The sequence below is a fragment of the Leptopilina boulardi genome, unplaced genomic scaffold (assembly GCF_019393585.1).
Source record: "Leptopilina boulardi isolate dan_hultmark-lab unplaced genomic scaffold, ZJU_Lbou_2.1 LbouV2_31, whole genome shotgun sequence".
Lineage (NCBI taxonomy): Eukaryota > Metazoa > Arthropoda > Insecta > Hymenoptera > Figitidae > Leptopilina > Leptopilina boulardi.
This window is the reverse complement of record NW_026137874.1, coordinates 3,568,357-3,675,116: the sequence shown is the minus strand read 5'-3', so window position 1 is coordinate 3,675,116 and position 106,760 is coordinate 3,568,357. Positions and strand designations below refer to the sequence as shown.

At 26.6% G+C, this 106,760-nt stretch overlaps 9 protein-coding genes and 1 long non-coding RNA gene across 13 annotated transcripts; 7 read left to right on the top strand and 3 right to left on the bottom strand.

Annotated features, from left to right (window-relative positions):
• Positions 1 to 16,773: 16,773 nt before the first annotated feature.
• LOC127283408 (uncharacterized) lies at positions 16,774 to 33,316 on the top strand. Of its 2 annotated transcripts, XM_051308261.1 has the most exons (15): positions 16,774 to 17,320; positions 24,329 to 24,475; positions 25,067 to 25,263; positions 25,328 to 25,469; positions 25,558 to 25,654; positions 25,825 to 26,019; positions 26,265 to 26,417; positions 26,504 to 26,798; positions 27,020 to 27,280; positions 28,255 to 28,456; positions 28,720 to 28,907; positions 29,032 to 29,324; positions 29,947 to 30,231; positions 31,226 to 31,408; positions 31,645 to 33,316. In XM_051308261.1, exons 2-15 carry the CDS (start codon positions 24,345 to 24,347, stop codon positions 31,801 to 31,803), a joined length of 2,781 nt encoding a protein of 926 aa, XP_051164218.1. In that variant the 5' UTR covers positions 16,774 to 17,320; positions 24,329 to 24,344; the 3' UTR covers positions 31,804 to 33,316. The 2 variants fall into 2 exon arrangements, with proteins under 2 accessions (XP_051164218.1, XP_051164219.1); XM_051308262.1 differs by lacking the exon at positions 29,947 to 30,231 and having other exon boundaries at positions 16,776 to 17,320.
• Positions 18,379 to 24,306, top strand: LOC127283407 (alpha-latrotoxin-Lhe1a-like). The gene is made up of 2 exons (XM_051308259.1): positions 18,379 to 18,861; positions 18,989 to 24,306. Exon 2 carries the CDS (start codon positions 19,001 to 19,003, stop codon positions 24,053 to 24,055), a length of 5,055 nt encoding a protein of 1,684 aa, XP_051164216.1. The 5' UTR covers positions 18,379 to 18,861; positions 18,989 to 19,000; the 3' UTR covers positions 24,056 to 24,306.
• On the bottom strand, positions 28,362 to 85,751 carry LOC127283416 (uncharacterized). Of its 2 annotated transcripts, none has more exons than XR_007843352.1 (4): positions 85,668 to 85,751; positions 69,524 to 69,737; positions 42,837 to 42,898; positions 28,362 to 28,487 (listed from the first exon to the last, which is right to left on the bottom strand). It is a non-coding gene; the product is annotated as an uncharacterized LOC127283416 (long non-coding RNA). The 2 variants fall into 2 exon arrangements; XR_007843353.1 differs by lacking the exon at positions 85,668 to 85,751 and adding an exon at positions 70,013 to 70,098.
• Positions 33,571 to 36,043, bottom strand: LOC127283411 (COP9 signalosome complex subunit 6). The gene is made up of 5 exons (XM_051308265.1): positions 35,623 to 36,043; positions 34,815 to 35,098; positions 34,427 to 34,592; positions 34,142 to 34,335; positions 33,571 to 34,057 (listed from the first exon to the last, which is right to left on the bottom strand). Exons 1-5 carry the CDS (start codon positions 35,879 to 35,881, stop codon positions 33,914 to 33,916), a joined length of 1,047 nt encoding a protein of 348 aa, XP_051164222.1. The 5' UTR covers positions 35,882 to 36,043; the 3' UTR covers positions 33,571 to 33,913.
• On the top strand, positions 36,300 to 38,857 carry LOC127283413 (mortality factor 4-like protein 1). Its single transcript, XM_051308267.1, has 6 exons — positions 36,300 to 36,423; positions 36,485 to 36,602; positions 36,899 to 37,201; positions 37,286 to 37,504; positions 37,602 to 37,774; positions 37,863 to 38,857. Exons 1-6 carry the CDS (start codon positions 36,396 to 36,398, stop codon positions 38,030 to 38,032), a joined length of 1,011 nt encoding a protein of 336 aa, XP_051164224.1. The 5' UTR covers positions 36,300 to 36,395; the 3' UTR covers positions 38,033 to 38,857.
• LOC127283412 (tribbles homolog 2-like) lies at positions 57,098 to 77,611 on the top strand. The gene is made up of 4 exons (XM_051308266.1): positions 57,098 to 57,582; positions 61,898 to 62,604; positions 67,591 to 67,892; positions 74,972 to 77,611. Exons 2-4 carry the CDS (start codon positions 62,323 to 62,325, stop codon positions 75,408 to 75,410), a joined length of 1,023 nt encoding a protein of 340 aa, XP_051164223.1. The 5' UTR covers positions 57,098 to 57,582; positions 61,898 to 62,322; the 3' UTR covers positions 75,411 to 77,611.
• LOC127283409 (uncharacterized) lies at positions 78,317 to 80,359 on the bottom strand. Its single transcript, XM_051308263.1, has 2 exons — positions 78,977 to 80,359; positions 78,317 to 78,645 (listed from the first exon to the last, which is right to left on the bottom strand). The coding sequence occupies exons 1-2, from the start codon at positions 80,312 to 80,314 to the stop codon at positions 78,460 to 78,462; spliced, it is 1,524 nt and encodes a 507-aa protein (XP_051164220.1). The 5' UTR covers positions 80,315 to 80,359; the 3' UTR covers positions 78,317 to 78,459.
• On the top strand, positions 81,956 to 85,221 carry LOC127283415 (uncharacterized). Its single transcript, XM_051308268.1, has 4 exons — positions 81,956 to 82,141; positions 82,454 to 82,513; positions 83,121 to 83,344; positions 84,302 to 85,221. The coding sequence occupies exons 1-4, from the start codon at positions 82,005 to 82,007 to the stop codon at positions 84,847 to 84,849; spliced, it is 969 nt and encodes a 322-aa protein (XP_051164225.1). The 5' UTR covers positions 81,956 to 82,004; the 3' UTR covers positions 84,850 to 85,221.
• A 2,158-nt stretch (positions 85,752 to 87,909) lies between the features above and the next one.
• LOC127283410 (transcription factor SPT20 homolog) lies at positions 87,910 to 90,901 on the top strand. The gene is made up of 2 exons (XM_051308264.1): positions 87,910 to 89,291; positions 89,618 to 90,901. Exon 1 carries the CDS (start codon positions 87,943 to 87,945, stop codon positions 89,275 to 89,277), a length of 1,335 nt encoding a protein of 444 aa, XP_051164221.1. The 5' UTR covers positions 87,910 to 87,942; the 3' UTR covers positions 89,278 to 89,291; positions 89,618 to 90,901.
• Positions 90,902 to 92,154: 1,253 nt separating this feature from the next.
• On the top strand, positions 92,155 to 105,691 carry LOC127283469 (TAR DNA-binding protein 43). 2 transcript variants are annotated; one of them, XM_051308376.1, is made up of 4 exons: positions 92,155 to 92,612; positions 93,329 to 93,498; positions 93,580 to 93,720; positions 97,165 to 100,285. In XM_051308376.1, exons 1-4 carry the CDS (start codon positions 92,375 to 92,377, stop codon positions 98,005 to 98,007), a joined length of 1,392 nt encoding a protein of 463 aa, XP_051164333.1. In that variant the 5' UTR covers positions 92,155 to 92,374; the 3' UTR covers positions 98,008 to 100,285. The 2 variants fall into 2 exon arrangements, with proteins under 2 accessions (XP_051164333.1, XP_051164332.1); XM_051308375.1 differs by lacking the exon at positions 97,165 to 100,285 and adding an exon at positions 101,014 to 105,691 and having other exon boundaries at positions 92,161 to 92,612.
• The last annotated feature ends 1,069 nt before the right edge of the window (positions 105,692 to 106,760 follow it).

The following is a 106,760-nucleotide window of genomic DNA, read 5'->3' as shown; positions in this document are numbered from 1 at the left end:
TCTTGTTAATTGATTCTCAAGTGAAGCAAATTTAATTTGAAAGAATTTAAGGAAATTTATTAAATATTTTATAATCAGTCTCAATATGATATATATATCTTCCGTCTTTCAGATTTGTTTGACAAAATGAAACAGAGGGAAATTTATCTTTTGAAACTTTAGTATTCGCTTACGCAAATTAATTTACTCCTTTTGCTATAACTATATAAGTTTTTTGTCGGCTTATACATTATTTCTCTACTGTATCAAAACTTATTAATATGGAACCCCAATTAAGAAAATTTTATAACTTTTTCATATTATTCTGAAATACAACTTCATCCTATTTGAAGGAATCAAAGAAATTATCAAAGTACTCAGTATACTGCATTTAATTTGCGTAGAAAACTTTATTAATTATCACGTTTTCTTTTTTTTTTAAATGGGGCTTTCAAATCTAAAAAATAATAATCGTATTTATATGAATTTGAAATTAATAATTTTATAACAAAAAATGTTTTCTGTAAACATTTGTTAGCATCTGTAACTGATTTATTCTTTTTCGTGTGCAGGAAATTTAAGATATTTAAAAAATTGTTTGACATGCATATTTTAAATTCTCGTTTAAGACAATTTGCTTAAAATAACAAGTTTGATTAACGTAATCAATCGCCTTGAAAATTAAAATAATTAGAATAGTCATTTCTTTAAATGCCAGAAAAACAAGTGAAACTATACAGAATTATTAGATAAAGGCTTTATTCTATCAAAAGCAAAGGTCCGCTAAAAGTTTCCTGTTGTGTGCTTCATAAACGAGGAAAGACGCCCACACTTGATAATCAAGATGCTAATAAGATAAATTGGTTAATAGCTTTGGTCGATTTAAAAATTTATTTGTTCCTACCGAAATTCGTAATATTTTCTCATTATTTTTTTCACCAAAATATATTATTATTATTAAAATGTAGTTTATATGTTTTTTTTGTAATTATAAATGAAGATATTAGGCCTAATATTATAAATTATTTCTGGAAAAAAATTGGTACGATTTTTGAATTATTTTTTCTTTTACGAATATTTAATATAAACTTTCTATCGAACTGAAAAATTAGTAAGGCTTTTAAGGCATCAAAAAAACACAATTTTCGCCGAAATACGTAAAAGCTAGTTACTTATTAGTAGTGACTACGTTGAAAAAAAATTACTTGACTTATTCGATTTTGAGGAAACATTTTTTTTTCATTTCATTTATATTTTTTAAGTGACAATGTTGGTCCAATATAAGTTGAATGTAGATTAAAAATAGGTTAAAAGTAGTTTCAGTAGATACAATATAGGCTCAATTCAAGATGCATTGTAGGTTTAAAGTAGTTTCAATTAATATAACAACCACGATAAAATATAACCTTTGAATATGTTAAACAAAACAGAAAAAATATATTTTTGCTTATAATTTGTAACTGCTGAGCAAGTAGGTTCCACACTATATATACTGTCTAAGACTCTAGAATAGCGATAATTTGATTCATGAATATTCACAGCAGGAGCTCTCTGTACGTAAGACCCTTACACACATATATATACATATAGCCAACAGCAATGTCGCCTATTATTATTATTATTATTTGAAAATGTAATATCCTGCCCAGATATCGGAATTCATCTCGATATGAATACATATTTGCAAGAGAGACCTAGGGAAAATGGTATATACATAGTTTGCGTTGATTATATATGAGTATATGACTTATACTAATAAATATGTATAGTGGTGAGAGTAACTAACACTACTAAAACCAAAACCAAATGTAATTTGATCGACCGTGGAAAATGGGCATGTAGGGGGTGAGATATGCTTGTTTGATCGTGAGCAATGTCCTCACGGGTCAATGAAGCGAAACTTTCAGAAGAGGTTTCGTCACAAAGTGTATTGAGCGTCTATAAAACGAAAGAAATTTTCGATTTTTCTGATAAAAAAAGAAAAAAATTGCAGATAGCAATTTTTTAAATGGATTTTTATATCACTGCACTTATAAATGTAATCAAGTTAGTTGTTATTATAATTTGGTTAACAGTAGTTCAAATCGAGTTCAGTCAGACTTAATAAATTTTTGTAACTAGTAGTAAATGTAACTTTCAGTCAGACAGCGTTTTAAATTCTTTTTACGAAATTTGTTATATGGGGGTTTTTAATTGTTCGATTCGTCGTGAAACTTATTATTCAGGGGTTTTTGGGGTCGCTGATTACGAATTTGAATTCGGAAATTTTTGATGTCGCTGATTGTCGAATATGAAATAAAAATTGTGGAATATAAAAAGAGAAATTGAAATTGAAATATAAATATTGAATTTCCAAAATTAAAATTTCAATTAAGGTAACTTTCACTTGAAAAATGGGTTTTTTTTGTTCGTGTTTTGTTGAAAAAAACGATAAAGCGAATTTCGACATGCGAGAGAGAGAATATTATTTTTAGAATCCCCTTTAACCGCAATGCCATATCGTCCTGAAACAAGTTGATTCATCTTTTGAGAATATAAGAAAATGATAAATGGCTGTGACTTTCAACGAGAGTGGGTTTCATCTCCCCTTTCTTTTTTCTTTCTCAAGTATATATATATATATATCCCTTTTTAACAACAAAAATATCTTTATTTTTTTTCATTTTTCAATAAATATGACATCATGGAGAAGAAATATTTATTATTAATTATAAAATCGAAAAAAGATAATACTTTGCAAAATAAAATTCTATAATTAATATTATGGATTTATAAATACATTTATGAATAAAATAAAGATTTTTTTAAATTTTTGTTTTTATTACATTCTATACAGGATATATAATCACATTTGAAATATTGGAAAAACCAAAGTAGATACTCTCTTTTTTTAATCCGTGATTTATATATTAGACTTTGTTTGCTATCTTTTCAATGCGCCTAGAGACAAGGAGGCGGTGTCTCTACCCTATAGAGAAGAGAGGTGCCTCTGTGAATATATATTACTACGTACTATCAATATTCAGGTACGAGAAGCGGAGTTTGCTTGACACAGTGAGAGAGGGGGGGGGGAACCAGAAAAGCGCATTTCATCGCGCTCAGAGTTTGAATCGTGAAAAGAATCGTCCACGGGATTTCATTTTATTTCCCCCTGCTCACTTTTACAGTCCATCTTTGTAAAACCGAATGATACAAACAAGAAAAGTTCCCAAACCATCGCATTGAATTTCCAATAATCCGCACTATTTTGTAAAACTAGAAATATATCTATCTAAAAATTTCAATAAAAAAATTGGGGTTTTCCATTTTTTCAATTGTTAAATATTTTGTAACAATATTTTTTACCTCTCGAAAATTACATCAAACTTGAATTATAATCACGATTTTTTTTATTTTTTACATTAAGAGAAAATTTTGGTTTAGAATTGTATAATAAATAAATAAAAAAATTAATTTTAATAATGTTTTAATGATAAATAGTTCAATATTATACTAAAAAAAACGATAAAAATAATTCTACGATTGTGAATCAACTAATTAGTTATGTAATTAATGGTAGGCCGAAAATATATAATACGAGATGAGATCTTGGGAAGAAATTTAATTTATTAATTATTTGATTAATGAATTATATTTAATCCCAAGACAGTAGTGCTGAAATGGAAGTGACCTGAGGATCTCTTAGCATTTTTTTTAAAAAGAACTTTGATGTCATTAAATAATTATTTAATTAACAGCAGACTTAATTAATATCAATCAACTTATGTCAGCAAATTTAATTTTTTATCTTCAATTAGTAATTCACGAATATTGTTTGACAAGCTCTCGAAAATTTAATTTCCGAATTTGATATTTATATAATATATGATTGGAGATTTATATTTTACAATTTTTTTCGCCTCCCCCTCGTGAGCAGGAAATGAATTCGTTTAAATTCAATTCCAGATATGAAATAACACATACTCTATAGAATTTTAGTTATATGTCTATGTATTTCTTGTATCGATTACTATAATTAATACTTTTTTTAAAATTTTCTTTTTTTGGTAAAGAAATATTATTATACAGAAATTCATATTTTTTCCGAAAAAACCATGTATCAAATTCTGCAATCATAAAAGATAATATATTAAAAAAAACACCTCGAACTCTATTTCCGCGTTTTGTTCTCTCATTTGCTCTTTTAGCTAGTTAATAGAAAATGAGTGTGACATTTGTGGGATTTTCAGTGAAAAATAGAACAGTGAAATTAAAGTACAAAAAACCGAAAAAAATATATTATATACGTATAGCGGAAAACGGTGGGACTGAATTCGCGATGCAATTTCCTCTACTCGCTCGTTTCCGCACACACGTCGCTTTTTGTTACCGACCCTCGTTTTACACAATATCTTTTACCTCTTTGTAAATACATTTTTCCGAGACTTCACTTTATAAACTTGCTTTCACCTAGAGTTTTTCACGATACATTATTTCCATCCATATATATATATGTAACTTTTGCATACACTCCATTTGACGAAATATCAGTCAAAAAAATTCAAAATTAAAAAATAAAACTCAAAAAGAAGGAGGAGGGTTGATAATGCTTGATTTCTATCCCTTTGAAATTTTTAATAAATGAAAAATAAGTGGTAAATAAATAAAAAAAATATGATAAATAAATGAAAAATAATCGGAATGTAATCAAAAAAATAACTAGTTGCAACAAAGGAGAAATAAACAATAGCATTTAATAAATTGGAGCTTCCACAGACTCTTTCTCTTTTTTTTTGAGTCAAAAAAAAAAGAATTCGGATTTCCTTGGCTCGTTATCACGATCCAACGTTTTCTCTCTCTTTCTCTCTTTGGAAATCCGAATCCTTTTCTTGATCTTCTTTAGTCCTTATCGCATCTATGGACCGCTCAACGGTTTCAACGTAATTGACTTTATGGTAGGAGGGAAAAAAAGGAAAATAAATGTGTTCCAGAGAATGCCAACGACGAGAGTTGCAGAGCCACTAACCAGAGGCTGCGGAGCAATTGATCCCAATTGATGAGTCAGACAGTCGTTTTGTTACATATATATATATATATATACGTCTCATTGCAAACATTCACGTACGTATATGGTACAATACGAATACATAACTGACTGACCAGAATATTTTCTGCGATTTAAAACAAAAAATCTCTTCATTTTTTTTTACTCTTCCAGAAAGCAAACAATTATTTTTCCAATTTTTATGTACACATTTTTGTTATTATTTTTAATTCAATTTTCAAGCATTTTTTTTTACTAAAATCAATTTAATATTGCCTCATCCCTCCTCTCCTTTATATAAACAAATTAAATCGCACTTTTCAGTATTTTTATTTATAGAGCAATTAAAATTTTAATTGATAAATTTCATGAAAAATGAATTTTTTTTATACTTCAGAAAATATTTATTAAAATATACAAATTTTGATTCCTCTTTTTTGGTAAATTTGAAGTTTTTATATAACTTGTATTCAAAAGTTAAAGAAGGAATATGATTTTTCTCCTTCGAATCAAGGAAATTAATTAATTATCCTTGTTTAAATAAAATATTTCAAACCGTATTCACCATGTTGAAGGTTTCGTATTAAATTAAAAATTCCTTTTAACAAAAATTTAATACAGCAATTTAATTTCCATTTTCTTAGTATAATAAAATATTTAAAGATCCAGGGATTAATCTAGGGCCAGAAAAATAGAATCGTCTAAAAATGAGCTAGTGAGAGTGTATGTATGCAATAAAAGAAGTTCATAAAAATGAAATAGCTCGAGTGAAGGCAAATGACTGAGGGAACTCGTAATAGTAAGAAAAAAAAACAAAATTGCAGGAAGCTCATTTATCAGTCGAGGCGAAGGAAAAATTCTGAATCAAAAGATTTTTTCCGATTATTAATTCCGTTTTTGATCAATAACTTATAATAAATTAATTCATTAAAAATTATTTCCAAAAACCCTTAGAGACGTAAAATCGTTAAAAAAAATCTTGAATAAAAGATAAAAAATATTAAATTAAAAAATATTAAAAATTAAATATTTATTAAACATATTATACTAACTAAATAGTTTTAATTTATTAAAATTATATATAATTAATTATCAACAAAGGAAATGTAATTTTTTTTAAAATAAATTATGAATAAATTTTCTCGAATAAAAAGAATTTATTTATATATATTTTTTCACTATATGAGAAATATAAAAATTCAGATAGTAGTTTTAATGGAAGATTTTAATATACAGTGTACTTGAAGGAACTCATGAACAAACAAAAGGCAAGTTCGTGTATATATGTTTGAAAGATGCTAGCATGATTTTTCGAAATACATAACATTTCTAGTAGGAGACTCACTGTATATCATCGGCTTTCTTATTGTGATATACCTGAGCGTCCATTTCTCATTTCTACCGTAAATTTCTACTCCGACAGACATGAAAAAAGCGAACAATTCAGAGAATCCATGTTGAACTCTTTTTACCTAGCTTTTTGATATATATATTTTTTTCAAATTTTTTTATTCTATATTTCTCTAACATCATTATTTCCATGTATTTCTCGTTTTTCAAAAAAAAAAAAAAAAATGCGTCATATAACGTACATATTATCGAGTCAAGCATATTAAATTTCAAAAATTTTTACAAATATTTCTCCTGAATTAATATAAAACTCTCAATAAAAAAAAATTGGAAAAAAGAAATAAAAAATTGACATTTTTATAAAGGGATATGACATTCGTAATGTCATAATTAGTATTATTTAATTAAATATGTATAATTTAATTAATTACGGTTGATATAATTTTTGAATATTAATAATAATAAAGTACAAGGCATTTTTTTGTCTGTTCAAGCTCCTGTGCAAATATTAAGTGCTTTAAAATTTTCTCCACAGTCATTCTAGATGTATTTTTGGTCGCTAATTATGAATTTAGGGTCAAAATAGACGATTTGGCAGTTTAAAGCTGACAAAATTGCAAAAGATTGTCATTTATAGGGTTTCGTGGCCTAGGGCCAAAAGCATAGTAGGTTCGCTTTAGCGTCCGTCAGTCATAAATTCGTATGGTTGCCATGGAAACAGATACCATAGCAATCGTCCGTCCGTCTATCCGTCCGTCGTACACATGTATGGTTTCCATGACAACCGTTACCATGACAACGCAAGTGCAAGAATTTGCAATAAAATTGTCTGTCTAAGAAAAATTGGTTTTTTTAGGAACTTTTTTATGACAGGGGTTGCCCTAAGGGTGGTAATAGGGGTCTTCCCCTACTTGTATCGGGGTGTCAATTTTGTTCTACACTTTAAGGTATATTTTGTGCAAGAATTTGCAATGAAATTGTCTGTCTAAGAAGAATTGAATTTTTTGGGATTATAAAATTACATTAACATAATGATTTAAAAAAATTTTTATAAGAAAGTTGACCAATGGGAGGCGATGCTGGTAGCGCGCATTTTTTAAAAAATATTTACAAATACAGCATTCTTTTTTTTCTTGAAAAGACAGAATCAATTTTTAACATTGTATTTTTATAACTTTTGTGTAATTTCAATTTTTTATTACGTTCAAGAAAAATATGAAAGGAAACTGAAACCTACATGGATGTTGGATTAATTTCCTGCAGACAATTTAAAGATCATAAAGTAAATGTCCAATGTAATAACTTGTCCTTATACAGAAGAGTACAAAACCTTTTCATACTTTTTCGCGTCTGATGGTGAATTTTTCATGTCCTGTTGGTGGCTTTATTGTTCTAGAGAAGAAAAAAATGTGGACATTTCCGGGGATGAGCATAAGAAAAATATCTTTTTATATACGTGTATGCTCTCTACCAACTTTTACTTCGTCACGGAGGATTATCTTAATAATCGTAATTTTGACAAAAAAAAAAAAAAAAAAAAAACCCAGTAAGCTTCTGTACTTAAAATTCTATTTTTTATTTTTCATGAAAATATGTTCAAAAATGTTATCAACAGAGTAAATGGGTGTATAATTAACTATTCGTGAATGCAAGGTGACTTGAGAATCAATTATTAATTATATATTGACATTATTTTGTGGTATAGATTTTGTCCATTGACCTCTCCCTACTTTTATATGGGAAAATATCAGTGAAACTCATAGTTTATATACTATAAGCGTCTCATTTTCGTCGAAAGTTGCAGTATAAGCCCCTCTATACATCGAGGAGTGTATATATATATAGAAACAATCCTCTCAAACTGAATTTTCGAGTAATACGCTTTTCGTAGTGTTTTCCCCAGTTAGGATTACCCGCGCAATTCTATATAGGAACATGAGGAGGAACCTCTCTCTCTCTCTCTCTCTCGCTACATTTCAGACGATAACTGACTTATAGTTTAGCCTTCCTCAATTCGAGTTTCCGTATTTTCTCCCTTTGCTTTGTCATAATTCTCGCGCATCGTTGTACACATTAATTCGGTTCACGGTGTATATAAATGAATCTTCTGGTCTCTGCAACTGAGGTAAAGAGCTAGTTTCCGTTGTCCACCAATGCAAGGGACATATGGCATAAAACAATGAGTTGATACTCGCTTTAGCCTTCAAATACATGGACATTCTAATTCAAAACATTGATATAAACGATATTTGCAATTCACATTTCTAATGAATTTATTCTTATCAGTTTTTTTATTTAATTTTTAATAATATTAAAGTGTTATTTCAGTAATGGAAAAATTAAATTTCAACAATTTAAAAAAATATATATATTGATAATGAATAAAATTCTAAATTGTAATAGAGAGGAAACATTGCGTGGAGATGATCAAAAATTTTATCACTCAGGTATAACCTTACCTTTAAAATAAGAGAATCATGTCAAAAATTTATAGAAGATCGTAATTCAAGTTCTTGACATTTTATATTATTTCCGAATTGAAAGAAAATCTACTTGTAAGAGGAAGAGGTTTATATATATATATATATTATGGAGAATCTTCCCTAAATTTATTAGCGACCCTGTAAATCCTCAAGTAAAGAATTTTAAGCAAACTTTTAAAAAATGCCCTCATATTTAATCTATTTTAAATTTTGAAAATCCTATGTCAGATTCATAATCAGCAAAAACCCCTGGTTTTTTACACCTATAATATATTTTTTCCTACAAAAAAATTTATGACTATTTAACCTTTTTTTTATAATTTTAGAGTAAATAAATTGGTATTAATATATCAATTAATTATATCATGAGTTATTAAAAATAAAAAGAACTTACCGATTTTGATGTTAGGTCCTAAATTCAGGATCCAGGTCCAAAGCACCCCTTCTTTCTTGAGCACTAAAACAACATTAAGGGTAAATCTTTATAGACCAGCAGATAGTTTATCTTAAGATAATCGTTATTAGAATTCGGTAAAACAGTTTTAAGCCAATCAAAACTGTTTTATCACTAGTAGGTAAAAGAGTTTTTTGAACCAAGCCTTATTATTGATTTAATCGGTCTAATCTGTTTTATCAGCAGTCGATAAAATAGTTTTGTCTAAAAATTATCATCGATTTAATCAGTCTAATCTGTATTATCAGCCGTCGGCTTTTATACCAAATAAGTGCGCTTCGTGTACGAAACCCTCTGATTTTTTTCCTTTTTTTTAGATGATTCAAAGAAAATATATATGAATCCCTTCAATGAATAAAAAAGTAATTTCTTTTTTCAATTGAGTTGAATGTTTCATTAATCTCTATTTTCTGAGGATAGATACATAAATTACAGGGTATAAGATATATATAAATCCTCTGCATGGGGAGAAAATGACCTTGCTTAGTATATATATATATATATATATGAAAAGGATGAGTTTGAAATGGTGAATCAGTGCGATCATGAGAAAGAGACAGTATATGTGTCATGCTTCAAAAGTTAACTGTCCTTTACTCTCCTTCAACCCCTATTCCGTTTCTATTGTCCGATTGATGTGCGCTCATTTTCTCTAAGTGAAAATTATACTCGAATGACGACGACTACAATCACTTCTATTTTTCTATTATTCGAAATAAATGTAATGCTTCATTTATTTCGATTTATCAAAATCCTAAATATATAAATTGATCAAAGTTTTTAAATTTAAATAATTATCATTTTCAATGTTGTCTTAATTACGTGTAAAATATATTTTACTATATTGAATATATTCAATAAAGTACTGATATTTTTTTTTAGTTACGTAGTTTATGGATGACCCCTTTTCTATAGCAATTATGCTACTATTCACATAAATTTTGCATAGAATGAAGAATTTAAAAAAAACAAAAAAGTAAATGAAGAACTCAGAATATCTATAGATATCGTTAAATAATTTTTTAAATACACAATTTCTCTCTGTGCATCTACTTTTTATGTAATTTTGTAAAAATAAATAGCTGACATGAAAAAATATTATGTAGTCGATTTTTATTGAAATTTCAATACGAATATTTAATATTGGATCACTCTCAATTATATTATTATTATTATTATTAGTAATTTGAATTGAGCGGAAGTAAAAATGAAAATAACATTGAAAATTGGAAGTAATGAAAGTGAATGTGAAAATCAAAGTGAAAATCAGAATCAGTAGAAGTGAAAGTGAAAATGAAAGTAAAATTAAAAAGGAAGTGAAAAAGCAAATAAAATAATTAAATTAATAAAAAAAATTGCTACAGTCAATTATTTTATGACTGTTCGTAATAAATAATTTTTATAAATTGATTTAATAGATTTAATGTATCTAAATTCGAGAATACAATATATTGTTATAGAGAACAATCAGTCGCCTCTAATGTCATACTGTTAAATTTCAAATACATGCAAACAAAAGGGAAATATCTCCGAGATAATCGAGTGACATTTGCTTGTGTCAATCTTCAACGGCTTTACATGAACGCGTAAATGGTAGCATATTGCTTTTGAGAATTTCGTCAACAAGTTAAAATCTGAAGGTGACACGTGGCACACAGGGTTTACTGTATCTGTATTTAATTACAAGATGATGTAATTAGTACGTCGACATTAAGGAAATCATGTTTCTAAATAAGATTTTAATTAGTGTTTATTTAAAGACAAAAATATATAATTATTATTTAAGTCAATTAAATAGTATTTGTTTCAAAAACAGAAATTATTGGTTCAAATACATTTTGAAAAAATCATTAATTTTTTATAATTAAATAATTTGCATAATAAAGCAAGTATTTTTTTATGAGACAAAAAATTAATATGATTTCTCAAAAAAAAAAAAACAAATTATAAATTTTCGAAAATTTGTTGAACCTAAAGAATTGCAAATGGTAAATTCTCTCGATACATCATTTTTTCTCGCGGAAAATGGAGGTAGGATGTTAAAAGAGCGTATAAGGAAAGAAATGTGGTGAATAAATACACTTTTTACTACAAAAAAAAGAAAGAAAAAAAAAACTTTACCTCGGGGATATATCGCAGATTACTGCTGGAAATATTCTAGCTAGAATATACAATTTTCACAAATTCCATTCTTTATTTTTTTCGTTTTTAAAATATTTCTATCTTTTATGTTCACTGTGATTGCTCATATTGTTTTATTCTTTTCTTTTATTCCTTCAAAAATTCTTTTGTTTTTTTTACACAACATATGGTTTTTTATTTTCGTGTACCTGCGAAATATTTTTAATTTTTCTTGTGTAAATTTAAACAAAAAAAAAAATATATTTCTTTAAAGGTTAACAATGTAAAGTATAATAAGGTGCATTTTTTCCAACAAAATTGTTGTTTTTAAATACATTATACCACTTGAAAGGGGGTCAAAAAAGTTATGAAAACTGATATTGAAAAAATTTGTTATTATTATTTTATTTTATTATTTTTATTTATTTAAGAAACATTTTACTATACTGATAATAAAAAAATATCAATAACTTTAATCATCTCACTATAACACGCTTTTACTACTAATAATTAAATTACTAAAATTTGAACATTTTGTCTGTCTAAAAATGACTTTTACTACTAACAAACAAATACATTAATTTTCCCATTCTGTCTGATTCAAACTCTCTATTACTACTATTACAAAAATAAAAAGAATTTGAAATTTGTTGTCTGGCTGAAAGTATCTTTCATTACTGATGGTAAGATTACATGAATTTCGTCTGACCGAAATTCACTTTTATTACTGCACTAAAAAAAATTTTTCATCCAAATTATCAAAAATTTAATTTCTCTTTAAAATACTGAGCAGTTTTATTCACTTGTGAATTTGATTTAAAAATTTTTTTTTGTCTTTAAATCCCACAAATTTTCATCAGAGAAAAATGTCACACATAAAAATGTATGTATAATAAAAATTTAACTGTTTACTTGTTTAAAATTTGAATTTAATTAATTAAAAGAGTTTTCTTTAATATTTTTTTTAAAAGGGAAAACAAACTGCAGATATTGTTTTTATAAAACTAATACGACATTGTTAATAAAAATATTTTATTTTTCAATTCATTTGTTTATTAAAGTTTGTTACTCACTTTGAAGCTCTCAATATTGAAATTAAATTACTTTTTAAAAAAGAAAAATGTTTTTTCCCCACAAAGTTTTCACTCATGTAGAATAAAAATAGTGACATTGCTCGCTATATTAATTTTACATTGTGCATCAAAGAGAATTTTAAGCATCACATAGAGAAAAATCTATTTTATTTATAACAAAATAATATCCACAAACTTTTTTATAGAGCCGTACTCGTATAAAATATCATTTTGATTATTTAAAAAATAACATTTATGTTTCAACATTATAATAAAACTACTGTTAGTGTTTTTTTATTGATACCCTTTTTTACTGAATAATCATAACTATTATTATTATTATTATTTACATAATATATATATATATATATATATATATATATAAAATGTATAGTAAATAAATTAAATTTTATTAAAAATAAAATGTAAATTAATTATTCTTTTACAGACGAAAATTTTTGTTTATTAAATTCTGCTGAAAAAAATTGGAATAATTATGCGCAACTTAATATCCTTGAAATTATAATTGTAAAATGTGGAACTACGAAGATGGTTATAAAGTAACTAATGCTTTATGTTAACAGGCTGAACAAAGCAACTAAAGTAGATTTAAAATTCAGATAAGTAGACTATATTGTATATCAGAAAAGCTTGGAAGAGTATTCTTCACAAAGTGAACTTGTTGCTGACAAAGAGAGTTGAGAAAAAAAAAGAAAGATGGTAACAAACCAACGGAAAACCTTCAGTAAATAACGATTACGAAAGTTTTCTCTCTCTTTGCTGAAGGTTTTCATTTTTTTTCTTTGTTTTTTGTACGAAAGCTTCCCTTTAAAAATGCATTTCTCTTGGTTGCAATTACACTAAAGATCAAGTTTTGCTCTTTAAAAACACTATAGAAATATGATCAACTATCTCGTGGTGTTTAAGTATTTTTTTTCCTTATATGTATGTAATATAAACGTATAATTAAAGCTTATTAAAATAAGAGTGAGTCTAAAACTTTCAATAAGTGAAAGAGAAAATGAAAATGAGAATGAAAAATTAGAATCAGTGAAAGTGGAATTACAAAATCGACCCCCTGGGGTAATAATGTCAAATTACTGTTACCAAAAGTATATCATATCGTTCTTTTCGTAATGGGAGATAATTTTTTTTTATTGTGGAACGAAAAAAATTCAGTTGACACGGTGGGTGCACGATCTGCATAAGGAAATAGTGGTAAATGCAAGACGCGTATTAGGGAAAATGGATATACATTATCGACTAGTCACTCGTCGAATGTATAATGGAATTCGCAAAGAAAGAGTACTGGACAATTTCGCACAACGGGAATTTAATAAAGTAGAAGGTTGCCATTGCTTAGGAAAGAAATGGACGTAGAGCGTGTCCAGCATGCACACGACTCTCCTATTTTGACTCTACCTCCTTCTCTCACTTTCTTTTCATTTCCTTTTGTTCCATACAATTTTTCTCCCCCACCACTTACCACTTTATTTTCTTCTCTCTTTTTCCCTCCTTGAATTTTTCTCATTTTAACATTATTTTTTCTCTCTCTCTCTCTCTCTCTCTAATCTCTTTTACTTTTTTGTTTATTTCCGACTATGTCCCCCCATAAGATATATGAGAAGCAAGATATACGCCTGAATCTGCTTGGTCAACGAACACTATTTTTATCTAAGTCAGAAGGAAAGTAAATTTTAAAGAAATAACGCATTTTATGAGAAATCTGATCTCATACAATCACATTATTAATGGAAACGATTTTTTTTTGTATTTTATATCGTATTTATTTTAATATTGATAATTTATTATTTTCATGCTTTTTTATCTTTTTTATTAGGGTTCTGTACCCGAAGGGGGAACCCTATTAATGAGACTAGTGAAGCAAGGCATGTGCCCCCCCCTAGCGGCCAAATGAATTTATCTAGAGGGCTGAAATTTGGTACACATATGTATTTGGGCGTGTAGATTACAGGAAAAATATAGCGAATCTCATAGGAATTGGTTATCATAGCGTTGTCAAGGAAAAACCATGAATTTTTACGAAAAATCCCTAAAAATGACTATGTACCCCCCCCCTGGTGGCCACATTTTTTCACATTGAGAGCTCAAATTTGGTACACTTATATATTTTTACGTGAAAATTACAGGAAAAGTATAGCAAACATAATTCGGATCGATTTACATACCGTTGTCAAGGAAAAATCAAAAATTTTGAAAAAAGCGTTTAATCCTCCTAGCGCACACACCATTTGATCAAAACAGTTCATATTTGGTATACCTACATACATACGTATTTTTGCGTATAGATTACAGAAAAAATATAGCGTGCACGATTGGAATTGATGATTATATTGTTTTTAAGGAAAACTCATATTTTTAGAAAAAATCATGGATTTTTCGAATAAAAAAAGAAGAAAATTTTATCTTAAGGGATTCAAATTTATACATTTTTACGTATTTTTACGTGTAGATTACAAGAAAAATATAGTGAGAATGATTGGAGTTGATAATCATAGCGTTTTCAAGGAAAAACTGATAATTTTCGTTATATGTGACTATGTGCCTATCTATGTGTTTTTATGCTCACATTACAGGAAAAATTAAGCAAAATTGGAATTTTTTCACCTGCCTTCACACTTTAACTCCCCTAAATTTTAGGTTTAAGCACTGCAAAAACTAGCCGTCTTAAAAGTACAAAAAACGTCTTGTTTTAAGACACATTTGGTGTCTTAAACGGGAAAAACGTCTTAAAACAAGACGTTTTTTACACTTTTAAGACGGCCAGTTTTTACAGTGAGGGTACAGAACCCTGCGAGTGTAACTCGCATTAAATTAATTTTATTTTAAATTAATTTTCATTTTCATTTATAAAGTAAAAAAAAGTAAAATATATAAATATACATTATATATATCGTCTGAAGAAAAAAATAAACAATAGTAAATGTTTATATATATTGAAAAATAAAAATCATGAAATGTTTGATATGTAATGAATGTCAATTGTATGTTGGAATTTTTATGAGAAAAAGAAATGCGTCACACACATGAACACAATGCCATCTAATATATAACTGTCGATATATTGTAAACGTGAAATATGTACGTGAAATGATTTTTTTTTCTGTGATATGTTTTGCATAGAACATATAGTGCATTCAATGAATGTTCACGCGGGAGGAAAAAGCTGACGCGATGTGCCATAGTTCACTATAAAGTGTTGCAGACAAAATGACTGTCATGACACATACTCAAAAAAATAAATAAAAAAAATTAAAACTGAGATCGAATACTCCATGAGCTTTTAGGAACTCTATATAGAGTGCGGTCTAAAAAAATAATATAAATTTTAGTAAAAATATTCGAAAAAATGAATTTAAAAAAGTGCATTTTAAAATCAATTATTTTAAAACAGTGTTTTATTTATTTTCAAATTAATCTCAAGTTTAAAGTGAAAATAATAAACGAAAAAAATTTATATATATATATTCATTATAATAATTTATATATTGAGTTGTTTATAGTGTCAGTGGCGTGTATTTTGAGTTTTAAAACCTATCTTTTCTGTATATTTTTTGAAAAAACTACGTAATTTGATTCCTTAAAATAAATTCAGTATATCAGCGCCAGCAAACAACATATGTTTGAAACTTTATCAAAAAAAAAATATCGATTTTTTTAAGCTCGCAAGCCAAAATCTCCAGACAGAAAATTATCTGCTTTATCGACAATGAATTTTTTGTCCCACGTATTCTATTTTATCTTCTTCAAATAAATATTTTCACTAAAATTTAAATTTCACACACGACAATAATTATATTGTTTCCATAGTTTCTTCTAATTTAAATTATTAATAAACAAAAATCTTTATCCTATTGATTTTTACTTTAATTTTTTTAAAAAATAATTTTTCCAATATTTTTAAAAATAATTTTCAGTTAGTAAATATTTATTTTTAAAAGTTTATATTACTCTCTAAATTTGAATTATTTATTTTTATTTTAACTAATTTGAATTAGTAACTCAATTTTTGCTTCTGAATTAGTAAAATTTAACTGAAATTTACTACAAAAGATTTTATTGTAATGAAAAAAAGTGGAATAAGAAACAAAAACAAACAAATCTACATGAAACTATTGAAATAAAAATATTTTGAAGAAAAAACCCTTCACTTAATTCGTCAGTGATTTTCTTGGTGCGCATTGTCAAGATTCTAAATAAGGGTTGGCAGGGCGCCGGCGCCGCTCTATAAATAGAGATTGCACTGCGCTTTCCGTTAACCGGTGGCTCACACGAGAACTAAAAACCTAGTACTGCACGGTGTACTTCACCACTTGCACTTGCTCAACAAAATAGTGCTCCTATTTTCACTATACATATATACATAAACGATTTTGAGATATGTTTTCGCGAGGACTCACCCTTATATTTCTCGCGACAAAAATCAGAAGTAAAAATCCAGTGTGCTAACAGTGTTTATTTTTCTTCATTTTCTATTAGAAAAAATATAAAGCAATTTTAAAAATATCAATTAATTGCCAGCTCGTCATCATCCAAAAAGGAAGAAAGTTCCACACACGAATCGTAACTTGAAGAGATCGATTACCATGGGGCGGATTAAATATAATAATCATGAAAATGACATGTGAATATTATGATTCTAATCATGAAATAAATTTCATTTTTTTATCGATTTTACCTATTCCTAAAGGCACTAAGTGAAAATTTCGACTTGAGAATCGAAAAAAAAATGTTATTATAATTGTGAAATGTGAGGCTTGGAAATTTCATTGTCAAGAGTAGTAAAAAGGGCGCGGAGAAGTTACCATAAAAAAAGGTAAGATTACATAAACTTTATATTCGGGTATGATTATAAAAAATAATAAAAATAAAAAAGAGAGATATATAGGAGGTAGAACGAAATTTCTTTTTGAGGTTGTCTTCCGGAATAGCGGGAAACTAATTATACTCGTGCTGAGCCCGCGCCAGGCCCGGTGGCAAAAAGGTGAACAAGAGGTTATTATACAAGATGCCTCTTACTCTATTCGCGGCTGCGTAATATACTTTATAGATATAGTATACACACAATCCGTGTAATGTGCATATATATATATACCGATATTTTATAGTAAAATATTATGTCATGTTCATCATTTATATATATATTCAACTTTGAAGCACGTGGAGTGTTTAATTTTCAAACTTTAAAATTGGCGGCGAAAATTATTCCAATTAAAAATTAAATTATACACATTATATTCGCACGTAAATTTTACATTATTTACCAACCATATATAAATTCAGTAAAATTAATGCTAACTTCTAAGTCCGAGATAGCGCAATCTTTCAGCAAGTTAGCCGCGTAATTTGCGAAATTTACAGTCCAAAAAAAATTTTAATATTATATTATATATATTAAAATTTATATTTATTGTATGGAGCTTGCAGCAATCTTGCTAAAAGATTAAAACAAGATTGCCGAGTAAGCTTGGATAAAAGTTTAATAGGTATATAATTTCATCTGACTATGACTGTATGACTTAAGTAGTACAAGCAAGTTAATTTAGACATGTCTGACCAAAACTTCACTATATACTTGAAAGAACATTCTATTTGACTAATTTAAATTAAACTTAGAAATATTTATTGGTATAAATTACAGTGGTAAAAACAACCATTTGTACCAAATATAGGTCAAGGTAGGGTCAAAGTAGGTTCAATGTAAAGTAAATATAGGTTTAATGTAGACCAAAGTAGGTTCAATGTTGGCTAAATATAACTTAAATGTAGCTTTTTAGTTAATTTAATGGAGGTTCAAAATTTACAATGTAAATGCAATGTAAGTTAAAAGTAGGTCCAATGTAGTGTCAATATAGGTCAGGGTAGTTTCATACAGTTTCAATGTAGGTTCAAGATATGATTAGGTCCAAAGTAGGTTCAATGTAGGTCAAAGAAAGTCCAATTGTAAAAATAGGTCTAATGTAGGACAACACTCATATAAAAAGTCCCCGAGTGTTGACAGGTTGCGGGTCAACAGGCGCACCACAAACCAAATGCGCATGATTACAGAAGGCATAAGAGAAATTTCACCTAATCTCACAATATTGGATCATTTCTCGCAATATTCTTGTAACTTACTTTATATAGCGACAGTTCGGGCTTTGCCTTTCATAGAAATAACAGAGCAAGTGAATTGACAGTTCGTTTTTGATATCAAGTGTAAGGAACGAAACTATTGAATATCGGAACATAAAACAGGAAGATTTAAATTTTTTTATACTCTCCTTTCTCGTAAAATTTTCAGTGGGACGCATACAAATCGGTAAAAGATACATCGCTTATATATAACCTAAAAATTAGGTTTCAATATTTAAGCCGGTAAGTACAGTACTTAATAACAAATAATAATAAAATAATTTTTAGAAATTATTTAATATTCTGCATTATATTTATAGACTGTTGTTTTGAAATAAATTTAAAAAAATTTTAATTTGTCACCTTATAGGAAAAAACTACAATGGAGGAGGCAATTCAAATACTCAGAAGCAGTAGTAGCGATGAAGATGCATATATAAAGGATCTACTGATTGCGCTAAAAATAAATAGTGTCTTAAAATATGAGATAAATTTTAAAGATGTTACTGAACTAGATAATTTTCTCATATCACATGAACAAGTTTTTCTTCTCAAAACAGAAAATGCATTATTAAGCATCCTGAAAATATATGAATGCTTAAATAAAAATAAAAATTATCTTACAAAAGAAAGCAATTTTTTAAAAGTTACTTCGTGTTCAATAAAACAACACGTAATAAATCAACTATTTTTTAATTCGACAAGCAAGGTACTATGTATTTTTTACGATTCAGATAAGATAACATTAGATGTATTACAAAAATTAAATCAACTTTTAAAAGAAAAATCAGATAAAAAATTTATATTCATAATACCAGAAAATAAAGCAGAGGAATTTAATAATATCAACAAAGTGTTTGACGACAAAGTGTTTTACAATAAAACAATAATTGACAAATTCATATTAAATGATCTAACAGAAAAATCACAGAAGAAACTTTTGGAAAGAGAAATAATATTTCAGGAAGAAAGGATTAGTTTAAACAAATTAATAGATGATTCAGATGAAAATGTTAAACGGATGATTGGTGCAGAAACAATAGTTCAACTAATTACTGATCAAGAAATAAAGATTGGAAGTAAGTTAGAAAGAATGAGGGATTTGGAAGGAGCATTTTGTGAATTGTTTGAAGAAGTCAATGTGAAAACATTCATTAATAAATTATCGTTACAAGAATTAAATGATATTTACATCATTAGTGGAATACACGGCTCACGAAAAGAAGAAATTTTAGTTAATTCTCTAAATGACAATACCGATATTGATAGAATTAACAATATCAAAAGTCAAATAAAAGAATTCCAAGAAGATATTATCATTGATACAAAAATACAAGTAGCTGATGATAAATTTAAAGATGCGGATTTTAAAAACATTTGTAAAAAGAATTCTGAACGAAAAATTTATTGGATTAAACTAATTGAATCTAAATTCAAATTGATACAAATCTATAATCCTGAATTCTATCTTGAGGGACAAAGATTTAACGAAGAAATAGTGATTGAAAAAAATGTGAAAAAACTATTAGCAAGTTCTACACTATCCGAGAAATTTATTTTTATCAATAAAACCAAAAAACAAGTTACAAGCTGGTTACAATTTTCTAATGAAATGGATAAAATAACATTCGAAAAAAATTGTAATAATCATACAATTAAGTTTCTAACATCTCAAGATAATCCTCAGGAAACTTTTGAAGCAATAGTTGAAGAAAATTTCGATGAAACGTTTCATTTATTTGAGTTTGAACAAGATCGGCTTATTTTGCGTGAAACTCATGGTTTATTGGGAAATTTAAGTAAATATAGAGATAAAAAAAATAACACATTATTTTTAATAGGAGAAAAAGATTTAGCCAAAAAAATTAAGGATCAAAAAATAATTATTATTGCTGGTAATCCGGGCGTGGGGAAAAGTACAAGTTTAATTAAATTATATAAACATACAACTTCTGGGTCAAAAGAGTCACATTGGATGATTAGAATAAATCTTCAAAATTATTTGCAAGCAGTAGAAAAAATTAATACTAATAATATAGACACAACAATAGAATTTTTATCAGACTACCTAGAGAATAATTTAGAAAAAAATTTATTAAATATAGCCTTGCGAAAAAACAATTTCATAAAGCCTTTATTAATACTATTTGATGGATTTGATCGAGTTTTAAACGAACACGATAGAAGTAAAATTTCCTTTTTATTAAAATTTCTAAATGACAAAACAGATACCAAAATTTGGATTACTACACGTTTGGAGAGTGAAAAAATTCTAGAAGATTCATTATCAACATTTGCCATCAAGCTTGAAGAAATGGATGATTCAACAACAAGTGTATTCATTGAAAAGTACTTGAAAAATAATCTCAGTTTAATATTAAGTAATGAAGAGTACACAAATATTTTTGGTAAAAATAAATTAAATACAAAAATGATATCATACATTGAGGCATTTTTAAGTAAAATAAATAAAGTATTTAAAGATGGCAATATCTCTAAAACTCCATTACAACTGCAATTAATGTTACAAGATTCTGCAAAACATTTTAAAAAATGGTTTCAAGATGACAATGACAAAAATCCAGACTTTAGTTACTTGGGAGATAATCTATGGGAAGTATATGAAAATTTTATTAATGCAAAGTATAGGATCTATTTTCAAAAAACAAACGTCACAGGATTAATACAACAAAGACTAAATACAGAATTTTTTGATAAATATCATAAGAAGTTAGCTAAATATTTAATTCTCAATTTAAGAGAAAATGAATTCTTCGAAGAATTTAAAGATATTGTTATATCAGTCGGAATTATTAGATATTTTGGAAGAAATATTGATTTTATTCATTCATCTTTTAGAGAATACTTTGCTGCTTTAATTTTTATACATTGGATAAGAAAGTGGAAAGAAAATCAACTATCCTTACAGAAGCAGGAATATTTTTCAAAGAAGATTCTAGTGGAATCAGATTATATTCATATTCGTAAATTTTTAAATTCTAAATTCATCAAAAAGAAAATTGAAAATGTCAAATTTGAAGAAGAATATTATGATAAAGCCATTTTAATTAAAGCAGTTGAGGAAAATAATACAAGAATCGTTAGTTTTATTTTAAATGATTTTCAAACTATTAATGCTACAACAGTTTTGAGTGCGGTCGAATCTGATAATTTGAAAATCGTTCAATTTTTGATAGAGCGAGGTGCACAGATTAATGCTACAGATGATTTAAAATCAATATTGCATATTGCAGTTGCATCTGGTAATTTAGAAATGGTTAAATTTCTAGTAAACAAAGGTGCAGATATTAATGCTGTAAATGAATTGGGTCGAAAAATTTTACATACTGCAGCTGATTCTAATTGCAATCAATCTGAATCTTTGAAAATAGTTGAATTTCTGATGGAGAAAGGTGGAGATATTCATGCTGAAGATAAATATGGTAAATCGGTTTTAGAATATGCGGTAGAATTTGATAATTTAGAGATGGTTAAATTGTTGTTAGAGAAAAATTTAGATGTCAATGCTCGAAATATTTATGGTAGATCAGTTTTATGTTTTGCTGGTACATTGGAGATGGTTAAATTTTTGATTGAGAAAAATGTGGATATTAATAGAAGAGACAATTATGGCAAACCAGTATGGTGCTTTGTGTTTGAACTTGGTAATATTGAAACAATAAAATATTTGATAGAACAAGGTGTAAATGTTGAAACTATGGTTGATTATAAAGACTATTATGATACAACACTTTTGCACAGTGCAGGTGTTTCTGGTAACTTGCAGACTGTTGAATTTCTACTAGAACATGGTGCTAAGATTAATGCTAAAGATAAAAGTAGTAAGACAGTTTTGCACTATGCGGTACAACATGATCACTTGAAAATAGTGGAATTTCTAGTGAAACAAGATGTAAAGATTAATGCTAAAGAAATAAATGATAGTTCAGTTTTGCATTACGCGGCACAATTTGGTAATTTGATGATAGTTAAATGTTTGGTAGAGCATGAAGCTAAGGTTAATGATAAAAATAGAAATGGTGCAACAGTATTGCACTGCGCTTCTAAATATGGTAATTTAAAGATAGTTGAGTTTCTCGTCGAGAAAGGTGCTGTGGTTAATATTAAAGATAAGGACGGTAAATCAGTTTTGCAGTACGCGGTCGAAGGTGGTAATTTGAAGATTGTTGAATTTTTAATAAATCATGAAGCAAAGGTTAATGAAAGAGACAAATATGTTTCATCAATTTTACACAGTGCTGCTGGTTCTGGTAACTTGGAGATGGTTAAATTTTTGATAGAACAAGGTGCGAATATTCGTGGTGAAGACAAAGGTGGTAGATCAGTTTTACATAGAGCGGTTTCAGTTGGTAACTTGGAGATGGTTAAATTTTTAATAAAGAAAGGTGAGAACGTTTCTACTCAAGATAACTATGATACAACAGTTTTGCACACTGCAGCTAGAAACGGTAATTTGGAAATGGTTAAGTTTTTGGTTGAGGAAGGTGCTAAAATAAATGCTAAAGACAAAGATTGTATTTCAGTTTTGCATAAAGCAGCTGCATCGGGTAACTTGGAGACGGTTAAATTTTTGGTTAAGGAAGGTGCAAGGATTAATAGTGTAGATAAAAGGGATAGATCAATTTTACACAGTGCAGTTGGATCTTATAACTTTGATATGGTAATATTTTTAGTAGAGCAAGGTGCCAATGTCCATGCTAAAGACGAAAATGATCAATCAGTTTTGCACTTAGCGGCTAGTTATGGTATCTTGGAAATGGTCAAGTTTCTAGTACAGAAAGGTGGAATTATTCATGGAAAAGACCAATGTGGTAGATCAGTAATACACAGTGCAGCTCAATCTGGTAACTGTGACTTGGTTAAATTTTTGATAGATGAAGGTGCTAATGTTCATGCTAAGGGTGAAGATAACAGATCTGTTCTGGAGGTTGCAGTTATTTTTAATCACTGGAATATAGTTGAATTTTTGCTAAAACAATGTGATGATCAGATTACTGCTGAAGATAAGAATGGTTTTTCAATTTTTCACTATGCGTGTAGAAATGGTAATTTGGAGATGATTAAATTACTTCTGGAGCGAGGTGCAAAGATTAATGTCAAAACTAAAAATGGCAAATCTGTATTACACAATGCAGCTAAACATGATGACTTGAAGCTAGTAAAATTTCTGGTAGAGCACGGTGCAGATATTAATGCTAAAGATAAGAATGGTAAATCCGTTCTGGAATATGGGTTTGAGTCTACTAACTGTTTATTCAGTTCTAATACCTGGGAAAAAATTGAATTTCTAATAAATAATGGCGCTGATGTTAATTTGATAGATATTGAAAAATTTCGAGGTTTTCACTATATCACTGATTATATAAAAGAAAAAAAAAGTTCTAATTCTAAAGAATGTGATACAGAAATCACATGAACAAGAATGTTTCTAACGAATTTCATATTTAATAAATTGATTTGTAAGTAAAATGTTGACAAAAATTTGTTGTTATTTTCTACGTGTGACATTCTTATTTAAGTTATTTTATATGTAAACATTTTTGCTGAGAGATGAACAACAAACAATTGTGCATTGAAGATAATAAATAATTTTATAATTATTCAGAGAATAAACTGTCTTTTTTTATTTCTAATACCTGATAACGTTAAAAGTGTTGCATAAAATTATTATCATTAATTTTATTTTTAGATCTAGCTTAATTATCATGGCATTGGTAATGTTGCCTTGTGACCTGCCATGGTGGTCAGCAGTGATAAAACAATTGGACAAGGCAGCGAATGCGAGAAATACGGAAGATCTCTTAGATACAATGCTAAGGTTACACGATATGTGCAAGTAGGTGTTAATTGCACCAATTTTTTTATTTCAAAGCAATCATTCACGTTTTCATAAACATAAATTCTAATTTTATATATTATAAATATATAAGAAAAAAAATATAATACTAAATAATTTAATCGTCGCAACTATATAAATTTTAATGATAACTACATATTCAGATAAGAAATAATAAATAAAATTTTATGTATAGAAAAACTTTTTTTTTGTTTTTAATATTTTGAAAATTAGAATAGTTCCTGTTTCGATGCTTGTCAGCTGCAAACATCCGTAGTAGTAGCTAGTTATATTCAGACTCTGATCTCACTATATAGCCGCAGTGTCTATTTCGCTTTCTATATACACTGTCCACGCTATAATTGAATTAAAAATAAATCACTACTGGACGCATGTTTCCAAACATACTTTGACATTTGCCTTGTTTCCCAAAATTCTCAATTTGACCCAAAAAAAGATTTTCATATTAAAATTCCAATACAAATTTAACCCAACTTCAAAATTATATTGTCCACAATATCTGCTGCGCAATGTTTAGGATTTCCAAATTATTGTTATCATTAAAAAAATAATTAAAAATTAATCTTTTAGCATCAGTCTCGACCCTGATGAGGATAATCACGATTCCGATTTATTTATCGCATTTGGACGATTTTTAGAGGAAGATCTTACTCCCGCGGAACGAAAACAAGTGTTTTCGAAAACAATACCAAAAATCGTTGAAAGAGCAAAAGCTCTAAGACCTTGTAAACCACCATTGGGTTTGCATTTTAGTTTACAACAGCAAGGTGAATTTTGAAGTTAACATTTTTTTCTAGAGACTATTTAGCAGTAATTTATAATTTTTTTCAGGTGACACTGTAGATTATAATTATGGATTTGTATCATCATTAATAGCAAATGCTTTTTTCTCCACTTATCCAAAACGAACAGCAAAAACTCATCCCACACTTAGGGATTTCAATTTTACACATTTTTTCCGGAATTTACATCTGTAAGTTCATTAAATATCTTTCATGAAAAAAAAAAATTATTAAATATATTTCTAACAGTGTCGAGACAATTAATTCATTATATTTCAGAAACTCCCAGAAAGCTAAGTTACGATGTATATTCAATTATTTCGATTACCTTGACATGGAAAATGCATTAGATGGAAAAATCACTATATCGAGACAGGTAATTATTTATGTATAAATAATAAATTATATAATAATAAAATACAATTTTCATCACTAAGTGTGTTTAAATGGTTTTGCACTTACTCTATATACTATGAAAAAAGCCCAAAGTGATTCCAATGCGGACATATGTAGAAAATAATTTTAAAATAATTTTTGGTCAAATAGGTAATGACGTCCAAGCAATGGTTAACAATTGAAGACTGGCTAGAGAGTAGTGTCCCACTTTGCCCATTATCCATTCGTCATGAAGGACGTTTGGATCGAATAGAATCAGAAACAAAAGTTTTACACGTTTGTTTTGCAAGTTCAAGATTAGGTGGAGGAGTTTTAGAAGAACAATTCTCACAAGAAACAATATATGTAAGTAAGTATACCTTTCTTATTTTTAATTAATATAAACGTCCAATTTGAAATTCAATACCACATAAAGATTCCAACAGATCTAATGCGGAAGTTCCAAAAATTTTTTTCATTTCCCAATTTTCTATTCCAAAATACAAGTTTATTTATCTTTAATAGTAAAATTGTTTGTTTTTTTTGTTTTTAAATTATTTCATCCTGCAACTAATTTATTTGTTAAAAAAATTAAATTATTAAACTTTTAGTTATGCACACATCCTGAACTTCTTTCTGCAATTTTATCAGTTGAGGCCTTAGAAGACAACGAAGTTTTGATAGTAGAAGGCGTGAGGCATTTTTCACGAATAAAAGATCCCAAAAATAGAGCTTCTTTTGAAGCTATTTCACAACCATGTACCGTAAGTAATAAGTTTTTTTTGCAAAAACAAAATGTTTAAATTAAAAATAATTAAATCAATGAATTTAATTATATAAATAAAATTAGGTGACAGTATGCTGTATGGATGCGGAAGATTATTCTCATCTTCCAGTTAGTCAATTTGAAGAAGACAATATTTTACGAGAAATGAATAAATCTCTTTTGGGATTTCGACAAAGACATATTCCAAGTAGTCCTACGGATCCAGTGCGTAGTGAATCCGATTCTGAAACAGGTTTAAGCGCCCGAAGATTATCACCAATTGGAGAAAGTTTTAGTAGTACACCACCGGAAGTTGATCATGAAATAAAACCACCAACTGAAATTAAACCACCAACTGTAAATAGTACTGGCAGTCAAAGTAAGAATAATTCCTAATTTCGCATCACACCAATAATTATAAAAGGCACCCTATTAAAATCATTGGTTAAAATTTTTAAACAATTTTATTAAATACATATAATGAATAAAATAAAATTCTTTAAAATTCAAATTCTAATCATTGATTTTTATGAGAAATTTATATGTTGCTTCCAATAAAAATTGTGCAACTACTTTAAGAAGAAAATTTAATTTTTACAGCAAATGACACAATTTTCAATGAAACTGATGAGCGCACAAAGGAAATTAGAACACGAGGGAATGGAGCATCGAATCCTGGCGCAACAAATGCAACACTAAATTGTCCAAATAGAAAAAATCGTTTTATAGTTTTAGGATCGAGTGGAGAAATTTTACCAGTGACACGAAAATCTATAGGTCAAATGTCAGTCTACAGTAGTTGTAACAGTCAAAGTACTGACAGTTTTCACAGTGCTAAAGACACAATCGACGAGGAAGCAGGTATAATTCCTAATTCAATAATATACCATTATATATAACAAACAACAAATCACTTTCAAAACACTATTTTAACATTCTAAATTAAAACACAGGGTAATTAATACTATTATAAAGATAATTTCGTGGGGCTTAAAATGGTATTTTTTTGTAGAAAAATAATTGCATGTAATTATTATTTTTAAAAAACATTATCACTAACCTTAATCTCCAATTGATGTACATCATATATTTTGGCGAATGAGATTGGCTGGAAACACACACGCGATTTTACAAAAATTTCGAACACTCCCGAAACCACGTTTTTAAATAATTAAAAAAAAACAATACTTTTTCTAAAGATTTCAACGATCGCGACTTTAAGAATTTCAAACCCTCCCGAAACAACATTTTTAAATAATTAAGAAACAAAAAATAATTTTTTTAAAGGTTTAAACGATCGCAATTTTAAAAATTTTAAACACTCCTGAAACAAAAAAATTTACTAAATTAACAAAAAGTTAAATTTCGAACGCAATAAATGAACAAAATTTTTTTCGTTCAATTTACATTTAAAATTAATTGATCACGTCTAAACACGTCAATAAACAAATTGCAACTGATTTTAATTTCTCTGAGATTTTCAATCGCCCATTGTATATGACCTTCGGTTTATGGCACCCTTTGTACTTCAATGTAAACATTGCTTGGGAATTCCCATAAACAAAACTGATTATTATGGAATATATTTCACTCAGACCGACTCAGATAAATGCAATTAAAATTCATTAAAACATTTTGTAATATTTAATATTTAAAGAAATGTCAAATTAAACATTTTTTGAAAATTGACTGTATTATTATTGTGTAAATTAACCTTTAGAAAAAGTAAATATTTTCATAATTTTATTTATTTGAATAAACAGTGGTATGAATACCATTTTTTTACTCCTGTTTATTAAATAAATGGGAAAAATAAATTTTATTTTGTCATGCAGAAGATGATGAAAATAAATTATTAAAACGCTACACTCACATGGATTCCCCAGAGAGAAAAGGAACATTTGCTCAAAGACTTAAAGAAGCTTTAAAACGAGAAAGCTCGGCCACTTGCACATCTTCCAATAATTCTTCCACCGAAAGTAGCTATGCAGTTGGAATTAGTGTCACCGGCAGCCACGTGGGAGATCAAAACATCAAGTAGGCGACTGGAAATTTTTTTTCAAAAATCCTTTAAAAGAAAAAAAATTAAAGTTTAATTACATTTTTGAAAATATTGTATTACAATCACAATTTTTAAAAATTAGAATTAAATTTATTTGGATTTAATTTGTAAATTAAAAAAAAATCTGTTTCATTTTTTGGAGCTCGCAAACTTTTTCCAAAATGAAAAAAAATTTGAGAAGATGAAAATTAATTTTTTTTTTTTTGAAGGGAAATGAGGGATTTGTCATTTTTTTCAGACTCAGAAGAGGTGGATCGAGAGGGTTTGTCCTGCGTGATGAGACAGTAGATGAGGAATTTTTAAAAGAATCCCTCGAAGCTGAACAAAAATGGTTGGGAAGATTTCGACAATGTCAACCGGCAATTTTTCAAAAAAAAGAAAGTAGCGCTAGTAGTAGATATAGTTTTAGCACCGAATACAGTTCAGGTAAATTGAAAAAATTAATTCTTTTCTAAAATTTACAATAAACCTTTTGTTTTATTCCGGATTTTTGATAAAAAAAATTTATATACATAGAAGCGGAATTTGCATGAAAAAATTGTCATTACAGATTTTTGCTCGGAACTGGAAGAAGTCTATGAGCAATTATCAAAATGGTTAGAGGAACCAGGAGAAAATGATGAGAATCCAGAAATGGATGCGAGAGATCAAGCCGTAGTAAGATTTGCAGGTTCACTTCTCAAGAGAGCATTGAGTGAATCTTTTGCTGGTGTTCCTGTTCAAGAAGGTGAACCTCAGCCACTTAATGATTCCAATGATGCTCATCGAAGACATAAACTAGCATTGGCTGTGAGAAGTTTGAGTTTAGAACTCGCTCGACAAAAAAACAGACGTCAACAATCTGTAAGTTATAAGTAAAAATTCATATCATTTCAAAATCGAAATTCTAACTCAACTAATAGTAATAATAATAACAAAAATTTATTTGGTTCATTCTGCATTATATATTCTTTCATAGACAAAATAATTTGCGGACTATTTTCAAAAAATTCTGATAATTTTTTAAGAAGTAACAAAAAATTTCCCATTAAAGATCGATCGAGCTATTTCTTAAAGTTGAATCCGAATTGAATTAAAAAATATATTTTTATAAATAGAAACTCAATTATCATTTACGTAGATGATTTACTTAAAATGGAATGAGAGACAGAAATCAGCTGATCTATTGTTTTTATCATTTTACCTAAAAGAAAAAAAAAGTGTAAAAGTTTGGATCGAGAAATAAAAAAAAAAAATTCACGACACTGAAGTAGCTTTTAACAGAAATCAGTTTTTTTCCTAAACAAAAAAATTAATTTTAAAAATACAAAAAAATTTGTAAAACATTTTAAAATATTTCGAAAAATTCTCGATTTATAACTTTTACACAAATTTGAAAAAGCAGTCTGCTTGAAATTGAGTTAATGAACTGTTATTTAAAAAAAGAAAGAAAGCAAAAGTGAATTCGCGAAAAAACGTTACGCAGGATTTAGATTTTGAAGAAGCATCATGTTACGAGGACGCACTATGCGAGGATTCAAAAGCAGAGGAAAATTCTTCAACAAAAAGAAGAGAGAAAATTTTGGCTATAACATTTACATCACAAATATTCCAAACTTTAATCGATGAAGAAACAACAATTTCTTTACCATCATCAAAACCGGACATTATTGATGTTGAGACGAATTCTGATCTTTTAGAATGTTTTGCAAGCTTCGTGGGAGAAATCAAACGGAATCTGATAAATGATACAGCATCAAAAATGTTTCAGGTGCTGCAATAAAGAAAATCGGAATTCAGGACTAAACTTTAATTTCGGCTTAACACAATCTTTATCTAACGCATAATTTTTTTTTGGCGGTTCAACATCTTGATATAACTTCAAAAAAATTGCTTTTATCATCAAATAAAATAATTTTATAATTATGTAAAATTAGTTTTACTATATTTTAAAAGATACAGTTGTACAATTTTAAAAACAAATATTTTGAGCAAAAAAAATTAATTTTAATTGTTCTGTTTGGTGATAAAGGTAATTTTTAGTTTCAGATTATGTCAATAGGTATTGAACCGCCTTAATTAATCGAGAATATTAAAGATAACTTTTTTCTGAAGGAATGTTTTTTCTTGAGTAGATATCCTGTATCATATTGCATACTGACTCTGCTTTTGCTGAAAAATTATACAAGACCGCTTAATATGCTATATCTTCAAAAAAAAAAAATTGTTTTGATCATCTGCTATATACCAAAATGCACTGGAACTTGAATATTATTGAGAATGATTATTGTCTCAATAAATAAAGTTTCATTGTAATAAAAAATTGCTACTCAAGTAACAATTTCAAGAAGAATTAACTTATTTACAAGTTGAAACATAAAAAAAATTATATCCACTTTTTTAGTTTAACATTCTTTTTATAACTATATGCGAATTTCTTGAAATAATGTTTTCTAAGCTATCACCTGTCTCTCATTCTATTATGCTTCTTAATTTGGTTTTCCCAATTCCAATATTGTAAAAATGTCGAATCTTCTAAATCCTTTGTACAAAAATTTGTTTTTTTTCTGTTGAATTTTATTTAAATTTTTTGAAATTAATTTTAATTTAATATGATATTTTAAATTTAAACATTCAAATTTAGAGTAAAATAAATAGAAATAACTATTTAAATATATTCCAATATAAAATAATATTATATAAAGAAAATAAGAAATATTATTAATAAAGAGAAAAAAAAATATAGAAAATATTTTTTTTTACAGATGCCGAGAGAAAATAGTCCTCTTGGAGGTGGTTTATTGCCAGTAGCTACAGGTAATTGGGGATGTGGATCTCATTTGAAAGGTGATCCTCAATTGAAACTTGTTATTCAATGGCTTGCTGCCTCTTTGGCGGGTGTTCCTAGATTAATATACTACACTTCCTGTCACCCTAGTTTATCAAAGGTATATATATATTTCTCATTAAAATCACAAATAAATTCAGCAAAATTCTTTTCAATAAATAATACCAAAATTGAGTTATTAAATAGTTTAATTTTTTTATATTATTTTAATATAATTTATTCTCAATAAAAATAGTGTTCTATTTAGAATTTTTTATTAAATAACAAACTATTTTTGGATTAAAAAACAAAAAATCTATATTATTATTTCAAAAAATATTTCACATTTTTTTTCAGTTGGACACAGTTAGTAGAGTGTTAATGGATAGGCATTGGACTGTGGGAAATTTGGCAGCAGCCACTTTGAGATTTGCTATTCAAACAATTGAAGAAAGACTGGAAAGTAGAAATAGTCTTTTTGAAGATTTAATTGGAATGGATAAACCGAGTCCTTAGCCCGATACAATGATATCCGTCATGGTTGATGTTCTTGCCTCAATGATAGAGGACAGCTTATCAATATGTATGGATCATGAAATGTCTATTTAATCAAATTGAAAAAGAAAATAATTGTCCTGCAATCAACACTTTCTATAAATCGGTAAATTAGCTATATCAAGAACTCGAGTTCTACTCAACAAAAATACAGAAAAGTATTTTTAAAAATAATACTCAAAAACACACATATTTAAAAAAAAGTGAAAAATACCAAAAAGATATGAAAAAGTATTTAAATTAAAGGAAAATTAAAAGAGATTAAAAAAGTATTTTAAAAAGTTTTTAAAAAAGAAGAAAAAAATAAAGTTACTTTTCAAAAATATTGCAAATAAAAAATTGTTTTAAATACGCAAAACATAATCCAGATGAGCTGGGCACAAAATATATTAAAAAAAAAGGAAAGCAACAGAACATAAAACATCTTTTCTATTGCATTTAAATAGGCCGTGCTTGTGATTGAAAAAAATTAATTAAAAATAAAATGCGCGGTAATAAATAGGTCAAATAACTTTTTTCCAAAATCAAATCTCAAAGAAAAGTAGGTACATTAAATTATTTGCATTCATTTTTTTAAAATAATAATAAAAATTATTTTAAATTATGACAAATAATTATGTTTTCTCATTTGCATTTTCTATCGAAAATTTTCAATCACGTCATATCAATTAAATATCACAGTGACAAATAGACATTAAAACATATTTAAAATCAATCGCATCGTTTATGTATCTAGATATAAAAAAAATTGGCACTAACAAAAAATAATAACGCCAATGTCATGCACAAAATAAATGTATAATTTTTGTTATAAGAAACACTGCAAATAGAATTATAAAGACGATATTTAAATTTTATCGAAACGGCTTAATGTACTGACGGAAAAATAATTAATAATTTCCGATGCACAGTATATACTATACTATATTTTGTACAGTGATATTTCAGTAAGTTATTTATGACAGCCAAAAAAAATATATATATATGTATATATATTTAAAAAAAAAATATATATATGTATTAGTCACGTATAGATTTTTAGAAACCATTTTTAGAAATTACTGTTTTATATAAACGAATCTATAAAGGACAGCATTTTTACCGCAATAAAATAAGAAAATACTATTTGCAATTTTTATGATATTGAAGAAAGACACTTTATCTTAACTCTTCATCAGTTATGGGTTAAAGTATTTTATAAATAGCAAAATAAAGAAAAAAAAACATAATTCAAAATACTTGCAGTTTTTACAAATACTAATTTAAATATAACATGTTTTTCAAGATCTTCAAAAACTAATTTTACAGTCTTTTATAATCAGTAAAACACGCATATGATTCATATTTATTTTTAATGTATAGTAAAAAAAATTTCTTCACTCCACATTGATGTAGAATTAAGAAATTGACGTTGTGGCCTATATTTGATAAGGTCTTCCATAAAAAGAAATTTTTAACCAAAAAAAAAAAACACGTGAAAGTATCCGAATCTACCGGATATTACCGATTTAATAAAAATGGTTTCATGTCAAAAAAGAAGATGTAAATTGTAAAGTATGTATCTTAGGCAAATGAATAAATTTTTATGCCATTTAAATTTTCCTTCGTTTCTTATTTTAGAAACTCAAAATTTATATCAATATAAAATATAATCTAGTCCGCATGAAACTATTTTAAAAGTACTCTCACTAAAAAGAAGACTTCAGTTTTTGGAAAAAATTAACAATATGCAATATATATATATATTTTTATTCAAAATCAATATTAAACGATAGTATTCTAAATCAAACTACAAAACTAAATGTTTATCTCGTACAAAATATTTTGAATCAACTTATTAGAAACAGAAGAGTATATATTTAAAAATAATGATAAAGTATAACGAATCAACTCACAACACTAAGTTTTATTTCCTTTGAAAATATGACGTCAGGCTTTTTTCAATGTCAAGTAGTAAGTTGCCCGCAAAATAATAAAAACCCAGTGATGTCAAAAAAAAGAAAAAAAAATGCCCCGCGATGATTTTTAGAAAAACAAAACTAGTATAAAAAGCAAACACAGTTGTACACAATCAAGAGAAGAAGAGACTCCTTAAACGTTGACCAAATCTTTGACTCTCATAGAGTAAATTAAATTTGTTTACAAATTGTTTCGAATCATTGCATCCTTTGGTTATTATTCCAAGATACGTCATTAAACCAAAATCATTGCATTGCTGAAAAATTGAAATTCTCAATTAGAAAAAGAGAAAATTTTTCGAAATATTATAAATATTACAATTTAATTTAATTAAACCTACATTATAGAAATCGGCTTTGAATTTGGAACTATTCAACACTGGCAAACGATGACTCAATGAGCAAGCAGCTCTCAATACTTCATGATTCCCTTTCAATTCACCACTCTCAACTGCTTGAACATACCTCAAAACAAGTTTCACTCTCGAGTGCAACATTTTAATGGCACTGTGTTGAGCAATTAAATGTTCAGCAACTAATGAAGGAAAAAAAGAAATTAAATTAATTACCAACTATTTTTTAAACAATTGCAAAAAATTCTCTCCCACGAGGTTGTTTTTTTTTACCTAAGGAACTCTCTCCTTGATCGTTACTACACATTCTTGCTACATGATCAACTCCTATCCTCTCAGCTTCCTCCGTTGCCAATGTGTAATTTAATGGTACAAACAACATTGTTGCTTGTCCATTGACTAAATCAATTACCGACTCATAAATCGAAACTGGTAATTGCTAAGAGGAAATATTTTTTCAATTAAAAAACATTTAAATTTTCGATAAATTTAAATAATTTTGATAAAAATACCTAATAATAATTATCCAATAATAAAATAATAATGAAAAAAGAAAAATAAAAAAATACCTACTAGTAGTAAAAAAAACGTAATATATAAATACATACATCAATAAATTGTAAACAAGAACTTGGCAAATGTTTGATAAAATTTTACTCACATCTGCATTTTTTGGTCTTGGATCTAATTTTAGAAGCACTGGACTCTCATTAATTTCACATATTTGTTTATGTACTCTAATATCTCTATCGTTTGGCATGTCACCTGTTGTATACCATCCAAGAAAGTCCATTTCACTGAAAACCTGCTTAAATTGTTCCTCTTTTGTATTATAATAATCTCGATCAATAATCACATCGTCGCCTATACAATTGAATAATAATTCAAATGAATTCATTATTTCAATATTACGTCCCTTTTGCTTTCCAATCAACGCTCCATACACTGTAATTTGATTAGAAAAATTACAAAACTAGAGAAAATTTTATTCTACAAAAATGTTCATTCTATCAGGGATGACAGTATTCTGTTTTTTTTTTTAAATAAATAGGCGAAAGAAGGTGAAGATCCCTGTAATATATTTAATTTTCCTAAAAATCTTCAGTTTTCGAGAGAGTATTTCGATATTGTCAAATTTTGAAAACTAATTTTCTAATAAACTCATTATCGAAAGATTCATAAACAATTGATTTCCAAGTGACAGAAATTAACAAAAGAATAAAAAGAAACTATAAACTAATCATCACTATCATTTAACAAAAACAAATGATCAAAAGTCAAAGAAGCAAAACTGTAGTAACACAGTATCGAAAAATTCATTATTCCGGAATGCAATTAGAAAAAGCTATTTTTACAGAATTGAAAAAAATTATCAATGGAGGGAATTAATTATCAAAATAGAAAAATAAATTAAAGACTATTTTAATTGATTAATAATCATCTCATTGAAAAAATTTGATAAATCTCACCAAGTTGATCAGTGCCTTCTTGTGCTCTTAACCTAGTCCAATGTTCGCTAACGTTCATTATCACTAAAGGATGGAGACTTATTGATACAGATCCCACAGTTCCCGATGATGCCATTACTCGACACGCGGTATTAGTACTTGTCGATGTTGTATGATCTTTTTCAATATTAAGAGGTGCAATTTCCATAGGAACTTCAGCCGAAATTCCATTGTTTTCATCCACATCCATTTCATTAGATTGTTGTTTCTCCTCACTCATTTTGTTTCACACTCGCGATTGCAGAATTAGTTCGATTTAATAACTCTGCTATTTATTTATTTTTTTTTTTTGCACTATCAATAATAACAAAAAAATCTTGTCAAAATCAAGACCGACAAAACAGAACCACAAAAAACACAAGAGACAGACAGTATACTCTGAAATTGGTGTCACGGAACTATTGCTGCCAACATTACTTTGCCGGTGTGTTACAAATAACGCGGTAAATTCAAAATAAAATATAATTTATCGATTTAAATAACAATGTTAATTTTTTAAATAAAATAATTCGTGTTTAGAGAAATTAAAATGATTTAATTGTAAATTAAAGTTGTCAAAATTTTCGGTTTTTACAAAAAAAAGAAGTTTGGTTGGCAATATTGTATAGGCCCTAGTGTCAAAAACAGGAACTAAATTAGCGAAATATTTATTTGTGTTTGTAGCTGTCAACAAATCAGACGCAACAATTAGTATTTTCATTTAAAAAAAACAAGTTATTTAATTATTTATATTAATGACTCCTAATTATAAATTTAATGAAGGTATGAAATATTTTTCTCCCTTTAATAAACAGTTGTAATTAACGTGACTTTTTTTTAACAGGAGAAAGAGTTCTTTGCTTCCATGGTCCATTGATCTATGAAGCAAAGTGTTTAAAATCAACAGTAACCAAAGAAAAACAATTAAAATATCTTATTCATTATGCAGGTTGGAATAAAAAGTAAGTTAAATTTTAACAATGTTATTTACTACCAAACAATAGAAAGTAAAGCGAAAAATATATCAAATGTCCATACTTTCTGTAGAATAATAATATGAATAATATTAATAATTGTTTATGTTTATTTTTACATTATTTTAGTTTTTGTTTTATAAAATATTAGATTACTTTTCACAATAAATATTTTTTCAATTAAATATTCTGAATTAAAATGTTTTGCAAAACATAACCTCTCTTATTCAGAGAACGATTGAAATTGTATTTTTTTTTTACACTCGTATTTTTATAATAAATAGTTGGGACGAGTGGGTGCCAGAAAGTCGTGTTCTCAAATATAATGAGGCAAATGTACAAAAACAAAAAGATGTACAAAGAGCTTATGCTTCACAACAAACATCTCAAAAAGGTAAAAAGGTTACGGTGGCATCTAAAACTCAAAGTCGCAGTCGTGAGAATGTTAAGGATAAAGATGCTGAAAGTAATTCAAGTACACCAAGTTTGTTAAATGAAAAAATTAACAGTAGATCGGCAAAAAATAGTGGATCTGTAACACCCACATCTAATGATTCATCATCGGATGTTCCACGAAAAAAGAAAAGGTATTTTTTCATTTTATGTAACAACTGAGAATTAAATCAGGAATCTTCAAATCGATTTAATTAATCAAATTTTTCATTTTCTAGTCGTTTAGATCCTTCAATTGAAACGGAAGAACAATTTTTATCTAAAGTGGAAATTAAAGTGAAATTGCCCGATGAATTGAAACCTTGGTTAGTTGATGATTGGGATGCAATTAGTAGACAAAGAAAATTAGCAATTTTACCAGCAAGACACACTGTGGATCAAATTCTCGATGATTATGTTAAATTTAAAACTTCTAGCAAAACAAATACTCCCAATAAGTACAAAAAAATTTAACTATTGTCCATATATTTTTTTTACAACAATAATGTTTTCAATGCATTGAAATTTTAATATGAAAATTATTTTTGCTTTCAGAGAAGTAGCAGTTTTGGAAGTCACAAAAGGGCTAAAGGAATATTTTAATGTAATGTTGGGTACACAATTGTTATACAGATGGGAACGTCAACAATATGGAGAAATAATGTCAGAAAAACCAAATTGCACTCCAAGTCAAATTTATGGATCTTTTCATTTACTGAGACTTTTTGGTAAGTTAGTAAAAAATTTAAAAAAAGCTTTTTATTAATTAACTATTAACAATTTAAGAAAAAAGAGACAATAATTTTTCTTTTACAGTAAAACTTGGCAGTATGTTATCTTATACGCCATTAGATGAAAGAAGTATTCAATTACTTTTTGTTCACATCCACGATTTTTTAAGGTACATGCACAAAAATAGTAGTACGTTATTTAGTCTTCAAGATTATGGAGCTGCTTGTCCGGAATATCATCGTAAATTTAATTAACTATTTAAACTGCTAAATTGACTAAATTAATTGATAATCGTTTTTCTACTTTGTTTTGTTCTGTTTTTTTTTGTTTTTTAAGAAAGACTAGTTGAAATTAAATTTGTAATTTTACAATTTGACGAAATAACTTGTTAAATACTATTTACATATAGTTTTTCTGTAGAACGTTAACTATAAAATGAAAATTAGAAATTTTAGATATAAGATATAATTGAAAATCTTAGAAATATAAAAATTACAAATCGTGGAAAAAACGCCTTAATTTTGGCAAAGAAAAAGAAAAATAGTTTAATGTCCATGTAAAAATTCATCCAAATTTATAATTATTTATTGTAAAAATTGTACTAATGAACACCTTATTCAACAAATTTTGTAAAGAAATGTAGGAAAATCAATTTCTAATGTATATTATTCTATTTTGTCTTTTTATAGTCTTTATGTAAAATGAACTTTAAATGTGATTTCAATGTGTAAAGAAATTCAATTATGTGCCTTCTAAATTGTAACGCGCGTTACAGAAAACAATTTGTTTTAAATAATCGTTTTTCTTAAATATTTCATTTATCCTGAATTTATTTTTTAAATTTTAATAATAAATTTAGTATTTATTAAATATTTTCTATTGAGAAAATAGAAGTTTAGAAAAATTTGTAATCATCTTTCAATCATATTTACTTTAATTGTACTTTTTATTATTATAATCATCATCATTATTATTGTCATTATCACTATTATTATTATTAATAATAATATTTATCTTCCAAATGTCAAATAAATATTTCAAAGTTCTATTGTAATTTGTACACAGTACGTAAATTGTAAAACTTTTATAAAAACAAAAGACAAATTTGAAGAATAAAATCATTTACAAAAATATTTAATATTTTTCTACTTTACTACATATTTTTTAAAATTTCAAAAATTAAATTGTGAATTATAAAGAATTAAAAAAATTATAATAATAATAATTATTATTATTATTAACAAATTATTATAATTATTATATCCTTACAAAGTTTTTTACATTGTTTTACTGACTTTTTCATAATTTTCAATATTTTAAGAAGAAATCGTTAATAGAAGTAGAAAATTAAAAGAAATAAAAGTGATTGAGATACTTGAAAATTTGACAGTGATAAATTTTTTTCAATAAAAAAAAAAAATAATCACTGGGTATTTGAGTGAAAAATGTCGTTTTGCAAGGTACAGGATAAATGAGGTTTTCCTAAAAATTTACAATCTCTCTTCCGGTTAGATTCGTTCTACCTGAAACGACGAACGGAAAATTAAGAGAAAAAAAAACTCAGGAAGCACGAAGCTAATGACCACCCAAGGATTTTTGAAGAAGAACTCGGCCCTAAAACGCACCCGGTAAAGGTGAACCGGAATCGAGTTTTAGCACGAGCCTTGTATGAAAGCGTTTCGTTTTCTTTCATCAGACTAAGCGACCCATAGCTATATATATATATATATATATATAGAGGCAGGTGCCAGAAATTGGATCCGAATTTTGGGCCCCAATTTCTCAACCTGGACACGTACTTGTATTCTACAACGAATGCTCACTAAATTTTTCTCTTTCTAGAATATCATTCCACAGTATCTATACTCAGCAGATGTTGGTGTGGCTTGTTCGCTTTGTCAAAATACAGGACCATTTTATGTATGTTATACGTTTTTTGAAACTGCATTCGAAGATTCATAAAATAAATCGTATATATATATCTATATATCTAGATCTTTTGGTCATCTTGAAACTTTTATGAAAAATAAAATAAAAATCGAAGGCGGAGTTGAAGAATGTATTGAAAAACTAGCGTCGTAACAAACTTTTACTTCCCTGTCAAGATGTTTTGCTTTACTTATTTGGTTTGAACATAAAAATTATTTTTAAGGCGGAGTTCTAATTCAGACAAAAAAAAAGTTTTTACATTATTAAAAATTCAATTTCTATAACAATTAAAAATAATATTGTAGAATTATTTGAAAATAACATTTTTTTAATAAAATAAAATTTAAACAATCAAATTTTAATAAGAATAATTAAATAATTAAAAACTGAAAACAAATAAGTAAAATAAAATTTTTTGAGAAAGAGAAGAATTTTTTTCTGTTTTTTTTTTCATTGTATTAAATGATTCCACATGGCAACCTACTCGTCACCTACTTACTTATAGGTCATAAACCCAAACCTCAAACTCGTGGGAGTGCAATAATTGTAGGTCCAATTATAAGAGTTATCAGTCTGCAAGGTTAAAAGTAATTAGGATCTATTAGATAATTAGTAAAGAATTAGCCTTCAAAATGGTGACGTTTATAACAATCAAAATGATTAAATGATCATTTCCAAATTTGCAAAATTTAATTAACCTTAGATAATATATTATTTTTTTATGAAACAAAAAATTGCAAATAAAAAAAAAGAATGATTAAATATAATTTAAACCATAATTGATTTTTTAAAAAATTATAATTATTTATTTTAATTTTTAATCTACAAATTGCATATTCTTTCAATTTTTAATTATTTTAAAATTTTTATTTTATTAAAAAAATTTTGAAATTTCATTTTTTCAATTTTCTATTCTTACTAAATCGTTAATGTATGTAGCTAAACTATAGCAACTATAGAACTGGAGGACTTTCTTTTTCTTTTTTCTTTAAAAAAAGAAAATTAGAAAAAAAACTAAAGATAACTTAAAATCTTGAATTGCTTCAACATTCTTTTATAATTATTTTCAATGTTTCTAAAAGGTCACAATATTGCGCAATATTTCTTCACTTGGCTACAAACACAGGAAAAGTATTGCACTTTTATTCCCACTTTTCAGATGTAATAATTGCGCAGTATCACATGTCATCAGAATATTTTTTCCATGTATGTATGTACAATAATGATAATTCCGTAATATAAAATACTAAAACAAAAAAAAATAATGCAAGAAATAATTTTACACTATTTTTTAAATTGAAAATTAAAATAGATAATTAAAACTATTATAAATAACTATAAATAATTAACAATTTTTTTTCTCAAAATTTCAATTTCTTTTTTCACTTATTTTTTCAAATTCAAAAAAAAAAAAATAACCGTAAAATTAAAAAATTACAATTTTTTCTATATAAAAATGAAAAAGTTTTTTGTTATTTTTGAATAATGAGGAAAAAAGGTAAACATACCTTTTGAGAGAGAGAAAATTATTTACTAAAGAGATAAAAATAGTGGTTATTTTTTAAAAATACAAAAAAATTAAAGGGTAAATATTTTTTTAAGAAAGAAAAGGCAAGGAAAATGCAGCTGTCAACTTCTCCCCGAGAAATCCCCCCTCACCCCCGTTTAAGTTATAATCCTACTTTAGGGGTAAAATATAAAACTACTTATAGAAATATATACAAGAGTCAGGAAGGACGAAAAGATGTATTTAAAAATGAATAAATATATATATCCGGAAGTCGGCGATAAACCGATCTCAGCTACTAACATCCGGTTTATTGAAATTTTTTGTCCAAAGTCCCCCGAAAACTTTTCTCGCTTGACACACGAGAAAACCGTCTTTTCTAGATTTGTGCATATCTGTATATTTCTTTCCTATTTTTTGAAGAAAAAAAAAGTTTGTACACAACTCTCTTATTATATTGCCACAATACTTAAAAAGCAATTAGGATAGCAGGAAATGTCCCGGGGTTCCATTCATGTTTTCATGATGGTGCCACCATACAACATGATGGCAATTAAAAAAAAAACTGCACGCAGGTTGATTCATTTTGACGTGTTTACAACCTTTTTTATATTTATTTCTATTAACAAATTACTTTTTCATTGAAATCATATAAAAAGTTGCAAAAAAAAAATATATTTTTAATAATATAAATAAAAAAAATAAATTTTCCCTTTGCTGAGATATATGGTAATAAAAATTTGTGACGTTTTTGATTTTGTAAAAAATTATTGAAACAAAACTTATTTCAATAAAAAAATAAACAGGACTAATAATTTGTAAATTAGTATTTATTAATAATAATAATTAATTAAAATTGGTAATTATAATTAAGTAATAAATATAATTAACAAAATTAATAAATATAATTTTTATTCGAAGTTTGACTTGTACTGTCAATTTTTGCAGTTTATATTTTTGTCCTGACAATTCATTTTTATTTAAACAATTGTCAAAACAAAAAAGTCGAATTGGAAAATTAAGATACGGCAAAAAATATTTTTTAAAAATTCTCAACTTCCGCAATCATTGAATTAAATCAATAAAAAAAATTTACACAAAAATTATTTTTTTCCCTAGTAATAAATTTTTATGAAATGAATAAAAACTTTTTTTTTCTAAAATTATTTAAACTTTGGAATTAGTTTTACTGGAACTAATTTTTATATATAGATAAAACTGTTTAAAATTACAATTTAATTGAGAACTTTTTAAAAAATATGATTCTTTTTGCTCATTGAGCTAAATAATTATCAATTTTAAAAAAAGAATATATAATAACGGTATCATTTTTTGAAATTCAAAAAGAATGTTTTATACCCAGTCATCCGCTTATAAAAGTGAATACTGAATAATTTAGTATATGGTGAATATAAAACGAAACGGAAGTAGATCGTGTAATGGATGACGCGATTTCCGCCGGAATAAAACCTCAAGAATCAAGTACGTATATATATATGCGGTAAACAGAGGCGCTAATAGGATATTGGGTAATGATAATAATATAATAAATTTTGATTATTTTCCTTCTCGTTTATAATATTTTTAGAACAATATATAAAAATTTCAGCAATATGGCTTACCTTATCAACGTTCATAAATTATGATTTTTCTGCGTCACTAATCATTTCCTCATTTGTTTCACCTAAAAAAAAAGAAGACGCATATATTGATTATAATGAATAAGTTAAATTTATGTTATATGTATATAGGTATTTATGGTACAATCATGTGACACCGTTAAATACATTCAATAAAAGAATATTACAATTATAATATTATAAAATAAAATATAAAAAATAAATAATTCCTTTTTGTAATGTAATTAAATAATTTATTTGATTTTCATAAAGAAAAAAATTATTCAGTTTTATACTGGTTATTATACTTTTATGTCAATATATTATGATGCAATATTGGAGCAATATTGTCAAATTCAAGAAATATTAGAAACTATATTGTTCCATATTGTTCAAATATTACACTTTTCTGTACACATATTGCATATTTTGGAATATTTCTTATAATTAAACAAAGTTATTAAAATATTAAAATTCAGAAATGTGACTTTAAAGATAAAAAATTTTGACATTGAAAAATTTTTCTAGACATTGAAATTTAAAGGTTTATCTATATTTTGTATATTCAAGTTGATCTGAAACCGCTAAATACCAATTCGAATTTTCGTCAAATAGAATTTTTATATTTAGCCGATAATCGAAAATTAATATTTAATTTTTTTTAATTTTCTATTTCTTTTTTGAACAGAATTATTTATTTTTATGCTAAAAATTCTCTCAAAAAATAATTTATTTCTAGCAGCTTTTACGCACGCCGAGACGCACGCGATATTTATGTTAAAAGAAATATTATTTTTAAAATTAAATATTTATCCATTTGTTTCGACAAAATATTGTCATACTTTTTATAAATGGTTTCTCAATTATTATTTTTTTTCTTTTTTGATGATCAAATCTATCCTAGACCTTGGCTGAGAGCTCTCTGACACACACGGAATAAAGTTCTGACCGAGGTTCTAACTCGTGTCTGCGACGTGACGCAATTCCTGCATTTGTGTTTGTATATTTTCATAAATATCTTATATATATGTGAACATCCGGCGAAAAGTCTCTAATATGTGTGTGTATCGTCCGAAAAAAATCCTCACATATGCAAAGCGTAGGTTGATATCGTCAGACAAAACAGGATCGAGATTCTCAAGATGGAAGTAAAACATATACCTGTACGATAAGCTCAATGAACTCCTATCAACAATTTTTTTGAAATTCTCATATATAAAAACAAATTTACATTTTCTTCTTTTTGCAAAAAAAAAATCGCTATCAAATTTTTCGATTTTTGAAAATAAACTTTTCTTTCTCATTTCTTTCCCTATTCTTGATTTATATATACATACATATTATTATAGCACAAATTTATTTATTTTTCAAAACTATATTTTTTTAAACTAAAATCTTTTTTAAATAAAAGTTTTTAAATTAGAATATAACATTTTTTGAATTTATTTTGAATTCGATTTCAAGAATTTGATAGATATTTTTTGGTACAGTTTCGAATTAAGAATCAGGAATAATTATTTAAATTCTTTTTATTAGAAAATTAAAAAAAATATTTTACAAATAGCAAATTTGTTTGCGATTAAAAATTTTAAATATGTTTGTAATACTATTTTTTAAATATTGTCATTTTAATTATTATTTTAGAATAATAATCAGATATTTTAAAAAATAAATAATAAATTACAAATATATAATAAAAATAATGTTTTTAAAATCAATTTTGGAATAATAATAATAATAATAATAATAATAATTCATTTCTTAAAAATCAAATAGTGAAAAATAGAAATTAAAACTCGACTTCCAGAATTTTGCTTTTACTTCAAAATTTTATATACATAGAATACAAGGAAACATTAGTGTAAGTGATGTGTCATCGGTAGGAAAACGATATAAGCTTTCTGAAGACGAAAAATTCTTTTCAAGTGTTTCATATGACGAAAGTTGACAAAGAGTTGCTTTTCGTTGAAGAATGACGTTACATTAATGACGAGTGCAGTCTGGTTCTTTTTTTTACATATGAGAACAATGAGCGTTAGCATTTAAATGTAAAAGATTTGTCAGAATCTGTATTAATATATTTATGACGACAAAAAATTGCATGTTTAAATAAATTATGAAAAAAAGAGTAACTTTTTTAAAAAATTTTTTTAAATAAAATTCTAAACAAAATTTTTATTTGTGCAATGTCACAATTTGCGATTAATTTTATTTATCATTCAAATTTAGTATTATATGGAAAATTTACATTAAAAAAATTTATTTTCAAAAGTCGAGAATTTAAAAGAAATTATAATTCACGTCATGCGGGGCCATAATTTAAAAAAAGTAAATAAAACCCGATTTTGCAAATTAAGTGAAATTCATTCTTATCTTTTGTTAATATTTCTCAATCAATTGTATATATTTTCCTCAGTGTGTTGGTCAGGGACATGCGAATCAGTGACTGACTTTGATGATAAATACACACATTCTAGAGAAAGGACTTTTCCCGCTAACGTCTTTTTTTAGTACATAATTGTTTATATTTTATTGTCATTGATTTATTATAAAATTATTATTTTTTATTTTTATTACAATATATTTTATCATGATTATTTGAAGATTTTAATATTCAATAAAATAAATTTTATTTTTCCCAAATAAAAGAAAATAAAAATTTTTTCTGGGTTTAGATAATTAATAATTTGTGTAAAATGAATTATTTTATAATTTACGAAATAATTAAGCATCAGTTATATTTAATTTTTTTACTGTTTTAACAAATTAAAAAAATACAGTAAGTGGAAAATATTTTTTTTGAAACAGAGAAAAAAAGCCTATTTATGAGAGTATATATAAAATTAATATGCTATCGTTATCACCAATTATAATGAAATATTGTGTTGCAATAAGTGTCTGATCGGAAATTTTGCTTTGATAAAAGAACGTCTTTATACCTTTTTTCATTTACATATATACTTAATATTGTATATATATATATATATATAAATGGACTTGAATTACCAAGAAATATCAATGAAATTGGGTTCGAGGTTAAAATAATGATGCAAGATGCTGTCCAATTGCAAATGGGGCGGATGTCACAAGTACTCAACAATATGTTAAAGTACTTGAGAGAAGAGAGAAAGAGAGAGAAAACATACATATATTGTCAATAAACAAACGTAAACAATTTTTAAATTAGAAAAAGAGCTTTCTAAAAATATGTATAAAACTAACATCTAATAAAAAAATATTAAAGTTATCTTGAAATATTTACTAATCATTCTTTCAAGTAAAATATTTTCCCAGAGGCCTATAATATTGATGTCATAAAATGTAAAAATTTTGTTTTTGTATAACTAATTTTTGCTGCGAAAAGCACGTATCTTTCAGGGTCACTGTGGAAAAAAGGATCGAATGCGTACAATAGCCAAACGTATACTTCCGTTGAGCGGACAGGTAAGTATAATAAATTTCCCAGGAAAAGACAAAATTCGATACAAAAGAGAGGAGCGAATGGACGCACGTTTATTTCTAAAAGAGATGGTTTTATGTTGCGCCATATTCTGCGGCTCTGACACTGCGTGTTGTTATAATATGTATGTACTTTTTTTGCTCCAGGCATCTTGTGTATCTTGCCATATTGCATTGCATTACAGATTACATTAGCGCAAACATACATAAGATTGGATTCATCTCAAATCATGCTCTGGCGTCTAATTTTTTTCTAGGCGAATTTTTATTTTTCGAATTAGTATATTTGACAGAATTTCTCTTTACACCATATTTTATTCAAAAGAATATTCTTTTAAAAAATAATTATATCTAATAGAATTCTTGAAAATTAATCGTCATAGAAGCTATTGACCTGTACACGAAAAACGCTATCTATTCAAGGTAGATGTAAAAAAAAAAAAATTTGCGGCACTTGCCAAAGTGCGAGGTCAGGTGAGTAACTTGGCCTTCCATGACCGTCACTTCTCTTTCGCATGATTATATATATATATATGTCCTCCAAAGTCACTCCGATCGAAAAAGGTCTCCAACCATCAGCAAAAGAGAGAAGAGTTAACGCAATAGACGCGTTTGGTTCAATTCAATTGAAATTAAGAAATGGACTCTCGAGCAAAAAAAAAATTAACATCTTTCGCACAGAGAGAAAAGTAGGGCAAGGCATACACAAACACATTCCCTTCCATTAAAAATATTCCAAGCGCGGAGATTTCAGAATAAAAGTGTCTCCTGAATAAACTGTTGCGGTCAAATTTTTTATGTACAAATTCCTAAAAAAGACAACTTCTTTTTGAATTATTTATGTCAAAAAAAAATAATTTAAACAAATTGTATTTTTTGAAAAACAAAAAATTCCATTCAATTCTATGTGAAAAATTACTACGAGAACATGACTTGGTTTTTTATAAATTTAGGTGTATTGTTATAAATCATCATAGAACAACTGCGGACGTACTAGACAACAATATACTTAATTTTTAAAGAAACAAAATCATACATGTTTTCGTAATAATTTTTCACATGGAACTAAATGGTATTATCTTATCAATTTTCCAAATAAATCGCAATTTGTTTATAAGTAAAAAGAGAGATATATACAGAGTTTTATTTTTTTAATTCTCTTGTCACTGAGGTAGGCTAGCGCGAACGTTAAAGAAGGATATTTTTTAAAATTCTTTTGTCACTGAGGAAGGTTAGCGCGAACAAAAAATAAAAAATGTAAATATTTAAAAATGTTATATTTTGTCAAAAAAAGAAGTCATTAAGAAAAACTCCTTAATGATATATGTGATACATATTGGGTTTCGAATTATTCATGAATTAAATTAATATTGAAAAGATGAAATAATTTACTCCAGAAATGAATATTCGTAAGCAAAAGAAGTTAAATATTTTCAAAATTTTATGTAATTTAACGAAAACTATCGGTGTCAATTATTGAGTCACTTATCCTAACTCATTAATTCAATATATGACCACTAGAATAATTTACCATCAGAAACTAATTAATTGCCAAGTGATATTTAATAATCATAGAAAATGGACAGAAAAACAAAAAAAAGACAGGAAGTTGTACCACAAAAGAAACCTAAAGAAAATGGTAAATAAAATTTGGAATAACTCACAATAAGTAAGCAAAAATCCATGACGAGACGATAATTTAGAGGAACCAACAAAATTAACCAAATTTAGTCATTTTCTTCTAACGAACAATTGATTTCAGGTATAATGTTAAAATTCAGGGTCATTTCAGAACACGTTAGTTCATTTTTGGTATTCAAAAAAGAAACAAGTTTGTTTCACTTCGAACAAATTCGACCGTGAAAATTAGCCCTATATCTCTTTCTTACGATACCAAGAAATACTAAACAATTGATACAGTTGGTAAAATATTGCTGCTAATTACCAAAAATATGGAGATGCATGAAAATACAACAAATTCTATTCAGTAGAATTTCCATTTAACAAAAAACCAACCAAATTTTTATTTGAGTTAAACAAATTTCCATTCGACCAAATTTCAAAAAGAAAAATATATTCTACTTGTAAAAATATTTTAAAAAATTCTAACATTTAAATTGTAAATTAAAAAATCTTAATTAAATTAAATATTCCGTTGATAATTTATCATTAGTTTATGAATTTTTGTACCAAAATATTTCGGTCGAATAGAAATTGTGTACCAATCTTTTTATAAAACAAAATTCAATGTATATTATTTAAAAAATTTGTTTAGTAGAAAAATAATTCCATATAATTTTATAAAAAATAATGTATCACTAATCTGCAACCGATTTTGGACGATGATCTGCTGGAAACACACACGCGATTTAAAAAATTTCGAACACTCCCGAAACTACGTGTTTAAATAATTAAGAAACAAAATACTTTTTCTAAAGATTTTAAGCGACCGCGTTTTTAAAAATTTCGAACACTCCCGGAATAAAAAAAATTACTACAATCACAAAAAAGTTCCAACACTTGTAAATAATTTTCACGTTCACGAATTAGAAGATTCAATCACTTCCGAAGTTATTCCATCCGCACTGTTTATGACCTTCGGCTTAAGGGACGTAAACAAAACTTCAAAAACACTAGTTTTATGCTTCAGATTAAAATAGCAGAATCAAAATCTATGGTTTAGTTAAGTTTTCTTTCCAAAATTAGAATCAAAAGTCAAATTATAGTTTTGATTCTACTTTCGTTTCGTTCACTAAACGGAAGCAAAAGTATTTGTACATTTCGTTACAAATATCGAAACAAAATGAAAATTCTACTTTCGCGAAGGTCCCTGAATCAGATAATTGAAAGCGAAAGAGCCATCTAAGATTAGTGTCAGATCACAAATTACTAGTGTAATTACCAACTAGTGTTTCATTACCAAATTTGTATTGGTAACGATTTTTGTTTAGAAAAAGTAATAACACCAAATTTCTTCAAGTTCAGATCCGAAGTTGGTTGAGATCAATCGGCACCTCAAGAATGTGTTGAAATTGGATATTTTGAAGTCATCAACAGATAAACTACGAATTAATAATAATCATTTATGTAAAACAAAAAGAAGCTTGTGCCAAGGTTTAATCCAAGCTTGTTATAAAAATTAATTCGAAGCATAAAAACACTTCCTGATCTTTTTTGATAAAAATTTGACGTCTGCTTTTCCTGTATATTCGTAAATACATAATGAAGCACATCAATAACAGAACTATCATCGAAAAGAAATATAATTAAAATGACGGAAAACTATTGAAAGTGAAATAAGCGAGTTAAATTAATGAATGGGATGCGAATGAAGGCGAATGCGGATCCATTTAAACTCCCCAAAGGATGTGCAACATCCTGCAGGCATGATTATTTCTTTCGTGCATGGACGTGCGAGCAGCTGCAAAGAGAGGCAGTCGACCGGACGAGGAAGAAGTTTACCATTACCAGTATATAGTACTACACACATATACCTATAAAAAGAAAAAATGTAGGTATATATTTGGTGGGGAGAGGATAAAAACCAAACGAAAATGTATCCGAGGCACACACAGCACGAGTCGAAGAGATCGAGATCTGATGGCATGCTGTATAGCATTCTAGCCAGTTGGCTGCTGAAATCTTCTCGTTAAAATACGCACACGTGAGTGGGAAGGGAACCTATTGCGGTGACCGGTGCGGTGTCAAGCAGCCGTGCAACAGGATGCAAGTGGGCAGCGCGTGGCACATTATCTTCGCTCTTATATATATTATATTAAGACCAAGTATATATCAGGACCTTCGATTTATGGCTCATGGTCCCAATATCAAACACGAGACTTTGAATCTCATTTTTTTTTCTTTACCAGTTTTTCATGATTCAGTTCCATTTAAATACCACAAACTTTTGTAACGCTTTTAAATCAAATTTTTAAGTAACGTAACCTCACGGCTCCCTATTTAAAGGTATCCTATGTATAGGATCATTTATAGGAACATGCATTGAAAAAATATGAGAGAAACTACCATGGTTAACCGTACGAGTGTTTACTTGTGTTGTAAAAATACTGTTAAGTAAAAATTCGTTTAAAAAGCGAAATTCTGTTAATTCGGAAAAAATTTAACATTATATAATTTATAATGTATTATATGAAAGTTGCGTCAATAATTCGAATTTGTTGAAAAAAATGGTTTTTATACTGAAGATTAATCAAATATTTTAATTTACTTGCAAAATCATGGTTTTGCCAAGTTCATCTATATTTACATGAAAAATCAATTGTCCTTCGACAGCTGGCGGTAACGCAGAATTAATTAGGCAGTGATGAGGAAATCCTATACGAATAAAAACTTTTATCTTGCGAAATATTCAAATGATTTCTCACACGTATATATTTTTAAAATAAAAAAAAATTTCTGTGCGTATAAAAGCCAAAGAAGTTTTTATAATTTTAAATAAAACAAAAAAATGAAAAAAAATGTGAACAATAATAAATTTTCTTACTATTTAGACAATTTCAATTAATTAGCATTAAAGAAGTATTTAATTAAATTTAAAAATATTAAAATCAGTTAAATCTTATATAATATACTTTATAAAGTAATTATAATATTACAAGTAGAGATAAATACAGTAAATTTCAATTTCCTAGAGACATATTATTTTTTTTTTTTTTCCATAATCTCCAACTTTGTATTTCATAAAATTTTTTGAACCGGTTCGTTTGACCATTTCAAACGCGGGAGAAGAAACCTGCTTCGATTCTGGGTCGTAAAGAATTTCTGAATATTTGCAGAATAAATAAATAATAATTTATACGCATTTATATTCGAAAGATTTACTTTTCAGTAGGTATATAGAAAAATTGTATTATTAAATTTACATTTTTAATTTTACAAAGGTATATATTTATATTATTTATTAAAATATTATTATTATTATTATTATTATTATTATTATGAATAAAAAATTATTTATTAAAATCAAAATGCATTTTCAAAAAATAAAAGTAGAAGAAAGAAAGAAATTTTTCGGGGAACTTTTGTTCTTCTAAAAATAGTTATACGCCCGCGTCTCAGTTACAAATTCTGCATTTTTGTCTGCTTACTCTTCATCTTTTGATAACAAATTTTCCACATGATTCCACACTCGGCCCACGTATGTATTAATGTCGCGGCAACGAAAACGCGGAACGTGTTCCAAATATATATTTAAGCTGTATTTGCGTGAACAAACGAACATATGTAAATTTTAAATACATATATATATATTGGTAGCCAAAAGACGGAAAAAAAGATTCTTGTCCGTATATATATATATATTGTCGTAGATCAAGTGTTTTTTTTTCTTTTTTTTGCTCAAACATGTACAGTCAGAAGCTATATAGTGTATATATAGTGTATAGTGTATATAGTTGTATAAAAAAAATCATACTCAATATTACGATTTATTTACACGCCTATAAATAAGATAGATTTATTCATTTTTTGTTTAAAATATTTGTTTAATCTTTTAATTTATTTTTTTAATTTAATTATTTTTTAACAAAATTTATAGGTTTTTCATTTAACAGATTTAAATATTAAAATATTTAAATATCATTTTACGAAAATTTCTCTTCATTTCTTTAAAAGAATTTGTATTTAATCGAATTTCAGTTTAGAAGAATTCTCATTCCAAGAGAAATTTTGAGTAATTCAAATTTTCAAATGCCAAAATTTTCAATTCACCGAATTTCATGGAATTATTAAGACGATAAATTTTCATATGACCGAATTTGCAAATGTCCGAATAAATCTATAACCAAGAAAAAGCTATTGGCGCAATTTTTTAAATTGACCAATCGGAATATTCTTCATAATTTCTGATGGGTGAAAAAAGCATTTTTTCTGAAAAAGTTGATAAAAAGTATTTTAAAAAAATAAATAAGGCGAATTTCTTTTGTAAATACAATTTAAAATTTTGCGTATAATCCACCGTTTCCGGTGTAATGCGTTTATATTTCTCGCATTTATACCATGCATATAATCTGTGGATTCTGAGACAGGAAATGAAGATTTACAAATGAAGGAAATTACATGAAAGAAGGACTTCCGCATTTTAGTTTCTATTTGTGTCAAAGTTATCGTCGTATGATAACAAAGTATATAGTCAAATAAGTGTGTGTGTGTATAATAGTCATTGGTTCCAATCAAATATATCTCCAGTTGAATACATATATTCTATATATATATTTGTGAGAGGACACAAGCTGTCAGGAAGTAGATCCACTTACGCTCTAAGAGAAATGACATATGACACAAGTGTTATATAAATCTATTATAAAGTGTAGACACTGAAACGCGCGTGTCGATGAAAGTGTGTGAAAAAAATCTTAAATTATATTTCACTTCAAAAAAGAAAAAAAATTTTTTAATTCCTCTAACTGTAAGAGGTTTTTTTTTATTCATGATATGAAAAGGGTTTCTTTTTTTATTTTTCTAAAAGAAAAAATGATTTCAGTGAAATTTCTTGCAACTTAGTATTTTTGTAATATATTACAAAATTACTAAGATATTACTTACAATTAGTGTGATAAGAAAATATATGGAAATACACATAAAGTAAAAAGTATCAAATACAAGTAATAAATACGAATCCTTGTAAACTATGAGGGTCATTTTTCAAGGATGAGGAAACCGAACTTTAATTACCTAGAACTGAAATTTTTTCATCATTTTGTTTCCTTGAATAACTAGCAAAAATATATATATATAGTTAATTTGTTGCACAATTATATGTCTCAATTAAAATAACCTCTATACATTAAATATTTTCCACTTATATTTATAAGGAGAAAAATGACAGATTTTCTAGTTCACTAAATTTTTACTTAACGGCATTAATTTGTATTTAACAGAGTTTATATTTAACAAAAGCTACCTAATTCTCTAAAAAGAAAACTTTTATAGTTTTCAAAAAAAGTAAATAACCAAAAAAAAACATATATATCTATATAAAACTCAATTTACAAATTTATTTTTGTCGTGTTGAGATTTTTATTGAATGAAAAAGAGATTTTGCAAACAAGCCTCAAGCGATGCAAATTTAACGCTATATCCTTGGATCACGAGGCAAAAGAACAAACATATATAAGAGATTATTTTACGTTATAATTAGTTGCAAAACACGTTTACAAGCATAACTATAGAAAAAAAGTTATATACTTTTATTCTATTGCCTAATTTATTGTAAAAAAAAATTTAATGAGTCAGAATTTCTGAAAATTACCAAAAATTTACAAAATTTAATTTTTTAATATTAAATAATATTTTTATTTCAACTATTTATAATGATGAACATACATACATCTGCAAATCGAAATTTGTACATGGTGATTCATCATGTCTCAAAGTTTTCGTAAAAAAAAATTAATAAAAATATTTGTGACCATGAAAACTTGTACGTCCAGTTCTTTAAAGTCCCTCGTATATAAAATCAGCAATATTATGAGTCGTATACGAAAAAAAAGTGCCATAAGAAAATGTTTTGATTTAAAAGTGAAGTCAAAATTTTAAATCAGAGTTATTTTGAAATAATAAAAATAAAATGTTGATTTAACCTCATTTAAAGTTATTATCAGCTGGTATATAAAATTTTTTGTCTCGAAGAGATCACAATCAAAAATTGCAGAATTTTGTATTAGAATTAAAGAGTATAAAAACATGTGAGTTGTCACGTACGCAGATGAACTTATATATACTATACGTTTAATAAGCGTTTGCGAATCGTGACAAATTTAGTATAATATAAGTATATGTATAAGTATTTGTTTTTAAACAGGAAAAGTTAATCGAATACATTTCTATTTCATCATTCAATGTAAATCTGAAACATTATAATTCCCCGTTTTTAAAAAAATTCTAATTAATATTTCACAATAATTTTTCTAGAGTTTATTGACCTTAATATATACGGATAGTAAAAAAGAGAGCGATGCACTCGAATATATTTTCAGAAAATAATTTTTGTTAAAAATTTAAAAAAATAAATTTTTAATATTTTTTTCAAACAATAAATATTAGATATTTGTTAAATTTTTTTACTTTTAATTCCACTATTTATACATGAAACTAATTTTGATTTTAATTAAAAAGAATATAGAAATGATGATGATGAGAAAACAAATTATCGAAAATAGATTTCATCACAACGATAAATTATTTACGATACAAGAGAGCGTAATTATACAGGGGATTTTATATATTATAATATATACAATATATATAGAAAAATGTGACCGTTGAAGGAATATGACACAAACATATGATCCAATCTGTCTTTATATATATATATATATAAAAATACGCAATCATCTGTATTTCTTGAGATATTATATCCTCATTTGGTATACTTGTGACTTCATACACTGATACATGATAATTAGTGGTAAGAGTAAACCCCGAGACCTCGGTACAAATAACGCAATCAAAATGCACGATTGTCTCACATAAATTTTCTGATGCTACTGGTATCACAGAAAAATATATTATATATATAATTATTCTAAATTATATAAAGAAGTTCTAAGTGGAAAGAGAATTATTTTTCTATTAATCTTCAAATAATTTTAAGGCGATTCAACCCATTGACATAACTGAAAAGTTGTTTTTAACAACAAATTAAAATTAAAATTAATATATTAAATTTTAAAGATAAATTTCACCATATATTGTCATATTGACTATTTGTTAAATATATTTTTCATTATTTAAAATAAGTGTATATAAAAAAATTATTATTTTTTAAAATGTAAATTAATAAACAAATTACAACCAATAAATTTACTATGATAAAACATTGTATAGGAATTGATTAGACAATAAAATACAGTAAAATTTACTATACTGTAAAGGTAGAGAAAAAAAATTAAAATCAAATAAAAAAAATGATACATATGTGTTATAGATCACGTAGGTACTCAAAAGTCATACACGCAACTTATATATACATAAAGGGGAAGTATAGATGTTCCATAATGAAATGAACACTCATTGAGTATACTTTGATTTAGGAATGAGAGTAAAATATATGACATCACATTTCCATTCAAGGATATGTAAGGTATTATCGAATTTCCACATTGAAACACAATAACGTGAGGTCTACATAAGGACACACGTGTTCGTAAATTATAGTTTAAGTGAACATATAATCGCGTGTCTGTGCTAAAATATGCCCACGTATACATTTTGCGGTGACGATTCTGGACCGTAATCTAGCGCAAGCGCAACCTCTTCATTCACCGTCTACGCCAAAGTTACAAAAAATTCAGGTAGTACCTTTTATAGCATCTTCTATTAAATATGATAGTCATAAAAAAAAATTTTTAATTTATAAAATAAATAAAACGTCATTTCATTCATTACTAAGTTAGTTAATTAATTATTATAACAATAAAATTTTTAACCGAACAAATAATAATTAAGTAAAATCTACTGAAAAATCTGTAACACATATATAGAAATAATTGTCACTATTTTTAACAGATTTTAACCAACTTTAATTTCGTTGAATTCTAAATTCTCTTGGTACAAAAAATAGTAGAATTTGCATAATCCATTTGCTTATGAACCAAATATTATACAATAATACTTAAAGAAATTAGGTGCTGTTATTATTTTAAGAAATATTAATTCCATTCAATTTCTAAAGTGCTTTTAATTAAAAAAATACTTTCGTTAATTTTTTGCTTATGAATCAAAATTTATATATTATACTCGAAATAGTAACAAATCGTTAATAAATAATTATATATCACAATTTGGAAACTCAATAATACATTACGATTAATAGAATAATTATTTTGTCAAATCATTTCCAATGGAATTTCCAAAATTACAATACTTATGCAATATATATATGCGTATATATCAATATTTTTACTGATAAGTGTGCAATATAATGCAATCTAAACGATTTCTTTTATGGACCAAAAATATAACGTTTTTTACGTAATTCTTGCTGCATTGTCTAATTATATTATGATGAAAGGTAAAATTATTTTTAAAAAAGATATAGAATAGTGACGGAATTACATTTACATACATAAACTAAATTTTCGAACCATTTAAAATCTTTTATATTATTTAAATCCTTTAACCTATATTCGTCACATTAAATTTTAATATAGAATTATTACTCTATATTTCACCTCAAATACAAAATTAATCATATTATGAAGGCATATATATTTCAAGACTTTGTTAAATTATTCCGATAGTTTTAGAAAATTTTATTTATTTTTACTCTCGGAAACAGTAAAATCAGTTTTCCTTAATTTTCAATTCTTGTACTAAAAATTTTAAAAAAGTTTCCTGTGGCAGCGGACTATTTGCTGTCACATCAAATTACGTTAGCTAAAATAGAGACAGCGAACAAAATTGCTGTGAGAGTAAATTTCTAAAATTTTCTACTGATATTGTTTATCACAGCAAACTTTTTCGTTGTCATAGCAAAAAATTTAGCTGTGGTTACTAATTTTGATAGATTCGGTATTAAACATTAGTTACCATCTGTAAGCAATTCCTTTTTTTCCGTAAAATTAAAGAAAAATAGAAAATACAAAAGTATTCATTATTTTCAGTATTTTTTCCCGCGGTTACTAACGAAATTAAAAAAAAGCTAATAACGATATGCAATATCTCGAAACAACCTTAGAGTTTGAATAAACCTTGTGTATACCTCAGCTGTGCAAGCGTTCATCGTACCATAAAATAAAAAAAAAGAGAGAGGGGGGGAACTGGCAGCGCACAACCAACAACCACTGTCGGGGATAGGTGCCTAGCAAAAGTACAAGCAACTGCCTTCAGTCGTTGGTTGCACAATGGCGTGCTCGGATCGTGTTTGCTTGTTCTCTTGCCGCCGACGTTTCTGAGCGGAGGTCGGCCCAACGTTGGACCGTTCGTTGCGCGGATATTTATCACATATTGATTTCCGCTTCATTATTCTCCTCCTCAACTCAGAATCCTTCTCACATCAAAATTTCAAATTTTTTTTTGTGTCTCGAGTATGTGTGAGAATTTAAACTAAATCAACGAAGAATAATCAAAAAATCCTTTTTCCCGGGATAATAGTGACAAGAAGAGAATAAACAACAAAAAACACCATCATCACGCACGCAAAATCAACGGTCGCAAACAACGTCTTGGAAGAAACCAACCCCCGTTCAGGAACATAATCGGCATACAATGGTTTTCTTTTTTGGATATAGAAATGACAAATCGACTTAGCCTTTTACAATTAAAAAAGGTAATTTAAAAAAAAAGGTTTTTTTTAACAAGACACACAATGGATTGTATATATCTTATTTTTGACGATGACATCTTTGGTGTCGCAGTTGCTCAGTGCAAAGTGCAGTGACTATCGACGAGTTTTAATCAAGTCGCTTGTTAAAAACCAATATATTGATATTTGTTTATATAGGCTCTCAAGTGTTTTAATAATTAATAATAACTGTCTTCTTCTTTTGTTTTGGAAAAAAATGAGCATCGTCACAAATATGAATCACTCCAAAAAATGCCTTTTGATAATTTTATTAGAATTAATATATTGTGACCTAATCAAACTTTTATTATTATTATTACTCTTACAACAGCATTCATCATATACTCAGTTACATCGTAAACATTCCAGGCGTGACTCAAACCATTCTAATATCAGGAAGTTACTTTTACACTACACGTTTCTAATAACAAATCAATTTTACTTGTATGCTTCTCGTGTAAACAAATTGGCAATTGATTTTATTTGATTTACATATAGAATTTGTTATTAATTTGTCCTTCTTATATCTCAGATGAGGAAAATTACTGATTTTGGTTTTCAAATTATTTGCTTCTGTTTAAATCTAGAGATGTTTTATAATGTACTATGATGTATATTGTATTATTTACAATACAGATTGTATTGTACTATTTACTATATGTATAAGGTTTTACAATTCACCATACAGCTCAGTGGACTGTACATTTTGGTGTTGTAATATTTGCAATACATAATGTACCGTTTGTATACTATTTTCTATACAGATTTTACCATTTAATGCACAGATTGTATAATTCATTATTCAGATTGTACTATTTACTGTACATATTGTATCATTTACTATACAGATTTATTGTACAGATAGTAGCATTTACTATACAGTCCTTTTACAAAGTACTATGTTGTACCACTTGCAACACAATTGTACAATTTACAATACAGATAGTACCTTTTACAATACAGGTAAAATCATTTACAATTGACATAGTGTTATTTACAATACTCATAGTATTATTTACAATACACATAGTATCATTTGCAATGAAGCTTGTACCATTTACAGCACGGTCTGTATCATTGGCAATGCATATACGGCGCTAGCCACGTGGTGCTGCAATTCATTTTTCTCATCACTGTACACAATTTCTACAGCATGTTATAAGAAGTTGCTACACTGTTTATCATATTCAATTACTAAATTCAGATGTATTGTCCAATTGCAACATTGTCAAGGCACACTGTCTAATTGCTAAATTGAATATTATTCAATTTCCACTTTTGTATTTTTTATTGAATTGACTCATTTTGAAAATATTGCACAATTTTTTTCTTTTCTTCTTCTTTTTCAAATGAAGGTGCGAAGCTTTGAAACAAGAGAAACTGGAATAGGACAATGTATATATATATAGATTGTGCTTTATTAAATTACCTAGTATTATTGCATCATTTTTTGTATACGTTGAATTTCATGCAATATTCCTACGTGACAACTGAAGCAGCGCCATTTTGACCTTAACGAAGGATATATTTGCTATCTGCTGTTAACAAGTAATAACTGTTTCGTCATATTAATTGACTTTTGTTAATTTCCTTATATATATTAACTCATTAAGTCACATTAGTCATTTTTCTTTTGAAGAAATTTTTCAAATCAATATATATATATTGTCTTTCTATAAAGGATATCATTATAAAAATATAATGTACCAGTTATTTTCGTGTCGCCAGCCTAAATATTTTCCTAAGGAATTCTCATTATAATTACATTATCTTTATATATTTTTCAGTAAATGAAGAATTAAGACATAATTGTCACGTTTCTTAAAATGATCATCATCAACAATACATTACAACTTCCCTCTTCCTTATTATTGTAGTATTTAATTATTAATTAATTATTCAATTACACAGCGGTAATTGGAATTCCTTGTGTCACTATATGATTGAGAGTAAAACCAATTATACTTGCGGTGCGTGGTATTTTATTATATATTTCACAAAACTAGTTATCATTTAAACGTTCAGTTTTTTTGTCACCATGTATATATGTTTCCTGTTTCTAAATTTCGAATTGTCAGCTCACGATTACAACTGATTTGAGAAAACTGGTTTCAAATATATGTATATATATATTTATAACCGAGATTGCAAAATATTATTTACGGGTAAATAACTAATAGGAACTTGCCTAAGGTTGGGATGCAATCACTATTCTTTGCAATCTTTGAATTGCAGACACACACACCCTGGAGCCTATTTTCTTAATTATTTTTCAAGTTTCTCAATTAATTTTTTTTCGCAAAAGAAATTTTTTATTTTCTCACTTAAGAAATCAATGTTATTTCGAAAATTTTAAAAATTCCTTACTAAATTATGTTTAAATTCCATCTATAATTTTGACATTTGTAACACCCAGTCTCATACCTTTTTATTTGTTTTAAATAAAAAAAAAATTTATTTAGCAAAAAAATTAAATTTTATTTAACAGAATTAAACTTTTATTCAGCAGGAATAAAATTTTATTTATCGCAAATAAAATTTATTTAAAATAAATAAATATTTGTCTCTGATACAAATAGGTACAGCGTTTCTCTGGTTGTATATGAAAGGAGGAAACACCTAGTTTTTTGTATTAATTTTTCTGTGACATTATTAAGTTATTTGAAAGACAATGCAATGATATAATAAGCGATTAACATATTCTCATTTACACGTTCTCGATTACAACAAAATGCGCATAATCATGCGTTTCGAGGCTGGAAAAACTCAAGTGCACAACATCCTGTTGACACTGTCAACTAACACTTATCGAATTATATATAATATACGTTACAAAATTTATTCAATTTATTTCAAATTTTTCTATTGAAAAAATTTTCCAATTTTTTCAATGTAAAAGAATAATAGAAAAGACGAGATATTAAAATGAACGGAGTAAATTATTTAGTATATGTGGAATAAAAAAGATGTAAATTATATATAGATAATATACGTAACGGTCGTTTTGAATTTTTAAATCTCATTTATGCGGGCATCTTATAAAAGTCGTATCCATGACCTTAACGAATCTCCGCCGGAATAAATTGTGTAAGAATGCTAGTGCTCGCTCTGTTGAAATACATACTACTACTTCTGTCTTTTGAAATTGTCAGTGATTCGCCGTTTCGACAAACGAATATTTTAATACAATTGAGGTTTTTTTTTCTTTTCTTTTTCCTCTCAAATGGTTAGTTTCGTTAGAAATAATTTCTGCGCTTTGCCTCCTATGACGACCAAGGTCGATTGCTTCAATGCGAATCGATGACGAAGTATATAGTATATAGAAAAAAAATAATGTTAAAAACCTTCATTTTTATCGATGCCAAGTTCTTTTTTTTGTCGCAAGAAAGACAGAATTTTGTTATTTTTACTATTTTTATTATTATTATCATCATTGTTCAAATTGTCACCTTGATTCTGAAATATCGGAACGATTATACTAATGTATTTTTCAACACCCTTGTTTTCGAGCAATGCTCTCTGTTTCGCAACAACACGTAATAAAAATTACACCAGACTATATTTTAGCATCTTGCTTATATTTAGTTTAATCTACAATAATAAGAAGAAAACTAACTGTTGTGAAATTTTTTTTTATGCTGCCAAAGCAAAAATGTTGATTAACTTTTCATGGAATAAAAATATAGAACTTTGAGATCTTTTATAATTGGCATACTATTTTCAAAATTGAAATTTACATTTTTCGATATCGAAGAAGAAAGAAAAGGCCAAACATTAACAGATTATATTTCATCATAAATTCATTTTTTTCCTCTCTTATTTACAAAGAGGAAAACAAAAAAAAAATATCGAAAAAGTTTGTAGTTCAGAAATTATCATTTCCTCCCAAAAGTTCAACGCTTATCGGTTGAATAAACTTACTCTAATTTTAGTTGACTTATGTCAATACAAAATCCGGATAGCCAAAAAAGTATACAAGATTTTTGAGATATATGTAAAATTATCAAAATTAATTGATATTAAATATTAGGAAAATCAATTATAAGAAGTAGATCATGTATAATAAGGAAACTTTTTAATTTTAAATTTAACAAACAAGGAAAGTATAAAATTCTCAAAAAGAAACCAAATCTCAACACTGAAAATAGTAGCATTGATGAAAAAAAAATTAGAGGATCAAATACAGTTTTCTGTAAAATACTAATTTTGTATAATTATTCAAACAAAAGTAGAATTCAGAATGCATGACGAATGTGGCTTTACTCATTAAACTAATGACTGTATATGTTGACTGTTTCAGGACCTATTCATCCGGGTGACTCGACATTAACGGTCAGTCATCTCTTGAAGATCTCCTTCCGTCCAAGGATTCCATTGAGATTCCAAATATATAAACGCACAAAAGCCACATTTTGCAAATTAATCAACAAATTCACGAAGAAATCTCCTTCATCCTCAAAAATATATAAATATATATATATTATTCAACTTGTTATTTTTAACCACCCAAGTGTTCGTGTTTTATATAACTCAGAGTCAAGAAAAAATATTAATTTAGAAGTGAATTTTTTAAAAATACATCATCACAATCATGGTGATTTAGTTAGATTTATTTTAGTTATAAAAAGAAGAAGAAGAAGAAGAAGAAGCATTAAGGTTGTGAAAAAGGAATACAAAAAGAAGTGTGTGTTGTGTTTTGTGTGAACTATTATAAGTTCGCGCAACATGAGAGTGGCTGTGAGTAGACAGGATCCCTATCATCTTCAAGTGAGTCGTACAGGTACTGGAAAATTTCTAGTTAGAAATTACCAGGATGTACCACAATCGAAGAATAGTGAAGAAACACCGGTTACACCAGTTGTATTCTCAAGTTGTGAACCAATTAACACCGATCGTCAAGGACCAACGATCCTTGGAGATCGGTTCCTTCTTCTTGATGCAGCAGCTGAAGGTAGCGCACTTTATAAGTGTGTCGATGTGAAAACAGGCCAACAACTTATTGCTAAGGTCAGTAAATTTTATCAAAATTTTGACTTTTAATTACAATTTTAAAATCTGTATTTTGAAAACATACTTTTTCGAATAGTACAGATTTAATATAATCAAAATTGATGATTATCAAGATGAATCGCATATAATTAAATTATTATTATTATTGAATCATACAATTAAATTCTTTGATAAGTGTGTAATTTTATTGATTGATCTCGTTATATGAGCAAATATATATTTTTTTAATTCACTTAAGGATAAAAAGGTTTTTTACACGAATTGTTACTATAGAACTAACAAATCTGATCTATATTAATTAGATTTATTCCTTTTTCTCCGAGTATACCTATATTAAATCAATTTTAAAATTTTATTTTAAAAAAATTGTCTTTCTTTTTGTATGGGAATAAAATGAAATTCAAATTTTTTAAATGAGGAAAATATATTTCTTATGTAAAGAATAATTAATAATATTCCGGAAATTATTAGTATTTCTATGATGAAAAAATTTTTGAATGTCGTCATACAAATATTGCAACATACATAAAATAATGGGAAAAGTTAAATTTCTATATCGAATTATACAGCAGAATTAATTATTTCACACGTGAACTAATATAATTTTCTAAATAAACAGAAATTTAAATAGATAAAAAATTTAATAGGAATTTAGTTTATTTAATCGATGTATAAAATTTCAAGTACATTTTTATTTATCCTTTAAATGTTTAATAAAATTAAAAATAACATTTTATGATATAAAATTCGTTCTTCACCGAATATTGTATATACGCTTGGAAATTGTAGCAAAAGTTGAAAACGTTCTTTAAATGAAATCTAGATCTAACACACTTTCATGAAAGTTTCTCTCATTTCAATTTTTCCCATATAATTTGAAATTTTATTATTATTATTATTAATAATAATAATTCAAAATTTGATTGTGGTATAATTTGTACCTATTTTTATAAATCGGTACAAAAATGATAATTTAGCAACAATTTGATTTTTGTAATACTAACATTCAAGTTTATGTGAATATTCTATTCAGATTTTTATAATAACAAAAAAGTGGAATAAAAAATTGAAATATATCCATCTGTGATTTAGAGGGCATTTGAAAATGAAGAAAACAGTGTTCCACATTTAATTCTTAAGAAATATGTACTTCAAAGATTCGACCCAAGGTTCAATTTCGCAAGAATCTGTCAAGATTCAAGACCACTCAAGGCAATGTTTTCCTCGAGACAGGCACATGGCACACTTTGCAAAAATTAATTTTCAATTTCAAATGTATATGTATATAAAACATCCAGAAAACAATATTAAATCCCCCTAGGAATCGTTAAACAACTAATAATTTCTTTGCATACAAAATTAAAAAAATAAAAAAAATTTTTTCATAAAATTGGCTTAATCTCAGAAATGTCAATAAAAATTTAGTAAAAGAATTTCAATAAGAATTTGTACCAGGAAAATATACTTTGTTTAAGTATTGATTAAATCAAGAAGCTCTGTGGGTTTTTTTTATATGAAGAACTGTAAAAATAGCCGCTAAGCTAAATTCACCGGAAGATAATCTCGGGCCTCGATTATTATTATTGCTTTCAAAGAAGGAACAGGATGTTGCTATTGAAGATATAATAGAGCGTTTAAAGAAGAATCACTGCTTCCTTTTTTTAAAGACAAGTTTAAAGCAATTTCAACAAGGAGGTATTCCACGAACCTTAAAATTTGATTTTATTAAAAGCCACTCAATCGTTTACCTCATCATTCATTGTTACTTTATGCTGCATTTAACATTTCAGCCAAATTTATTTATTTACATTATGTTTTTACATCTATATAATTTATTTATTATTCAAGTCCTTTTTAAACAAAATAGTTGCAACTAATTTTTAATAATAATTAATTTTAGAGCTTATTCATCTGTCTTGCTTTCATAATTCAATACTATATTTTTCAACTAAATAAATCCAGCAGCGGATAACAAGAAAATGATAGAAAAAAAAACGAAAATTTGTTTAGATGAAAAATTCTTATCACAGGTTTGAAATATGTAAGATGATAAAAAAAGATAATGATTTCTTTCTCTCTTGCTTTTAACATGTTGAAAAAATTTTTTATCACAAATTTACGTCACCATCACATTTGTGTGTGTGTGTGTGTGTGTGTAAAGAAAAGCATAAAAAATTCTAGCTTAATCAATAATTCTGATAGTGCCCTTTGTATTTTGGGCAACATAGACAGTTGTCTGAATGATTCAGAATATAGGGGCTGTAAAAAGGGTCTTTTGATTTTCCTCCTCGTGTGTGAGTCATCGGTTACAACCTGTCATTGTAATCTATTCTCAGAATCTGAAATTTCCAAATTCAACCCCCGAACAACGTTTCTACTTATTTCCAAGGAATGGAGCCCTAAATTAGGAATAACAAAGAATTTAAAGTTATAGAAACTTAACGGATTGTAAATCATCAATTGAAATTTTAATACTCAAGGTACATACTTTATGATACTTAAAACAGGTACTTAAAATAAGTAATTAAAATATATAGTTTTCTATTGATGAAATATGTATATGCATTTAATAAAGTAAACTTTTAATTAATGGATTGAGAATAGATTCTGTATACTTTTTGATGAGTAGCTGATTTATGAATTATTGCATGATTTTTTTCTCTATTTGTATTTAATATGTACATGTTGATTTATTTCAATACACTACATTTTTTTGCGGAAGTATTTTGCTAAAGTTGCAACGTTTTTCATTATAAGAAGTTATACAATCATATCACTTGTATATATGTATATACAATGAAATTTCTTACATCATTAATATGAGGCTGCACCTCTTCTCATATATATTGTGAACGTGTAATATTTGAAATATCATCAAATCATTTCCATTCAATTTATCGTTATTGCTATATAGCAATCTTATCAAAAATTTGAAAAAACAACTTTCTTTTTGGGTTAGAAGACAAAAAATTTTTTCTAAAAATTATTATATTGTACAACAGGTTATAATATTGTAGGATCAAAATTCAAAATGTTACTTTGTGTACTATATTTTTAATTTGTTTTTAAAATTAAAAATATAGTATACAAAATAACATTTTGGATTTCAATTGTAGAACATTAACAATAACATTATTAGAATTGTATGTTTTCAATATAACAATTGTTACGAAAAAGTTTCTGACAAACTGACTCCTTTTTTACATGTTTTTTTCATTTTATAAATTTTTGAATATTGCCATACGATGTATATATGTAATTGGAGATTTGTCAGGCCGCACGCAATGCAAATACAATATTTAAATAGTGTTCAACAACTGTTAGTTCAATTTCGCAAAATACATATATATTATTCCAGACCCTTATTAAATTTATTTGTAACATTACGAAATTGTAAAATTGGCCTCGGGATTTCGACACTGAAACTCAGCGCGACTGTGAGAGTTTCAAAATCAACTGCTTCGATTTCGATTTAATTATCTCAGTTTGCTGATGTCTGATGATGATGTAGATTTACGAAACAGTTTGTAGCAAAAAAAAATTCTAAAAAAAATATATTTCTATCTTCTAATAAGGAAAAAAAATTGAAGATAACGATATCAATTGTATAACTAGACAACTTTTTTTTTAAACAAAAGTTGACAATTTTTAAAAGAAGAAGAGATAAAATGACAGCACACGTGATTATTGTAATTTTTAATCATTCTCGTGTCACATAAAGAAAAAACAATTTTGAGATGATAAAAATAATGACAGAATCCCGAAATGAGGAAAAAAATAGATTTCGAAAGTTTTGAAGACCTTCTTTTTTGTTATTAATTTTATCGCTTTTAAAATACATTGTTATGTTCATTTTTGTTTTAATTAATTGACAATGCTTAATTAATAATATATTACGTAATCAAAGCAAGCACAACGAATCATTTTATCAATGATCCAATAATACTTTTCTCTCTCTCTCTCTCTTTCTGCGCTTTAATGGAAACCTATTATATTGTCGGCCGGATGTCTCTAATGACCTTGAACCCCCCGGGGTGGTGTATTTTTTGAGACAGGAAATGAATACACGTTTTTCTATTGATGATTTGATAAAAATTTAAGAACCTGAGACATTATCATTTAATTTCTAGATATAATGAAAAAAAGCGGAAGCATAAAATTGGCATTTGTCTCAATCGATTGCTATATTGTTTTGAATTAAATTAATTAACTAATAAATAAATAAACAAATTAATTAATAAATTAATTAAATTAATAATAAGAAGAAATTAATTATTTTAGAAATAGAACATTAATTGAACCAATAGAGCAATAATTTTACTATAATAAATTATTTTAATTATAGATCAATAGCGATCGATATCGATCAGTAAATTTAGTGTCAAATCGATAATTTTAATAAAATATAGTATAATAAGTCAATGACTTTGGTAATAAATTTGTATTACAACATAATATAAATATATACAATATTATAAATATAAACACCGTTGAGAAATACAAAATGTTTTACTAATTCGCACTTGTTCAAATAGAATTTATTTAAATATAATAGATAAGTTTTTCAACTTGATATATTTATAAAAAAAAAAATTCTACGTTTAAAAGGAATAGAAAAAATATTAGAATTTTATTTTTTAAAACAAGATATTTGCATTTTTAGTCAAAGTTTGATATAAACCAGAACAGAAATTTAACACGATTCAGTAAAAATTCTGTTCAATGAAAATTTTTGTTAAATTAAAGTTCCATGAACTAAAGAAATTTCATTTATTCAAAAAATGGAATAAAATGCAAATTTATTTAAATGTAAATTGAACTTGGAAAAATTTCTATACCAATTATAAATTGGACATTTTTTCTTGTTAATTCATAATAATTTATTTTTTCTTAACATTTTGTAGTCGAAAATATTTCAGTGTGAAATTAATTTTCGATTGCTAAAATAAATATTAATTGAAAATATAATTTTTCGTTTTTTAGGCATTGACACCGGGAGATAAGGTTGATGAAGCACTTTTACAAGCGCATTTGCGACTGGATGGTACTGGAGCCACAAGTGAAATAGCAGGTGTGGTGGATGTACCAGGAGGTCGACGATACCTTCTCCTCGAGGGTCACTACGGCGACCTACACGCCTACGTGAGGGCGCGTAGAAGGCTACGGGAACCGGAGGCACGGAGACTTTTCCGTCAAGCCGCCAGGGCTGTAGCCAAGTGCCACGAGAAAGGAGTTGTTCTCAGGGATCTTAAACTTAGGAAATTTGTCTTTACCGATGAAACGCGGTAAGTTACAAAACAAATTTATATCCTTTTTGTAAAATTTTAATTTTCCTTTTAATTTTCCCTGTTTGCAATGAAAGAGAAATAATTTTTCTACTCAAAAGGCCCAAAAATTTAAAAGTTTGTATAAGCACTGGAATTCTTTTTTGGAAATAACCTGAATGACAATAAATATTTTTCTTGTCCAATGTATTAGTCGTCCATTATTTTATACGAATGTAATAAATTTCTGAATCTAAATTAGTCAAAAATAACTGTTAAATATTGACATATGTTTTGAAAAATAACCGGAAATACGAATCCCCTTGAGATATGGAATCTGTGGAATTAAAGTTCTAAAATACAACATTTATTTAAGTTTAAGGTATTTGAACTTTTTCCTGTATATAAGCAGACACACGTATATATGTATATATATATTTTCGGTCAATTTTGGTTCCTCTATATATTCTGATTCGTGCTTGAAAGTTAAAAATATTTCGCGCACATAAGCATTCCAATTTTCAACACTAAAAAGTTAATTTTGTTTTCTACTTTTCTTTTCACTTATTTGACAAAAATAAATGTGGCATCGAGACTAAATCTAAAGTAATCGAAGAACACAAAAATCTTGAAAATATCACTTATAGTGATCTCTCTAGACCTCGGAGTAAGATGTTGTCACGTCAAAATTTTCTTAATATTAAAAATGCAGAATTTCTTTAAATTTTCGAACAATATGCAACAAAAGTATGTGAATAGTGCCCAAGGAACTTCAGGAAGGAAAAAATATATGTAATATTTGCAATATGAGAGAAAAGTCTTATAACAACATTTTGCCACCTTGATAAAACGGGTGTGTGTATATGTCGTGAGTCCGGTCTGGTTGTCTGGTTGGCCAATCGTGTCTTACACTCGCATTCCTGTTGCTCGAGAGCTCGTGTGATTGGAACGAGAGAAGAGATACCAGAGGAGATGGAGAGAATGAGAGAGCGAGATAATAAAAGAGAGAGAGAGAGAGAGAGAGAGAGATAGACTTTGAGTTATATGTGAGAATGATGTAGAAGGAGAGAGAGAGAGAAAAGGGGATGTTGCAAGCCAGAAAAGCATATTGGTTCATCGGCTGGGGTTTTGAAACGCTACTCGTATAATTAGGAAACGTATATGCCTCGGTTCAACCTCCTCACGTCTCTCACCCATATTTTTGTTTTTTCACCTACATCGATTTCGAGGGATTCGAAGGACAAAAATTGAAGGATCCCATGTATGTATATAATAAAACACACATATATTTATATCCTTTCGCAAATTCCAAACCTAAGAGACCTTCACTCCATTCTAAAATAAGATATAAAGCGAAAGAATCAAAAGGCCACTGAATACATTAACGGAATATCTACATAATTCTTAATAGAGAGAAAGAGAGAGAAAAGAGCAGAGAAATATTGCAAACGTTTCATAAATTAGCAAATTTCACTATATAATACGAAATATATGTAGTCTCATTGGATACAATTGAAATCGATCCACTTAAGGTCATGTACAACTATACTGGCGCCACCTCAATTAATCCAAAATACAATGAAAAAAAGTTTTGGTGAAATTTATTATTCCGATAATAAATTGTTATTTAACTATTAAACAAATTTTCCAACCTTTTAACCAGTAACTGTTGTCTGATCTGCATCCCTGCTGCTGCTGCTGCTGCTGTTCCCTTGAATCATAACATCTGCTGAAGCACACGCGATTTAAAAATGACGAACACTCTCGAAATAACTTTTTTAATTTAATTTTTAAGTTTAAAAAACACTTTTCTTCTTTATAAAAATCCCTTTTTCTTAATTATTAAACACTTCCAACCCTTTTCACCTGAAATAAAAAAAAGCAATGATTATTTTGAAAAAGGAAATTTTTAAAAATTAAAACTTTAAATAACAATGCAACGATTTAAAAATGACGATGTTAAATACGATAAATGAAATGAAGATTAAAACTGCACCTTCTTACAGAATGCAAGGTTTTAATTCTTAGTCCTGAAATACAAAATGGCAAAAATTTTGCTTTAAAAATTCATCAATTATTAAAAATGTCCGTAATAAGTCGATTTTAATAAAATATTATATAAATTTAAAAAGAATATTTACTATTTATGGCTTTTTATCAGTCAGACCTCTTGGAGCGTTTGAAAACACTTTGTCCAGCGCAAAATTGCGAAAATCATCAACAAAACTGGGAGATAGGTCATAAGTTATTTCTTATATAAGTTGATGTATATACAAAATTACATTTTAAATATAAATTTACTGATATAATATAATTATATTGTGTATATATATATAAAACTTAGAAGATGAAGTTTTATTTTGCAGGAGTATCTCACACACAATTTTAAAATGGAGATATCTCGGAATGTCAAGACTGATAAAAGATTATTGCGGTATGTTATATTATGAAAGTTTTAAACTTGATTAAAATAGGTACAAACGTACGTCTTGTATATTGACAGTGTACTGAGAAATCAAAAAGTTAAAAAAAAATAATTATCGGTTGTTTTATCTCTAATCAGTAGTAGAATTAGTAGTCTCTTTCCACAATTGTGACTTTTTATCATTCTTTTGCATCTCATATGACTTCATCTTTCTCTCTTGAGAAATGATCATCTGTGGCATTAAAGTCTAAGTTGATTTAATTAACATTCACTTTTAGATATATATATATATATATATTCATTCTCAAACGTATTATTATTATAATAATGATTATTCTAATTAATTTTCACATATATTTATATCCAGAGCATGTATTTTCAATTTATTAAATCTTAATTTTTTTGAACATTTATTTATACGAATTTTTATTTGATATAGAATTATTAAAACTACAGAATTACCATTGATCGAAATTTCAAATGTCCGAACAAATATAACCTAAAGAAAAAGATTTCAGTGTTTTAAGAATTATATCGAATAAAAATTTGTGCAAATAAAAAAAAAAAATTATCAATAAAGGGAATAACTAAAATGATAATAATTATATAAAGAAATTAAATTTCAAATGCGGGGATTTAATAATTATTATTCGTGAAAAAAATAACTATTGTAAATTTTCAAGAACATAAGACTATATAATAATTGATTTTGACGAGGTCATTGAACCTCTCTCGCTCAGTGGATTTCGCAAAGCCACACATAGCGATTGCCTCCTAATCTCCACGTCAGCCAGCACCACACGACTATAAGAACATTGGTTAGATGCTACATGAAAGATTACACGAGTATTGTCCGTCGAACCGGATATAATAAAGTATATAAGTAGGTGTCTGGTAATTTCCTAAGGTCATATTTGTGCCACATTATAAAATGCTACAGAGAAAAACGGCAAAAACGCAACTATAACCGCAGTAAGAATTCATTCATTAAATCACTTGATTACATGTATAGAACAAGTTTGTAATGGCAGCGAATTTTTTTTACTACCACAGCAAAGTTTGTTGATACAGTGACATGGAATAATTTTGTCATGGGGTTTAAATTCTCAATTTATTTATTATTATTATTAATTATAGTCACTGCTAACTTTTTAGAAGATCTATATAAAAACATTTAAGTTCCAAATTTTTTCAGCAAACATTTGTTAACATATGTGACTAATTATTTTAAAAGAATTTTTTAAACCATTATAAGGTATTTAATTAAAACACATGAAATCCTGTTGCAAGAAGGAAAAAAGTGTCAAAATAGAGGTTAGAAATTATTTATTTTCTAAAGATCCATTTTGAGGACAATTGAGGATGTTCTCCATCAAAGAATTATTATAATTGTATCTAAAATATATAATATACGTTTTCTAAATGAGGCTATACTGGTTTTCGGTCATTGATGTGTCTTTCTTTCACAACCGCGACATCCAAACGAGATCCGTGATAGAACATATGTCCTCATCTTTGGGGTTCTTGAACTCGACTCTTGTGTGTCGATGCCACTTGCGGGTGAAAGTTTGCGAAGAAAGCAATACTCTCAAAACTCTCTCTTTGTTTTTCTATTTCATTTTAGATGATCAAATGATTTACACACACACACACACACACACACACACACACACACACACACTTTCATGAATATTTTGAAACTTTTGTAACCTTCCTACCGAAGATGGAAGTTAACCTTCATTTTTTTTTTATTCAAAATGTAAAAAATTTATATTTTTTTACTAAATTCGAAATTCCAAACAAAGATATTCACGGGGAAAAAAGAATTGTTAAATCTAATAAACGAATTTTGGATATAGAACAAATTCAAATTTTTACTATAGTTCAAATTTACCAGAGAATATTTGAAACTTAAAACATAAAAGTAAATTAAAAACAAAAAAGTATTATTTTAATGAAGAAATCAAGTCAATACTTTGTAAACCGTATTGGAACAAAAGGAATGAATTGTAAAATTTTAACATTTTTCAAAAATTAAATTATAATTTATAATTTTGCTGGGCATAAATTATACATTAATCAAAAAATTATAGAAACCTACTTCAAAAAGAAAAAAGGAATATCTTACGAAAATAGAAGTAAAATTTTCATCAGAAAATATTTCTATATTATTAAATCTTTTCTTTTAAGAGTTCAAACACCTATAGAAATCAGTTTTTTGAGGCTGGTAATATTCGAGTTCAAGATATATATATATATATATATATATATATTAAAATCATTTTTGTTTCGAAATTATAATAAGTCATTGAGATGAGGAAATGAAGATCTAATTAAAAATATGTTTTCTTCTAAAAAGTAGTGTCTAACAGATGCTGTAGAAATAATTTAGAGCAATTATGACTTTTGAGAAAAGTGATTCTCACTCATTCGATATATTTATATATTGCCGACAGAAAATTCCAACTTTTTAATTTGAATCCCAAATAAAATGATTAATATGTATTTTAATTGACAAATTGTGGGCCAAAATTTGTTTATACATAAAGAAGTTAAAACAAATTCTTAACGACTAAATTGCAAAAAAAAGCAACGTGGTTAAACAGAATATTACCTAAGATATTACGTATTTTATGCGATTGAAACTTCCGCGTTTGCTGCTTGATCGACATATTGAAGCATAAGTGTGAATATCAGGGCCGCAAATTTATTAAATTTTAAATTTTGAATCAATCGTCAAAATTTGAATTGAATTTGATTGTCATTTATAAATAATATAATAAATTTCTGTATGACAAAATTTTATTTTTTTTAGTATGATAAAAATTCAGTAGGTATTGAACTTCCAAAACAATGATTTAATATTTAAAAACGAGTACATTTGAAAAAAAATGTCAAATCTTTTTAATTTATTTCATTTTTTTGGGGGGGGGGGGGGGAATGTGCTAAAAGAACAAAATTTTCACATAAATTTTAAATATTTAGAAAAATTTATATATTATACAAAACTTAGAATTTAAATATATATAGTGGAAAATATCTATCCAAGTCAAGGTAAAATTAAAATACTTTTATTTTTTTCTCGTGGTTTTTTAGAGATTAAAATTATTTAGCAATGTGCTTCAAATGTTTTACAATTTAGTATTTTTATAAAGAAAATTTCCCATTTTTTCATAAAATTGTAAAATTTGATAATTATTTTCATTTAAAAAAAAATAATTTTTGAATTTCAAATTATAACCAAATATATTATTCGGCCCTGTAAAAACATACTCTTGATGTCTTTCGTCAGAGATTTCGTTGCCTTTTCATTGCGAGTGGCGGCAGATTTACCAATGCAACGGTTTATGACGGTGTCTCAATCGCGATGCTCTTGCTAAATTAAATACTTTACTGTCCCGCTTCTTCTCGAATAAACAGATAGTAAACACACACACACATATTTACACACTTTAGACACGTGTTTCGACTATAAGTTGATTATCTTTGAAATCATGCTCAAATTAGGCCCATTATTTAAATAACTTCCTATATATTATAGGAATATATTTATTTTCATTTTCTATTCTCAGGAAATAGACAATTTAAGTGCCATGAAAAGCATCCTTTTTCTTTTCTTATTTCTGATAATTACATTTGTTAGCTTTGTTATAAATTCATATTAAAACTATTAAGAAACTAAAGCAACGTTGTTTCGATATTTTATATATTATATATTTCGACACGTGAAGAAGAACTTAAAAATTTTCAAACATTATTTTCCGAATTTTATCAAATAGATTGCGGTCTATTCTATTCATTTAGAATATTTCTTTATAAAAATGTATTTTTAATGAAGTTATTTCAATATATGTGGAAATTTATAATATACATATTGTTTCGTGAAGACATGACCTCGTATTGATCAGTAAAACACGATATAATAAGTAGGTCTCTTTGTGTATTGGTACACACATATATAAACAGATCAAGGTTATGATTAGGACAATGGACAGTATAAAACACCTTTTTTAATTAAAAAATAAAAAAAACGAGTTTTCAAGGTTAGAGGGACATTGAATTATTGATCCTTAGCGTATAATTTTTGTTAGGACAAATTTTTTGAAAAATATTTAATTCTGATTATTATTTAAAAAATTGCACTAACCAAAAAATGCATATTTAATTCTAATTAATGGAAAAAAATAGTTTTAGGTATAATCTCATGTAATCATATGCAATAATTTTAATAAAAACTCTGATGCAATTTTATAAACTATTGCAATTTCATGCAATCTCTTGCATCCACTATTGTTTTTGTTATTGCGATTGCAATTGAATGCAAGCATTAAATAGATAATTGTTTTTAAAAAATGTTGCATTTTGAAAATAAAACAAAAAGATTTCAGAGCGATTTTTAAAATTTTCCAATCAAAATTTAACAAGAAAATTGTGGTTTGTTGTCGATATTAAAAATCGCGCCAAAATCTTTTTCTATAGATTATGTTTGTTTGGTCATTTGCAATTTCGGACAAATTAAAATTCCATAAGAATTCCAGGCTATCCTTAGTTGTTATTAAAACGTTGAATTCTGTTTTTTTTTTTAAATTTCTATAAAAGAAACTTTTCCCCGCACACATATATATTTTCTATTAATAACATTGTACTAAAAAAGAAATTTCCTGTATGATTTCAGAACACGTCTTCGACTCGAGAGTCTGGAAGATGCAGTGATCGTGGAGGATTTGGACGACAAGTTGACGGATCGTCGCGGATGTCCGGCTTACGTGGCGCCGGAAGTTCTGTGTTCAGGACGAGCTTACTCCGGAAAGGCATCTGACATCTGGTCGTTGGGAGTTCTTCTCTTTACGATGCTTGTTGGTCGTTACCCCTTTAATGGAGCTGAGCACGCGTCCCTATTCGCTAAAATATCACGTGCCCAATTCTTGATACCAGAAGGCCTTAGTTCTAGAGCACGATGTTTAATTCGCACCCTTCTTAGAAGGGATCCCACCGAGAGACCTGATTCTGAAGATGTTATTCGACATCCATGGCTAACAAGGCCCATTAAATCATCTGGAAGATCATCACACGACCAGCTCGTTCCAGAGCCAATTAATCATTCTCAAGACTGATTTTATCCAAGAGAATTCCACGCCTCAAAACTGCGTTAATTTTCATTCTTTTGAATCAGACGTTTTTTTTCTTTATTCTTCAAAATATAGTTTTCCATCATGGGAAAAAAGACATTTTTTTCAAACTCACAAACTTTTTCTAAAATGAAAAAAGATTTATTCTCTATCAAATTCTCAAATTTTAATCAAAAATCTTTTTTCATTTTAAAGTTTAGTTTTTGTAAAACACATTTTCCCACACCGGGTGGCTTCCCACATGGCCTTAAAATATATTTAAATAAATGCATTCGTATTTTTCTGCTTTGTTGTCGAAAGCTTTTTAAATATAAATTATATAGTATATTAATTATAATTTTTGAAAGCATTGAAATACGAATGTATTTATGAGATTCAGTTTCAAATTAAATATATGCGACCAAAATTATTTTTATAAATCAAAAAAGGTCTGATTTTAAATGATGAAATCTAGCTTTTAAGTTCTTCCACTGACATCGAACTGAAGACATGAATGTGTAAATTCCATATTTACAGAATGAAACTTTTTTTTCTGCGACACCAAAAAACCAAGGAAATCTTTTTCTGTAGTTATTTACTAAAAATTTATTCACTGCATTTAAAAGTTGATATAAAAATGTTTACGATTTAAGGGCATGCCTAAAAATGTAAAAAATAGTAACAATATTCATTTCTAAGGAAAAACATAAAAGCAAGTTATGTCAGAAATCTACTTTATCAACTGTCATATTCATTTCTTGAGTTTTTTTATACACCTCGAATATTTGTCGTTCATAATGTAGACAATTAATAAACTCAACGATTTACATTACAGACTGTAATATGTACAATATTGATTGCAAAATTTACAATACAAACTGTAACATTTACAATACAAATTGTAACCCTTACAATACAAACTGTAATATTTACAATACATACAGTGAAATTAACAATACATATTGTAAAATTCACCATATGTATTGTAACATTTACAATACATAATTATAAAAAATGTAATATTTGCAATACTTTCACGCTTTCTGGAAATACAATTTAAAATACAAGTTGTAAATGATACGATTAATTTTTATTTTAATAATTTGATTAAACAGGCAGTGAAAAATATCCGTTTTTCTAAGTATCAATGTATAACATTTGTTGAACATGCCCTTAATGAACTATTTAAAATTCATAAACTTGATGCATTTTTAAGCCATTGGCAAAAAAAGAAACATCACGTTCTTGTCTTCTGATCTTTGATTATAGTCAAGAAAAAGCGATTGTGCGTAAAACATCGATAGCATATAAAGAAATAAAAAAGAAAAAAAACTTGGAAATTTTTCTAAGTCATTTTATATGAAAAAAAAGATTTTTTTTTCAAGAAGTATTATTTATATATGTATACGAATATCTATATTTATTTTATTTACGTTTTCTTTATATTTGCCCTATGTCAATTATTATTTTCCCTCAGTCAAGTAAAAAATGAGAATGTTTGTAAAATTTTTTAAATTATTTTTTACATTTAATTTAGAAAAAAAGAAATCAATATTTCTGAAAAAAAGAATTGAATTGTACGATAAATTGTAAAATGTCGATGTAATCATATACGCAATCGTTTGTTCAATTAGTCAACAAATCGTATAAAGTCATATACGATTTTTCCTATTCCGCGTCAATATTTCTATTTAAAAGAAATAATTTTTTTTTGAGCAGACATTGTTTGCGAATAATTTTATATATGTTTAGTGATATGTGGTTTAAATATCATTGATTTTTTTCTTCTTTTTTTTGAAAAAAGTGCCACTTTGTTGTTCGACAAACTGATATCGTCGAATTAATATATTGTGTAGACTATTTGTATGCAATCAACTACTGGCTTTTATTATCACTAGATTTAAAATACCCGGTGTTTAATATTTTTCCAATAAATATGTATAAATTGACTTGTTTGTAAATTTCAAATTAGAATTTAAGAAATTAAATAAAAATGTAAACTTGACTTTTCTAGAAAAATTTACGTGAAAAAAATATATATCTATCTCCTTTTTTGCCAGTAGGATGAGTGTTTCGAGTTTTAAGATTATTGTACATTTGTACATTTGTCACGAAACTGTAAATATATTCAGTTGTCTAAGTCGTACAGTTAGTGAAGCTAATTCAATCCCTGTATGCTAAGCAATAAAACAATGTTTGTGAATGAATTTTAAAACGATTTTCTGTTTCATCCTCCTCACCTCATTATTAGTTATTTTTTATAATTTAACTGATTTTAGATTAATTACTATTAAACAATTTAATTAATTAATTAAATAAATAATTATTTAAACAATAAGAAACTATTTTCTATTATTAATTAATTAAATTAAGTTTCATAAAATTGAAAAACATTTTATTTTATTAAAAAATGTTTAAAGTTGAACGTTAATTTTATAAATTAAAAAAATTAACATATGTAATAAATAATAATTACTATTTAATGATAAATTTTATTAATTTCAATTAAGTAAAATGTTTTACGAGTCAATGAAACTTTTTTTAATTCAATTAAATGTTCATTAAATTAATCACATTCCTTGATGCAATAAAATATTTTTTTATTTACTTAACAAAATATTTTTTGATTCCAAGAAACGCTTTTTATATTAATAATAATTTTTTTTCTATATAAAATATTTAGAAAAAACATTATTTTAATTAAATTTCACAATTAAAATTAATAAAGAAGTGGAAAAGAATCTTTTTTCTAATAAAATTTAAAAATGCATAATGGGTTGCATATAGTGCTGATACAATGCTTTTTATGTTGGGTGAGTGTAAGAAGAAAACACATCTTACAGGCGTGAAAATATTATTTCATTTGTAAATATTAGGTTACACTGAAAATTAAAGGAAAAGAAAATAATTAATTAATTTGAAAATTATAATTTATTATAAATTAATTTAAACGTATACAAGAAATAAGATAATAATTATTTACAGATTTATAGTAATAAAACAAAAACAGACAACAAATATATAAAAAAAAACTTTTTTCTCGATCATTTAAAAATTATGCCGATGTTGATGTAGGAGAAGTGAAATTTGGTTGATTGGTAGATGCAGTTTTAGATTGAAAATTATTATTGTCAACTTGTCCAGTTGTTTCAACTGCATCAGCAGATCTTTCTGGTCCTCTTGCAAGTCTTAAACCTTGTGGTAATAAACTACTACCCCATGAGGAAGCGAGAAGTTGATGCTAAAAAATTAACGAAAAATAATGTTAAAATGCAATTGAAAAATTGGTAAAAAATAAAATGTTATTAATTGATTTTCAATTTTAAAAAAAGGTATTTTAAATAGAATAATCTGAATTTACCAAATTGGTATTAATCAAAACTTTTTTATTTGTAAACAAAAATTTTAATACTTTAATCTCTTCTTGCAGAGAATTTATTTTTAAACGGTATCTAAAAATTCATTTAAAAAGAATTTCTGTAAAATTCGAAATTGAGAAATGAAAATTGATTTAAAAAATAATGATATCATATTAGGTACTTTAATTAATAATTATCGAAATATTTACTTACGACTGGTGATGGTGAAGCAGCACATGCACATTTTCCTGTTAAACCAGCTAATTTATTTTGCCATTGTATTCCTGGGGTTGCTTGTAAATTCAAAGGTTGAAGTTTTGGTGAACTAAACAAATTAAGTGACTTCGCTGGTACATAACTATTTTGCGTTTGGAGAGGTAAAATTTGTATTGCCGATGGTTGACTCGTAATTTGTGGCGATGCAAAACTTAGAGATTGAGTTTGAGGTGTGTAAGGTCGAATTTGATATGATTGTGGATTATTGGCTGTTGATGACGTTTCAATGCAAAAGGATGAAGGTGGAGGAGGTGGTTGTGACAATTGATATACAATTGGAGAAGGATTAGGGGGAATTTGAGGTTGAGATATTTCCACGAATTGTTGTGGAGGAGGCTGGGGTGGAGGTGGAGGTAGATAAACTACTTGTTGTTGTGGTGGAGGTAATGATGGAAGAGAAACACATTGGGCGTATGAAGGTTGAGGTGGTTGTTGAGGTACTTGAATTACTTGAGGAGGAGGTGGTGGTTGTTGTGGAACTTGAACTTGTATTTGTGGAGGTGGTTGTGGTGGTTGTTGAGGAACTTGAATTATCTGCGGAGGAGGAGGTGGTAGCTGTGGAGGAACTTGAACTTGTATTTGTGGAGGTGGTTGTGGTGGTTGTTGAGGAACTTGAATTATCTGCGGAGGAGGAGGTACTCTTTGTTGAGGTACTTGAATTATCTGTGTAGGAAGAGGTTGTGGTGGTGGTTGAGGAACTTGAATTATCTGTGTAGGAGGAGGTACTCTTTGTTGAGGTACTTGAATTATCTGTGTAGGAAGAGGTTGTGGTGGTGGTTGAGATACTTGAATCAATTGTTGAGGTGGTGGTGGCGGTGGTATTACAGGCTGAGATACTTGAATAAGCTGTGGACGATCTTCCTGACAGACGACCATCTCAGGTGTACCGCAATTTACTTCCAAACATATTTTACTTGGATTTGACCCGGAAAGAGAGCATGATTTTTTTTCACGATTTAAATTATCATTTTCAGAATTATTCTCCACTGGATTTAAATCGTTTCTTTTGACAATTTTTGATTTATTTTTCGCTTCAATATTCGTCAATACTTTAGGAATCAATGGTTTGATATTTTCAAATTTGAGAGAACTTTCTTTTAGATTCACGGCTTTTGATAGACTGTCGGCTTTTATGCTCTCGATTGCTGTTCTTTTCTCGACTTTTTTTGTCACTGGTGATGATTGGATTAATGTTAATTCCAATAGAAGGAACGTTAACACGATTAACTTCATGGTTTCTCCGAAACGAGATCTGAACTCGAGGGAGAAGTTCATGAAACTGATATTTCAAAATGAAACTGTTTGGTTTAAATGTATTTCCGATCTTGCTGACAAAGATGAGTATTACACATTTGGGAATAATTTATGTTGTAATATTTTAAACGCCAAATATGCACACGCACGCAGGTGGTGCTTTGATTTCATCATTATTTGTTTGATTGAATAAAAATAATCAATTTGCGTTTATGAAATATTTAAACCACTTTATTAATGAGCGTATAAAAAATAATTTTGTAAAATGATCAATAATGTCAGAAAAAAATTGTTTTCCTAAATATAAAATTGTTGCTTCATTTCGAGCAATAAATAACATTATTTCAGCACTATATGCAAAAGACAAATTACAGTAAAATTCTTAAAAATTCATGCAAAAATAATAATTATACCGGATTTAATAAAGTCACTAGTTAATGTAATGATTTATAATACTTAATAAATAATCTTCAATTATTATTTGTATTATTGATTGTAGTATTGTGTAATATTTGATATACTATAAGAATCTATATAATATTTAACAATACAAAATATGCATATATAATTGCATTACGCTTTGAATTACATAATAATTATGCAATTATTTTCGGATTCCGTTAATTGTACACTTGTAATTTGATTACAATTTGCACAATACAGAAAAATTATTTTTTTTAGTTTTATTAATTAAATTATAAAAAATGTGTCAGTAAATTGTAGAATTAAAAAAAATTTGCTAAAAATATTTTAACAAAATGTACAAAAAAAAAATGGAAAAATAATTATACACCAAGCAGCAAAATTCCTAAGCCACAAATTTGTTTCAATTAAACAAGAAATAATCTGTTTCTTCAGTATTATCAAATAAATATTTATTTACTATCAAATAGTTATTAAATAATTATTATTTGAGTCAATTAAATTGTAGTTATTTCAAATACAGAAATTATTGATTCAAATGAAATTTGTTTGGTTCAAATAAATATTTATCTGACAATAGTCAAGTTACTGAACATATTAAAATTAGATAAATTTTTTTTCACTTTAAAGTTTTGTAACTATTTTTAATCAGATTTAATATCCTATAATATAAAGTTTGAAAATACAAAACTGTCAAATGACTGTCAAATGTTAAATATATCCGACAAATTATAATGTATTTACTAATAATTTACTAAATCATTATTTATGATATAATATTTTCTTGATACTTCTTTTATTATGCACGCACTTAAAATTAGATAGACTATTTTTCATATACCCTATATTTTATAAAACCGAAAATGATTTTTAAATTAAAAAACACGGAAAATCTTTAATAAATTTTTTTTAAAGATAAAGTATCTCGAATACAAACTTAATTTACAAAAATCTTTTTCAGGAACAAAACATTTTTTTATTATAAATATAAATAAACTTTATGCAAAATATATTACATCACGTTTCTTGATGATATATAAAGTTTTGGAAAAAAACGTATTGTATTATATTTGAAAAGATTTATATTAAGCAATTGTTTTTTTCTTCCGGTCTTTGCAAAGATTTCTGAAAATTATTACCAAGATGTTCAATATCAAGTTTTGTAACATAAATATTTTTGCGGAAATTGTCATTATGGTTTTAAAATTGTTATTGCTTCTGGAGTTAATAAAAAGAAGTTTGAGCTTCATTTCATGAATTTTAAACCGCGAACAACAAGACTGTGAACATGATATTCATTTTGGTTTGTTTGATAGCCAATGCAATTATTTGCAATGGACTACCTCAGGATTATTGTAATCGCGATATTGATGCTGATGAAATGGTAGATTGTGATGAAGCAGGAGATGTATTTCAAAATCCTTGGTAAGAATCTACCACTTTTAATATAATTTACTTGATTTCAATAATCGGATACTTGACTATTATCAAATAAATATTTATTAGAGTCAATTAAAAGTTAAATAAATAAATAAATAAATAATTTAAATACATATATTATTGATTCGAATACAGTTTATTTAATTCAGACAAAAATTATTTGTTTCAAATAAATATTTATTTAATAATAACAAAGTAAACGATTATTTGAACCAAATAAATTTTTTTCGGTGTATTATTTCAATTTTTTAATTTTTAACTCAATTTCAATAATTTAATATCTTTTTTTAAATTTAGGTCGTACAGAATGAGAACTGCTCAGGGATATGCTCCATATTCTCAATTATCAATGTTAAAGTGAGTAATCTTAATATTTAACGTAAATTAATAAATTGATATTCTCAGTTTCAATTAATTTTATGTTGCTAATATAATATTACTTTTGAATTTATATTTTATTCTCCAAGTGAAACTATTTTATATTTAAAAACTGCTCCACATAAATTTTAAACTGATTCTCTATATGAAATTATGTAAAGATTTTTTTTATAAAAAAAAGTTAGCAAAGTAAATTTTTGTTAACAATTAATAAAATTAAATTATTAATTAATTATTATTAAATTAAATAAATGAAGATTGAAGTGAAGACGATTTTTTTAAAAATATAATATTGTTAATATATTAAAAAAAGTTTTTACTTTTATAAAATGTTTATTTAAAATAATTATAAAGTTTTACTGAATATTAAATATTTTTTAAGTAATTAAATAATTATTATTAATAATTATTTCGATTACGAAATTTAATTTGCCAAAAAATTCAAATAAACGCATTTAACACAAACATTTTTGTGCAAACTTTTGAAAATAATGAAAATTTTAACTATAATAATTTCTAATATACAGATAAAAATGAAAAAAAAAAATTAAACATAAATATTTATAGAAAAAAAATTATGTTTCAGAAATAATAATGATGAAGGATTTTATGAGAATCAGAGAATGTTAATGAATAAAGCAAATAATCAGTTTCGACAACAAAGCTCCAGCTACATGCCAGAGCCAAGAAATTTGTATCAAAATTTTGTACCCTCAAGAGATTCACTAATGGGATTAAATTATCAACAAAATTTAGCTCCTGAATATATAAGATTTGCGAAACCCCAAATGCAGCCATTTAATAATCCAGGTACACAATAAAATGTGTCTACTCGACATTAATTTTTGTAAAATACGCTACATTAATAATCTTCACTTTATAAATTTCATTTTCAAAAAATTTAATTTCCTTGCATTAAAATTAACTTTACAAAGTTTCATTTACTTACTTTTTTAAAAATTATTATTAGTTCAAGGTACAAAAAATTAAAATTAGTTCAACAATTTTGTTTAATATTCTAGTTAAATGTGTATTTTTATTTATAAAATTTAAATTAACTTAAAATACGTTAAATATAAAAAAAAACAATAAAACTAATTGTAAAATTATATTAAAAACATATTTTTCGCTTATATATATATATATATATATATATATATATATATATATATATATATATATATATATATATATTAATTTGATTTTAAATCATAACAAATGTGCGATAAGTTTGTCAAATTAAATGATGTAATTAATGACAATGATTTCTCAATAAAAACTGATTAAGCATAAATATACTTTATTTATTTTTATTTTATTACCATGTTTCACATTATATCAAGGTCAATTTTTATAAAGTTAAAAATAAACTTAATTTTAAGTATTTTCTAAATTTTCTAAAATTTTTATAAAATAAATAAAGAAAGAAAGAAAATTAAAATATATTTTTATAAAACTGTTGATTGAAATTTTTTTTGAAAAGTTATTTTTAAAGTGAATTTTAATAATTTTTGAGAAATAACCAATATTTTTAAATCATTTCGGAAACTTTAATGTGACATTGGAAAAATATTAAAGAAAAATCTGTAAAAAAAATTTTCTGACTAAAAGAGATAAATTATTTGTAACATTGAAAAGTTATTTCATATTTAAATTGTTGATTTAAAAACAAAAGTTTAGGAATTATTAAAAAACATTTGTTTGAACCTTAAACTTAATTTAACAAAATTTCTTGAAATTAAATATTGTCAAACATTTTTTTTGAAGCTCGTCATTATTATGACTCATTAACAGCATACGATGAGCCTTCGTATTATCACCCAATACTAGATTATTACGGTGGTTACAGTCCTGATGAATATGAGGCAGAATCTAATGACGATTGTCCAAGTGGAAAATGCCCTCAAACACCTTCAGAAGATGTTAAAGAGACAAGTGGAAAAAAATTGAAAAAAAATCATGACAAACGTCATAATTCACGAAAAGAAAAAATTCCAAAAATTACCAACATGGGTAGTATGATTCATGCTGATGAAGTTGATGAAGAACCTACTGATAAAGATTCATGGGGCATTGATCGACGAGAGAAACAAAAAATGAAAGAACAAGTAACAGCGGATGACAAGCTTAAAGGCAAACGATCTGTTGAAAAGGAGAATATTAAAATTTTCAAAGTGAAACAAGATGATTTGGAAAGAATAAAAAAAGATGTGAAACAAATCGATGGTACGACGAATTTAGGAGAAAATAATCCATTAGGAAAACAAACATTTATACATCAAATAATGCATATACCGAAAAAATTTTTTAAATAAATCCAATTTTTCTATTCTGTTAAGTCTTTAAATTTAAAAAAAAGTTTTTTGCATATTGTTAATAATTATTAAAAGTCATCTATGTATTATAAATTCACATATGTTAAGCAAGACTTAAGTAATATTTACAAATTGCATCATCATTTGTGAATCGATGTTGTAAGTGTATATATGATGAAAGATAATTTATTTCAAAATTGATATATTTCTGTACTTGTGCTGAATTAGGGAAATAATTTTTTTTATGTAACTCGATTTCATATTGACATATGCAGAAAAGTATTTTTTTAAAAAATATATTGCAAACCATGCATCAAACTTGTATAATATTTTCATTGATGGACAAATAAATGATTCATTTGGTCTCATTTTTATATGCTCTATTTTTTCTCCCTTCGATATATTTATACTTTTGAAATGTTTTATTTTAAAATTCTTTTTTCATTTTTAAAAATAAAATCTGTCAAATTTTAATTCGAAAATTGAAAATTCGTCTAAAAAATAATTATTTCTCATAAAATACTTTAAAAAACAAATTTTAATTAATGGTTTTTATGGGAAATTCATGCGTCCCGTCACTAACTATAATTTAATACAGAAATTTTGTTATTTTATTTTTTATTTCTCGATAGTTTTTCACGGATTCTTTCTTAATTTGAGATCGCTGAATATGTACAAGGATTTAAAAAAAATGTTGTTAAATTCTTCTTTCTTTAATCATTAATTAAACAAGTATTGTTTTTTTTCATTTAACTCCGGAGGACAAGACAATTTAACTTAATTCTAATCATTTTTTGATAAATAAAAAAACGACTCACCGATCGATGAATCCTACGTCGAAGGCATTGATCCATCTGGGCAACTCCCTTTTTGTTCGTCAAGATTGTTATTTGGACATGAACTGAAAAAATTAAAAAAATTAATTAAAAAGTCTCAAATAAAACTTAACTATTTTTTTGTAAATATTGGTTTTTATGAAAAAAATGTTTAAATACAATAACTAAAATATTCTCTATGTTATAAATTTTTCCATTTTTTTCCAAAAGAGTTAGGGTCAGTTGGGGTAAATGGGGACAAAATCGCTATTTTGCACAAATTACGTAAGTTTCTTCCTTTAAAAGGTAATATAATTTATTTTAATAAATAAATTTTAATATAATTTTCATAAAATTTGGGGTAAATGGGGATAGCATAATTTCTAAGAAGGGTTTAAGAAAAAAAGTTTCCTTAAGTATATTACTGTATTAAGGGATGAAAAAACTTGAAAAAAATTTGTAGTAGATATATAATAGTTGAACCAATTGAAATTTTTTTATTTTTTTTTTATTTCAGTATTTTGTCTCGCATTTCACAGAAAACAGACTTAAAAATCATACCAAATTTTTTTCTTATTCCTTATGACTCCCATAACAGAAATTCACTTGAATTTTTGATTTTTGTTAATTTGGTTAATAATGACAAGCTGTCCCCATTTACCCTGAGTTTTCAAATTTTTGGGGTAAATGGGGACAGCTTGTCATTATTAACCAAATTGATAAAAATCAAAATTTCAAATGAATTTCTGTTATAGGTGTCATAAGAAATAAGAAAAAAATTTGGTATGATTTTTAAGTCTGTTTTCTTTGAAATGCTCGACAAAATACTGAAACAGTTTGACTTTGATTTTCAAGTTTTTCTGCATTGAGCGGTAACTTGAATTATCTTGCTGCCAATTGTCAAGATAAAAGCTTGGCAATACTCAAAACCTCTTGCAGGTGTTCTGAGGTTAAAATATTGACGTTGAACTTAATTTTAAAACTGTAAATTAAGCTCCAAAACCTCTTGTCCCCATTTACCCCAGCTGACCCTATTAATGTTTGAAAATTGAAAAAACCAATGGAGTACCAATTTTCAGATAAAAATTATTTAAATTTAAGAATCAAAATTGAAAACTTGCTAGGAAAATTTAAATGTTCAACGAAAGTACTTAATATTTTAAACAAAATTAAGTTCTAAATAATTTTGATTATTTTTTTAATTTATTAATTTTTGAGTTTATTTTGTTTTAATAAAGTATATGTAAATATAAAAATGGGACAACAATAGATATGCGAGAAAATGTAAAAATAAAATAATTATTGGTTCAAATGCCGTTTATTCAATTCAAATAGAGATTATTTGTTACTCAAGTAAATATTTATTTGATAATAATTATTTATTATTTATTATTATTTATTCAAAGTATACGGGCAGTGCCCATTCGTACAGTGTACTATGATACGATAATCCTAATTTAAACAAAATTAATCAGCCGCGCTAACATTATTGTTCCCATCATACATAAAATTACGCAGTTCAATTATAAACTTATTTAAAGAAATACCAAAAAAGTTAACACTCGTGCTACATTGATTTGCCTCTTTACATAATCTGTTGATCACAGAATTGTTCAAATAGTTAGTTTTATTGAAAGGAATGTGAAACAATTGTTGATGTCTTGGAGATTTTAGGGGTATATGCAAATAAAATAGACTCAGCAATTCTGCACAATTAATTATGCCGTTAATAATTTTAAACAAGAAAAGCATATCGGCGTATAAAAATCGCTGAGATAATAACTGAATATCAAATTTTAATCTTAAGTCTGTGTAGTCATGATTATGATAATCAATTGGTACACCAGTCTGTTTAGCCATAATAAAGTATTTGAGTAAAAAAAAAATTTTTTCATGAGTTCACTAGCAAAATTTTATCCCAAACTGACCAAAGTAGGAAAACAATTTAATATTTAAATATTTGCCACATATTTTTAAAAAAATGGATCAAAAAAATAATTTCAACATTCAAAAAGTACTATTCAAATTTCATATTCAAGTTAACTATCAATGTCTACAATTAAAACTTTTGTTTTAAATTTCATAATGAAAAATAATGACGAAATTAATTTGGATTGATTGCGTAGCTTAGCAAATATAAATCGAATCAAAAATTATTGTGACATACAACATATTCAGCAGAAAAAGTGTGTTGAATTCTTTATTAAATATAATCCAATTACTTGTCATTTTTCAGTTCTTTTTACGATTCTAAGGAGTTCGCACATGATTTCCAAGTATGAAGACCATTGTATTAATCTCATTAATTTTGCAATTCCTTTTGACTTATTCAATTCCAATTGATAATAATACTCAAAAACATTCTTCATTCACATTAAAAAATCAACATGACTCTCCTCAAATTTATAAAAATATTCCAAGAAAAAAAATTAATGAAACTAAATTTAACGAGAAAAAAACTATTTTAAAAAATAAATTAAATCAAAAAAATCAAGTGAAAGAGGAATTATTCGATAATAATTCAAAATTACAATTACTTAATCGTATTAAAAAAAATGTTATTCCATCGGCAACGGTAATTTGTTGCGATACAAATTCTAATAATGGGTACAATATAATAGAAAATTGTAATAACAATCAAGAAGGACAACAAATTTTAACAATACAACAACAACAACAACAACAACAACAAATACCAATACAAATAGGACAAAATTCTCAACAAAATTTACGTGGTTTATTAATAAACTGTTTACTTCCTCAGACACTTTTGGATAATTTACAAAATTCAAAAATTACCCAAGTTCCTGCACCTCAACAACAGCAAAACAACATTAAAGTTTGGACCATTCCAAATGATATCGGCAATCAACAACAATTTACCCAAGAATTCGTTTACCAACAACAACCACAACAACTACAATCTACCTTTTTAGTAAATCCTCAAACTAATAACAATAATTATCCAATAAATTTTGATTTAAATTGTCAACCTGAAGCACAACCCATTCAAAATAATTTGCGAAATGAAGGACTTCAATTAAATAATCAGGCAAATTTATTGTCCAACACCATTGATAATAAAATTTTTCTAAACTGTTTACTTCAAGCTATGCAAAATAATGTAAATCAAAATAATCAACAAATTCCACAAGGCGGTGGATTGCAGAATTTTAACAAAAATGGAATTTCAAATAATCAACAATTTCCTCAACAATCTCAACAACAACAACTTCAACCTCCGCAATATCAACAACAGTTTCCACAACAACCTCAAATACCGCAATATCAACAACAATTTCCTCAACTTCTACAACAACCACAAACACCGCAATATCAACAACAATTTCCTGAACAACCTCAAAATCAACAATTTCAACAAAATTTCCCGTCACAAGGTGTAATTAAACAACCCAATAATCAAGAAAACAGAGGTTTTCCATTAAATTTAAATCAATTTGGAAATCAAAGTATTTTGAATAATGGATCACCATTTAACACAAATCAATTAAATAACACTCAAAATCAACAATTATTGGAAAATATTAAGCAGAGAAATTTCGGAAATAATCAATTTACAAATTTTGGAAGAAATTTTAATTCACGTTTTTAGTTGCACTTTAAATGGTAAGTATTTTATACATATTTAATTTATTATAAATAATAATTGTTGTTTTAATGATTAATTAATTAAAATTTTGATTTTATATAAACAAAATACAAGTCATGATGAAATGTTTTTTTTTATAATTATTATTGTTAATATTTATGTCAAAACCGGATTAGTAAAAAAAAATATCAATCTAATCATTAATTTAAACTTAGGAAAAATTTATATAATTTACATTTATTTAATTCTTAAAAATTACATTTCTGTGAAAAAAAATTATTTATTTATTTATTTAATACAATGGTAAACCTATTAAAAATAATAATTTAAAAATTTTTTTCAGTAAGATGAATCTAGGATCCCTAAAATGCAGAATAATCATTTTCCATACGCATTACGATGTCTAAGTATATAATAAACACATTAAAGAGAATTTGAAACTGATCAACCTCAAGATGGCCATATATTGTTAAATCCAAAGAAACTTCTTAAGATTATGTAATTATAAAACTTCTTTAAAGGTATGCTTGTCAATTCATAAATATGAATGTCTTATATTAATTGAAATTTTTAAAAATAATATTACAAAAGAAAACCAAGTTATGTAATATTTATAAAAATATTTGTAACACTCAAAAAAATATTGTTAAATCAAATATTTTAAAAAAATTGTATTACTTGAAAAAGTCAATTAAAGACAAATTAATTACGTAACAAAGTATTATTATTTACTATACTTTGAAATAAAAATCTTTTAATTCGACAAAATATTCTTTCTATTACAAAACAAAGACAAAAAAAGGTTCTTCTTTTCATACAAATAGTTAATATATATAATTTTTTAACCCAAAAGTATTATTTATATTATTAATTTAATGAAATCGTTTCTTTATTATTTTTTATTATTAAAAATAACTTTAAACTTAATAAGCAAATAATTTTAAACAAATGAAAAGAGAAAGAAATAATTTGTTTCATTGAAGACAATATTTTTTCGAGTGTACAATATAGACAAAGAAATTAATTAATAATAAATTAATTTTTTTTATTTGTATGTGTGAATAAACATAATATATATTAAAGAATGAAAACAATAGTTTCGTAAATTAGATTCGTAGTAATATTTAGATAATAAAAATAGTTTAAAAATTAATTATTATTAGTTGAAAATTAAGGTAATTCCTGTGAAATTATAATAATATTGTTCTGTGTATTTATTTTTAATCAGCGCGCTGATTATAATAATTGTTACTTTAAATTTTCTTTTATAAAAATGATCTTCTGTAAGTCTTTTTCTTAATGTATTTAATACAATTAATGTATTTTTATTTTTGTGTTTAATAAATAGTTTTGTAAAATATTGAGGTAATTTAATAAATTACTGATGTAAATAAGTTATACTGAGAACTAGAAATAAATTTATAGTTTAGAGCTTATATAAATAAAACAAACTTTATAAAAATATAGTATAAAACACGAAAAGATTATTAAAATTGTACCATAATAATTAATATTGTTCATTGAGAATTGAATTCACATTAAATAAAGCAAATTTATATGATTATTCATATATTAACATGAACAACAAAATTTAAGTAAGTTAATTGTACATACACATAAGATTTCTTATGTTCTTTCACGAGCTTTTGAAATTATATTTTTACCACAAAATCATTTATAAATGTATTTTATAACTCATTTATTACGTAAATGACATTAAAATTTAATGTTTTTCTGCTTCAAATAAAGACATTGAGATTATTGTAATAGATAACTGTTTTTGAATTTCTTACAATAACATTTCGTTTATCTACTTATTCTCTTTAAAATTAAGTTAATATTTCCTTTTTGCATTAGAAAATAAAATTTCAACAAGTAACGTTTTTTTTCAAGCACTAAAATATTAAACAATAACAATAATTTTTTAACGGTTCTTTATTATTATACTTTTTAATCTCGTTCATAGATGGCGCTTTTTTTAAAAAACGCGGGAATCCAAATAAGTTTACAGAAAATTTAGCTATATAAAAACTTTCAAGCATTTTATCGTTTAAAACAAAAGTTAAAATTTATACTCTTATTTTATATTAAAAACTGCATTTGTTTTTTTAAATTGGTTTCTCTTTGGCTTACACAAACAAACGTACAAACATTGCATACAAGTGCATGTAACTTGCAATAATGAACAAAATAATCATATTTTACTCTATTATATTAAATATTTTGACGAAAAAGTACCAAAATATGTAAATTTAAAATACTTGCCGAATTTTGTTGCTCACGACGTGTAATTTATATTCACCACCATTTTGTATGATTTTGTGCCAAGCCAACTTTATGTCATTTTCCGTAAAGCAAAAAGGGTGCCTATACCTTATAATTTATTCTTTAACCATAAGAATCACTTGTTTACTAGCTTTATTGTTAAAATAGTTGATTTACTTAAACTTTTCACTGTTAAATGTAATTAATTTGTGGATAGAAACAATCTTTAACTATTAATAATCATAAATAATGAACTTGTTGAGTCGTGCGTAGTTGATATCACAAAAGCGCCAAACTTTCTGGTATTTCCAGCAGATGGCGCCGATGTGCGCGCGAGATTTTGAATAAAAAAATTTCATTTGCAAACAAAAAGCAATTTTTAATTAATAAAACTATCTAAAATGTAATGTATTACTAAACGTGGTAAATAAATATCTTTTTTTATTCCAAATTATAGAAAAAAAGAGACAGTAAACACAAATATGTGGTTCTAATTAGTGTATTTTCGTTTAGCAAAGTCTATGAATCAACCTTTAACTAAACATTGTGAATTGAGCCAAATAACGTTAAAGAGAATTTTCACTCAGCGGTTTCCGCTTCCGTTATCGACCTCCCCGAATTCATTTTCCACCCCGCGTACCCCTCTATAAGAAATTTTTTCGACCGCACCACCATTTTCGATGTATGCGGTGTTGCGTGATTGCCTGCGAGTCCGAGCGTGTGTGTTTGTTGTGTTGTAGAAAAAGGATTGTTGAAACGTAGAGCAAATTCTCTCTACACGAGTAGCGCGAATCTTTTTCCATATATTTGGCGTATTTGTGTCTCTGGAAAAAAAATGTCGTCATACATTCAGGTCGCTGAGGACGAGGGAGAAGAGCCCATTGAACTGCCCACTGAGGATGATAGTACACTCTTGTTGACGACACTCGCAGCCCAGTTCCCCGGAACTTGTGGCCTTAAATATCGTAATCCTGAATCGAGGGCGATGCGCGGCGTCCGTCTTGTTGACGGTCGACTTCATCCTCCTGAAAATGGTTGGGGCAAGGCGGTCTATTTCTGCGTCTTCCCAAAAGGTGAGCTAGACAAGTGGGCGATTTTATATACATGCACAAGCGCACACATAAATTCGTATGTTAAAACAGTTTTTATGTATTGGTGCCGTTCGCAACTCGAACTAGGATAATGTTTACCTACTTTCAGGAAAAAAAATTACTCTTTATTATTTATTTTTTAAACAAAACGCCCAATATTATAAGCTATTTATGAAAAGTAAAGAAAGACTTATTTACTAAATTGCAATTCAATATCCTTCTATTGTGACAAATTTAGCCTTTGCTTTATGTGAAACATTAATTGGAGTGGAAAATGTAGGTAAACGGGAAGTGATTCTAGCGTTTTTTTAACATTTATTCTTTTCACAACTATACGACTCAATTTTTATTATACTTTGTTTTAAAAAGAAAACAGTTTCACTTTTTAGTTACGATATACAGAAAATTGTTTTGTCATTTTTACGAAAAATTATTCTTTTATCAGAAAAATTTCTTTAAAGATTAATATAATTCGTAACAGGAAAATTATAATTATATCTGGCAAATTATGAATTTTTAGGTTATGGATTTTAGTTTTGTAAAGTTTGAAAGAAGGTTTTTTTAATTTTTAAATTTACAGTTTACTGTATATTATTTTCTTGGCGCAGTCAAACTGAGATATTTCAATTTTTAAAAATAGAAAAAAAAATAAATCCCATGGGTATGAAATTGATATTAATATTTGTGCTTTTTTTTAGAAAATAAACGTAAGTCTGATGACAATTTGGAGAATTCGACAGCAAAAACTAAAAGGATGGAAACAAAATTACGATGCACTGACCTAATTGTGCTTGGTTTACCTTGGAAGACAACTGAACAAAATTTGCGAGAATATTTTGAAACCTTTGGAGAGGTTTTAATGGCACAGGTAATAAAACATATACATTTCTTTTTTTCAATCTAAAAAAAATTTGAATTGATTTAAAGTAAAAATTCTTTTTAATAATAGGTGAAAAAAGATGCGAAATCGGGTCAAAGTAAAGGATTCGGTTTTATCAGATTTGGTAGTTATGAATCTCAATTGAGATGTTTGGCACAACGGCACATGATCGATGGTAGATGGTGCGATGTTAAAGTTCCAAACAGCAAGGTAAGAACACTTTTAAAAAAGAAAAATTATTATTTTCCTATTTACCTTCATCACTTTTTATTTATAACAAAAAAATAAATTATTTATGTCCTTTAAAATGAGACTTCTGCATTTACAAATGTTTCGAAAATTTTGAAGTTTTTACATTTTCTTGTTCTCAATTTTTCAAATTTTAGATATAATTTCAATTACTTTAAATTTTTTACAAGATTACTTAAAAAATATATTACAACTCTTCTAAAATTAAAATCTCTATAATTTGTATAATCTCAAAATAATGAAAATTGAAATTAATTTTATTAAATATTAACTTCATAATTCCGAATCATTTGTCCAGATGTCTAATATCATAAAGAAAAAGGAAAAAACAATTAGGTCGTTAAAAAATCCCAAAATTCGTTATTCTCAATTTCTGAAATTCATTTACAGAAAAAGATTTCTTTTACAAAAAAGCTGTTTAATAAAATAAAAAATGATTCCTTTCTTATTTTTATTGCTTGAATTGAAAAAAAAAATTGAGATAATCACGAATTTTGAGAAATATTTTCAAATACCTTTAAAAGATTAATGAGAAAAAAAATATAAAACATCTTTTAAGTGGATAGGCATAAAGTTTGATGTCGATTGAAAGTTTCTTTCTGCTGCGCAAGTAGATGAATGAGACCTGAGCGTTGAGAGACGAGCCTGTGATGAATGGATGAAATCTTAACGTCCCAATGAATGATTAGAATGCGTAGATCGCACGCATGAATTTGAGCGAGTAAAATTTCGAGAGTGCATGCGTTACAGAAAATGTGTGAGATACACGCATGATTTAAGAAAAAATAAAAAAGAATTTTTTTTTAATTAGAATTTTTGATAGAAAAAAAATACTAACTAGGATTCGAATGATGAAAAATAAATTATACTGCGAGGTACTGACATTGAGAAAATATTTGTGCGATTATTTTATTGAGTGATTTTGAAAAAAGAAAACTTACATATATATTTAAAAATCCAAAAAAAAGTTCCTTAAAGAAAAAAGCTATTTGTGCGAATTGTGTGAGTGATATTTTTATTAAATTTTATAGTTCTGAACAGATTTCATATTTTTTTAAAAAGACGGTTCTGTTTCTGATCAAATTTTTATAATGGAAATTAAACATTCATTCACGTATTACCTAAATATTTATTTATTTTATTTTAGAAAAAAATTAGTTTTAAATTTAGAAAATTTTTATTTTTATTGCATTATGATGATAAGTTTAATAATAATAAGTGAAATTAATTTTTTATTTCTTGAGCCCAAAAAATCAAAATTTCTCTTTGTTTTTTAATAAACAAGAAAAATTATTTTTTTAATTCAATATTATAAATGACAATTTTTATTAATGGAAAATTATTTTTCTGTCACGATAATTGGAATTAAAAATTGAAAAATTTGGTATAAAGTTAAGAAGCTCATTCAATAATAAATGAATATTAATTAAAAAATTTAGTTTAATAGTTTGTTCTTTAAAACATCGATACGGATTTGCAGAGAAAAAGAAAAAAAAATTGTTATTGAATTTCCATTGTTAAAATTTTAACAGAGAAAGAAATAGTTGCACTATCTTTATAGAAATTTTTTATTTCTCTAAATATAATTTTAACGAGTTTACAGATATTTTATTTAAAGTGTACCATGTGTGACCGTTAAGTATTTTTAAAAGATTTCTCGTGATGTACAATGTATGGGAGTTGTACGGACTTGATGATAAACGTTGTTTTTTCTTAGCGAAAAAATATTTTCGGAGTAAAAAAAAAGTAAGCGTTTTGAATTTTCCAAGATCTCGATAATATATATATAATAGTGTGCAAATTTATTATGTGTGCTCGATTGTTGTTCGTACTAATTTTTTTACGTTACAAAAAAAACTTTTATTAATCGTCTTTCATGGTACATGTTTACTGATATTTTATATTAAATATAAAAAAAGAGAAGTGTTTCGTATTTGGTCAATTGTTTTCGCGATTTGGTATATAATGGTGAAATTTGGAAATTTTTAGAATGGGGAAAGTTGTGTGTATGCAAAAAAAGTGTGCGTGAGTCTGTGATGTTTAAGTATGATTTCGTAAAGACATTTTACACATCGGCTCTGAAAAAAAATTCAACAATTTCTTTCGCTTGAGATTTGTTTTAAAGTGGAAAAATTATCACAAGGTTGTGTGTTAAATTCTATAGGGATAATGGAGTAATACATTTCGGTGGATGATAAATGTGAATGTTTTAATTATGAATAATGAAATATGATTATTAATTTATAATTGTAATGAATATTTTCAATTATTTTAATTATCAGTTATGAATTATTAATGATTAATTATATACATATATATGAATATCAATTTATTTAAACAGGGTGTCGACTAACCGAAAATTAGGAATTTTATTAAAAAAATATTTTTATTAATTTTTAATTTGTGATTTTAGATTTCCTTTAAGCCGAATTTTATAACATAGAATTTTTATTTAAGCTTTTACTTAACAGAATTTCTGCCTAGATTAATTTTTTTATTGTATATTTTCTTGTTTATTAAATTTTTATTTTACTGAATTTATAATTAACATACTTTTTACACAATAAAATTGTTATTTTGTTCAATTTTTATTCCAACAAATTCTCATTTAATAGAATATCTATTCAGTTCATTTTTAAATGCACAAATTTTTATTTTACAGAATTTTCACTTGTCTGAACTTTGATATAGGATCTAAATTGTCATTTTTAAAACATCGAATTCCGAACAAACATTCAGGAGAAATATTTCGAATTTTTGTAATTAATCAATCGCAATTTTGCGATAGCTATTTTCCGATTTATTAATTTTAAAATTCACTTTGAAATATTTTTTTCTGATATTTGTTCGGAAAACTGTGAATTGAATATTTTCAAAATTCTATCAAATGCCAATTTGTGCAGATAAAAGTTTGTTTTACAAGAATGAAAATTACAAAAAATATATTATTTTAAAAAAATATGTTATCTTTTTTTTTATATTTATAAAATAAATAAGAATAATTTAAAAAAATTATAACCAGGAATTTAGTCCACCAAAAGTAGTAGACACTCTGTTAAATTATTCCGAATATTTATTTTAATATCACAACTTTGGTAGTTTTAATTTAATCGATCTCAATATTTCTGTACGTTCAAATAAGAATTTTTCGGTATTCAATTTCATTTTTGTTCTGATTACAAAAAAATTTCTTTAATTCGTTTAGTAAAAATTTAATTTATTTATTCCGCGAGAATAATAATTGTCATTTGAACGTGTACAATTTTCTATTGACTTTTTCTTAAAGTTCATCTTTTCTTGGAATGGAAATATCTCGCGAGCTAATATTGTCTATAAAAAAAAATAAATAAAAAACAAAAATCGAATCGTGAGTCATTGTCGAGGGCTTGGTGTGTCTGGTTCCAGAATATTGATGGGATAATGATGGCTCGTCAGTATGACAGTAACAAACACAATGAGTACTATCGTCCAATACCTGTTCATGCATCAACAAATCGTCGGATACCAGCGGCGGCAAAACCCTATCCACCAAATGTGAATTCCACCGATACAACAGCACCGCGTTATGATGGCGACTATGATTATAAAACAACGCATTATCCATCTTATCCACCGAATTATCCATACGATGAAAAATTCAAATACGACGGTCAACAAAATTATAATAATTATGAGAAACCAGTTTATCAACAATATGACAATAATACAGGTTATGATGCAAGAAATTATATGGCACCACAACCAGCAGTTGCAGTACCACCAGCACCAACATATCCAACGGAAACTGAATATCCACGATATCCAGGCTACGAGGAACGTCCGCCAACTTATCCTGTGATTGAAAATACCGAATATGGTGATAAAATGAAATACAATTATGGATATGAGAGGCCATATCATGAAACTGATGAGAGATATATACATGCCGATGGAAGATATCAGGTAGATAATCGTTATCCAGATACGAGAAATATTGACAATCGTCCATTGGATGCAAGGGAGGCTGATGCGAGATTCTCGAATGAAGGAAGGGACGAGAGAAGATATCAGGTGGACACAAGAGAAGGTGATGCTAGGTATCCAATTGAAAATAGAGAAGCTGATGCCAGATATCCTGCTGATGGTAGAGAATTGGATGGACGTTTTTCTGATGCCTCACGATATCCCAAGGATAATAATTACTACGATCGTTACTATAAACAGCGGCCTTCGAGGGATCATTATAATTCCGAAACATCGAGATATTGATGAGTGGATAAGATTGAAAAAAAATAATATTGTGTATCAACGGGAAATTCTAGGCTTATAGAAAATTATTAGGGGGTTGAAAAAATTAGTTTTTCTTCTTTTAAAGAAAAAATAAGAAAGCTTCCGTTAAAAATATCTTAATTACTGATGCTCAAGTTCTTATTCTTTTTTTTATTCATCTTTGAAATTGTTTATATATTATGCACTTTAAACATTTTCTTTATTATATAATGAAAAATTGTATTTAATGAGAAATATTCATTTTTCCAAGTCACCGTTTATGTCAATAATTGAAATTTTTTCAAATTTTTAGGTATTGAACATTTTTATTTTAATTTTTATAATCTAAAATATCATTTTTTTGCAATTTTTTACGTTTAAAAAAATTATTTTCAGTGTTTTTAAAAAAATCATCTCAACTATTTTTACTAAATAGAATTCACTATAGCAAACATTGAAATTTGATTTTTAGACAAATAAGTAATATCAAAATGTTCTCTAATTTATAAATATAAAACATTGATAATAATAATTACAATAATATTATTAGGCATTATTTTATTCTATTATTATAGTATATTTTATTATTACTATTTATTGTAATAATGATATTGTGATGTTATTGTAATAATCTAATTGAGATAGCATTATTGTAAACCGTCAAATATTTCTCGCCTTACAAAAATAGTTCAGAATAAAAACAAAATTTTCTTTTCAATTTTTCCTAATTTATAAACTATTTAAAGACACTTAATGATAATTTTTTTCTTTTTGCATCAGTTTGTTAATAAATTTCATGCCAAAATGGTTATAATATTTATATGATACAACTAATGCGTAAGTCGTTAGAAATTAAATATTTTATAAGTATAAATAAAAAAAGATGTATTGAAAATAACGTGAAATGATAAATTTGCAATTTTATATAGTATTTCTAATTTTTCAATTTCCATAAATTAATAATCTATAATAATTCCCTAAATTCTGTGCTTATTCACGTCTCCTTTTTTCAAAGCAATTTTTGATACTTATATTTAAAATAATTTTTTATATCAAATCAATGTGTCTTTTAAAAAAAATTTCTATAATCAATCAATACTACGAAATTCAGTTCTACTCAATACTGTTTGAAGAATATGTATAGAAATTAATTTAAAAAATTAGAATTGTAATTTATATTTAAAACAGTCAATTTTATTAAAGAATTATTTGCAGTGTACTTACATGTAAATGAAAAATATTTTCACAATTTAATGAAAAAAAAAAAATGTAAATCCCCATCGATATTGTATATATTATTATATTAAACATCACACACTGTATCTAAACATTAATTTCAATTTATAATAATTATAATTAGTTAATTATATTAATGTTAGTATGCGCTAGATTTAAAATAAAAGTCATAACCGTTTGGTTATAAACTCATATATAATAAATTGTAGTTAGAAAAAAAATAATTTACAAATCAACAAAATATGTACATTACAGCAAAAAAAAAAAAAAAATGTCATCGATATTTATTGTAAAAACAATTAATTTTCACTGTCCTATTTTGTTCCTATTTTTTTACTAGTGAACTAAATAACTAATAAAATTTAGAAAGTAAATTTCTCAAAAAAATATTATTAGCGTAGTTACAGTGCAAAATAATTGGCAATTGTCAGAAAATTGAATGTTTATACAATTGCGTTAAGGTGGTAGGGAATCGATTCCCGTTGATTCACATTTATCGATATAAAAAGAAAAATATTAATATTATTAATAATATAAATAAGATAATTACTTGTTTGTGTTTCATTACAAATGTATGGAATTTTTTGTAAAATGATTCTAAAAAAAAGATGCATAGTAAAATTGAAAATGTCGTACGTATATATTGTATATATATATTATATGTGTATTATAGGTGTGAAGTCAAACTATTATTGTTGCTGAGTATATTTGTTGCAGTGAAAATTTCTACAACACATCGTAGCTGTTGTCGTATATTTCTATATTTTTTTTTCAAAAAAAAAGAAAACTTTCCGCCATTAACGGGTTCGTGTCGACGCTCCAGGTTTCATTCAACACTTGTCGTAATATTATATTTTTTATGTAGGGCTGGGCAAATTACCATCAAACATATTTTGTCCTGAGAAAAATATTTTATATTTCTATATTCTTCTATATATTTTAGTGTTTGTTAAATTTATTTTTCAAATTTGTTCAAACATTTTTTAACAAAATGGCTTGTTTTGTTGAGTTTAAAATTTCGGAAATAAATTTCTAAATTTTATTTCTAAATTTTATTTCTAAAAAAAATAAATTTTAATTCTTATGAGTTATAATGTTAGGCAGTAATGAGTTATTTTACCTATAATTAATTTTGTTTCTCAGTTTCCATGACTTATTGTTATTATTTACTTCTTTGCGAAATTTCTCATTGTAAACTTTTATCTTGAGTGAAAAAATCTTCGTTAGTTTGTCATATTCTTTTAAAGATGGTATTTTTGTTTTTTTATCATAAAGTTTTTAATAACAATGAGATTCATAAATAATAATTTCAAAACGACAGTAGTAAAATAAAAATTACGGCAAATTATTATTAAATTTAGATAAATTGAACATTAGAAAAAAAAAATTCGTCAATCATGCACCTCATTTGTTACATAAATAAATTTTTTATTTATAACGAATCATTTTTTACAAAGTTAACAATATCATAGAAAAAGGGATCTTTTTTACGATTTTTTTCTACATATTCCAATTATACTTAATTTTTCTGCAAATTTTATGAAATGCCTAGCCCTAGACAGTAAAATTAATTTTCAATTGATTTATAATTCACAATTTAAAAAAAGCAGATCATAATTTCATCTTGTACAATTAAAAAAAATTCATCTGACCGGGCATTGTTAAAAAAAACTCCCGTTTCAAAGTGCAGGTTTTTAATATTTTCCTTTTTTTTATTTATTTTTTATTCACAACTCGAATCCGTTTGATTGATTGTGCGTTTGTGCGTAGGAGGGAATGATTCAACAAGTGCCCTGCAAGGTATTCGTGGGACGCTGTACCGAAGATCTAACTGCAGATGACCTACGTGACTATTTCTCGAAATTTGGCGAAGTCACGGATGTTTTTATTCCAAAACCATTTCGTGCATTTTCATTTGTCACTTTCCTTGATCCGGAGGTGGCACAATCATTATGCGGTGAGGATCATATTATAAAAGGTGTCTCAGTTCATGTCTCCAATGCAGCACCAAAATCAGAGGGTAACAATCGTAATTTCAACAATCAAATGAATTCAAATATGCGAAGTCGGGGCGGTATGCCAGGTCCAATAGACAACAATATACAAGGAAATTATCAAGGCAATCGTTATATTGGTCATTCGGGTAATAATATGGGACCTAATGGTTGGAATAATCCGGGTAATCGGGGCAATATTGATATGCCAAATCTTCAGGCACTTGGTATAACGGGACAAAATAATGGTGGTGGCGGTGGAGGTGGAATGTCAAATCCATTGGCAATGGGAGGTTTAAATCTCTCAGCGTTGCCGGTTAATCCTGCATTAGTTGCCGCTGCATTAAATCAAGCATCATGGGGTTTAATTGGTAATCTACAAAATCAGGGCAACGATCAGGGTTATTCGAATCAACCGGGACCACCTGGACAGCCACCATCGGGCAACAATAGCCTTGGTAATAGTGGTAATTCAGGTTTTCTCAGCTGGATGAATCAAGGTGGTGGCGATGGTAATTCCGGTAATCCAGGCTCCGCTGGTCCTGGCCCAAATAATCCAAATCCATCGCAAGGCGCTTGGCAAAATCATCCCGGCCAACGGGACGGCAAGTCGAATACATTTCTTAAGTACGAGTAAATTCCGTCGGGACTCTGAGTCTACTCGTAAAAGGCGGGCACGGTCCCTGAGTCCCGAAACTTTGGCATTGGATTATTGCAGAGGTCAGGAGAATCATTTTAAATATAAAAAACAAATTGGTCGTACTCTCAAGACTTTGGTAGATGGAAAGACTGCGAATGTCAAGACCAAAGCTGTGTCTTAGGTTTTTTTTCTTGTTTTTTTTTCTAAATATGATTGAGAGTCTGAGAATGAATATTTTGATGATTGATTTAATTTTGAGAATTTGCTGAAGATTAAAAGAAACAAAAAAAAAATAACAATTTAGTCTGATAAATGAATGTTTATATCAGATTTTCAACGTTTTTGAATATAATGATTATGATAAGAATGAGATGATTCTGATCTGTGCAAAAATTTCAAGGCGAGAAAGTTATAAGACATTTTTTTTGTCTTATTGAATTGACATTTTTCGTTGACATGATTCTTTAGAGTGGTAGTATATATATTATATATATATGAATAGACAGGATAGCTGCGATTGAAAGGATTGACGAAAGAAAAAAAATTTTTTTTCCAAGAATGATTATGTCGATGAATGATTCGGCAAATGGAGTGTATTTTGTTGATAATGCAGCAATTGAGAGAATGTTTTACGCTAGAGAAATAGCGTTTAAAAAAAGGTTTGCAACCCGGGTGTTTATATTTTTATTCTTCTTCTTCCCCCCCCCCTTTTTAAAGTCATGTTCCATTATCTCATTGATTTTCATTTCAATTTTTGTTTTTCTTGCAAAAAGAATTAAAATTTACAAAAGTAAAAAGAAACTTCATAAAAAATATTTATGAACTCTTTTTTTATAATTTTTTAAATAAGAATTGAAATTCAATATTTTAATGAATCGAGTTTTTTGTAATTGAATTAAGTAGAATAATAATAATAATTAAACGTCATTATTTTTAATTTACGTGATTAAGAGAATAATTTTAAACAATTTATGAAAAAGTTAATGCAAATCAAAATTTTCACAATAAAACTTTTTAAAAAAATGTAATTTCTTAGATAAAAATTTTGTAATCTGTAATCTCCAGTATTGAATTTTCGATTCGATTTATCTATATCCGGGTTCTAACACAATGATTATTAATCTTAGATTTATTATAATATACATATAAATAAATATATAATACAAATATGAGAGTTTGCACCTAATAGTAATTTTCACAGTTTAATAATCGTTGCTTCATATTTAAAAAAATGAGAAAAAGAAAGTAACTTGAAACGATTTATTATTAATGAATAAAACAAAGAAGAAATATAAAAAATGTAGATTAGGAATGAAGATGTAATGTTTTACTTCACAAAGAGTGTAATCGTGTTTAAATGCTCGGATTAATTAAATCTTTGCAAAATGTTTTTCAGAACGCATTTTTATAATCTTTCGTGTACAGTTTGTCAGTCACCGATATAAATATATAATAATTATGTATTTCTTAAACAAATATTTTGGAGTAATGAAAAAGCGAAATATCTTCATCCTTCATTAAAATTCAAAACTCCAGAATTGATGCAATATATTTCCTCTAGTTTTAATTTCAGTGATTATTTGTTCTACAATTTCTTTCTTTCTTTTTCGTTCACTTTCTTGGGAAATATTCCCCATTGCTTTTTATTTCAATTGGTGTGAGAGTTGAAGAGAATTTCTATACTATAATATTAATAATAATAATAATAATTAAATTTTTAATAAGAAATGTTTTATTTCTTATTTTTGCGCGATTTGAAAAAAATAACAATCGCAGCTATCCAAGAATTATGGTGTGTAACTTTTGACTTCTTTTGTAGATATTTAGTTCTTGTGTATGAAGATTTTACACTGGTGCGTAGGTGTGTCAAAATTATTGATCGGTTGTGTGTGAAAGATAAAAAAAAATAATTGAATTGACTCAATGAGTTAGCTTTGATCGAATGGTTTTTGAATTGATGTTTAAAAGAATTAAAAAGAAAAATACAAAAGCTATTTAATAAAAAAAGATTCATATTTGCATTGCTTTGATATCACTAACAAAAATATTTTTCAGTGTAGTTTTCATATACTCAAAAAAATATAAAACAATTATTTTCCTTTTTGTTTTGTGTTTTTTTTTATTACTAAAATATTAAAATATTGCAAAATTTTTAAATTTTAAAAGAAATTCACAATTCACAATTGTAGTCAATAACTTTAACATACACAATCTCTACTCTTGGAAAGAGAGAAATAAATCTAAAGAAAAAAAATAGCTGTTATATGATATTGTATACTCCATTATTAATATTCAGATTAACTACTTCAGAACTTATTACCTTATGAGTAAAAAAAAATATTGAGAAATAAAATAATCCAGGTAAAAAGATATGTGTGATGTTGTGTGTATCCTCTGTTATAAATCTAGAGACGAAAACGGAAAACTCGAAATGATATTTTGTGATTTCTTTGATAAAATTATTGATATTGTACTAGTTTGATCCCTTTTCTCTGCAAATAATAAAGTTTTGAATTAAATTAATTACATTTTTAAAAATTCCGAATTTCATATATTTGCATTTATCTTTAAATTTAATAAATTTTTTTTTTGAAATTCTTTTCTTGGAAAACTGAATTTTCGAAAAATAAAATTTCAAAATAATGTTGGAACAACAGAAAACAAAAATAAAATATGATAGAATGTTTATAAAATGAAACAATTTTTAGAAAAAACATTTATAAAGTACAATTTTAATATTTCGAAGAAATCACGAGACAAAAGATTCGTCCTTCGATTTTCATCTTGAATGATGTTTATAGAAAATTAAAATAGGAAAAAGCAAGAAGAGTAAGAAAACAAGGGAAATGTTTCATATTAGCTGTAAATGGATAAAAATTGATGTAATCATGGTGATTGGAATTTTTTTTTAATATACATATATATATAGACTGAATTGAATATTATGCATGTGCTTTTGGTGTGGATGTCGGTTGAAAGTATTTGTTAATTGTCGTCTCATAACTACAGACGTAAATTTACATGAAAAATAGTTGGAATGTGCAAAAGGTACAAATGAGAGTACAGTTGGATTACGATATTAAAAAAAGTAAATAAATTCTGTAATATTGTTGAATGATTAATCGAGAGAAGAAAACAAAGTTTGTGTTGCTATTGTGACATTTTACGTGCTTGTGACGCGAAAATTTATTGTGCGTCTGAATTTTCATACTGCCTGAGCAGAGATTGAATGTTTATATTAAAAAAAAAAGAAAAAAAAATGAAAAAAATGGAAAAAGAGAAGTTAGTTTGTAAAACAAACTCGCGTTTGCGGTCTTTGATGTCCAGAATCTCGATCAGAAAAAAACATTTGATTTTCTTTTAAAAAAACGAGATTTTTTTTCTTGCTCTAACTGAAATGATAGAGAAATAAATAGAAGTATCGTTGCGAAGATATTAATACAACTACTTAAATAGTATCTGAAAAATTAGTAAGCGAATAGTAATTAAAATATTAGTGACTGAAAAAAACTAGTAATTGAATACTAGTAACGTAAAATAATTGAAATAGAACAAATTAGTAACTGAAAATAATTAGTGATTGAAAGCTAGAAATTAGTAATTTAAAAAATTAGTGACTAGTAAATGACTAGCATTCCTCGTTCTTTAAATTTAAAAAAAATAGATCAATTTTCAAAAAAGAAAAATTAATTGATTTCTAAAAAGAAATTCTGAAAATTGAATATTTTATTCTTGATTCTGGACGTTATTGCACAGCCAACAAGATAAAGACTGTAGTTTAAGACAACTTTTAACAAAGATAAGAAAACCGTTAGCAATCTACAACAATTATTTTTGGTCCCTTCCAAACCGTTTACAATTTTAAACGTTTGCAAAATATCTAAAAAAAAAAAAGACGAAAAAAAATCTTCCGATTTTTCCATAAAAAAAAATTCACGCGCACTTTTTTTCTTCTGTCTTTCGATTTCATCCACATATGCAATATGTTACATAAAATCGATATATAATTATAAGCTTAATTTAAAAAAAAGAAAAAAATTATATCGTATATATATTTGTTTGATGTGCGCAATATTGCAGTTAAATAGTTATTATAGGATTAGGGAGAGGATAATATCTTTGCTCAAGTTAATGCCTTGCAAAACGATTTGGAAGAGATCGTAAAGGAATTTGTAAATATCCCTGATGAAGTTTCATGTTGGATTATAAATCGAAGCTCGACCGACTAGTAGTTGTAATCGTCAAAAGTGTCTGCGAGGGTAACAGGTGAGGAAGTTGCGTGCTGTATGTATTGACTTTTTTCTTATTAAGAGAGAGAGAGAGAAAAAATACACAAAAAAATCATTAGGGCAATTTTTTTTACTAGCGACAAAGAATCTTGCCCTTTTTAAATATTAATAAAAAAAATAGAAATTTCAGTATTGATCGTAAGTCGGTCGAAAAAACTTGGAAAGTTATTATTTCCTTTTTCGACAAGCATAAAAAAGTGTATAATTTTTTTTAGAAGAACGAGAAAGTTTCTTCAGAGTAAAAAAGACATAATATTACACATAAAATTGTAAATAAGAAATTCTGTGTTGATTCACATTTCGATTTTAATAGTTACCAATAATTAAGTTCACACAAACATACACACATTCTCTTTCCTCCCTGCCTCTCTCTCTCTATCTCTCTCCTTATTACCAAATTTCAGGATGCAGTCTATTACAAAAAATAATAATTTTCAATAAAAATTAAATTATAATTTCTAAATTCGAAAATTTTAGTTTGAAATTTTTACATTAATCAAAAAAAAGATTGAAAATTAATTTTTTCGCGCACAAAAAACATACTTTTTGTTGTATGACTCTAATTAAATTTTAAACATTTTAATTAATAATTTG

Coding starts and splice junctions, on each gene's coding strand:
- LOC127283411 (XM_051308265.1), bottom strand. CDS start 35,881: ATGAGTGAGGAGAAACAACAATCTAATGAAATGGATGTGGATGAAAAC. Junction 34,593..34,814: donor CAAGACCAAAAAATGCAGAT/GTGAGTAAAATT, acceptor ATTTCCTCTTAG/CAATTACCAGTTTCGATTTA. Junction 34,058..34,141: donor TCAAAGCCGATTTCTATAAT/GTAGGTTTAATT, acceptor TCAATTTTTCAG/CAATGCAATGATTTTGGTTT.
- LOC127283410 (XM_051308264.1), top strand. CDS start 87,943: ATGAAGACCATTGTATTAATCTCATTAATTTTGCAATTCCTTTTGACT.
- LOC127283415 (XM_051308268.1), top strand. CDS start 82,005: ATGATATTCATTTTGGTTTGTTTGATAGCCAATGCAATTATTTGCAAT. Junction 82,142..82,453: donor GATGTATTTCAAAATCCTTG/GTAAGAATCTAC, acceptor TTTTAAATTTAG/GTCGTACAGAATGAGAACTG. Junction 83,345..84,301: donor GCAGCCATTTAATAATCCAG/GTACACAATAAA, acceptor TTTTTTTTGAAG/CTCGTCATTATTATGACTCA.
- LOC127283413 (XM_051308267.1), top strand. CDS start 36,396: ATGACTCCTAATTATAAATTTAATGAAG. Junction 36,424..36,484: donor TAATTATAAATTTAATGAAG/GTATGAAATATT, acceptor TTTTTTTAACAG/GAGAAAGAGTTCTTTGCTTC. Junction 37,775..37,862: donor TCATTTACTGAGACTTTTTG/GTAAGTTAGTAA, acceptor TTTCTTTTACAG/TAAAACTTGGCAGTATGTTA.
- LOC127283409 (XM_051308263.1), bottom strand. CDS start 80,314: ATGAACTTCTCCCTCGAGTTCAGATCTCGTTTCGGAGAAACCATGAAG. Junction 78,646..78,976: donor CTGCTTCACCATCACCAGTC/GTAAGTAAATAT, acceptor TTAATTTTTTAG/CATCAACTTCTCGCTTCCTC.
- LOC127283407 (XM_051308259.1), top strand. CDS start 19,001: ATGGAGGAGGCAATTCAAATACTCAGAAGCAGTAGTAGCGATGAAGAT.
- LOC127283412 (XM_051308266.1), top strand. CDS start 62,323: ATGAGAGTGGCTGTGAGTAGACAGGATCCCTATCATCTTCAAGTGAGT. Junction 62,605..67,590: donor GCCAACAACTTATTGCTAAG/GTCAGTAAATTT, acceptor TTCGTTTTTTAG/GCATTGACACCGGGAGATAA. Junction 67,893..74,971: donor GTCTTTACCGATGAAACGCG/GTAAGTTACAAA, acceptor GTATGATTTCAG/AACACGTCTTCGACTCGAGA.
- LOC127283408 (XM_051308261.1), top strand. CDS start 24,345: ATGGCATTGGTAATGTTGCCTTGTGACCTGCCATGGTGGTCAGCAGTG. Junction 25,264..25,327: donor TTTTAGTTTACAACAGCAAG/GTGAATTTTGAA, acceptor AATTTTTTTCAG/GTGACACTGTAGATTATAAT. Junction 26,418..26,503: donor CTATTTCACAACCATGTACC/GTAAGTAATAAG, acceptor AAATAAAATTAG/GTGACAGTATGCTGTATGGA.
- LOC127283469 (XM_051308375.1), top strand. CDS start 92,375: ATGTCGTCATACATTCAGGTCGCTGAGGACGAGGGAGAAGAGCCCATT. Junction 92,613..93,328: donor TTTCTGCGTCTTCCCAAAAG/GTGAGCTAGACA, acceptor GCTTTTTTTTAG/AAAATAAACGTAAGTCTGAT. Junction 93,721..101,013: donor TTAAAGTTCCAAACAGCAAG/GTAAGAACACTT, acceptor GTTTGTGCGTAG/GAGGGAATGATTCAACAAGT.